This window comes from Melozone crissalis, unplaced genomic scaffold (genome assembly GCF_028551555.1).
Source record: "Melozone crissalis strain CALT ecotype California unplaced genomic scaffold, PUWL_Pcris_2 ptg000090l_1, whole genome shotgun sequence".
NCBI lineage: Eukaryota > Metazoa > Chordata > Aves > Passeriformes > Passerellidae > Melozone > Melozone crissalis.
This window is the reverse complement of record NW_026535867.1, coordinates 3596351-3736240: the sequence shown is the minus strand read 5'-3', so window position 1 is coordinate 3736240 and position 139890 is coordinate 3596351. Positions and strand designations below refer to the sequence as shown.

The 139890-nt window shown below is 44.1% G+C and overlaps 1 protein-coding gene across 1 annotated transcript; it reads left to right on the top strand.

The window, feature by feature from the left end:
* Positions 1-47194: 47194 nt before the first annotated feature.
* Positions 47195-138547, top strand: TSPAN7 (tetraspanin 7). Its single transcript, XM_054291306.1, has 8 exons — positions 47195-47335; positions 119904-120092; positions 122595-122669; positions 124148-124243; positions 126001-126156; positions 130457-130540; positions 136342-136414; positions 137409-138547. The coding sequence occupies exons 1-7, from the start codon at positions 47255-47257 to the stop codon at positions 136408-136410; spliced, it is 750 nt and encodes a 249-aa protein (XP_054147281.1). The 5' UTR covers positions 47195-47254; the 3' UTR covers positions 136411-136414; positions 137409-138547.
* The last annotated feature ends 1343 nt before the right edge of the window (positions 138548-139890 follow it).

Below are 139890 nucleotides of genomic sequence, written 5' to 3'. Positions count from 1 at the left end.
AGATGTACTAATAAATTAACTTTATAAAAATTATACAAATCCTGTATCACATGTGTGCAGAGCCATTTTTGTGCACCTGAAAGCTTTCATTAAAGAATTGCTTTTTTATCTTACCACTCTTAATGTTGTTTGGAAAGTTTTGTCTTTTGATTCCAGGCAGCAATACGACAGACATAAAATTAAATTGCTGATCTTGGGAAGTGTGTGTGGAGCAGCAGTGCTGCAGTTTGCCTTGGCTGTCTGCATTTCCTGGGCACCCTGGCTCCTGTTTCTGTTCTCCACCAACCTCCAAATCCCACTCCTGTGTGCCACCAAAAATACGGAGAACTTGTGAGCATTATCCTCCTCCATGACATCCCTGTGGGCTGGTGCAGGGGGATACTGCTGTGGAATTGGAATAGAGCTGTTTCTACGGAGCTGGATGCAGCAAAGAGACATAGCCAGAAGGAACTGGTTCATTCTGTGCCCATCTCTCCTAGACATTCATTCCCCAAACAGAATTTTGGCTAAAGAATAGAATATTCTATTTTTTTTTTCCTAAGCAAATTCAAGAGGCACCACATGATGAAACTCATGCAGCTTCTTTGCAGAAATTGCTGCATTTTGCCTTGTAGTGTAACACACCATACATTTCAGCTACTCCTTCTCAGTAGCAAACAAATTCATGACATTTGTAGTTTTTGTGATATCTGGGTATGTACATGTAGTATTTCAGGTAAAGCTTTGAGTTCACTATTAACAAACATCTTCTCTGTTGTTTCTAAATAGTTTCACTTTTTTTTTTCCACTGTAATACTGGGACAATGTCTGTGATATTTTAAAAAAATCTACAAATGGGTTTGCATTTTCTGACCAGCTGCAAAACATTATTCAGTTCCTTTCCAAACTGGAGTTCACTGCAGGGCCACACATCACTGAAATGAAAATAAAGATACTTTTTTCCTATCTATTTACAATTGATTTCTTGGTTTTGCAGGCATTTGTGTGTCTTGTTAAGATTAACATTTTCCTTTACAACATTGCAAGGGTTTCAATAATTCAATGAACATTTACACTTCAGCAGAGGTATAGCTGCATCAATGATGTAGGAATAGGGTATATACTAGAAAGAAATGTTTTACTTCCCAGTTCAGCATGTGGAGGAAAATGCATGGAATACAGTATATTTCTGTATATGGTTGCAGTAAGTCCTGTTTTTTGAATTAGGTTCCAGTTCAGCAAGATATGTAGAAATTGGATTGGTCCTCTTGGACCTGGTGAGCTGCTCATGTGCTCAAATTTGAAGATGTCCCCATTGACCTGATTTTAGTGCTGTCTGAGAGTAAGACAGCTCACTTTGCTGGTCCTTTCATAAAAGTCACATTAGTACCAGGTTTATGGTGTTGCTCAATGTACTCTCGGTGAAGTCACACACATTTATAACACCAAAGCTGCACAGTTAAATGTTTCAGGGTGAACAGTTTAATAATCCTGCTCCTCTTTTGATTCTCAGTGCTCTGATTAGAGCCAGCATGGATCTTGGTTACTGCTGACTCTTTTTGTACTCAGGAGCCTGAGCAGGATGCCAGGCAGCTGAATCCCCTTGACATTTTTATAACACATGCACAGAGCTGCTGGCATAGTGTGTGACTTAGAGGGTCCAGCATTTCCAGGAGGGTGATTTCACTTCATTCTATTCCTCTGTGAACACACAAGGATGACAGCCCCTGCTCTATCTTGCACAAACTGCTCACACCATGAGCTGTTCTGGTGCTTTATAGAAACACTGGGTGGACTTCACAGATCCTGAGCACTGGATTCCTCTGCGTGGAATCACTGAACCTCCTACACCCTGCTGCATGTGCAATACCCAGCCTGTGTGCTGGGAGCCAAAACCATCCCAGCAGGCAGATTCATGGAACATGTGTAGACTGTCTGCAGAGTGCTCACAGAGCAGATCTGACACTTCCTAGAGGCATTGGATTGGTACCAAATAGACTTTCTGCCCCACAGACCCTGAAATGTGCTGCCCTGAAGGGTTTCTGTTATGCCTGTAGGGACTTTCACTGCCTTGACATACAACAGAAAAGCACTGCAAGGATTAATCCACTTGGGCAGGTTTAAGCATCCTGGGATTGCTTAGTGGTAGCTGTGGTAGTGTGCAAGACAGCATTATGATGCCACCCAGACTCCTCATTAATTCATTACTTGAATTTACTAGTGATGACTGCAAATGTGGTGAATAAGGAAAACAGCAATAATGTAGGGAGATTTTCTACAGAGGAAAACAGTTTATCAGCACTCAAAGGGCTTAACCCAAATGCATAACAGGTAGCATAACTAATAGCTTACAGTGTTTTTCATTTTTCATTACATTTATTATGCTTTAATCAGTAGAAGTGCTGTTTTCATTGGTGAGTGTACTTGAAGGATAGGGTGTTGTTTTCTTTGTGTTTTTACAGAGATGCTCCTGCCTGGCTCCTGATAGCCTAGACCTTCCTTCCACAAAAGTCCTGCTCTTCTGTGTGACCCAGAGAGCAGCCCTGGGTCAGTTCAGGTCTATCAAGATTTACTTACATCTAACTCATTCAATAATGCCCTGGTCCAGTATCTCACCCCACACATCTGCATGGCTGTGCTCTGGTGACCCTGCACTGATGGGGGCAGCTGCCAGCCTAATCCATCCTCACAGAGGCACAAGGGATGGACTGACCCCCCCTGTCCTGTTCCTCTTCCCTGCAGGGCTGGCTGTGTGCTCCAGCTTGAGCAGGCACACCCAGACCTCACACACAGGCAGCACTGAGGCTGTGCTGTGTCCCGAGAGGGAATATTCATGCTAACTTTGGTGCTCAAAGTCCAGACGCAGATCCAAGGTTAGTACTGAATCTGGCTCTGATCCCAGCTGAGGCCATAGGGACCACAGGGGCCCAGAGGTACTTTGATGTCATTTTAGACAGCTGGGAGTCTTGGAGACATCTGCACAGATCCAGCAGATGGGACACAGGAGCAAGGGGGCACTGAGGGCAGAAACTGGTGGCCAGCAAGGACATCCTACAGCACCTCAGATGGCCCCAAATCCAGTGCTTTGGCAACCACTCCTCACTATATTCATGGCCTGTAGAGGATTGCTCCTATTCTATCCCTAGAAAGAAAAGTACAGGATTGCTTTTTAGCAGTTCCCAGACCCTGTACATTCTTGTTCTGCAGCACATTAACAGCAGTGGGGGAATTCTTTGATTATCTGTGTGTGATCTTCCAAAAGTGAGCTAACATTAACTAGAGATTTAGCAGGCAAAGAGGGGCAGAAATCTTCTTTATCTTTTTCTCAAGGAGGAAGAACAGCATTTTTTCCTGTGTACTACAAGGGAGAGAGCACAGTAACCACAGCAGGTAAGAGGCCTGCAGAAAGAATTTGCAAATGATTCCTGTAACTTAGGGGGGGACTGAATGGGGAGCCTGGACAACCAGGAGAGAACAAAGTAAAAATTTTCAAACATAATTAAATATTTTATTTGAGCCAGCTTACATCAGGAATAACACCATGTACAGCAGATTTACTCATTGTCTGGTAGCGGAAGCAGCCGCCTGTGAAAGCCTGAGCTGCTAAAAGGGAAATACAGGAATAACTAAATAGCAAGGAAGCACCAAGGCTTGGTTGCCTGAATCCTCTAGAACTCCTGAATTAATGTTTGCCTCTCATAAAACAGGGCTGTAAGTAATCCATAATTATCTTGCTCCATTTCAAATTTTGTGGAAGAAGGAACAAGAGCTGCACGAAGGTCTGAGCAGTGCACTGAACTGATTGTTCAGTCTGGGGAAAGATTTCATGGCTGAGCTGAGATATATTGAGCTTAGTTTTGTTTTCCAGGAATGTACAATACTGGTGGAAAGTCTGAAAAACAGATTTCACAAAAAGGGAAAGTTTCTTCTTTCTTCTGTGTCTCCCATTTCTCAGCTAATCACTTGGTTAACTGAGAAAATAAACGATGCTTTTTAAATTATTTTGCCATGGCTATTTAGTCAGCTGCCTTTCAAATGCAGAGCCCAGAATTTTTGGGTCTTGCCCAAGGTTATGTGTACAGAGACACTTCATAAGCCACAATCAACATTTAATTTAGCCCAGCATTTGTTCTCGTGACTAATGGGATACAGCTATTTGCAAGGTTATTTGATTCTTACACAATCTTGTTATCAGCTTTTTGAAGAAATCCCAAACCTTTGTGGCCTCTGTAAAGGCTGATGATCTTTTCCATGTGTATGTGTGTAGAGGATTTTTCTCTAGGGGCAGGAAATCTGAGGTGCCTCCATTCAGACAACAGATCCTTCACAACCACAGTCAAAGCATTGCCTGCCCTTGCCAAATCCCTTGGAAAGTTCCTTGTGGTCGGCATTATAGGCCAGAGGATTAATGAATGCTGTTGCTCTTTAATGGGCCTATTTTCAGGGGATTGGCACTCATGCAAAGTAGGCTCCAATACAAGCATAATATATCCAGAGAGGGACAGGCACCAAGATCCTCAATCTTTGCTGATCAAAGTTTACTTTGTCGAGCCAAAACTCAATTCCAACTGTAAGGAACAGCAATGATAGCTGGAGAAGTGTACTGAAGAGTTGGCAGGGCAAATGTGGGTCATGCGTAGCGATTTAAGTGCAAAATAATAGTAATTGAAGGGAGAAAGATAAACTACCCACACAAGTTATAGAATCATGGAGTCACAGAATGGTTTGGCTTGGAAAGGACCTTAAAGATCCTCTTGTTCCAACCATCCTGCCTCAGGCAGGGACACCTTCCACGTGGCCAGGCTGTTCAAGGCCTGATCCAACCTGGCCTTGAACTCTCCCAGGGATGGGGCACCCACAAGTTCCCTGCACAACTTTTTCCAGTGCCCCACCACCCCTGAAGTCGTGAGACATCACAACTCCATCTCACAGTCAGCAAGTTCAGTGCACCTCACTGACTTCTGTCTGTCCAGCAGCCTCACCTGGTATGCCCATCCACTATCTATCTGCAGAGGAGGTGAATGTTCTTTTGGACTCCTAGAGGAGGAGCACTCCATGGCTCCCTGGCTGCTCCGGGTGTGTGGGGTGGGAGTGTCCCAGCCCTGAGAGGTGGGAATCCCCCCATGCCCCAGGTTTGGCCCATGGGATCCACAGCCCCTCTGCAGCCCCAGTGCGGGACACCTGTTTCAGAAGGTAAAGATGAGACTCAGCACAGTAATGCCAACTCAGTGGTGTCAAAACACCTCTTCTGGGTGACACAAAGTAAATTCTGTCTGTGGCCCAAAATGGAGGCCAACTTTTCCGTCCTGTTCCCAATTCTGGGCCCAGGTGAACTTGGCCTTGGTGTTGCCGGGCCAAAGGTTTATGTTTGACAGACTGGCAGCCACTGCTGCTCAGATCTGTGCCGCACACAGCACTTGTGGCTGGCTGTTCCTGTTTGGGTAACAAAAAAGAAAGCCTTGAGCCCCTGAAATAAGAAACACTGTAGTGCACACACAGAAACCGTGCCCTGCTGAGTCCCAGAACAGGCAGCTGCACAGAACCCTTGGCTTAGGATAGAAATGAGGGTGTCAGAGTGCCCTCCTGCCATGTCCCTGCTGGCAGGGCAGCCTGCTGTGCTCTCTGGTGGTGTAAGGATGGGATCTGCACTTCTCCGGTTGCCCTGGAGGCTCTCTGCATGTCTGGGGTGTGCTCTCCCCAAGGATGAGAGACAATGGGGAAAACCCACAGCAGAGGCCTTGGGTTTTCTCAAGGCACTGTCCCACCCATGGGTGATCACATCCTGAGACCTCCTGCCCTGCTGGGCTGCCCCAGGAGCCCCTGCCCTGTGCCATGGGGCTGAGCCACCACCCCAGGGCAGCCTCAGCGGGGCGGGTTTGTCCCTGCCCTGCAAACCCCAAGAATGGAGCCCCACAGATGGGGCACTGCTCTTGTCCCGAGGCAGGCTGAAGTGTTTGTAATTGATATCACTTGGAATAGATCTGCTTGCTTTGGGAATTGACCTAATTGAAGAGAAATGTCTGTCAGCAGCACAGGATCCCTGCATGATTCACCAGCAGGGTTATGGGACCCACTGCACAGCTCAGATTCCTGACTTCAGTCCCAGAGCAGTTTTGGGAGATTCCTGAGGACAGGGTGCTGGAGGGGCAATGGCACAAGCATCTCTCCAGGGAATTTCCTTGTGGCAGAGCAGCCCTGGGGCTCCTCTGGAGCACTGCCAGTGTGACAGGACACAGCCACCTCTGAAGGGAGAGGCAGGGTGTCTAAAACACTTCAAACTCAGACTGACTTCAAACAATAAAATGTCTTTATCCCAATCCAACAATTACAGAACACACCTCATGTGGTGATCTATGCATATGCCTCATAGGCATATAATCCTATAATGGAGAGCTATTGATAATATGGTCTACAGAGAAAGAAGAGAGAGCTTTCAGATCCCCCTGTCTTAATCCTCTGTTCTGTGACACAGCTGGGTCTTTCTTAAGTCCATTTGTAACCCTGAATTTCCTGTGTTTTGTGTAATTTCAATGCCCCGTGTTTTTCTTTAAATTTCTCACACATTCTTGCAATGGGAGGAACTTTTAAAAGTGTAGCCAAATAATTTGATTTTGAGAAGCACTGTGGAGGAGATAGGGGAAGATGTATATAATTTGTCTCCTACCAGCTTTATGAATGTCTCTCTCTCAGGAAAGGTAACAATTCCATGCAGAAATAATTCCATTAGACATGAAATATCAGAGCTGTGAATCACTGGGCATTACAGAGCATCTTCCCAGCAGGAGACAATCTGAAAACTGCACCAGGGAGAGAAGTTTAATTCCTATTGTAACACTAGGGAGGACAGTGCAATCAAAAGCAGCTATAGGAAGTTGCAGTACAGCAGAACTATCTATTTTACTGGTTGTCTTCCTGGGAAAAGAAAACCAGGGGATTATAGTTATTCTCCCAGCAACACTGTTGATTTGCTCAGGGTAGTAACTAGAACTCACAAAACTGCAATTAAGAACTCAGGAAAGCATGTTAAATAAATTCCTCTGAAAGACTATTGTAGTGACTGTGCACAAATTGCTTCTAGGTGTCCATATAGCAGGAATAACTGGGTCTGCCAAGGAAAAGCTTTTCTGATGTTCTGGGAGGGCAGTGCATCCAGCCTGCATTAGAGGTTTCTAAAGGCAGGATGGATCCTGAATTGTGGGGGCAGTCAGTTATTGCCACTTGGAGGGGTTCAGCTCTGACTGTAGGAAAAAGGCACCAGTTCCTTGTTCCTGTCCCTGCAGCTCAACAGAACTCCACTATTGCACTATTGTGGATGGCTATGGGAGCATCCTTCCCACACAGGTGCCCTCTGGGATCATCATACTTAGGCAGGGCAGTTGTTTCACCTGTAATTTTTGGGCTTGCCCCATTCTGCCAAGGGACAAAGCTGTTTCCCAAGACTCACTGCTGATGCTCAGGGCCACAGTGCATTTTCCTACCCTTCCTCATTGCTGAGGTGGACAGCAAAAGAATCACAAACATGTTTATTCTGAGCACTGTATATTGCAAGTAACAATAATCAGGGTCCTGCTGACTTGCCAGGTTAATTTATAGACCTGGGACCTAACCTTTGGGAGAAATAAATTCACAGAAATTGCATGGACCTTAAGCACTCAGTAACTCTGACAGCAAGCTCATACTGCCTTCTCCAGATTACTGCTGCCTGTGAGAAACAGGTGTCAAAGGCTATTACACAAAAAAATAAAGGAGGTCCTTGTAGCTTGTTAGCTAGGCAGCTAAAAAGGTAATCTGCAGAGTATTTGCCTTACATGGCTTAAATGGATTAGCCTCTACATGCTGAATGTCTGGACTGTCTCCAAGAGAGGTAGCCAGTGCCTTTCCTTGCAGCAGTCCTCTTTTTCAACCAGTTATTGGAGAGCCATTTCTCACAGATTGCCTGGTTGGCTGATAGCAGGAGGAAGATGGAGAGCTTGCATTACAGGGGCTGCTTGCAGAAGCAAACACAGGACATGTTAAAGCAAATGCTTAAGCAGGAGGACACTCTTTGCAGCAAAACTTCTGCAAAAACTGGGGGCAGTTTTTTGCAGCTGCACTTGTGGCAGTATCAAAACACTTTCCCATGCCAGTTTTTCACAGTAGAGCTCAGGTTTTTTCAGGAAATTTTACTTGTCTTTGAGTTTTTTTCAGCAGGCTACTGAAGAGAATATGTGTCCTTTAACCCAGGTGTTTACCTGGTCAGAGGACAGAGACCCAAGTGCCTACCAGCTTTGGGCACCCTCCTATCCCAAACCTCTGAGTCCATGGGTGCCTGAAAACCTGGGCTCATGGTCTGGAGCCACCTCCAGTGTTTGCTACAGAGGTGCTTGGCAAGTGATTGTGCTGTAGCCAGGATCTTCATTCTGTTTTTCAGAGACTTTCAGCACAGTCAGAATGATCCAATTCATCTGCCCATTCCCTTCTGTCAGTCCTAGAACTCCCAATGCATCTCCCAGCTTACCAGGACCCAGGAATGTAAGACTGTGAGGAACAAAAGCCTGAAATGAGAAATTTTTTACAAAAAACCACCCCCAACTCCTAAATAATGAATGCAATGTGATGTTCCATTTATGTCATATATTGTCTGTAACCACAAAAATAAAAGTAAAGCAATCCTGCATTTGTCTGAGAGGAAAAATTCTGGAACAGGATGAGAGCTGCCAGAGATGTCTGGATCTGTAGAGAAATGCATGCACAGCAGAGGGGTAGATGTCCAGTGTGGCAGAAGACCTTGCTGAAATAATCTATGATGTATTTCCTGCCTCTGCCTTGAACTGTCAGGAGGCCTTCAATGTGTCCTTCATAATTTCCCATCCTTTTCCTTCTTAAACTTCAGTCTCTGCATCCCAATTGGCATTGTGATCTCATGTGAAATACAAGGGCAATACTCTTCTGGGCTCTGAATGCTGTTTTGCATTAAACTGGGTGCTGGCCATCAGCAAGTGAGATGAGCCACTCCAAACATTGATTTAAACATTCCTGTGCACTAATCCACACAAAGTCATCAGCAGAGTGATTTATCATGTGTGTGCATAAGTGCAGGGAAAAAAAAAAGACAGTCTTGAAAACTGTGCTGAAGTGATCTATGTCCTGGCTAGAAATGTGTTAAGTTGGTAAAGGCTGGGCAAAAATATATAGGAGCAAAAATATATAGGAGGGGGATGATTCACTGATTCTCACCTGCCTTCTACCAAATAAATCACAAAGGCTGGCTGTGCCTCCCTTGAGATTCTTTTTTTTCCTGCTCTTCCCCCAGCCACAATCAAAGGGGCTTTTCTTCCGCTTGACCCGACCTTTGGCAAACATTTCCCTTCCAATTAATATCTGCAATGTCCTTGTGGACTGCTGCTTCTGGAGACAGCAGGGAGGTGGATCTGAAGCCACTCACACAAGAGTCAGGGCAGAGAATAATTGCCTGAATTCATAAGGTTAATTCCAGTCTAGACGAAAGCAGAGAGAAGTTAACTAGAGGTCTTCTTTGGAGAACAATTTGTTTGTTTTTCTGGACGCTCTGCTCTCCCTGTGCTGGCTGCTATCTATACACTGTGATTATTTCTCTTATGGACTGCTGAGCAATTACAGTGTCTGATCACTGGGCTCACTGTCCTTGTGTCATTATCAGTTTTATAGCCCAGTGGGAGCCTCCCAGGAATGAGGCTTTGACTGGGGCTTGACCTGGCTCACTGGATGAAATGGAAAGACAGCAGGCTGGGCGTGGGTGTTTGGCAGTGGGGAAGTTGCTGCCTGGCTGAACCAAAGAGATTTTATTAAAAACATTCATCAAAATCTTGCTGCATGCAAATTTACAGGTAAAGCCTAGAATGACTTAATATACAGTCTCATTAAAAAGGACCAGGATAACTAGAAGAGGTAAAAGAAAAACATCAGATTAATGACTGCAGGAAATTTAAGGTTTGCACTGAACATTTTCTCACCCAGACCAAGTTCTCAGGATTTTGCAAATTCTTGCTATTGAAGGCAAATTACTGGCTAGAGACAGGCTATGTGATGTGCTGTGAAACAATTGGGTTTTCATGGTACAATTACCTGGGTTTCATGGCACTGCCACGTCAAGCCAGTGGTGTTAACACCAGTGTCACTGTCAGGATGGATGAAAGACATGAGGCAAGGTTGGTCAGTGAAAAGAGGTAAGATCCTTCAAGACAAAGTTTTTGCCACCCACCTGAAGTTCTCTCATGTGCTCTTGGGCCAGGGTAAGTGCAATGGGATGAACAGTGGTGCACTGCTTGTGCAGTTGTTGGTGTGTGGCACATACACTGTTGTTGATCCCTTCTTTCCCAGCTACTCCATATCTTTAGGTCATCAGCCTCCTTACTGGCTTTGGTGACATCAGTTTTATCCCCTTGCTGAGACCTTTTCTTTCTGTGGCTTTGGCAGTCTTGTGCCTCCTAAGACCTCTTCTTACTTCTCTGTTTATTCCCTTAATGCTTCTCATCAATGGCTTCCTCTGTTCTTCTCCTTGTTTCCTCTGAAAAGAGAACCTCACAGTACATTGCTCATCCTCTCTGCATTCCAGGCACATACTCTGATGAGCTTATAAGAGCCATTCATTAACATGGAAGTAATCTTTCTGGGCTAAAACATCAACATCCTTTGCATCTTCCTTCCCTTCCCTTTGTCGTCACCATTCTTCTTGACCCCAGAGGCCTCTCATTGACCATTCTCCCTGTCTTTCAGGTCCACTGTAAGATGAATTTCCACAGCCTGAGCTACTTGCTGTGCCCCACATGGTATTTGTAATAGTCCATTGTGAGGGGAATATATGAATCCTCCCACTCTTGGCTTTCCTAGTATGAAACCCATTAAATCTAATGCACGTGCATTGACAAAGCAATTTCCTTCCCTGCTCTATCCCTTTCTGCTTCTGTCTTCCTTATAAATACATCAAGCACAAACATTCTCTTTTCCCGTTCCAGACTTCTGTCCATTTATTTACTTTGATGCCCTCCCTGTTGCTTTCCATCCTCTGCAATGCCAGAAATCCCAGCCCCCTTTGCCTGGATATCCAGTTTCCCACTGAGTGCACACATGCTTTTCCTCCTCCTGGAAGGGGGGCCCTTCTCATACAGGTCTTTAAAATCTGCATTTTGCAGGCATTTTCATTGTGCTGCCCACACAGCAGTGCCAATTAAGCATGATGGCACAGGCACCAAGGAGATGAAAAGCCTGTTCTGTGTGGTGTTTTGCCCCCACATTGACATGTGTGTGGCTGAGCTATTCATAGGCATGACGTGATCTCTCTAAATGGGACCCGAGTATGTGAGGAGGAGGCAGTGTGAAAGGGGAGGGCTGGCCTGTGACTGGGGTTTTGATGCCAGCTCTGTCACTGCTTTGGCATGCTCTGACAAGTCACCTGCTCATGCCTCTGTTTCCCCACCTTTGAAACAAGGATAATTTTTCTTGCTCTGTTTTCCGAGCTTTGAGACCAAATGATAAAATATGCTCTGCAGTAACCATGCACTGTTGTTTTTCCTGTCCCATTCCTCCTCATTATGTGCCATTCCAACTGGTTTCATCTGTGGCTAAATTAGTCTGTGGGCATCTGAAGGAACCCTACATTTTTCATTCTTCACAGCATGATGGCAGAGGCGTTGCAGTGCTCTCTAACTTGCAGGTACTAATGCAGCACAAATAAAAATTACAATAAAAGCACCTCTCCTGGAGCTGTGGACAGTGCTACAAAAGGGAATGCTGAGTGTCTGCACTCAATAATGGGGGTCTGAAGTGACTTCTTGTGACATTTTATAGTTGGACATTGCCTGACAAAGATCCCATCTGGGATGTAAATTGCATGTGCTGCTGCCATATGCTTGGGGAAGCAGGATCTGTTCGTTCTGTTAGGGGAGAGGAGCCTGCTGAATTCAAACCAGAGTCAGGTACACATCATGTTCATCCCAGCTTGTGTTAGAGCTGTAGCAGCTTTTTATTATTTTTATTTGAGTGCTGCACAGAGCTCAGTTTGGTGAGGCTGAGCTTCTGTCACAGGGAATTTGTTGATTATTTGTGAAGGGATGTATCACATCCTGGTTGTAAACTGTATGTTCACTCCTAGGGGAAAAAAACCCCAAATGAGCTCCCCCATTTAAAAGGAAGCCAAATTCAGGCAAAAGCCTGACTCCATGAATTTCCTGACTTCATGAGTGTGCCAATCACTTAAATGAAGGCTGAATTTGGCCTGGGATGCACATTAGGACACTGGATTGCTATTGAAACACTAGTAAGTTTTTCTTCAATCTTTTCAAGATTCTTATATTCCAGTAAAGATAGATAGAATGGGTAAGGACTGTTGTCTGAATTTTCTCTACCCTCTACTTCTCTGTTCTGACACCTCATAATGTTTTAGGGTTTCTTATTTAAGACCTGTAACAGTTTTATGACTGTGCATGAATACAAGGAACTATAACTTGGAAGGCACAGAAACTGCCAGACTGAACTCCTCCATTAGATGCTGATCTTACCTCTCTCCTGCTGTAATTCTAAACACAAGGCAATTTTTGATTAAGGAATTATGTTCTGAAAGAAACAGCCCAATGATTGAGGCCCTTAACAGCATCTGTGATTTCCTAATAGCACATTTCCCACTTCCTTTTTTTTTTTTTCTTTAATTTGGCTCTGACATTCAAGAATCTTGAAGCAGCACAATGTGGCATTCACATTCTCTCCTTCGCCCAGGATTTTTCTCCTGGGAAGTTGAGAGGCCTCAGAGAAAAGGAAAACAATTCTTATCTCATTTGCTTCTCCTGTGTTGTGCTCCCATGTGGGATGTGTTTGGAGATTGTTTACCCACAGGTGATTGTTTCATTGGATTCTGGTGGGAGTTGTTCTGACTTTTTGGCCAATCAGGGCCAAGCTGTGTTAGGACTCTGGAAAGAGTCACGAGTTTTCATTATTATCTTTTTAACATTAAATAAGTATCCTTTCTGTATTCTTAATATAGTATAGTATTCTTCAATATAATATAGTATCATAAAGTAATAAATTAGCCTTCTAAGAACGTGGAGTCAGATTCATCATTCCTGCCTTTGTCAGGACATTTCCCAGCAAACGCAATAGCACAATCCTGAGAGGACATTTTCCCTTCTAAATAAAAAAAAAAACCAGGCTGTTAGATTTGGTTTTTTTACAAGATCACAAGAAAGGGCTTTGCTTCCAAAACACCAAAACACCTGTTGTACAGGTGTCACCTGAGGTTAGGGGGTTTTCAACCACTCAGCAGCTGGATCAAACAAGATGTTGCAGGGCAGGTGCTGCAGCTTCTCACCTAACTCCAGACCCTGCACTGCTGACAGCTGGGCATGGTAAGCCCTGTTGGCTCCCCGTGTAGTCTGGGGGTAGAAACAGGCATTTCTGAGAGCTGCTTTTGTCCTGGTGTGAGCATCCAAAGCAGCCCAAGAGGTAAATTTCTGAAGCCCAGCTACTGCTTTCTCCTGGCTGTAAATAGGGCATTTGTGACCGGCTCACATATGGACATCTCCAGTGAGAGAAATTCCTCTCACACTGTTTCAATTTGGTCTCCTGAAGTTAATGGCTGCTTTGAAAAGGTGTAAATTGCTTTCCTTGGGTCACAAAGTAAAGTCTGCACCACATCCCTCTGTGAGGCTTCAGGTGACTCATTCCTACACTGGTCACATCCCAGTCTCTGCCTCTCTCTGCCGTGTTCCTATCTCTTATTTTTTGATAATATGTCCAAATGAACTCTTTTCACTGTGAACGTTTGAAAGAGACACTCACTGTCTTTCATTTACATGCTGATAAAAGTCATAAGCCATGAAATAGCTTAGTCATATATCATCCATGTTCTCACCTTCCTGCAGGGATTCAAGTCTCCCAGGGAGAAATTTTAGGCAGTTGAGCCACTCCTAGGCAAGGGCAAAGCATCTCTCCTAATTTTTTAACCCAGGTATGGACTGCCAACAGACAGCATCACACTCACCAAACCATTTAAGAGAGAAAAAGGAAAAAGAAAGACAAGACTATGAAAAAAAATCCCCGGAAGAGAAAAAGAGGGGAAAAAAAGAGGGAAAAATAAAAGGAAAAAATGCCCCACCAACAGTAAATAAGAAAAGAAAAAGCAACTAAAATGAGTTAGAAAGAAGTTTTCCAGGGATGCTGCTGAATGAAGCCTTTGTGGCACTTGGATGCTGTGGTACAGAGCACAGAGCTCAGGTCATATCATGTGCTGCATCCCTTCAGTCCCATTTCTGTGCCATAATCTGGCCAGAACTAGGAGCAGTCAGAAACCAGAAATCCCACCCTCAGGAAAGCTGCAGGATTTCAAAATTTGGTTTCATTCTGAATCATAAATAAAAGTGACTTGCACTGATTTTATTTTTTTTTAATGGGGGCAAACATTCAAACATTGAAGTCAAATTGTTCCCTTAGGGCTCATTAAATTAGACTTGATTTTGCATTTATGTAAAATAACAGTGTAATATAAAAGCTGTAGCACAAAGGTAAGAACGGAATATTTCAACACATTTTGTAAATATTTTTAATGAAAGCCATATGTACCAGTAAAAAAAATCAGTTTTGTCAAACCAGCATTTCCCCCCTGAAGAAAAAGAATCCCTCTAATGTATCTCTGCCTTGTCTTTCCAGTGCATTCACCTATTGGTTAAAACTAAGTGTTAAACAATCAAAAATACGTATCTGTCATTCTCCTCTTTCAATTTCCTTTCTGGAAGGAAGAGGCTGTCCAGTGATTTATGGAGGCCTATGAACACCACTAGAATTTTCTTCTGATGGAGACCAGCCTGAAGATTTTTCATCTCTGTCTCATACCAGGATTTAGGCTTCAGAGGCAAAACCAGAAAGTTGGTGGCAGAGGAAGAAGGGAGGGACCATAAAACAGCTGTGCTGGAGGGCTGCAGATGAGTAAAGGTTGACTCCAGTATTTAAAACCAGGCCAAGATAAATGTCAGATATTTATAACATCATTGCTTGTCATCATTCTCTTATCAATATGTTGGGGGACATAGGGCCCAGGCATCCCTTGCATTCACACATGAGAGAAGCAGCACCACAGGCAGTAAGCAAGTGAAGTACCAGATCATTCAGGAATGTAAATATTTTTCTGTGCCTTTATGGGTCATTTACCTTCTCCTTGGTGGTCTCTTCAGGTCAGTATAGAAGAATAATGCACGTGACTGAGCATTTATGAAACTCCAATAACTTGCAGAAAATGAGGTTGTGCATTGTTTGATAATCCAGCAATTACTAAAGGTCCTGCTAGTTTCCTTTGGGAAGAAACAAAGATTTCAGGAGAGTCACTGCATGAACAAAGCATTCAAAATGCATTTATGAAGTGGATAATATTTTATAAGTAGTTCTGTAAAGATATCCCTGGGCAAGGAGATTCAAATCAAGACTTAAACTAGGGAACACCTCCTCTGATGAAAAAAATATGTTCCTGAGAACAGTTGGAGCCATTTGCTGAGATAAATCAGATGCTATGCTCCACTTTTATGGGTTGCTAAACCCCAGAAATATATGGTATGTCTAGGATCTGTTGGCTGCATTCTTGTGCTATGAACACAGATATTGTAGCCCACTAACAAAGAAAAATGATGGACCCAGCAGGCAACTGCAAATATCTTCTTTTCTCATTCTTACTGATTAGAGCTGAGATAAAACTGCTCTGGTGAAACCTCTGGAGATGTCTGATTTTATCCTATATTAGACATGAGCTGAAAGCAGCCTGGGTCTCCTATTGCCACTTTTACCTCTAGAAAGGGAAGTAAAGAAAATATCACAGACCTTTTTTTAAGGTAGAGCATTTTTAAGGCTCACTAGCTGTTACAAACACCTGGAAAGAATAATGGATTGTTAGGAATGCTGTCTCAAGAGACAGTCTTAGAGACCACTAAGTCCCTCATGTCTCCAGTACCTCCAAGTTTATGATAAACACACCTTCTATTTTGGACACTGTCAACTTATTAAAGGGAAACTAAATTACTTATATTAACAATGATCAATGGGTTGCAGAAGCAACAATAGAGAAAATATATAATGTTGGTTTTCTTCCCTCCTCCCCTCTCATGCAGGATGGGTTTTCTCCACAGAAGCATTTCTCACAAACAAATGCACCTGAAGACTGAGCCAAGCCAGGGAGCCATGGGGACACAACCTGAGTGCAGGTAGAAATGACCAAGCATGAGGATGATGTGAGCAAAAAAACCACAGGTATAAATTAATAAATACAGAAAGCAGATCTCAAAATACGTGTGAGGCATCACAAAAGGGCAACAACTACACAATAACAACAGTTTTTCTGCTTTGCAGCATCAGTTCAGGAGACAGAGAAAGGCCCACTTCCAAGCAACCCCAGAAAAGATGGGATGTGAATGATCTGTCCAGTTCACATCTTGTCCCATTTTCCTGAAGTTTGTGTTTGTGTTTCTTGGCTGAGGTGGCTGCAAAGGTAAGGGACAGATGCTGTACTCCAGACACTTAACTGGCTGCCAGAGAGATGCACATAGTTTTCTTTTGGAGATGTTGTGTTTTCTCCCTCTATTGTTCTGCTTAGTCTGTGATGCTATTTATGTTACAGTTGTTCTTCTGCTAATCAGCAAATGGCTTTGAAAACCTCCCAGTTGAATTATCAGCCAAAACTCAAAGTGATGCTTTTTTTGGCAGCTAAGAGAGACATCACAGCATTGCATCACACTGAAGTGTTTAACCTTTTATTCCCACTCTTTTTTTTCCCCTTCACTTTTCTTTGGCCTAGATAGAAAGCAATGGTAAATATGTTATTAGCATTTATAGGAAAATATTTCCATTGTGAAGTCTCCAGGACATATTCTATTCAATTTGTAATTTCACTTCTGAATTTTCAGACTTATTCTCTTTGCAATTCCTCTGACTCAGCTTCATAAGGAAGGGGATTTATCTGCATTTTTTTTCTAAAGCCATTTTAGCCAGTTGAGCTATACACATGTTTAAAAAGAAAGGTGTTTCTTCCTTCCCCTCTCATTCTGCTTCAGCACTGACACTGCTGTAGCCTTTTGCTGTGGAAATGTGCAGTTTCCTGGTGGGTGATGTAATGGAAGGTACCACAGGGAAGCTCCAACACACCTGCAGTGAGAAAATGCCTTCCTCCAGTTTTGTGCCAAATACAGAAACATCACATTTTTAACTAATAACATTTTGGGGTGTCTTAGGGGTGCTTTTAAAAGGCGTGTCAATTAAGTTAGACAAAAATCCTGCAGTTATAGAACTCTGTTTGGCAGCTTGTGTTGAAGTCATTAAGGTAATTAAAGATTTCAGAGAATATTCTAATGCTAATGGCATCATGTAGGGTAAGTGTGGACCTGCCTGCTCCTGTGCAGGCCAAGAGACAGGGTGGAATGCATACAACAAACAGCATAAAGATAAATTCACACCTCTCTGTTCATATAATTTCTTTCCTCCACCCACCTGACCCCACTTTAACAAGCCAGCAGAGATGTATCTTCTTCCACCCCTTTTTTCATCTTGCACATTGAGTTATGCTGATAGCTAAGAAAAGCATTTCTAAAGGTCAGAGAAGTGGTGGGTTTTTTCCACCTACTGGAGCAAGGAAACTTAAAAACCACTATAGTGATCAATACTAACAACAGCATAGAGTAATAGGAACAAAGTGCATGCTCCAAAGAAAGATCAGGGCAAGGGGTGTGCTTTGAAATGTGTATAAAGAGAAGAAAAAGAACATTTTGTTGTGGTCATTATAGAAAAGGTATTTTTTCAAAATCTCAGAAACCAGGGAAGGGAAGATCTCCACACTCTTCCCACAGTTCCTCCTTCTAGACTGGAAAGAAAGCAGCATTTGACACAGCTCTGAGGATGAGCTCTGTGCAGTTGTTCTCACATGGGTGACAACCACCACCAAAAAGCCTGCAGCAGATGGCAGGCACGTGGGTGGGGAGTGGATTGCAGAGTTTCCAGGAGTAACAAGGGAGAACATTGGCTATTAGAACCACAAATGTGCAGGGATGTGGCTTCTCTGGTGTTTACCCCCCTTTGCTGCACAGGCCTGTGAGACACAAACACTCTGGAGGGGTGTCAGCCTGTGGGAGGAGTGTGCTGGGACAACAATACCCTGAGATGATTAACAGCAGCATGGAGAGAGTTGCCATTTATATTTATTCTTCTCCTCTGTGTCATGAATCATCTGACACACCAGAAACTGGGAACAGATTGTGCAGAGTTTGAAGGGCTCATGCCAGGGTGCTGCTCAGGTGGCACAGGCCATGCTGGCCCTGTGGGGAGCCCTGCAGGCCTGCTCTCCTCTCTCTCCTCTTCTTTCCGAAAGAGGGACAGGGAAAGTGTGTCATTGCTCCTTCTCTGGACACCTCATGCAGGCTTCTGGAATGTGGAGACGGGGGCTGACAAATATCCAAGTTGTGATTCAGCCTCAGGAATGGAAGTGGGAAGAAGGCACGCACAGACACAGATCTAGGAGCTGGGAATACCCCTGGATCCCACAGAAGAGGCATGAATCTGAATCTGAATATAGCAGACAGATTGGTGAAACAGTAGTCCAGACAGTTTTTGAAAAGCCAGTGTTCTTCAGGAGCCTTTCCCCCAGTACCTTCATCAGAAACCTGCAGAACAGAGCAGTTGGGATGCTCTACAGAGCCTGCTGGGGAAAGATGCATTTGGGGCAAAAGAGTTGCCTGCAGCCAGTCCTGCAAAAGGGACATGGAATTACATTACTGTCTCCTCCTACATTCACATTGTTGAGATATCTTAGCATGAGCATAAAAACAGAGGCATCAGACAGAGAGCAGGAGTTGTAGCAGAGGTAATGATCTGGTGGAACAACTGGCCAGGAGATCAAGTTGAGAACTTAATTCCATTTTATCTCCTCTTTTTTCTGTCCTGGATGTCTAAAGTATCCCATATGGGGACAGCAGCCAGTGTCAGTGCCATTCTCTGTCACTGGAGCCAGCAGGAGGTACTCAAAGACCCAGAGAATGGGATGACAGCTTTGCATACAGCATCCAGTGCTGTTGCACACACCCATGCTCAGATATCCACCCCTGAAAATAACACTGAACATGGAGAAGAAGGTTAATCCGAGTATGTGCCAGCTCCCAGTGATATGAGGCTACTCAGGGCAGGATCTGCACTGCAAGGCCCTGGCTGTTCAGCACAGTGGGCTCAGGGTAGGCTACCCTTATCCTGGAGCCCAGAATCATGCTCTGGAACATGAAATATCCTTCTCTTTTAAACTTGCAGCACTTTTCTAGATGAACTCCCACTTAGTACTGCAAAGTCCTAACACCAGGAATTTGTCTGTTAACAAGTGTTGGAGAAAGGTTTCTCTGAGCCCCCACAGGCACATTGCTTCTGATGATGCCATTTCAGAAGATGCAGGGACATGTGCAATATGCAGAACTTTATTCCAGGAATGTCAACAGCATCAGGGCCAAGAGGTCTCTTGAAACCTCTTAGCAGAAAACAAAGGCAATCTCTCATTTCCTCTCAGTGCTCATACCTAGGTTATATAACATGTCCTGGTCACTATTATTTTTGTCTTCCCATCCTATCCCCATGGCAGATGGTTCACCTTGTGTTAATTTGATTCATAAGATTTCTGGGCTAGAGAATGTATCTCGCTGTGCCTGCAGTGTGTACATCTGGCATTTCCTGGCTTTCAAGTGCTTGACTATGCAGCCTAAGTAAATGCAATGTTTGTACAGAGGTATTTGTTAGACATTTGAATGGCTATATTTATATTAATAATGTATTGTTAGACATAGGAGGAAAGTAATTTGAAATGCAAAATGAAGAGAGAGGTGGATATGAAAAAATTATACTGCTGTAAAATGTGGAAAATTGCAATATATTCACAAGGTAACTGAATTAGGCTTTGCAGAATGGCTTCTGCATACACAACTTTTAATTTTCAAGTATGTGACTTTGCAACTTGGCATAATTTTTTTGCATGCTTCTGTTTTTAAATGCCATTCTCCATTTTTCCCGTGGTGTGGAAAATGATGAAGAACAAATGATATGTAACTGTAGCAACCTGCTGTCATTGTGAGAAGGACCTGAACTCCAGACACAGACACAGAGGATGGGACTTGCCTCCAGACCCAGACCCCAAAATTTGGGTGTTGCTGGAATATCTGTCTACATGTGAAACTCTTACCTGTCCTGCCACTGTAGTCATTGGGGTCTACAGAACTTCCCTAAAATGGGATGTCTGGTGAATTCACAGCTCTCCAGGTCCTACTAAATGGCTCTCCAGTGACAGTAACAGGAGCTGAGAGATTCACTCCACCTGCAGGTACCTGTGGTGAGGATAGGTGTGTTTGGGTGTCTGAAAGTGGAGATGAAGAGGAGCCTCTGAATCTGTTCCCTCATCAAGGACTTCTGCTGCTGTATTACACACTCTAGGGAACCCCATTCACCCTCCAGCCACCTCTCCAGAAGATTGAGGGTCTCCTGCTTTTCCTTCAGCCCCAGAGAGACCTGCAGGAGAGAAAAGGGTGTCTGAAATAGCACAAGGTGTCTTGGGACAGCAGAACTGAGTCCTGAGTGTCCCCTCCAGGCTGGGGAATGGACACACCCAGGGCTCCTTGGTCACCTTCTGGAGACAGGAGGGCAGGGTGGAGAGGGAGGAGCTGGAGGGAGGAGGGTGAATTCTGCTGTTCAACATGGTGCCCCAGAAAAGAAGGCATTCTGCTGCTGTGTACAGAGGCTGGTGCTGCATCCAATCACTCTCCCTGTTATGGAATGACAGGATTAGCTGTAGCAGCTGTTGTAGGGTGTGGTTGATTGGTGAGTTTAGGGGTTTCTTTTGTGTCTTTGGTGCTGGTTATGGTTTATTTAGGGGCAATGTTGGTGGTGTTTATTTATTTGGTGTTGTTGGCAGCGGATCCTTATCCTAAGCTTGGACTGACTGAGGGGTTGTTGGTTATATGTGATTGTACAGGGAGAGGGAAGGCCCTGGCCTCTCTTCTCATCACTGATTGCTTCAGCAGAGATTCTGAGGCCTCCCAAGAGGAGTAAATCAGTGGTTTTGCTACAGCCACAGCTTATCTTCAGAAAGCTGATGGCTGGCAAGAAAGCAAGTTTTTCCCAAAGATTAAAATGAAGGGTGATGTTTTGGGGACAATATACTTTTTACACAAAAATCTAACAAGAATTTCACTCTTTCAGCCAAAAGGCTTTGCTGCTGCTGAAAATCCAGCTCCCCTCACCCCATGGCAAAACACTGAATATACGAAAGTTACTGGTGAAACATCATGATGGGCTTTTGTAAGGGAAAGCATTAAGCAATGTAAAATGACAGCGCCCTTATCCACTCCTCCTGAATTAATCAGAAAGTGGTTTAAGCTTTTTAGAGAGGATAATGAGGAGAGAGTTGCTTATCACAGACACAATGCCATTTGCATGGGTGCCTGACAGGCAAATCATCTTGGAAGCGGTGAGTGCTGCTGTGCCAAGCCCCTGTGCTGGTTTGTGATGCTCCCCGAGCCTGGAATGCAAAATCAGCTGCTCTGATGGAAACCACAACTCTGTGAACTATTTCCAAAAGACACTAATGAGATTTTGCTTTGCCTTGCTTTTATCAGTACAAAATTGAAAGCCCAAAGAAGATAGAAGGCATGATTGCTGTCTTACAAAAATATAGCTACATCCACAGAAACCAGAAGTTTGGGTTTACCAAGAAATAAAAAATTGGTTAAAAATTATTTTAAATGGGGCATCACATGATTTGTTACAAGTCTGGCCCTGTCCTGAATTAGACTGTGCCAAGTTTGTCTATGGCCATCCCTTCTTAGTCATGCTCCAGGCATGTCTGCAGCACCCCAGGCTGTTGTTCTGTCACGTGTGATGAAGACCTGCTGCCACATTCCCAAAATGTGCTCAGCTGACAGGTGCTCACTTCCATGAGTGCTCACATCCAGGAACCCTTTCTGACACAGAGTCTTGCCTGTGTCCTGTTTGACTGCAGATGACAAGCTCACCTAGTTATGTTCAGCCTGCAGATGAGACTTCAGTGAGGTGTCACACCCTCCCTGTTAATGGCATCCTCAGCCACGAGTCACCCCAGCAGCTGAAAGCCTGGCTTGTTCTGAAAGGGGATTTTAGAACACAGGCTTTGCTTTCTCCCAGGGTGCTAGGACTTTATCCCAGCTTCCTGCAATCAGAGGTTTTGTGTTTCCCAGTGCTGCTTCCTAACTGCTGTGTTTAAGTGCTGCTAATGATAGCTTTGGGTACCCTTGTTGCTGGGCATTTGCAGCAGCAGCTGTGCAGGAGCTGGAGCAGGCTGGTGGCTCTGCCATGGCAGGGCCAGAGCAGCCAGAGTCACAGGGCTTGTCTTCCAAGCTTCCTCAGCATGCCAGCTGTGAATGGCTTCATTTCTCTTCATGTGCAGCCTCGGCATGCTCAGGGCTAGAAGGCAGTTCAGAGGTGTCAGGGAAGTGGGCTGGACAGTGGAATGAGCCATGAATCCATCTCTGTGTGATGCTGAGCTCAGCTGGGGCTGAGGCCAAACAGTGACTGAGTCCACTCAGGCACCAGTGTGAAGCTGAAGCAATAACCACTGCACATTTCTGCCTGTGTTACAAATAATTCATGTCTGACCCCTCAAAAAGTCTCTGGGAAAGTCCCTGCTGTTGTCTACTTTTCTACTTCTCAGCTGCCATATTTCAGACTTTGGAGCCATATTATAATGGACCAGCTTGTTATGCTGTCTATTAGCAAAAGGCCACTGTGACCTCTGCAGAAAAATATTGGAGTGCTATAAAAAATTCAATAAACTTAGCCATGAAATATGAATGGGTTAAAAATTCGCAGTTCTTTGTTTAAATATTTTGTTTTCAGCAGAGCCCAGAGCTGCCCATAGTGTGCTATTAAAATACAGTTAGGCAGAATATTATATACTGATGGAAAACCATAACAGCAATAGAAGAAGAGCTGTGGTATGGAACCAAATCAAACCATGTATTTTGTAACAGCTCAAATGCACCCTGACTCTAACTGATTACTACATTACTGCTGTAGTTGCTGCATGGACATGCTGGGAATATATAAAGAGTCACTCTCACTGTTACTCAAACCCTTTTCTCTGTGGAATGACAATTTCCCATTTTTCAATCTCCAGCACTCCTTCCTTTCTGTTCAGATGTGCTGAATTATTCAGACCCATTTAACTATTTGTCCTACTGCGGTGTGATTCATACCTCAAGACTCAACACAGTAACTGTCATACCAAGAAAAAAATACTCTGCCATCCAAGACATCCTCCTGTAAACTGGTCATCCCTTCATTTTCTAGTAGAAAACCCTCCTGCTTGGTTTTATCTTACCAGCAAGACAGAAGTTTTACTGTTTCATTTTTCTGTAGCTACTGGGTACAGTATACAGCTATTTTTGTCTCCTATTTTATTCTTATCTTTTCCATGAATTTCTCCTAACAAGCTTGGAGCCATACTGGCTGCCATCAGTTCTCCTTATTTTTGCCCCTATATAGTTGAAGGCTTTTCCTCTCCCCAGTGTTGCCATTCTCAGCCTGCTCAGAACCACCCCTCTAGTGGAGAGAAGAAAGCCCTTTCCAGGTATTTTGGCTTTTCTAGAATGAAAAATTTTGTCCAAATTTTATTTTTTTTTCCACAGGAAAAGTAACTGACTTTTGGCTCAGTGCATAAAGCAAGTCAAGAGCGGAGCAATGGTCATTTTTATGGGTCTGCCTCTCTGGCCTCTTCCTCAGGGACCAGGCCACAGGAACTGGTTGATGGCTCTGTGTTGCTCCCTAACTTTCTACATTTATATTTTCTTCCTACAGCTCCTCTGGAAAACATTCTGCCTGAGGCCATGGCTGTTTAGCATCCTGGATCGTGCCTCCCCTGGGGCAGGGGGATCTCAGGGGCACCAGCTGAGTTAGGAGAGAATCTGAGGAGCCTCCTGCTCCTCCCTGCACTCTGGTATAAACACACTGCCTCCTTCTCCTCAGACTCATTTGCAGCAGCTGTGCTATTTGTCTGGCAGAGAGAGGTCACTGAGCCTTTCAGATATTACCCAGTGCTCCCTGAATAGAGTTATTGGCAGTGCACAGATTGGAGAATTTGAGAAATTATGGGCATTTCTTGAGTTAGCCTCTGTAGACTCACCAAAACTGTCTGTAGAAGAGAAATACCCTGCAGAGAAATTTATAACAACCTTTTGCTGACTGAACATTGATCCTATCAGGTTTTAAAGACAAGCAGCTGAGCATGCAACTCTCATCCATTCCCCTAAATCCTCCCTATGACTTTTGGAGTATGAGGGGTTTTTTAAATTATTTTTACTAGCTACAAATATTAGGACCCTGTTGTCCCTGTCTGCTGGAGACATTGGGAATGAGATCCTTCTGAATTCTTCACAGATAAAATGCTGCTCTTCTCTAGACCATGGAAACAACCAGCACACATCAGGCAGAGGATGTATGAGAATGACAATGGGGAATACAGCAAATGCATGGGGAATACAGCAAATGCATGGGGAATACAGCAAATACAGGTCCCCACGATCCCTGCAGCACAGGCACTGCTTTTTCTCCATGGTCCTGAGGGAGCAGGACAAAACTGGGAGAAGTGCAGCTCTCTGCCTCTTTCCATAAGCGCACACACACAAAATCCATGTCATGGGCTGGTGAAGACAGACACAGACCAAGCAACATCCATTCAGTGCAACCCTGACTGACATATCTGACAATATACAAACCCTCTATTTGAGCCCTCCGCGTAGAGTTCAGCCAAATCCCCGACCATTTTCAGTCATAAATCATTAAAAAAAAACATAATTTGTTTTTCTTAGCTTGAAGAGAAATTAAGAAATTGTCTAGAGTTTAGAAGACAGGAATTAAATGACTTTTGAAGGTAAGGTTGGGATCAGGTTAATTTTAAGACTGTTTGCAATAGGCAGAACCTCCAGGAAGGTTTAATGTAGCAAAGTGGGAAAACCACAACATTCAGTGCAAAGAAAGGGAGGGAGGAGACAGGAAAAAAAGAAGGTGCAGTAGTGGGTGTAAAAGATGGTGCAAACATTTCTCTGTTTTCTAGGCATCCAGAAAGTCTCATATTTCTGTAACCTCCAGCTTTAAGTGATAGATACCTTTTGCCCTTAACACAGACTTTTGCAGACTGAAAGAAATAGATATGTTTCTATATAGACTAAGTGACAAGAGTTAAAAATAACCAATTGAGCCAAATAAATCTGAAATTCAATAATTAAATGACACTTAGTACTTGCACCATACATTATATTCAGAGCCTGAACAGTAATTAATAGCCATCACAACAGCTGAAAGACTGTATAAATATTATCCTTTGTTTATAAATTTGAGAAAAAGGGGGGGACAAGAAGTGAAATGCCCAAGGCTACTGAGGATTTATAGGAGAAGTAAGATGAGAAAGTGGCTATCTTTGAACATCATCTCCACTGGTGAGCAAAATGAGCTGTTCTTCACTCCATTGGAAGGTAAGCACAGACTACAACCAGTGGGAAATGGGGGAATATTCCACTGCTGCTGGCTGCTTTAAACAGCTGCAGGAATGATGGGCAATGACACAGTGGATTTTTTGCTCCCCAGTCCCAGGGTCAGGTAATAACATCCCCATGCATCACCCCTCTGCAAAGGAAGTATGGTTCAGTTACCAGCAACTCAGGGCAGAGCTGGAATCAATTAGCTCTACATGAAAAGATATTTTTTTAGAAAAAAAATTCATGTTAAACATTAATACTGGGAAATAAGTTAACTATTACACAAGAGCAGAACACAGTACAAAAGGACTTTATACACACAGGCAAGTTTGTGAACATAAAGCAAAATCCAGGTCCCCGTGAAGTCAGTAGGATCAAGATTTTATCTGCTTGGCTTTAACAAATTTAGTAATTTTTCCACAGATTCTTAGCCTGTAGAGGACATCATATGGTTCACCACTTTTGTTATTAAAGCACGGGGACAAGGAAAATGATGGAGGGTTTCCATTTCCTAGGACAGGTTAGTAATAATGCAATACTTCCATCACCCTGCAAGGAGGTGACATAAGTGCTTCCCTAGCCATCCCTGCTAAACCACATATTTCTCCTTCAGCAGTGCTCTCAGAACTGTTATGGCAGTATTTATACTCTGCCAGAATCACTTCTCTGTGAGTAAAAAGTGGTTATACAAGCAGAGAACCCAGCAGCTACGTGTAACTCTGTGCTCCTCTTCACATGCACTCCCAAAATTTTGTTTTCAAGGGCTGGCTATGGGGCATCTTCTGGCATGGGGCATTTCTGCCCCCACATGAACAGGCTGGTGGCCCCAGCCACCAAAGCAGAAGCTGTGCAGACAGAGCCTGGCCATAATTGGGTTTTCTAATTTTAAAGCCACGCTACATTACCACTGGTCAAATTCCTCAGGGCGCTGAAATCGATCTCTGCAGTAAAGCTGCACCCACGGATGCTGCCCATGTGATCCTGTTTAAATTGGAGCACCACAGAAAAGACAAACTATTGTGATCTCTTTTATTCTGCTCTCTACAGCAGATATTTTCCAGCCTGGTGGGTTGATAGAAGAGAAAAGCAGAATAATCCTTGACTGTCTTAACTGTGTCAGCAGAAGCCTCTGGTGCAGATCCAGCTACACCAGTGAGAGTTCGTGTTTTCTGGGATAGTTTGGCTTGCTCATAAAATACAGCTTTGCTTTCTTTAGGAGCACAAAGAGAAGAAATGGTGATACAGCTACACAACCAGTAACAAACTCTGTTGCTCAAATCACTGTACCTGCCCCACTGTGCAAGAAAAGCCCTTCCAGGGCCAGCACAGCTTCCGACTAGCACGCATCAGCTTTGAGAAACTTGAGCAACTGCTTTAATGGGTGACCAGGTCCAGCTGTCACTCATTCACAGTAAGGTTATTGCCCCCTTAGCAATGTGAGGTGAAGGAAATGTCACCTCTTCTTTGGTGGCTCCAAATTTTGATCCACAGCCTTAGCTGAAGGCTTTAGTGTGCAGGATTGGGAATGGGAGCGGATGTAGGTGGGTGCACATCTCCTTCTGCTAGCTCTTAAAGGGTTGTGACTTTGAACAGAGGGACAGAGCCCACAGCTGGAGGCAATAACATCTTAAACTGCTACAGCAAGGGTTACCATCTGACAAACCCCTTTGTAATGAAATTTGGTATGTTGACTTGAGAAACACAGATGTTAACATCATCTGCTAAAGCACAAAAAGATAGGGAGAATATGTGGTAAATTTCCTCTGTGAGCCAGCATTGCCCCAGGACTTCTGTGGCTGAAACCAGCACTCAACCCTGGTGCTTTCCCTTTTGTGCTTTCCCTTTTCAGTCAGTCTCTAGCAAGGGAGGGGTGATTTATTTTCAAGCTTTCCTGTGCTTGCTGTTAAGGAGATCTGCAGACCTGGGGATTTTCTGGTGCTCACCTGTGTGAGCAGGAACAGTACAACCCTGGGACCTGTTCTGATAGACACCTGAACAGGAAAAGAATGTCTCTGATTACCCTGACCAGTCTCTGGTTGGAAGGTGAGAGTGATGGAGCCAGAAGGGGCAAGAGCAACATTGCTCCAGTTAAGGGCAGTCAGTGCCTTGTCCCAAAACACCCTAAATCCTGCACTGTGACTACTTTTGCTGTTACTGACATATTGCAGGGAACAGAGCCTCCTGCTGCTTCCCAGATGAGACTCAGTCTCCCTCTTGCTAACTTTCCTGCTGAGCCCTGGGAGCTTTGGGAGCTAGACCCCTTTAAGGTTTTCAGAGATCCTCTGCCAACAGGAGGGACAGAGGATTCCTCTCGCTCCCTCCCTGGCTCGCCTCCATGCTGAGGTTGGCATGCTCTCATATCAGACAAATCCAGATCTTCTTGGGCTCAGGAAAGCACAGAGCCAAAGCTGTTTTCATTCAAGGCACATTTTCCACCCCCTAGTCTTACTATATGGTGAGATGGAAGATGAAGAAAAAGATGAGCTAATGCCACTGCCTTTTCTTCAAAAAGCTGCTGATCCTCCTCAGAAAAGCAGTACCTCTGGTGGAATGAGTCATCCAGCATTTCCTACTCATTTCTTAAATTTTCAATTGAGAGAAAGAGAGATGCTCAATCAAAGATGCTGAATTAATATCTAGAAGCTTCTAGGGATGCCTTCTGCCCTCTCTAAAAGGCAGAGAGAATTTTCTTTAGGAAAACTGGAATAAATGTTTCTATACCATGGGCTAGAGGCCCAAGAAGCAGGCTGGTGGTGACCTAAATTAGATCATAGAATATTCTGAGTGGGAAGAGACTCACAAGGATCATGAAAATCCAGCTCCTGGCCCCACACAGAACAGCTCCAATAATCCTACCATGTGCCTGACAGCGTTGTCCAAGCACTTCTTGAACTCTGTCAGGCTTGGAGCTTAGACCACTGCCCTGGGGGTCCTGTGCCAGTAACCAGCCATGCTCTGGGTGAAGAACCTGATATCTGAGTGCTGATATCTGGGTGCTTGTTCATACTTGGATGAAGAGCCCAATATCTGGGTGCTGGTTTATGCTTGGACAATGTCCTCTATGGAAGTCCCAGTGTAGGAGCCCATCTGTGGTGCTGCAGCCACTGACTGAGCCCAGCTCATGGGCCCAGCCCAGGGCAGACCCAACATCCTGCAGTAAGGGTGAGGAATTCTGGCTGCCAGAAGAGCACCCCTCCACCCCTCTGTTTCCAGGCCCTGCCTCTGCTACTCCTCCTCACAGGCTGATGTGAACAAAGCCCAAATGAGGTGGCATTTATCAGGCTGTTTGCTGCCTTCCCTGTGGCTATCCTGCCCCTTTTCTCCCTTCTCTCTTACCACTGTTTTCCTTCTTGCTCTTCCTCCCACTCAGCAAGCTGCTTGATTTCCAAGGATAGCTTTGCCCTGAAGGTCAGAGCTGCTGCCAGCAGCTGTTTTAGTTCTTATTAGTGTTTGAGGAGTTCCCTCCCTGCCTCCCAGGTCTGCCTCCATTCCCTGCAATGACATATTTATAAAATATCTGCACCTCCAGTCTGATGACACAAACTAGATTTCAAGGCTATTGAACTAACAGGGTATCTTAGCAACAAATATTTATTTTAATAACAGTATTCCCAGCCATGTTAAACAAGTACCTACTTCAATAGTCAGAACACCCTAGAACATTTTATTTTGTACCACAACCCACCTTCTGTTGGCTCATCTTTACTTTAAAGAGTTACTAAAGTCAATGCCATTGTCCCAGAGAGGTTGTTCTCAGTGACTTCCCAACATTCTGGAGCAATACCCAGAAGAAGCAGGTCACTGCACTCCTGCTAACCACCCACACAGATTTGATGTGGGGGCTTTCCTCTCACTATCTGCTGGAAATTTCTTCTTTTTGCTGGTGTTGATCTGCTCAGAGGAGTTGTTGAACTGATTCCTTGCATTATTTGTTTACTATATTGTCTTGGTTTGGAAGGACAGGAGTCTGCTAAGGAAGGCAGGAGCCTCCCCTGAAATGGAGAATGTAAACCCTCCCCACCCCTCCGAATTGCTGTAAATTTTAAATTAAGGGGCTCTCAGGCAAAAAATATGGGAGCAGGAAATAACAGTTCTTTAACAGGGAAGAAAATAAAAGGATAAAATGAACAATGCAGTACACTAGAACAACACTGACAGAGTCAGAACACAACCTGGCACCCTGTGGGGTGTTGGTGGCAGTCCCATTGGAAATGTGGCTGCAGTCCTCCTGGAGTGTCAGGGGTGGTTCTGCTGGAGCAAGGGGGATCTGTAGAGAAGGATGTATTCTTCCTCTGAAGATCCAGTGGAAGAGGCAGCTGCTGTTCCTCTTGTGGAGAAAGCCGTGCTGGTGTTTCAGAACCTCTGGATTATATCTGGGTAGGAATGCTTGGCTCCTCCCCCTGGGCTCACATCTCCCAGTGGGATGCTGTAGTTCTTATCAGCCATGCAGTGACATTCAATGGCTGTTATCAGCAGATGTCCCCTCTCCAGGGAGGTGTGATTGTGGTCACTCAAAGAGAGAGATAAAGCAAACTGCCCACTTGACAAAAGACAACTGCCATACAGATGGTAATTGAAAACATCTTGCCTTGCAATCTGGAACATGTCTATCTGAAGACTGCAATGCTCCAGCTGCTCCCCCAGCCAGGAACACCAGGCTGATCCCTGCTCTGGTCACAGTCAATCCTTGGCTCACATTCTCTCCTTGAAGCTGTCAGGAAGCAACAAGTGACATCCCAGCAAACTCCCCTGCTACTGCTCCTTCATGCTGCTCACCCAACTTGCCATGAGAGGCTTTCCCATTCATGTCCTCTGGCCCTTATTAGGATTCCAGGAAGGATTTTTCTTTAAAAGAAATTTCCAATTTCCTCTCGAAAATTAGCTGTAGTGGAAACATTCACATATCAGAAATAATGGCTAACATAACCACCTAGCTTTACTGTTTTATTGTCATTGTACATTTTGCAATTACCTTTTCCTCTCCCCTGCTAGCGAAGCCAAGAGACTGACTGTGACATCAAACCATAATTTGTATGGTCATCGTTATAAATTTATGAAAGCAAGTAATAGTTTGTCTTATGGAATAAAATAACACAGCATGAAATTAGAGTAGCTTATCTTCATATTCCTTGGACAGCACATTGTTGCTCCCTGATGGGTAGAAAGCTCTTTCTTTTGATAAACTCACTAGTATCTGCCTTTGTACTCTCCTAGTGAGATATTTTAGTGACAGAAACATCCAGAAACATTCTCTCAGCATTGCCCTATGGAGGATAAATCCAGCCCTTCTCGTCCCCAGCACTCACTGGGGTTCAGTTTTGTTTCAGGAAGGGAACAATGTGGTCATCAGAAAACACAGTGCACATTTACCTGGGACTGTTGAGCAATAATCTCTCCAGTTCTCTCTGTTTTCCATATTGCCTCCTGTTAATTTGTGTGTCAGCAGCAGGAATCAAGTGGCCTCTGAGCAGTTCCACTCCAGGGATTCAGCATGATCCAGCCTGGGCCAGTGGGCACTTTCCTGGCTCCTGGGGATGGTCCAGCATGGCCAGAGTGCCCTTGCTCAGCTCCTGGACACAGCTGCAGGTTCCTCACTGAATTGCTCTGCTTCCAGGTTGACTTTAGTCCATGTATTTTCTCTCTTCCACCTGCCACCCTCCTCCCCCAGTTACAAATGAATGTTTGTGTACAGCTCAAGGAGAAACACCTTTCACAGCTTCATAAAAATAAATGATGTCAGCCTGCCACTGAGTTAGTCAGAAGTTCTGCTGAGGACAAAAGCTGCTCTAAAGCTGCATCATGCAGGATTTGGCAGTCCCACCTGTGCTAGAGGGTGGACCTACTATCACACAAACTGTGTGCAAGGACAGGGGAAGTGGTAATCACACCTATCTCCCTGAAACAGCCACAGGGCTTCAAAAAAATGTTGTGGCAAGAATCACTGTTCACTCCTGGATAGCTGAGCACTTCTTGTGTTGAAAGAGAAATATTGCTCACCTCTCTCATTCTTGCCTGGTGAGGGTCAAAGCCCAGACCAAACAGGTGGTGTGACCTGTGTTGCTCCCCAGACAAGTGAAAGGAGTGTTTTGGGTTGGATGCCAGACACTTGAGGTCTTAAAACAACTCTTCTTCTGATTCTCTTAGCATAACTTCATTAGTGACAAGGGCTGAGAGTGAAAGTGACAACCACATCATTTGATTTGATTGCTTATTGTGTTAATTTGGTATGGAAGCACTTTGAAGCTATTAATCTATTGATTCATTTTTACTTGAGAACATAATTTGATTACTTCATTTTTTGCATTTCTATTAGCTTTGTAAATAAACCAAGTAGCATGCTTGCTTTCAATTTATGTTTGCTCTATTATTCAGGTTGATAAATAATATGAAAAAGGCCACTGAGCTGGTTAGGTTAGACCGTTCCAAAGACAAGCCTGCCTAACATGGCAAAGGCAAGTCTACCCATGTAGCTCTTCCACATTATCCATATACAACATTTACAGCTTTACCCTGTCCAGCAGCACTACCCACTCCCCTATTGATAAAGTACAGCTGGCTCCTCCAAATACATCACAGTTCTATTTTCTGATGTGTGAGCCACATTTTTTGCAGCTGCATTAACCAGCCTTTGCCAATGTCCCTCTAAGCCAGCACCAGCCCACAAACACACTCCAGTTTTTCTGGGAGGAGTTCTGCTCCCCATTCACCCACAGTGGCCGCTCATGGGTATGCACATACAGCCTCATAAATTAGGGCAACCCGAATTCATAAAAGCAGGCAAGCTGTTGGTGTTTTGGGCTGTTTTAAGCACTGCTGCTCAGCTGAAGCAGGAAAAATGGATGCAGGCTAGGCATTTAACTTGCTGCTCTCCAAACACAAAGCACTTTTCACCATTGCCAAGGTTTTCGCTTACAATCTCAGATTCAGAGGGAATCTGACACCTGTTGTAAGGAAACTTCTCTTAGGATAAATTTACTTTTTACAGGTCTCAAAAGAGGAGATGCCATGAAAGCTATGGTGTTGAGTGCTGCTTCATAAACTGGCCTAAATTTAGGTTTTGTTATTTACAGCTTGCATTTCAAAGCACTGGTTGGATTGTAGCTAGGAAATTGATGAGAGATCTGACCTTTAAAAATGTGTCTTTATCTAATGAAACATAGCCACCTATTCTTCCTCTCCCCCGTGAAGGCCAACCTTCACCCTCTGGGCTTTGCAGCACCATCACCCTCAGTGCGGCCTGGGAGAATGAAATAAACTTCCCTCTAGAGGCTGTCAGTGTTTCTTGGTCATGGACACTGGCAGTGAGTCATCAATCAGTTAAGTATGAAGATGGAAATTAGCTGGGAAAATGATGGAGAAAGATCCCCTCAAATATTTGTGCCTAAGCAGACAGAGATCCTGCTCAGCCAGGCTTAAATCCATTTGTGTTTAAGCAAACATTTGAGTGGGCAGTGTTTGTTCACAGGGAAATGGAGAGGGGCGGTTCATCAGTGCTTGCACATGCACAAATCCACAGTGCAGGAATTGGTACCAATGTGGTTTAACCCTCACTGTGTGGGCAGGGGGTGTTTGGGAGAGTGTGAGGAAGCACAGAGGGAACAAAGTAGGCAACACTCTCAGTCCAGATCCATGTGATGGATGCCTGGCAGTGGTGAGGAAGAGGAGGAATCCTTGAGAAGTGGTGAAGTCCTTGACCAGAATCAAGGTGCTTGAGGTCCTGAGCAGGAGCTGGGAGGGTGCAGCTGAGCAAAATTCTCCATGTGCACTGCCCCACTCCATCTTTGACCTTAAAGATCACTGAGATGGAGCTGCTTTGTTGGGAGAGGGAGGCATTGATAACTATTTAGTACATAGTTCAAAGCCTGACTCCTGTCTGGATGTAATGGACAGCTACCAGCCCTGCTGTCCAGAGATAAGTGTGGAAAGAGAGCTGGGTATCTTGGCAAGATTTCTGCTGGAGCTGAATTCAAACTGCAAAGTAATTCATCACTTGCAGCTCTTCAATCCTTATTACCCTCTTTGCTATCTTGAATCAAAATCCTCTGTCTTCTGGAGTTCAGTTCTTATTTTAACTGAGATATTTTTCCTGAAGAGCAACTCTCCAATTTAGGGGCAGGCAATAAATTAATAAAAAGATAGGCATAAATCATCACTTGTGACTTGGAATAGCTCTGCAAGTATTCAGGTCTATAAGGCTTAGCTAATGTTTCTAATGTAATATTCTGCCATGAGATTTAATTTGCCTCATACGAGTCATTTAGTAACCTAAGCATGGATGTAGAACTGACAAATATCTATTAAACCAGTATGTCCAGGTACAATAGGATGGATTTGTCCATCACTAGGTATTATGGCAACACTAAGCAGATGATTTTGGATAGATAGCCTCAGCTGTAAACTCTATTTAATTACAGGTTTGTTATTCCCTTATTGTTATCTGTCTTCTATTGAGCCAAGTGCATCAAGAGCTCTCTCACATGAGATTTCTGGGCATAAACAACTAATTTACATTAAGTGGTTTTCTTAGTCATCTGCCTGTTATGTTTCCATCTGGATACAATTCCACACCATGGATTTGGCCTTTTTCTGTGGATTGGAAGTGGCTTGTCGTCACTCTGGGAGCTCATGACTCAGGTCTAAGATACCACTGAGGTCACAAAAACCACAGAAGGTTACAGCAGCAATTAACACACCTCCAGTTATTTTAATTGAATTGTCTGTGACATTCCCAACACACTTCCATGTCCTGTTTGAACGTGCTAGAAATGATATTGCACTTTTCATAAGATAATGGCAATTAGCAGAACTGTGCTCGGTGGTTATTTTAGGCAGCATTGTCTCTGACGTGAGCCCTTAGTTTTCTTCTCTGCAGTTGTCATGGTGGACCTGAACATGATATTCTTCTTGGTCACAAGGTCCTTGACTATAAAAGTGGTTAAAACTGGCTTCAGTCCAAAGTGACTTATCATAAAAAAAGCTCTTCCAAGCAAAATCAGTGGGGAAGCACCTACTGGTTAAAGGGGAAAATGTAAACAGAATTGAAAGGCAGAAGCTAAGAGGGGAGGGTATTCAATCAAGACCTGACACTCTCTGTGCCTGATCTGTGCTTTCCTTCACCACCTTTCTCCAGACAGGAAAAGGTGATGCACTTCTTGCTGGACCTGCATGTTACCCAGGGAGATAAAATTCCTCAATAAAAAATGAAAAGCGAGGCTCTACGCTTTCAGAGCTCTGCCTCATTTTTTAAATTCAAACTCCTCACATCTTCAGGCAAAATAGCATGCAGCATTTAATCTACAGACTTCTTATTCCCATGTTTTGAATTAATATTAACCGTGAACAATTCTACTGGAAGAAAAGACTGAACAGCAGTGTTGCAGAATACACTCCTGGATGTGTACAGGTTTCTGAAGAGCCTATCAGCATTTCCTCTCCTTGTTTTATTGTGCCTAACAAGAGGAAACTCCCAAAAAATCAGATAAGCCTGGAACCATAGAGCCTTAAAATTCCCTTGTAATCTACCTTCCAGACTTAATTCCTCTCTTCCCTCTTTCTACTGCACTTTGGAATAAAACAGGGCTTTAATAAGTGTTGATTACAAAATGCCCTGATCCCATCCTGCTTACATTGCATGAATGGCCTATTGCTAGACTGTTCCCAACTTGACCCTCGTTCTGCATCCAAATTCAATGATACAGCCATTCATCAGCTTGATTTTGGCAGTGTTATACATGCCCTCTGAAACATTATTTTTGGCAGGCTCTCAAAGCACGAGTGACTTCCAGCATACAAATCTCATTTGCTGCATCATCTCCTTCGTGATCCTTGATCAGCAGGAGCTCAGCACCTCGGCTGACTAGCACAGAGCCAAAAATAGTGTCTTTGTCAGTGGAAGTCTGAATAACCGTGAATATGGAACCTCAGTGACAGCAGTTGGTGTGTGCATCTGTGCTGCTGGGTATGGGCTCTGGGACTGCTTTTCTTCACCTGTGTTTGTGTGAGCTGGTCAGCAGGAGGAAGGTGCCCTAAAAGCACTTGCATCTGGTCCCTAAATTTAGCAAATGTTGCAGTAAGTTGATTTGTCCCACTGAGAACTGTCTGGAGATGGTAACTACAAAGAGCAGGCCCCCAAATCAGGGCCTTTTTTTGTGGTTAGAAAAGCAGTAGTAATGACTGTGTGTAGTTTTTAAGCTTTGGAAAATTTTAAAAGCACTTCTGTTGTTTTTGATGGCCTGGAGTTCAACATCAGTTACCCCTGTGCTACCAATGGGGAAATGGCAGCACAGGACAAGCCTGGGGATCTCCCTGCCACTCAGGTTTTCTTCTTGGAGGACCAATTCTGAGGCTTTCTCTAAGATTGCTGGATCTCACCTCTTTAACTTCTCAAAGGCTCCAGCAGAAAGCACAAGGTGCCCTGGGATCCCTGTGTGCAGGGTGTGAGCGTCCCTGCACAGGGAAGGCACTGGGAAGTATTGGATTGCTGCAGTGCCTTACATAACCCAGCACTACCCACACCCCTGGAACTGCAGAAATGTTGGGCTCTGCTCAAGTCTACTCTGGCACAAGAGACACCCCTGCACCCCAAACACCCCGCTTCAGACACTCCTGCAGGGAAAAAGCTGGAGGAGCTGCCTGGACACTGGCAGTGTCCTTTACTCCCTCAGAGGGAAACCTCAGGACAAGAAGTGATTCAGCAGAAGGTGATGCAGTGCAGGAGTGATTTGCTTGGCAGAGACCCCACTGCAGGTCTGAAGCTGCTGCTCTACAGCACCTCTTCCACTGGAAATGAGTAAAACCAAAGCCTTTGCCTCTCACAGAAGGCAGACACTAAACCACCTTATGAAGCCACCTCAGGCGCTATCCCAACCTAGTAAGTAGGAGTCAGCCTCCCTGGCTGTAGTTTTGGAATAAAACAGGGCTTTAATAAGTGTTGATTACAAAATGCCCTGATCCCATAGACTGTTCCCAACCTGACCCTCGTTCTGCATCCCAATTCAATGATGCAGCCATTCAGCAGCTTGATTTTGGCAGTTACACATCCCCTCTGCCACCTCAGGTGCTATCCCCACCTAGCAAGCAGGAGTCAGCCTCCCACAGCTTTGTCCTTTCAGCCAGGCTGGCTAGAGTCCTTGTGCTCCTCAGAACTCTGAGAGCTGAGCCCAGCTGTCGCAGACATCTTTTATGGAAAATCCTTTCCTTAGGATTTTTCCTCCTGAGAAGCTGAGAGGCCTCAGGAGCAAAATGTAAACAATGATTATCTGCTGCTGTGGAATACAACAGGTGCATCTGTGATTGGCCCATGTTGGATGTTTCCAATTAATGGCCAATCACAGTCAGCTGGCTTGGACAGAGAGCTGAGCCACAAACCTTTGTTATCATTCTTTGCTATTCTATTCTTAGCTAGCCTTCTGATGAAATCCTTTCTTCTATTCTTTTAGTATAATGTAATATCATAAAATTTAATGTAATATCATAAAATATTAAATCAAGCCTTCTGAAACATGGAGTCAAATCCTTGTCTCTTTCCTCAGCCTGAGACCCCTGTGAACACTGTCACACCCAGCCCTTGCCAGAGCAGGTCTTTGTGCCCTTTTAATGACACAAAAACCAAGCACTCAGACTGCAAGTGTGATTCTTCACTGAGCTGTGCATATTTCATGCCAGTAAATAACTGCAGTAAAATCTATGCTCTAAGCCAGTAAAACCTATTTTGTGATGATGAGGGATCAGGCTCAGTAAAATGTATCCAGAAATTAAACAAGTAAAACAGAGCAAACAGCTCTGTCCTATCAAGGTAATTTATATCCTGTTAACCACAAGGAAAAAAAACAACCCAACGTGCTCAAGAGACATCTGGAAATGAAAATTAACTAAAACCAGACTGATGACATAAACGGGAGAGAAATACAGCCTCCAGATCCATGTAGCTGAGCCTGATGTATATCACAAACGAGATTGCTTGGGGTTTTTGTTTTTAAAAGAATACAACAAATCAGGGAGGAAGTTTTCCATTTAAAGCCATAACTTCTCAATTCAGACATTTGTGAGGGCATAAAAGACAGAAGCACAGAGGAAAAAAATCATCTGCTAAGAGTTCCACATGCATGTTAGTCCCAGAACTGATTGAATAACAATAACCCTTATTTGAGAATCATTTTAGTTGCCAAAATTCACAAATAATATAATTTACAATCTGGTGTATGACCACCTTCAGATTTAACTGAATTAAAAAAATACATATTAGCACGTACACACAAAAATTCTGAAAAAATAGTTTTAATTTTAATTTTAATTTAAGAAATGACCTTTGAGCAAGCACATGGTTTCCCTGTTGCAATATTGTCTTACACTAAGGGCATTTGCTCTCATTGTGAAAAAATCTCTGGGTTTGGTGCATTTCCTCTAAATGTGTGAGAAGGATGTACATGCCACATAGCTGAAAAAAATCTGGGCATGGTTTTCACCTCATCACTGACCTTGACTATTCTCTTCCACATCTAGCTCTGAAATCTTCTTCCAAACTGCAGTGGGATCTGCCATCTGTTTGATTCCCCTGCAGATCTGGGCAGAGCAGTTTTATGATCTGTTTCCATGTCTATAATAGAATTTTTATAAAGGTGGCAAATGCTACTACTTAAAACACTGAGGACATATTGGCTTATTTTTTATTTTCAGTATTGGAAAAAATATCATTATGGAGTTTTCATTTGCCCATATTACCCCCAAGACCCCACCAAAACAAACATTTGCTAAAATAATGGTAAGCTCAGCAAAGCAGGAAGGTTCAGGTTTTGAATTATATACCATTAGATCTTAAACAGTACTGCCTGCCAAATCCAGAGCCCTCATCATTTTCAAGCGCAAGTAATTTTCAAATTTTCAAATACCAGACTAGTCTTGCAATGCTGACATACTAAAATGATCTCCTGCTTTACTTAGAAGTTGACCCAATTTGACAGAAAAATCTTCAGGAGAAAGCAAATGTAGAACTTTTTATTTGATTTGATACTACTTTACTGACTACATTAAAGCTCTGAAGGTCAGTAATGTTATCCAGGCAGTAAATACCAAACCCTGCATCAAAACACATCCCAGAAAGGTGTTCCTGGCTCTTTTATTCCTGCATGAAAATGGGGAAGGCTTTCCTTATGGTACCCCTTCCCTGGTGAACCCACCCTGTGTCCTTATTGTCCTGCACAGAAATAACACAATGTCAGTGATTCATGAGGATCACAGAGGCCCTTGCTGGGCTTGTGAAGTCACCAGAACCCAGTAAAAGGCAGTTTGCAATCTAGTTTGGTGTGGAAACCCAGGGCACTGGGAGTATTTCTCTGTCTGCTCTGGGGTGCTCATGGGAACACTGACTTTGACTCTCATTCATGGAGAAAGTTTCCCAGACTTCAAGATAGACCAGAATCCACAAAAGTGTGAAATAGATGATAGAGAGTAGTGTAGGTGTATCACTTAGGTGGGAAATTTAGGTTTTGGGGTTTTTAGTATGTTGTGAATGGAAGCAAGATGCAGGGCACAGGGTGTTGTCCTGGGTTTCTTCTTCATGCTTTTTCCTTCTTCTTCATGGGTTTGGGTGGCGTTTTGTAATTGGGCAGAAAAGTCCCCATTGCAGCTCTTTGGGATCAGCTGTTGGGTTAAAAGGGAAATAATCCAGGTGTCAGTTCTTCATTGGATAATTTAGCTTTAAAAGACCTTGGAACAAGAGACTGTTGGCCATTTTTGTGGTGCTTTTCCAGCACACTGAGCCTGGTGTGGACAGCGCGCAAAACTCTAGATAAGATGACAATAAACAAGAACCTGAAGACCGAAAAAATCCAGTGTGTCTCTCTTTCCTGACACAAGACCACTCCAGGAGGGTCTCCCTGACAGGGGAGCCCCCTGGGAGGGCCCAGCCAGAGTCCCAGAAGTCGGGGAATTGGCAACAGGTACCCCACAGTTTGGGTTTGTGTGACTGGTGCAGCCCTCGTAGCTCCTTTACTTATGGACATCATGGAGCTGCCACATGAGAACCTCCCTGAGGGGGTCTGAGGGACAGAAGATCCTGTGCAGGTCTGCAGGCTGGCCTGGGCTTGGAGAGAACTGCAAAATGCAAGGTGGAAGGAACCCACTGAAATGGAAAAAGAGGAGAGTCAGAGAGACTTCATTTCCTAAAGCCTGTAGGTTCTCAGGCACCAAAGTGATGAGTAAGAGCCTTGCTGAGCTCTTATTCCCCACAGGGGACATTCTACAAAAGTGTCACTGGGACTGAGGGCAAGCTTTGTGTCCCTCATCCATGAGGCCAGCACGCCATGGGATGTTCTGGTACTGACCTGGGGTTCTTGGGGCAGAAGCTTCAGAGAGAGCTGGACGATGTAGGGGGTTCTTCAGAGATTGTTTCCATGGGGTGTGGTTGTGGTGAGATTTCTGCAGCCTCATTTTTATGTTTTCTCTTGCTGTATGAAATTGAGTATTGAATACAAGTGACATAATTAAAAATATTTCAAATGAGTCAATAAACTATTTATCTCAGTTCCTAATGCAGGTATATTTCTGGGGGGATGTCCAGAAAAAGAAGAATTTTTAACAAATACATACAATTTAGGACAAAAGTGGACACCCCAGATTTCAAAGGCAATAAATCAATAAAAATTTATCAGTCTCCACTACGCATCCTTAAAGAGGAAAGCCCTACTTGATTCCCTGTTAGTTAAAAAAAGAGGAGAGGAGAGGAGAGGAGAGGAGAGGAGAGGAGAGGAGAGGAGAGGAGAGGAGAGGAGAGGAGAGGAGAGGAGAGGAGAGGAGAGGAGAGGAGAGGAGAGGAGGTACCTCTGAGCTATCCAGCAGTGCCCATAAGGAGGATGGGGGCAGCATGAAGCAAGATGTCCTGGTGCTCTCCCTGTGCACCTCCCTTTGCCCTGGGCTCCTCCTTTCACTGCTACTGCTCCAGCACACGGTGCTTTGCTCCCCGTGCCAGGGAGGCTTTGTGAAGGAGCTGCTGCTCTGTTCCCAGTGCCAGGGACGCTTTGTGAACAAGCTGTGTGTGCTTCTTGAATTCCATGACCTGAGTCCATCTCGGGTGGGTGGCCAGCTGGAGCACAGGCATGGCTGCAATGTGGCTGCAGCGTTACCAGGAGAGTGCCCAGCCTAAAAGCTCCTCCAGGGAGAAGGGCAGCCCCTCCATCTCCACCAAGGCTTCTCACAGAGCTTTCCCAAAGCCTTGATTCAAGATGGGACACTGCACCCCTCACCTGAGCTGGCCCCAAGCCCAAGCAGCCCAGGGCCCAGGAGGATCAGGAGGGTGTGCTCAGGGTCAGACAGGCTGTGCTTGCCAGACTGGCACAAACTGAGACACAAATGTGTCTTAGAGGAGCAGAGCTCCTCACCCAAAGGCTCAGGGAATTGCTGGGTGGCTGTGGAGGAAAGGAGGCTGCTGAAGAGGGAGCTGACAGGGACAAGCAGTGGGTGTCTCTGAGAACATGTTGCTCCTCCAGAAGGAAGGGATGTGGGCACAAGGCAAGAAAATCCTGCACAAGGGAAGCAGAGCTGCTCTTGTCCACCTCCCAGCTCAGCCAAGAAACAAGTAGGATCTGAGTGAGCAGTTTTGCTCCATTCCCCAGCATCACAGGGAAGGAATCTGCTCCACAAAGAGCAGCTGAGCCTCTGAGCTGGAGCCAGAGCTTTTGTGTGCTCATGTAAGAGATACCTGACCTGTATGCTACATGCAACAGGCTGTCCCTGAAAAACAAGAACTTTGCTTACACTGGGCACAAGATGTGCTCCAAGTATCAGTCTTGTTTCTTTGGTTGTTTTAAGATTTGTTGTCCTACACTTTACCTGTAATGAATTGTTTTTAAAATATTATTTATTGATACAGCATAATTCTATTTACTAAAACATGCTACAATTTTGTTGTCATTTTTTTCTCTTTTCATCACTAGCAAATTGTTGTTAGATACATGGCAGCTTTAAAAATCAATCATCTCATTTTTTGAAGAGAAGAAGAAGAGCCGTTGTTTAGAGGAGGAGAAGGAAAATTAGACACCACACAGAGAGAAAACACATTGGATCAAAATTCATGCAGTGTTCCTCAAATTCCTTTCATTGTGTACATGATATGATTATGATATGTACACAATAATTATATACTAATTTTATGATTATATACTAATTTTATTATTATATACTAATTTTACCTTGAGCATGGCTATTTACTAAAGAGCTCTTGGTGTTCCCAGAGCCTCTGTGGTGCTTTCCACGTTGTCCCCTGGACTATCACACTCCACACCCTGATCTCCCTCAGCAGCACCCATGCTGCCCATGGTCCATCAGCTGTCTCACACCTGAGCCTTCCCCATCCCACTGCCCATAAGCTGAGGACATCCAGAATTCCCTTTCCAAACTTAGGTTATGGTTTCCTTCCCTCTGGAACTCGGCCTGAGATGCATACAAGGAAAAGCAAGCCTCAGGGGAAAATGAAGTTTTCCCAAACCTGTTTCCAAGCTGGAGTGGTCCCTGCTGAAAGGATGTGAACACTCTTATGGCTGACACAAAAAATCCAGAGTTTGCAGCTGGGGTGACAAGAGCAGGAGCACCCCAGACAAGAGGTCCATGTGCCACCTACCTGTGATTGCTGTCAGAGCCAAGGTCCAGGGCCTGGCAGGTCCTTGCAGATTTCAGGCTGACCAGAGCCTTACCCAGCCCAGAAAACACCACACAATATTCAGCCAGACATTCCCACGTCAGCCAGGAGCCTGTGTCTGTCCCACTGGGGGATTGCTGCAGACAGAAAAGCTGGGATTTGCTCTCCTGCCCTGTTTCTTGTGCAAACTCTCAGAGACCAGCCATGACAATGGGTAACTTCTGCCAGCGCTGGAGAAGAGGCCAAGCTCTGCCTGCTTTTGCTTCAGGGCAGACAAAAGAGAAATCTAGTGGAAACAAATCATGGCACAGTCAAGAAAGGAGAAGGAGGAAAATAAAAACAGTACTGAATGCTTTGGTGTTCTCAGTTTAACCCAGTGCAGCCCAACCACACTCCTTGACAGAAGCAAGTAACAGAAAACCATGAAAGAGGGGGACCTCATAGGTGTTTCTTGGCCCCTCACATTGATCCTTCCAGAAGAAGAAATTATCTAATTCCTCCCAAGATTATTGTAAATTACCTACTGATCTTAAGAAAATGTCTAGGTATTCTAGGGCTACACAAGAGAGAATCTGGTGTTGTTACTCATAACTACAAAGTAAAGAAAAAGCAGAGAAAATACAGTGTGACAAACCAATTTGAGTGACTTGGCAAATGTGCAGGGTTAATTGTCACTTTATTGCTAAAGATGAAGATAATAAAATTGCATGGCTCCATTCTTCTTGCTGTGTGTCAAAACTCCCATCATCTGGAGATGTAATAATGCTTCTCCTGAAATAACATAGACCTGCTCTTTGTGTGTTTATATGCCCTTTGTGTATTTTTCTGCTCTCTGACCTCTTATCTTTTCCAAGTCCACCACCCTCCCTCTGTAAATGCTGGTGATCTTAATTTATCCTGCTGTGGTAGTTATGCTTAGTCACAAATGTATTTCTGTTCCATTCCCTTCAAGAGGACATTTCACAAAGCTCTGGAGTAATCAGGAAAGTCATCACAGGCCATGAGAAATACCTGCTTACAAAACAGCTGTAAACTTCCCTTTTCAACCAAGGCATTTTCTGAGAAATATGAAGAGTTCTGAAAAGCTTATTGGTATCAAAGTTACTGATAAAACCAGATATTACATGTCTGCTCTGAAGGGAAATGGGATAAAGGACATCTCTTTTTGGCCTAACATTAGAGCATGAACTGAGCATCATTCATAAAGCATGAGGTGCTTCCTACAATGCATCCTAAAGATCTTTTCAAAAGGTTTAAGAAAGTTTCCTAGCATTACTATTTCCTCTGCAAACAGGTACTGCTGCCCATCGGGGTCAGCACCATGATCTCAATACTGCAGAGCCATCCCATGAGCCCTTTATGTTGAATCAGTGCTGAATATGAATTTCATCCTAACTCATACCTGTTGCCAAACTCTGAAGCTGTTGTCTGTGTGTGCTCCCTTATGCCTGTGCTGCAGGACACTGGGCCTTTCTTTCCAAGCTGTGGTAAATGGAAACATCTTGGTTGACTTTGACAACACTACATTCATCTCCTTACAGCCTCTTTACTGGCAAATCATTCTCTGGCACTGGTTTTGTAACCCCACATTTCTTTCTTGGAGACTTATAAAGCCTGAGGCATCTTTAGAAAACACACTTTGGGGGCTGGGCCTGGCAGCTTGGTCCCATTGATGCACCTGCCAAAAGCATGCAGCCACCAGCCATGTGACAAATGTGCCACCAGCCATGTGACGAACTGGCTGCTGTATGAGTGAGTGAGAGCTCTGCTTTTTTAGAGCTGAAGGATGCGTGATGCAGAGGTGGCAGTGGGACCTGTACAGAGTTGTCTGAACTGACCTGTGACCATGAGGACAGAAAAATTGTCAGACACTTGTTTTTCCTCCTGCTTCCTGCATTTTGCCACAAAGTTTGTGGTTACTCTGCAATGGAGCAATGCAGGCTCTGCCAGCTGAGGACAGCCTCTGGCAGGACATGGAGACAGGGGGAATGGGAAAAGGACAAAAAAGCCTCAAACCTCTGCTTTCCAGAGAGGATGAAGTGAGTGTGGATTATAAGCCTGAATGCCCAATAAATGACAGCAGAGGCTGCTGCCTTCTCATTCAACAGCACCACAGCAAATCTGTGAAAGGCCAGAATGGGCATGAAGAGAACAAAGCACCATATTTCTCACCTGCTGTAATTGCAGAAGGGTGTGAGACCTTTACATTTTTCCACCTATACTCCCAGAAAGTAATTTACCCATCAAATAGCCAAGATCAGCTCCAGGTAAGGATGGAAGTCCTCATTTTCAATTTCAATGCTCTGCCAAGGGATGAAGGAGCTCCTTCTAGACTGATGCTTTGAAACAGACTTATTAAGACAGGATATCCCCTGTGCATTACGAAGAAATACAAGCTTATAAATTGTAGAAGAAACCCCTACAAACTGCCAGTGTTTTAAAGAAATATTTTTCAAATGACACAGTTAGGCAAAAATGTCCTGTTTTGAATAACTACAAGAACGTTCTCTCTGTGGGGAGATGTGAAGAGCAATTATGTTCCCAACTCTGCAAACGTGGATTACAGAACTGAAAATGTATTTTGCTTTAGAAAGGCTTGCTTTGATTTTGTTCAAGTAATACTTGAGAATCTGCCCTCCCAAATCTGCAAAACTATGATAAAAATATTTTTAAAAGGTAGATGTGTTTCCAAGCCACACATAAAGGCTAGCAATTGTTCAGTAATTCCATTTAAGCCTAAAATGTTTGATGGCTCGGTGCTCTTGTCATATTTTAATGGTATTTGCTGTAATCAGACAGATTTTTGTTCAGCTCTGTTCAGACATTCTCATTTTTAATCCAAAATTTGCATCTACATCCAATAAAGTATATCCTCCTTGACTGCATGCCAAAAAGCAGCTCAGAGTTCCTCCAAAGACAGCCTGGTGAGAAGACTGTAGGCTCAGGTGGAGATATCATGGAGCCTCTGTTTCTCAGCCCTCAGGACATCATCCCCTCCAGGCCTGACATTTGTGAAGAAAGGAGCTGTATTTCCTGATGTGGACTTTTCTTCTTGCACCTCTGTTTTCTCTCTGGTTCCCTGGTGCAAAATCCTGTGAGCTTTAACAGCACTGTCAAGGGAGGCTTTGTAGGCACTCATTCAGTTTAGATCCCCAGCACATCCTTCTGAGAAGACTCTGGGGATGTATCCCAAATTAGGCACTATGGGACAGAGTGACCTAAAATCACATGCTGTTGGCAGAAAATGTGAGTCTTTGCCAGAGTCAGCATCTACCAAAGTACCCACTCTGACTGATATTATAGTTTGTTTCATGCTTTCTTAAAAACACCTGAAGGGGAGGGGAAGTATAACCATAGCTACTGAAATAAATGGCTGCTGTCCCCTGGGCTGTGACAGCAGCATTTATCTTTCTACAGCCCATGTGTGAGAGGAAGGAAGAGAATTCTCCAGCTTGGAGCTATTTTCTGTCAAAAATCTTAGTGTAATTTTTGTACAGTGAATATTTATAACTGTTGTTAGTGTCAATACAATTTTTTGCAGTTAGTGCACTTATTTACATTTTAATGGCCAAGCCAATAAAGATTTATGCACCTGTCATCTGAATTTTCCACAAAAGTGGTGATTGCTTAAAAAAAAACCCCATATCTCCTGCAGAATACTCCCTCTCCAAGCATCTTTTAGATGCCTCCATTGTTTTGGGAAACAGTAGGCTTACAGCTCTAAAAGTCATAAGTTAAACCCAGCAAAATCCTGCATCAGTCTTCATGGCAAAACTTCTGCATATTACAAAAGCACTCGCTCAGGAACCATTTTTTTCCTCACTCTGTTTTTCAAACACTGTCTCTTGAATGGCAAGGGCTGTTTCATCACTTTGATATGTCTCAGCTGCACAAACTACATTATTTTTGTAGCTTGAGGAGATTCGCTCTTTAGTGTTGACCTTGTTTTGATTTTAATGCAGTTAAAGGCATAATTCAGACCCCTGCTTTGTGCGCAGCCACACCACTCAGGAGGGACACACGGTGCTCCAGCATCCCCTCCCCTGCACATATAACCTCCCCCAAAAGGTGAGCTACAGAAAAAATCCCGAAGGCATCCCCTCTGTGCCTGCCCACGGTCCTGACACAGCAGCCAGGACATGTGTGCCCTCATTCTGGCCATGCTTCTGCTGGAGGCAGCCAGCCCACAAGCCTTTTTTATTCCCACACCATTGCTTTGCTGCCAGGGCTCTGCAGGATGAGCTCCTTTTCCATGCCCAGACTAGCTCGGTTATTTCCCTGCTGTCCATTCCCAGGGGTGGCTGTGTGACAAGAAGGAGGGGCAGGCTCCCTCGGGAGCTGTGTGCCCTCCCCGGGCTGTGCTGTCACTCAGCTCTGCTCCAGCTGAAACTGGGGGTCTCAAAGACATGGAAGTGTGAGGTTCCTGATCAGTTTAGCTGGGGTTCAATGTCCAGAGTAGTTTTAGCATAGAGTTCCCATTCGAGGCTGACATAAAGCCAAGGCCAGGGGCCAAGCTCTTGTAAGGCACCGTCCATAGGTCACAGCTCTTACAGCTCCACACAGTCACCTGCACAGAGCTGCAGAAGAGGCACGGCACAGCCGGAGAGCTGGAGGAGCCCCGGCCCTTCACATGGCTTCGGTGCAGAGCTCTTGCTCTTAGGTACAGCCTTGCTCTGTGACCAGAGCACCGCCAAACCGGCGCTACTTGCCCTTGCTGTGCTCTCCAGACCTCTGAAGCTTGCAGGAACACACATTCTAACCGTGACACTGAAGGATGTTTTCTCCCGTACGGCCAATTCCCTCTGCAGCTCCGAGCGTGCAGCGCCTCCATCCCCAAACCCCTGAGCAGCCCCAGCGACGCCTCCGAGCATCTTCCCGACAAAACGGGGCGGCCGGGGGGTGTCCTTCACCTCATCTTTCAAAACCTCAGCTCCCCCATCCCTGAGATAAATGTCACCCGGGCAGGCGGTGTCGGAGCCCGGCGCCCGGGCGGGGGTCCCCGGTTGGCAGCAGGAGGCGCGGTGAGCCCGGCCGCGGCAGCCGGGCGCTGAGCTCACCTCCCTCCGCCCTCCCCCTTCCCTCCCTCCTCCTCCGCCTCCTCCCGCGCCCAGCCTGCAGCCGGGATCTCAGTATTATGGCATCGAGGAGAATGGAGACCAAACCCGTGATAACGTGTCTGAAAACCCTCCTCATCATCTACTCCTTCGTGTTCTGGGTGAGTGCGGCTCGGCGCGGCGCGGGCACACGGGCACGGCAGGGCACGGCAGGGCACGGCCCGGCACCCCCGGCCCCACCTGCCCGGGGCTGGGGGCACCGGGGGCTCCGCAGGGCGGCTCGGCCGGGCTGGCACCGCCGGGCGAGCGGGGACGGGGCATGTCCGCCGGATACAGATCTGCATGCACACACACACACACACATATATATATATATATATATATATATGAGCTCACACATATATATACACACACATTTCCACGTATTAAAAATGATGGGGTTTGCCTCCTCTCGCGGCGAGCACATCCCCCCGAGCCCCCGCGGGGGAAAGTTACAGGGGTCTCCCTGAAAGCCTCCATAGCCTGCCCCTTCCCCGCCGCCCCCCTGGCCGGCCGGACCGTGTCCCCACTGCCGGACCATGTCCCCACCGCCAGCACCGTATCCCCACGCCAGGACCGGATCCCCACCTCCGGACCGTGTCCCCATTACCGGACCGTGTCCCCACTGCCAGGACCGTGTCCCCACTGCCAGGACCGTCCCTCCGCGGGCGATGCCGCCCGAGCCCCCCGGTACCTGCTGCCCGAGCCTCGGCCGCGGTACCCGCGTTTCGTAACCGGGCTCAGGCTCCCGCAAACCATTTTGCTGACCCAGATGCATTAATTGAGTTGCCGCGATTGCCTGACACGGCCCGGCCGTGTTTTTCAGGGGGCTGGAGGTTTTGGCAGCGCCCCGGCCTGTTAGTCAGCACATCCCCGGCAGTAGCCGCGCATCGCGGCGGCCATCGGCAGGTTAAAGAGCTTTTAATGGCACACGGTGACAGCACACGGTAATGGCCCCGCTGTGTGCAGTTAGGGACCTGCTCCGCACAGCATCGGCACAGCGCACTGAGGCGCGTTTGTCACTTCCCAGCCGGGGGAGCTGGTTGTGCTCTCTCGGTTTAGTAGCTCTGCACTGTGGAACACACTGGCTCAAATCTCCATCTTTCTGCTTAAAAAGGCATTCTAAACAAAGAATTGCTTATTCATGGCAATAACGTTTGACATCCTTACAGTGAACATAGGACTTCAGCTGTTTCAACTTTAACTTCTTAGGCTTTTTTTTTTTTAAGCATAACTAAAACACATTTTTGTTTATCCATACTTATGGCAGTACCTCGGTGTTATTGGCTCCCTTGTACCCCCACCCCCCGATATTTAACATATCCCCCCCCTTTTTAATTATCTTGGTGGCAGCAGAGGTGTCTGATGACTGAAATGGATAGGAAGCCAGAATTGTCTGTTGGTTTTTTTGTTGGCAAGTAGATTCTTCACATTATTCTCAAGGAGGTAGGTGGCTAAGTTTATATACTTACCACAGTTTCAAGATTCGTCCTTTCCAATCCTCAGTTCTCAGCAGATCTGCAAGAAACCCCTCTTCATTCTGTGATGAGTGAGCAACTGCAGGAACTCAGACAAATTCATGGCATCTTTTAAAATTGTCTTTTTTTTTTTTTTTTAAAGTGATCGCTGTATCTGCTGCAGCCCGAATAAACAGAGAGCTTAGATCAGCGTGCCCGTTGAGCTAGCACATTTCACCAACGCTAATCCCATTTAAAAAGAGAGAATTGTACCCTGAGCCAAGCAGCTGGCCGAGGGCATTTGTGCCGGAGGCTGTCAGGGTGCCAGGCCAGGTTGACAGCTGGGACCTCGTGGGGTAAATGACACAGCTGAGCTCGGGCTGGGCTCTGTCAGAACCCTGGAAATGGGCTCCAGCAACGCAGCTGTGCTGGTGGGATGCTCTGCTGTGGATTCTTTTCCTCTGAGCTGTGGGTCAGGCTCCTGTGTCGCCTGATCTTCTCCAAGGGCATGGCCCACTCTTCCAGTTACTTAACACTTGATGGCCACCAGAGTCTCTGTTTGTCCTCCTGCTTGAGCCTGGAGAAGGAGGAGGAAGTCAATGGTTGGGGACAGAATCCTGCAGCCATGATCGAAGGAGAATGGAGAATCATGCTTGCTGTTGCATCTGGTTTCCCAAGGCACCAGCCAAGGGACATAGGCAGGTGACAGTGGGAGAAGACAGCAAAGGATTTGATAAAGGTCCAGAGCATTTGACAGCAGATTCTAAGTCTTTATCAGTTCTCCTGTGCTAAAATCTAATTCATATTTTTGTCCTCTTTCTGGGCTCTGAATCCATTTAGAATAAATTGGAGCAGGATGCCATGAGGAAGCAAAAACATGGCATACTCTGGCTGTATGCTCATTTTGTTTTTTTCAGTCAAGCTTGAGAGCTGAGGGATGTATGGACTTCCCTCAACCTCCCCCTCCATTATTTTCTGGGGAGATTTTTGTGCTCTTAGACTCTGGAGCTCTGCTGGCTCCAGAGTCAGTGTAACTCAACTTGAGTCCTTGTGAATTCTCAGAGCTGAAAATATGGGAAGGATTCTATTGGAGGAACTATTTTAATTTTTTTTTTCTTGGACTGAGCTAAATACCAGAGGGAAACCATGCCAGGACCACAAATGGCTGGTTTGTAAATTTTTATTCTGACAGCTTTCCCACATTTTTTGGAGAGGTTGTAAGCTGATTTCTGAAGGAGAGAGTTCTGTGTTGCTTAGCTGCAGTTTGTATGGGTTTTTTTTTTTTCTAGCTGTGGGAATGGAGCTGTGATACAGCACAAGGCAGAAACTCGTCCTGTGGCAGGGTGGTGTGTGGTGGCAGCCCTTTGCCTGGTGGGTCAGGTGGTTACAGATCTGTGGGAGTGGGGAGAAGATGCTTCTTTGCCTCCAGTGAGCTGTTCTGAACCATGGTGAAGGACTCCTGTGTGCTTCACATTGTTTATAAAATAACAAAGTCTGTGTATGCAGCATGTTCCCCCAACAAGTGATTTTTTGTCAGGCTTAAGTATGAATTGCATTTGTATTTGTGGGACAGATGTGTATAGGTGAAGGCTTTTAGTATGAGCATTAAATGAGGCTGCACAGATTTCATGGGAGCTGTAGGACCATAGTGGGGAGACACAGTTCATTCAAATTTCATGCTGCGTAGCTTATTCCTTTCCAAATAGGTTTTGTTTAATGTAACTTGTTATTTTGCTAGCTTCTTCTCCTCCCCCTCACCATACTTCCCAACTTCTTTCTGTAAATGTATCAACATGGTAAAAAAAATCCATAAACAGAGATAACAAGCTTTTTATGTGCTCATATGTATTGTTATTCATAGAACACATTAAATGCCTAAGGTTACCGCTTTTGGTCCTTAAGGGATGTAGTAATAAAAATTCAACAGCCATTTTTTTCCTAATCAGAATTCTATACTGAATGCATCTGGTTTGGAACTAGCAGATTAAAAAAAAAGGTGATAAAAGCTCTGCTTGGCTGTTAGCTATTTTTATTTTTTCCTTTTGGGTATCATAAATTGCTTGTGTAGAAATCTGAGTTAGAGCCTGTCTTGTTTTTAAGAGAAAATGAATTTTGAATTAGAATTCTAAGTGAATTTTTTATAGGAGAGAGAAACCTTGAAGCACCCCTCAGTACACTGTATTTGTCTAGTACTCAAGTAACCTTTGGTCTTAAAACATGTGTATAATTAATATTTCACTGTAGCCTTCTAAATATATTTTGTTACCAAATTAACTGCCTGCCTCAGTGTGTTTTGGGAAGGAGCTTTAAGGGGGCATGCACTCATCCTGAAAGTTATATGGCTGAGGAAAATGGGTTTTGTCTTCCATGCAAAGCTTGTTGTTGCCCCAAGTAGGCACCATAGCAAAGTGATTATTTTCTGATCCCAGGCCCTGTGAGACACTTGGCACCAAATGAGTGCTTTGTGTGTGCTGTCCTGCTGGAATGGGGTTTTCTTGCTGTCAGTTAGTGTCATAAAAGCATGTAAATAGAGTTTCCATTTAGATAACGTTCCAAGGTGGGTCACTGATCTGAAGAGCACCTTCCAGAGTTTTTGGGGGCTACATTAGGTTCTTAGAGCTTGGCCTGTCTTTGGCTATGTGACAAAATCAGAACTAAGGTACCTGCTCATAGGTAGTGTTAGTTTGGTTTTCTGAGTTTTTATTGCCTTGAAAATAGACCTGTGCCTCCTGGTGTGACCCCTTGGAAGTTGGCAGGGGGCAGGAGAGAGGTGAGGCAGGTGGGTGTTGCTTGGCTGTGAGGCCACAGCAGGGCTGTGATTTTAAAAAAGGTGGAAATGGTGTGTTTTCATACGGTTCCTCTTCTTTTAGCCAGCTCCTCTGGGAATGTGGTATCACTGGTGTGGAGGTCAGGGGGTCTGGAGATGGCCCCATGAAGGGTCGTGGGCTCAGTGCCCCTCTGGCATGGAAGGTGTGGGAAGTCCTGGTGAGTGATTTAAAGCGCCTCCCCTGCATTTTCATCTTCTCAGAATTCCCCCAAAAGGGGCCACTTGTGGTGCTGGGAGTGGCTCTGCTGTTGGGACAGACACCTCCCACTGTGGCAGGAGGGTGCAGGGGGCATTTCCCTGCCATTCCAGGGCTCACAGAGCCGTTTTCCAGGAAATGGCTGAGACAAAGAGAGAGTGTGGCAGCCTGCTTGGGAACACAGATTTATGGCTCAACTCCTGATCCATCCTCAAATGCCGCCATCTGAGCTCTGCATTACAATGTGGGATTAAATTTGTGTGTCCCTTTGAGTTACTAGTGGCATTACTCATCTCCCCTATATGTGTCCAGCTGCATTGCTGAAATAACTGGTTTTCTCTGCAAATCTTCTTTCCAGTGTTTCTGCATTGGTTCCTGCATGTTTCTGGTCTTTTTAATACCTCTTACCATGCCTGTATTTCTTTTCTTTTAATTGTTCTAAAATATATGTTAGCAGATGGTTTTAGAGGAAATATTTTGGGAAATTTTTAGCTTTCCCATGTGGCTTAGATTGCTCAATCTCTTGGTGGTTCCATTTGACTGCAAAGTCAACATTGCTATACTTTTAGAAAGAAGTGTTATTACTCAGATGTAGTTACCTGAAATCCCAAAAAACCCAAGCTCTCAAAAATGCCCAGTATCCCCCCATCATGACAGATCTGAAGTGCTCCATTGTTCAGCACAAACCTCATGCAGTTGCCTCCTTAAGTCAGTTGTTCCCTGTTCTGTTCTCATAATGATATACATGAAAGATTAAAGATAATGGTGTTTTCCAGTAAGCATAGCCCAAGGTGAATGCTGTTGGCTAAGTAAATAACTGGGATTTTAAAAACAACAACAAAAAAGGCTAGATGGTGTTTGAAACCATAACTCCAGTCAGCTTTGTGAATTCCTTCTTGGGACGTGTACACACCTTGGCTTAGTTTAGTGGGGGTTTGATTGGGATTTTTCACGTTCTGAAAATTGTGTGGTTTTCGTACAAATTGGCATTTTGCACCTCATTTAATGGAATAATTGACTTTGCTGTTGGCTAAATCCTTCTTCTTTCCTGTTTGTGGAGCTGTGCTTGCATCTCAGCAAGTGCCACCCCTTGACCTTGGAGTTTGCGTCAGAGCAGTTCTGTGGTTTGAGGATGGTGACATTTTCACACAAATGGGTCAGTTTGGACTGGTGAAGGGGGATAGCGGGGGACTTGGAAGATGTTTCAGTTCTGTTTGGGAAGGCACAGGATGCCTTCATAACCCAGCAGTGGCAGGAGCCCTTTTTATCCACAAGGAAGGGCAGGAGGCTGTGGGGGAGTGCCACTGTGTGTGTAGTAAACATTTGGCTGTTTGGTGTTCCCTCCTGCTCTGAGCAACCTGTTGTGTGCTAAACAGGGTAAATATAAATTCTAGGGAAAGGTGCTGGGGAGGCCTTGTTAGCACTTTTCCATGAAAACAGCAGTAGAGTCCTTGGATGCTGCTTCATTCCAGCCTTGCTTGTCAAGGAAACGGAGGCAATTATCGTAGGTAAACCAAGGGAATTTAAAATGGATCCAATAATCTGATTTTATCTCTGATTCTGTGACTATTTATCAATTCCCTGTGCTGTCAGGGAGGGAAATTAGGTTACCTGGTACTGTTAGTTGTCTCCATCTCTGGATTTTTATCATCATTTCTTCTGTTGTTGCAACTGTCCTACAAATTTACGTGCCAGTGAGTTAATAGATGAGTATCTAGAAAGGCTCTTTGTGCATGTGAGCTTGCAGAAGCATCTCCTTCAATATTTCACATGCTGTTTAAACCCAGTGATGCTTGTTAGAGAGATGCTGGCTTTGCTGTAGTGCTGAGTCCCTTCTGCAGCCACCAAATTTGCACTTTCAGCCCGGCTGATCTCAGTGCCTTGCAAACCTCAGGACTGAATCTTTAAAATAAAATGCAGGACTCAGAAGTGACTGTGGGGAGCAGATGACAGACATTGTACAGCTTTTTTTATTTGCATGATGTTTCTTCTTTAGGCTCATTTCTATTAATTAGCATTTAACCATCTCTCAGAGATGAGAGATGGGCAGAGCAGGCTTCTTTCCATCTTAGCTCTCCTCATGGCGGTGGGCAGATGGTTGAAATGTTCTGTCTCTATCACAGTTCTGGGTTAGCAGAGGGAAGCATTTGAATTTCCCTTGCACTAAAGGGACTCTGAAGCATGGCACACTTGTGTTTTACTGGATTATCGTTACTTCATAGCTGAGCTGGTTCTTTGAGCTCTGGGAGGAGGACACAGGACTTTTAGGAGCTACTGTAATGAAAGAGTGGAAGTTAATGTTGTTAATATTAATTTTGCTGTAATTTCCATGTAGTGTTTTGCAAGATGTTTTCCAGATGTGCTTTTTTCATCTCTGTGTTTCTGGGGACAATACTAAAACCTTTACAAGAAGCAAGCAGCCTCCCTTCCCTCTCTGTTTCTTGCTTTTCCCATCTTCCTGAATTGCTGTGCTGAGTTCAGATGGTGGCTGGCCACTGTGTGATGCTGGCAGTGACCCTCTCCCAAAAGCCAGGCAGGATTCACCACATTCACCAACAGCCTGGGCTGAGGAGAAGGTTGAAATTTTGCCATCACTTATTATTGGGAGCTATTTGCTGAGAGCTTTGGGGAAAGGTTGGGTTTGATTTGAGCTGAATGTGGATTTGGATGGCTCAAACTGAAATTTTTTTTTTTTTTTTGTTTTGTTATTATAGTCAAAAAGGGTCTTTTTAAAGAGTTTAATTGGGGTGAATAGTGATGTGATGGACTTAATCTGCAGAAGCCTCTGGATCTTGGGAGCAGAGCTCAGGAAAAGGCTGGCATGCTTGTAAGGTTCTGCAGAGAAGTCAGAGAGGAGAAAAGAGAGTGAAATCCTGTAAATATCATAGGAAGAGGAGCACTTACATTTCCCTTTAAACTGGGAAGAGAAGGAAGCCCCTGCTGTCTGACCCACATAACCACTCAGTGCCTTAATGCCTCTGAGCAGAAATGATCAGCTCAGACCTGCTGCTGCCACAGGATTGGAGCTTCCAGGGAAGCTGACAAGTTCCTCAGGCTCTTATTCCTGACTGGATTATGGGCACTGCTTCAGAGAATGCACAAACAGGAGCAGCAAATTGCACTGAGTGCCACCAGCAAAGCTCATCTGCAACTCAACCTGCAGCTGAGGATTCTGCTAGGCCATGCTGATTTAGTCATTTGATAAGTTTTAAAAACATTTATCATTTGGATGGAGTTTCTCATGGGTTGGCCTCCATCTGGAAGCAACTTTGAAGTGTTTGGAGAATTCCTTTTAGCAGTTTTTGGCAAAAGGATATGAGAAATTGCTCATTTTTGTATGTTTCTGAAAGTAAATGGGAGCTATATCAAAACCTGACATTTTTGATGGAGGTAGTCTTCTCAATGATATAAACTTAGTGATTTGGGAAAGCCTAAAAAAAAAATAATTTTTCAAATAAACGAGAATTTCCTGAATATGCCAGGTAGCACTGAAATTCTTTTTTACTTTTTGTGTCTGGACTTGAAACTGAGGCCAGTTTGTGGCATCACAGGTTGTGTCATGGCATGTGTGGCATCAGTCCAGCTGGGCAGCACCAAGGCTGCAAAGTTGTGTCTGGGGCTTGGAGCCCAGCCACAGGTGAAAGTCTGTGGCAGAGGTGGGGACCTGGGGTCCACAGGCTCCTGTAGCCTGCAGGGATTTACACCTGGATGTCCACCTGGACTGGGATTTTTGTCCATGCTCGAAGACAATACAAAGGTGCATGGCAGTGTGCAGCTTGCTTGGACTGTCGAGATACTCTGCTGTGACCTCAACCAAAGAAAAGGTGGAGGACATTGTAAACAGATTATGGAAACACATCCAAGTCATTCCAAAAGCTATTTGAGATGGAGGATTGCTGCAGATTTCCTGACATGGAGAACCCATGATTTTTGTTGTCTTCCCTAATAGCCTCCTGCCCAAAGCATTTTTATTACAACTTAGTGGCCTCCCCTGCATTAAAAGAGAGTCAATACACAGAAATGTGTCACACAAGTTGTGCCTTTCATTCTTGGGAGAATAGGTTAAGATAGAAGAGGAGGTACTTTCCAGGTATGCATTAACAGAACAGATAGAAACTCAATCCTCCTGTTTCACTTCAATAGTACTTAACATCTAACTGGCTCTAATTGGGCTTGGAATGGGAAGATAATTAAGTGCATGTCTGTCTTCCTTTGAAAACAAAGAAAGGAAACATATACAGATAGGTTACCCTCAGTACCTTGATGGCTGCATCTTATGGCTGGGTTCATTTTCACTGGTGCAGCTGCCCTGTGCTGGGTGTAGCATTTATTGCTCTGTGGTGTGCACTGATTGCAGACAGAGTATGATTCAATTTACCTACAAAATAATGTCTTAGAGGAAATCAGCAGCTGTTATCATTGCATGTTTTTGAGATTTTTTTTTGTAATTTCCTCTGTTTTCAAGTCAGTGATGCTATGCCAGAGCTCCTTTCTTTGTTTAGCTGAATCTTTGAGTCAGTTAAAGCTGATCCAGTGTGCAGTTGCTTGTAAATGTTGAGGTCAGCTTGCGTGTCACCTGGAACTGAGTTCCTCCTTCCAGTATACTTCAGGAAAACTGCTGAGTTAAATTGTGTGGGTTCAAATAATCTAGAGGCTTGAATTGATCTCTTGTCCCTGAATAACCTATAGGCCATCTGTGCATCACCTTCAGGGTTTGGTTTTTTTTCTGTGCAAGTGTGATCTAAAACCTCCCGAAGAAAGAACCAGGATCTCAAGATGTTGGAGAGCTGACTTTCAGGAATGTTTCCCTGTTATTTCCTGGAACATACAAAACAACCTTGGGGTATATTCCTTGCTTCCTGTTCTCACAAAACAGGAGCTGATGCAAAGGGATTGAATCAGGATTTTCCAACAGAAGTCACACCATTTAAAAATAAAAAAATGTAGTTCACAGAGATGACCTTACAGGTTTATTTCTGTGATGGCAGGTAGGGCTGGGGACACATAAGAGCCTTTCTAGGAGGCAGTGTGACCTTGCTGCAGGTACTGAATATGTGCAGGATGTCTGTGCAGCTTTCAGAGCATTTGTGCAAAGCTCTCACTGGCAGGATGGGGCAACTGCTGGTTTTGCCCATGGTCTTGAAGATAAATAGTTCCATATGAAAAAAACACTCCTTTTTAAACCTTTTTTTATTGGTCTCCAACTTTATAGTGATGCTTTCACTGAGCATCCTCCCAACATGGAAAGGGCAGCTCAGTGCCCTCTGTGCCTGCTCAGCCTGCCTCTCTACTCACCAGTGAAGCTACAAACTGCAGGAGATGTGCTGGACCAGCCAGTGTGGTCATAAACAGTATTTCGTCCAACACTTGTGTAATTTTCAACAGAAACCAGCAACAAAAATAAAACCTCCCACTCCCAGGACTTTTGTGTTTTGTAAGCAGCAGCTAGTTGCTTTGTGACAAGATGGTTGTGCTCAAAATAGGTATGTCTGTGGTAGGGAGAATTTTCAGCTCATGGAATTATCACAATGATTTGGAAAAGTTGCCTGAGTTTCTGTGAGCTGGCATGATATGCATGTAATACTCTTTAACACAAAACAAACTTGGTCCCTGTTGTACAGAAACCTGAGCATGCTGCACCATAGCTATTTTTTAACAGAAGTATCAGATTTAACATGTTCCCTTCCCTCCTGCTCACTGACCTCAGATTGTTGGGGGACCAGACAGGATTAATTCCTGTGCCATGAAGAATATCCAGTATTAAAGCAAGGAGCCTGGTTGTTTCCTAGAGCAATGCAATCCCCAAATGATAAAGAATATAACTGAACCAGAACCACTTAGTTGATTTCTACCCTTAATTTCACCTAATTTCCAGTGTCATAACAGGCGTTAGACCAAAATTAATTCCTATTTTTTTCCAGCACTATTGAATATGAAAAATATTTAAGATTGAAGACCTCTAAATCTGAAGGATATAGAGAAGAATTTCATGCTAAGTCTTAGCTCTTAGGCAATCAGTCAAGTTATTAATGATATAAGAATAAGAGCCACCTCATCAGTGAGGAGCAGACAATTACCCAGTTTTTCTTCTAGTACCATTAACCAGCTCATCAGTTGTTAACCAAGCCCAAGTCTGTGTGGCACTAAAATTTCCCCTTTGGAAACATATTTGCTCTACATCATATGTTAGTGCAATACTGGTAAGGAAAAGAATATGGAATAAAAATACATTTCAGGAAGAATTACATCAGCTCTGGTTGATGGGCACATGTGGGTGTACTCAGCTTGGTCCCTATGAAGGGTGTAAAATGTCTTATAACATCATCTTGCTCTGCTTAAATTCAGGGGAAAACAAACATGACCAGACTGTCTCATGCAGCCAGGCAATGGTTTTTGAAACTCACCTTGTGCTTAATATTCATGTTCAGTGAAACAGGCAGTTACTCTGGCTTGAGTTCCTCAGAATTCCCACAGACATGTGGTTGGGAGGGTTTATCATTCATTTGTGTGCTGGATATCTCAACAGGATAAACTTTCTTCCCTTTCCTCTGTCAAGTTAAATTCTGCCTCTGGTTATCTTGCTTTGGTTATTCTGTGATTTTGCAGCACAGCATCATTTTAGAAGAAGATATGTGATACTCTGGTGTGGTGGTCTCACTGAATGTAGATGGACTCTAAAAGAGATAAAATTGTGTTTAAAATTTCACAGTTTCTATGAAAACAAAGCCTAAACTAAAAGAATACAAGAGCAAAAGACTTATCTCTGTGTTGATAAGATGAAGTAGTGTGTGACCACTTGAATCAGCTGGTGGATGAATAAATGCTGAGTATTGTGGCTGGCATCAGAGGTCATGGCAAAGTGCATGGTATTTGGATTAAATTCAGAAAAAAATGGACCCTGGCTGCACCCTGTATGTTAAGATGGAATTTTTTACAACATTTTATATATTTTTTTACAACATTGTTATATTTTCTCTATTCTTAAGAAGCATTGTGTAATTACTTAGAGCAACACTAAACCTTTGGATTTATTTACCAGTGGTAATACTTAAAAGATAGTAGTTGGCATTTCCATTTGGTAAGACAGAGCCACTGCTGCAAGTCTAGGATGTGGCACAGCTGCGAGTTAGTTAAGTCCCTAACTGTAATAATTATTATGTTGTAGCATTCACTTAGACATCTTACTTCATTTGCAAGAGTAGAAAGCTGAAATAATAATTAGGGTTACCTGATGTTGCTTCTAGAGTATGGGAATGCTTCTCGAGAAGTTTAATGAATTCTGCTTGTGAAGACAGATTATGATGGAGCAGCTGGCTGTATCTCAGCTATGAAATTCATACACCCTGATGCTTCTTTATTCTGAAGCTGCATAGACAATGCTCTGAAAAAACCTTTCAGGCTGCCCAGCATCTTGGGAGAGGGAGTTGCATGAAAGCAACCCCAAGGTGAATGGGCTTCCACACCTGGGAATTATCCATGCAACTTTCCTGACTTCACAGGAAAACCCTTTTGTGGGAGAAAAAAATATTCCTGTCATGCAGGGCATAGGGGGGAATAGTTTATCTTCAGGGAAAGAGCTGCATATTTCTGTAGATGGATATTCACCTTTATTTTGGGAGATCACTCGACTGGGGCACAAGCATGTTGACATTGCTCCCCATGGAGAGGAGACTTGGTGTACCTGCTCAAGAATGTCCTCCTCCTCTTTGTGCTGAGTGCCAGGGATCTGTTATCTCCATGGAGTGTTCCAGGGGTGGCAGGCAGGATCAGGTTTAAGTGGTGACCTCCAGAACAGGGTGGTTTGTTTGCTTTACCCTGCTGTGGACACGAAGACACAGAGGAAGATTTTGCTAATGTAGAGTTCTGGTTTAATACCAGTATGCAGAATTTTGTCATTTGTGGACTCTGCCAGGTCTTGTGAGTGGGATTGTCAAGTGCTTCTAGGAGCTGGACTGACTTATTGGCTCAAGAGGGGTTTCTCTCTAGTTTACTCATGCAAATTTTATTTGGATATTATGACCACTGCACAGAGTTTTTAGCAGTTTTGTTTGATAAATTGTAATCAGGCAGCTAAAAAGAGCACTCTCTGTGGGGATGCAGCTCTCAGGACTCTGCTTTAGCTCAAGGAGAGAGCCTGGCACCTACAGGGGCAGAGGCTGTGCTGGGAAGGACAGTGGGGGGCTTGCCAAGCTGTCAGTTAAGGCTAGAACATGTTCTAAGGAAAAGGGTATCAGGTAACTTACTGCTTTGAGGAAACTTTTAATTTGGGGATTTCTTCAAGCAGAAGGGAGTTTGTTCATGCTGAGAGCCTATTCTGTACCTTGTGCTTTCTCCCACTTCCCAGTGAGACCTTTCTGGAAGAAATTGAATGCTGGTTGCTCTTGGTTTTGTGTCAGAGTTAAATTAAGGCTTTTCACTAGCCTGGATTAAGGTGTATTTTGGTGTTTGGTGGGTGTAGGCGGTGACAGCTCATGGAAGGACGTGATCATTCATCCTAGCAGGCATCTTCCATCTGAGTGGGTGAATGACAGTCTGGTTTTCTTCTGATGGCCCTGCGCAGCTCTATCTGAAATCCCTTGCAATGCCCAGCTGGTCAGGCTGGGAGCAGAGCAGAATGCCTTAAAGCAGTCACTGTTTTGTTCTTACCCTCTCCCATGGCTTGGTGAACAAGAGGGCAAAGGGCTCAGCAGGGACTCAGCAGAAGGTAATTAATTTCTCTGGCATTCCTGGACCATGCTGCTTTCAGGCAGAGAGAATTTTCAGGTTAGCCACAGCATGATTTCTGTTTCCCACTTCTCCTTCCCCCTGAGTGGGTATCATGTAGGGACAGAGATTGCTCTGTGGCTTAGCTCATGCTTTTGTTTTCTGTTATCACCTTATGTGGTGCAGTTTAAATTACACTTTTCAAATGGTAAATTGCTCGGGAAAGACTTCTTAATGCCATTTCTGCTGGCAGTTTATTTCATACTTTTCATGCAAGTTGTACCAATCAGTGTCTGGTGAGGCTGCCTGCTAAGCAGGAACAGATGGCCCATGCTAGTGAGGACAGGAAGGATCACAGGGGTAGGAGCCAGTGTTATCTACATATGTGGTTTGGATTGCATCATGAATGCTTCCCAGGAGGAAGCACAGCTGGCACTGGAATTGCAGAGATCTGATTTTTGGTATTCTCTATTTGAAGTCTTGGCATATGTGAAAATCAAGTTCATGTTGGGCTAGATCAATAATATTGAAATTCTTCTTGGATAAAATTACTTTGCTTGCTAGTTTTCTTGGGTTTTTTTTTTTCTTTTTGCTTATCCTGTAATCAAATGCACTATGTGATAGAAAATACACAGAAGAGAGCAGCCAGGTCCATGATGTAATCTTGCTTCCATGTGTGCTCTACCACAGGATGGCCTGAAAATGGAGTAAGCAATGCAAAACTGCAGGAAGAAAGCCAGAATTAATCATAGGTGGTTTGACCACTATTTCCCCCTCTAGCTTGCTCTGGCACTAAAATACTTGAGTGCCATGCGAGGCAGAGGGCCAAAGAGGAGAGGGGGATGTGTCAGAAGGTGGCTGCCTTGCAGAGCTCATGTTCTGGGCAAGTTTCCTTTTCTTCTTAATGCTGGGCTGGCAGCACCCCCTGTGCTTCGACCTGGTTTTCATCTGTAGCAGTGGGCACATCTCCAAGGGGGCAGGGAAAAAGCATGAATGAAAAAAGCTGTGATCTTAAACACAGTCTTTGGAGGCCAAAATCTTGATTCTGCCAAGGCTTAGCCACAGCCACCTTTGCTTTGTGTGCTGTATTATATTGGATGTTTGTCCAGGTGCCAGCAGGAAAAGGCTGAGAGATCCCAGACCTGGCCACGTGATTGAGATTTGGCACATCAGGCCTTTCAGAGGGCTCTTGGAGTATATATTGGTAACTGTCTTCTCTTCACACTAAGACACAACATGAATAAAAATGCGAGAAACTTCTTACTGAAAAATTCACTATCAGAAAATCATAGGAAATTCATCACTTTGTGGTTTTTTGGGGATTTTTTTTGGGGGGGGGATTGGTGGTTTTGTGTAGTTTTTTGTTGTTGGTGGTTGGTTGGTTTTTTGGTTTTGTTGTTGTTTTGGGGGTTTTTTGTGTGTTTTTGGGTTTTTTTGGTTTTTTGGGGGGTTTTAATTGAATTTTTTTATTATTTTGTTGTTGTTGTTGCTGTCCTATAACCTTTCAGTTTAGAAGATAACATTTCATTTGGTTCTGACATTTAAGTCCTTTCCCTTCCCCTGCATGGACAGAGGCTGAGCAGTCCTTGCTTTGTGTAAGGCAACAAGAGCTTGTGTCAGTCCTGGGATGGTGCAATCACAGAACCACAGAATAGTTTGGGTTGGAAGGAACATGAACGATCCTCTGCTTCCAACTCCCTGCCAAGGACAGGGATGCCACCTGCCACACCAGGCTGCTCAAACCTCCACCCAGCCTGGCCTTGAACTGCCAGGACTGGGGCAGCCACATTCTCTGGGCAAATTCTTCCAGTGCCTCACCACCCTCTGATTTCTATTCTCAGCAGCAGAATAATAACCTGTGGTAGATAAAACACATTACAGCTGCCCAGAGAATGATGTGGAAGATAACCTAAGGCAGTCCTGTCAGGATATGCCCTTATCCTTGGGCAGCTGAGCAAGGGGAAGACCCTTCTTGTCAGCCTGGCCTGGAAGGATTTGTCTCACAACTTGCCTTATGAATTCTGCACTTTCCTAGTGCTACATCATTGTATTGACTGTAGTTCCTGTTGCCTTGATGTGTGTCTTTGAGCATAAGCAGAAAATGCTGGCAATGTGTCAGGAAAAAATCCATGAGGAATGCCTCTAAAACACCCTAGGAGGGAAGAGGAAACCAAGTAGGGTGGTGACAATTCCTCCTCTCCCCTGCCCATGTACACAAACCTGCTTGGGTTTAGGGTAAGGTCAGATTCTGCATTCACTTAAAAGCTTTTTCACCAACAACTTTGTTTGTGGAGACAGGACTAGAAACACATGACTGGTCACTGAAGGGAAGGAAAGGGAAGTTTATCCCCACTTTCTCCAGGAGACATGGAATATATGGCTGTGTAGAATGGTCAAATGCATTTACCCTTGATGGAGGTGGATCTGGGCATTCCCTGTTCTCCTGTTCCCTGTTAGCTCTGGGGTGGAGTCCCATGGCATTCCTGCTGGAGAACAGCAAAGGAGGGAGCACCTGCTTTTGGATACAAGCTGCTGAAGGGATCAAAGTATTTAATGATAACTCTCCCTTGCACTTCCCTCCCTTAAGCTCTGCTCTTGAGAAATAGCTCATTAATTTGTTAGTGGCTTGATGAGAAAGGAGGGGGTGGAAAGCCACTAACAAATGGCTTTGGTCCAGGTCAGGTCTCTCTGTAGCAGGAGGAACCTGCTCTTTCCCCCATTGTTCCAGTGGGGAGATGAGGAGCTGGATGGTGAGGAATTCCTTCCCATTATTCCACAGACTGGTTTGGCTGCAGCTCATACACAGGCTGCTATTTATAACATTTCTTCTTGATGGACATGACAAGTTACCAAAGAAATGATGTAAGGGCTGTAGGACTTACACATATTCCAAACTGCCACATCCCTCCCAAAAGTTCATACCAGAGTTTAACTGTGGAACCTTCCTCTCCTTTTCAAAGATCTGTGTGTATATCACAAGTAACAGGCAAAAAGGTCTTTATTATAATACTTTGACCTGATAAATCAGTCTTGCAGACAGATAGAAATTGGCAGGTTCCTTTTGGATGGGTTTGGCAGGCACTGCTGGAGGAAAAGGCAGTTCATCACCTCCTCAGGAAGGAGAATATCCTTGTCATAACAGCATCCATTGCTGGCCTTGTCTCTGACTCACTGAACCATCAGTTTTTTACCTGACTTTGAAACTGGCAAGAAAACCACAGGAGGACTGTAAAATGGAAGTGTTTGTACTTGGTTCCTGTTGTAGGAATATGTGTATTTTCACATTACATATTTCAAATTGGTCAGAGGAGGTGAGGAGGCCTGTAGAGACAGGAGATTTTATTATGCTTTTTGTTACATCAAACAATATGTGAGAGATGATTCATACGGAAAAGTTGAAAGAATTAAGGTAACTTAATCTGGTTATGTAGGTATTTGAACAAAGAAAAACTCTAGCATTGTTTGTTTTGAAACTCTCTTTCTGAAGGGACATAGTTGCTCACAAATATCCCGCTACTGAAGTTTTAGATGCCTTTGCTCCTGACACAGCTGCCAGTGTTCCTACAGCACACCTGGGTTGCACTTTTGAGGCTCCCAGCTTTAGGAGTAGAAGACAAATGGTGAACAAATGATTAAACGGTATTTTGTATATACCTGACCTAAATACTAACATCAGGAATAATGTTGAACATCCTGGATGTAATCCCAAAGTTCAGAGCTCACTCTTTCTGATGCTTCCAGCAGAAGCAGTTATTCCATTTTCAATATTTCTCTCTGGATAACCAGCAGGTTCCCTCTGATTTTATGACCTGCTCCACAGGGAATGCCTCATCCTAAACACCATGAGATCTTGCACTTCCCCTTTTCCTTTTATTTAAAAAACTGATGAAATCATCTCTCTCTCTTTTTGTTATTCCCTCCCTCCTCCCCCGAGTTTAAAGGTTTACCTTATGTTTTTGGGTTGGTTCAGAAAAATTTGCCTCCCCCTTTGAGGTCTCCCTCTATCTGAAACTCTTCCCCGCTTGTCAGAAATCCAGATGCTGGGACTTTGAGGCTGTGGTACAGTCTGGGGATCCAAGCCCTCACTTGCAGGCTGTTTTCCCTGTGCTTTTGTCCTTGTTCAGCGTTTTGGGAGGGATCTGCCCCTTGGGAACTGCTAAAACAAGAGAGGGGGCAGCTGCACTGCAGTGGCAGGGGATCCAGCTGCAGGGCATGCAGGGTTTACATCAGTGCTGAGTAGCACAACCACACTAAATCCATCCTGTGCCAGCTATATCTGTGGTTTTAATGCCCTCCCAATGAGGCTGCAGTTATTTACTGTGAGTGCTCAGTGTGGCAGACTGCCCTGCCCTCATCATCACCTGTGCCCTGAGCAGCCTTGCACACCCTCCTGCTGTGCCCTTCTGCTGCTTTTTTTCCTACATTCAGCAGTGAGCAGGGGAAAAAAGAAGAAAAAAAAAGCTGCATTGCATTTTAAAAAAGGAAGGGAAGGAGTGAAGAGAGGTGAAAAAATAGAAAATAAAAGTGTGCAGAAGCACACACTTTTAAAAAGAAAATAAAAGGGAGGTGCAGAAGCCTACACCTTGGTGCACTGTGTGCTGGCACAGGGGGAATGACATAAGCTGAGGTACCAGCACACCCAGAGATGTCAGCAGTGCAAACTGGGCTGCACCCCTGACATCCCTGTGCATGCTGGTGCTTCACCCCTCGTGTCCTTCACAACTCACCCCCCTGGACAGCACAGTCCCTGTGCAGAGCTGAGCTCTCATGCGCTGTGGGGTTATTGGCAGCAGCACCCAGGTATCCCCAGGGATGCTGCTGTGGGCAGGCTGCCTGTGGTGTGGCTCACACTGTGCTTAGGTGGTGTCCAAGTGCCTCCCCCTGTGCCCAGGCAAGGCAAAGCTCATTTTGAAAACAAGTCGAGCCCAGAGCTGCCTCCTGTGCTCCTGTGTTGTCCTCTGGCAGCAGGCAGTGAATGCTGCTGGCCTCAGGGTGCCTGGTGGGGCAGCACCCCTTGCTCACCCCCAGGGCAAGGCTACATCAGGGATCCCTGCCCTAATGCCATTGTCAGAGTTTCTCTAAGGCCATAATAGCATGGAATGCCTTTGGGGTAGGAATTCCTCCTGTCTTTCCTTTGGGCTTTTCTTCCTTCACCTGCCAGGAGTGAGGTGGGTGCTGGTGCTGGTGGCTGCCTGTTTGTAGCTGTGTGAAATGTGGTTTTGCAAGGATGCCAAAGAAGAAAGGGTGGGCTAACAGAAAGAGAGAAGGGGGATGTATGGAAAAAGAAAACAGAAGTTAATAGAGAAGAGCAAAGGAAAACAGGTAATTGAGGCAATCAACCAATCAATTGTTGGCCAGTACAATAAGTCAGTGGCCAGGCAGAATAAATCAGGAAGGTGAAAGAGGAGATAAGGCTGGCAGGGCATTCTGTTTCATGGCCCTGTTCATTGCTTTCTGGGACATTTCACTTCTGTATCACTGGGTTTGGTGCTTCACTGTGGGGCCTGTTTGTGCCCCTCTCTGCTCCCTGTGCCTCAGGGTGAGGAGCTGCTGCCCCACTGACCCCGCTCTTTGGTGGGGGGAGCAAAGGGAAATGGTGTGGGAGCAGGAGAGTTTGGGAGATCTGTGCATCTCAGAGGTTGTGTTGGGATAGAAGAATTCTGGGAAATGGGTGGGGGAGGACATCCCTGTGCTTCTTTTCAACTTGCCATTGTGGCATAAAACCCCTTTATCTGCAGGTTAGTCTGTGCAGCAGAACCAGAGGGGCTGGTGGAAGGGGAGGCAGGGTGGCACTGACAGCAGGGAGGGAAATTTCCAGTTGTGTGAGTGCAGAACTCCCTCATTAGTCCCTTTCCCAAACAGCTTTGTCATGTTGTCCCTCTTGGTGGCATCACAATTCACAGAACTTTCACCAACAAATCAACGGTGCCAATGGCATGGGCCATGAAAATTGCCACTACAAGGACACCTGTGCCTTGAATCCAGCCCCACACCTTTGGAAATGCCTGTGAGACTGTATTTCAAAGCTTTTTGTGCAGGAAAAAGGAGTGCATATCAAGGGTACTTAGGAAACATCTCTGGCTGGAAGAACTTGCATCACCTTCTGGGGGACTTGTCACAAAGCCAGCTACAGCAGCATCTTTGTCATCAGTCAGGCTGGTGTTAATGAGTGTGGGCTCTGAACCCCCCAACGAGCCAAGCCCTTCACTGGCTGCACCCCATGTGTCTGTTCCATGTGCTGGAGGTGTTTGTGCAGTGGCACTGGGCCTTCAGTGCAGTCCTAAAGCCAAGGGGTTCCACATGCCTAGTCAGCTGTGCAGGACTGCAAGCTTCCAGGGTCTTACTTTCCATTCCTATCAAAATTCCATTTTCTCCCACTTCCTTTTCTTCTACTGAATGAAAAAGCCAGTATCACTAATGATCCTATTTTTAAATGTAAGTTTCAGAAATTCATGAGCTGCCTGGCTGGGACAGAGCATCTCTTTTGTTTACAAGCGCAAATCATTAGATCTTTGCCAGACCATGCGTGTTGTGGAGTACCTTAAAGAGACTTTTCTTGTGACATTAGGGAACAGAATATGTTGAGATACCCAACAATAGTGAAGTTGAGCTTATGGTGGGCAAGTCTGTTCTGAGAAAAGAGGAGAGCTTCAGAGCATTTGTACTAATGAACTTTCTTTGTGCTCTGCTTGTTTATCTGCTTTGTTCTCCTAAACGATGGTGCATTTCTGGATAATTTCCTCTGCTGGTGAGCTACCCCCATCAAGTTGAAAGTTGTCTATTTTTAAAATGCCAGCTGCCTCTCGGATAAAAAAGCCAGTGCTGATGTACCCTTGCTTGCAATGCATTATTCAAAGTCCTTTTTAGACTCTCTCAAATAAAGAGCTTCATTAATATTTCAGCGGTTGCTGTGATTCTCTCCAAGGGGGCTCCATTCCTTTTTCTCACTTGACACCCCTGTATTTCTCTGTGCAGTGAAGATGATTGGATTTCCAGTTACCTTTGGTAGAGTGAACTCATCGTTTTCTGCAGGAAGTGGATCTTAAAAGAAAATCTGACCTTGAGATTGGTGCTAAGCAGATACCTGGCACACCCAGGATCCCATCACAGCCCTGAGCAATGGGAGAGGTTTGGGAGTGGAGGGGCTGTTTTGTGCACCAAACACCAACTGGTGTGCACCATCATTCTGATCATTCCAGCTGGCTTTGCTAGCTGAGATGGGAGGTAGGGAGGGGGATTGGAAAGGGAGAATCACAACAGGTTGGATTTCTAGACATGAAGATTTGCTTAATGAGGTTTTCTTGTGTAAATATTAACTGCATTTGCAGTGATTTCAAAACCACACTAAGGGTTATTTTTTTCTTTTCTTGCTGTTAGGTACAGAACTTGTGATAAATCTGGGGTTTTGAGAAAGAACAGAGTGATTTCCACACTTGAGATACTGGTGGAAAATCAGTAGCAGGCAGGTCTGGAAAAAGTGGGTTTAGCTCTAAAGAAAGGATGAGACAGAAAGTACCAACCATTCTGAACTCACTGCAATATGAGCAGTTTTCCTAATTTATAGGGTTCTTACTTCTTTCCTTGTGATGCCACAAATAAAGATTCCTTTGGCTTGATTGTGCATGACAGGTTTTGGTGCTGGGAGATGGAGATCAAGTGATACAGAGCTGCATAGTGATTTTAAGAGGGAGTTTCTCAATACATCAAGCAATTAAGTGTCTGAAGGGAAGACAAGCATTCAAAGCTGCTGCTCAGCCATGAAACAAGAGCAGGGGAGAGAGAATGGTTGCTGAAAATCATTGCTGCATCCCCTGAGTGCACGAGAGCTGCAGGCTGGGGTCTCCCCTGCAGGTGGAGGAAAGGATGATGAAGAGGTAGAGCTAAGTAGGGTGGGGATCATCAGAGAAACAAAACAACCACAAGCATGGAGGGGTTTCACACTGTGGATACCTGGACACTGTGTTGGCTGCCCACAGCATGCCTGGTTTGCATGTCAGGCAGCTCTTGCACTGTCAGGCCTCTTGTCAGGACACTGTGCAAGGGGAATCCTGTGGCTTTGCTTGCACAATACTAAAAATGCTGTGAGCTGCAGTTGCTGAGCATCCAGAAACTTAAATTCTGCTTTGCTGTTGAAGAAAATGACTATGACCAGGCTGGTTAAGAATAGCTTGATGTTTCTGCCCTGAGTCAGCTGTAAAGTGATATTCTGGACAAGAAATAAGTTTTCAGTTTGCAGGGGTTTTGTGTTTGGGGTTTTTTCTGTGAGTGCTGCTGTGCTTCAAAATATGGTCTGTGTTTAGCTACCTTATTCAGTATGAAATTAAATTTCCTTTAGTTTCATGAGGTGAATGTTAGTATCTAAAAGCTGCGATTCTGCTTTCCCAAAATGTGCAGAGGGGCTGCTTGTTCCTTTAGCACCCAAATAACAGCTGCTGTTCCCAGAAAAAAAAGATTGCCCCTGCCCCAGACACACTTCACTGGAATCATTCATTACTTTTCTGGTGTAATTTCTTTAAGATTTTTAAAAGGATCTTGGCTCACAGGCTGTTCAGAAGGTACAGGAGAGCCCATTGCAGGGTGTTGGGGGGATGGAGGGGATGCCAAAGCAACACTGGAATATTTTGACTAAAATAATGTGTCTTGCTGGGAAAGGGCTGAGGATGGGGGGTGTTGGCAGCAATTTGCCATTGGTGTGTGGTTCATGGTTTCTTTCCCATCTTTGCTTTTACATCTGAAATGACTTAAAATTGCAACAGATAATTCTGAGCAGAATTATCCAGATCTGGGCAGCACAAAGACACAAAGACTACCTCCTTGTTCTTGTGCCCATTAGTCCAATGGGAGTGAGGAGTGAAACCCTTTGCCAGGCTTTGCAAATGTACCTCTGTGCCTATTTATTTTGTGTTGTACCTATTTACTTTCCATGGGTGTCTTCTGCTTATGCCGGGACAGCTCTCTGCCATGGATAGGGCTGGTGGGGTCTGCCCTGGCAGCAGCTCCGGGGCCAGGCGGGGTTTGTGTCCTGTCCCTGTGTCCTGTATCCCTGTGTGCCGTGTCCCGTGTCCTGTGTGCCATGTGTGCTGTGTCCCTATGTGCTGTGTCCCGTGTCCCTGTGTCCCTGTGTCCCTGTGTGCTCTGTCCCTGCATCCCATGTCCCTGTGTCCTGTGTCTCCTGTGCCGTATCCCTGTGTACCGTGTCCCATGTGCTGTGTCCCACGTGCCCTGTCCCTGTGTGATGTATCCCTGTGTGCCATGTCCCATGTGCTGTGTCCTTGTGTGTGTGTTGTATCCCTTTGTGCCGTGTCCCTGTGTGCCATATCCCTGTGGGCTGTATCCCTTTGTGCCGTGTCCCTGTGTCCCATGTCCCATGTGCCGTATCCCTGTGTGCCGTGTCCCTGTGTGCCGTGTCCCTGTGTCCTGTGTCCCATGTGCCATGTCCTGTGTGCCATGTCCTTGTATCCTGGTTCATGGCAAATTTTGGAGAGACCCCTCCAAAGGGGCTCCTATAGGAAAACAGATTCAATCGGCCCCTCCCCCCAACCGGTGTAGGAGAAACTATCTCCTTGGAGAAAAGTGGAAAAAACCTGTTTATTAAACAATAAAACCTAAACAGTATTGAACAATAAAACCCCCTTTGTGCTCCAAAAGAGATGACAAACTCAGAAAGTCCCTCCCCGGGTTGCAGCTGAGCTCACTCAGTCTCTGATCAGTCCCTCAGTGCTGCAATGTCGCAGGCCAGGCCTGGCCCGGTGGGCCTCAGGTGGAGCTGCCAGTGCTCCCCTGGGTGTTCAGGCCAGAGCAGGTTAAACAGGGAAAAAGCTCCCACAGTCCAGGGAACTTCTTTGCCTCAGCTAGCTAAACTAACTAAAAACAAAGGAGAGCTCTGTCCCACTGTCTGTCCATCGGCAGACAACACAGTCCAGGAGCAGGAATGTGGAGGGGTGAGTGCAGTGTCTGAAAACAAACTGCTGCTTCTCCTCTCCCCCTTCACTCTCTGGAACAAGTCTGAAAGGTGCAAAACTTATTATTCAGCATAAACAGAACGAGGCAATTGGGGATAAAAGCATCATATAGTCAGCCTAGGACACCCTGTCACCGTGCCTGCAGCGGATCATCCTGTCATGCGCTCTGGGGCTGACCTTAATCCTCCTAATACGGGATCGCCCTCCCCGAGAGGGACAATAACAACCCCGGTGTCCCCACTGGTGGTAACACCGTAAGAGAGGGACAGTAACAACCCCAGAGGGACAACAACAACCCCGGTGTCCCTGCTGGTGGTAACGCCATAAGAGAGGGACAGTAAACAGCCCCGGTGTCCCTCCAGGTGGTAACGCGGTAAGAGGGGGACAATAACAACCCCGATGTCCCTGCCGGTGGTAACGTGGTAAGAAAAGGGCAATAAACAACCCCAGAGGGACAATAAACAACTCCGGTGTCCCCGCCAGTGGTTATTCCGTAGGCAAGCCCGCAGCTCCAGGGAGGAAGCGTTTGCAGGGCACCGAGATGTGGAGGATGGAAAGAGTGCCCTGGGGAAAGCCAGGAGAGATGGGATTGCTTCCTCTGTTCCCTGTTGCTGTGTTGTAATATGGCAGTGCTTAACATGAGCAAAAAAGATGCTTTAAGCAATAATAAACAATATCATATTCTATTAAACTATAAAACTACTAAATATTATACTAAAACTATATTCTACTAAAACCATAAAACTCATGGTAGCTAATAAACAACATGGTTGCAGAGGTTTCTTTTTGGTTGGACCGAGAGGGAGGATTGTGGGAATCCTTAAAATCAGAGGGTTTTGGGAAAGCTGCAAAAGGCAGGCCTCAGAGACAGCAAACTGTGACTAGAGCTAAGCAGTAGCCATAAGATTTGTCAACAGAAAAGTTATAAAAGAAGTAGAAAGTGAGGACAAATAGAATGATAGTCTGTGTATTAACACTTAGAGTAACTCCCTAAGCTAAAGAAAAATATACCTAGCAAGATATTATGAAGTTCTAAGCTTAATAAGAGAGCTCTGTGCATTGTATCTTAAGGCTTACAAGCAGGTATTGTATTCAAAATAAGCAAACATTGTTTTAACCAAAGGTACATGTGCTTCTGTGTGGTTGGATAGAGCTACTGTCAATATGCTTTTACTTTGTGTCATTAGTCAAAAGACTTTTAAAGTAAGTTGTAACGTTAAGCTCTTTGTCTGCTGCCAGGGTTGTAAGCTGCTGGCATCTTCGCATTGTCATAACCATGTAACGAGACTGATGCTGGAAAATAAAACAGCTCAAGGCACGTTCCACAGCAGTCCCGTCCTGTTTTTGATTTGTTCATGGACCCCCAGCCAGCACTACCCACTGTGTGTCCATCAGGGCTTCTGGAATTAGCACTGCCTGCTGGGAAGTTCCTCCTTCTAAAGTTGCTTCTCCTGGCCAAGACACCTTTTCCCCATTCCAACAGGGCTCCCCAAGGTACCTGGACTGGCTGTTCTTTGCTCTTTCAAATCTCTGCTTCTTGTTCCCTGTCCCAGGAAGGAGGGAAAGCATCCCTTTCTTTTGTATCCTGGCCCTGCTACTGCTGCCTTTCCTTCAGCAAACTGTTAATTACAATTAAATGCCTGTTACAGTCCCTGTGTAAGTAATAGGTGACTTGCTTCTGCAAGGGCTGCAGAAGGGTCCCAGCCCAGGGGACCTGCCTGAATGGTGTCTGGAGCTGATGCTCCCATCTGGTTGTTAAACATTGACACTCATTATTTAACCCAAATGGTGGCTGCTGGAGAAATTTGGGCTGTTGTGTTTGAGGATTGGCTGATGTGAGAGCAGATGCTCAAAGAGAAAAATGGGCGCTTGGGCCTGCCTGACCTTGCAGATGGCTTATCTTGGGAGACAGGAGCCAAATCTCTTGCAAAAGCCCTTTACATTTGCTAATGGTAAATCTTTTTTCCAGTGTGGGAAGCAAGGGCCGTGTGCAGGAGTGGGGAAACAACAGTGACCAAAAAGGAGAACAGGAATTCAAATTGCCTGGGCAGATTTTTAATCCAGTATCTTAGGGGATCGGTTAGCACATAAAAATGCTTTTTTGTAGCTTCAGTCACTTTTAGTTGTGTGTTTTCTGGAAATGTGCTACAACCATCAGTATCAGCTCTGGTTAACTCCACACACCACCCAAATTCAAAAGGTTGAAATTTTCATAAAGGGACAAAGGTTTTAAGACTCGTATGGTGACATGCATGGTTCTATCTTTTTCCTGTCCATATTCCTCTCCTTCTTCCAAGTCAGTTCAGAAAAAGGTCTCCAGGAATTATTTTGCTGAGTCCCCCTCCCAACAGGAAGAAGACTTTCTGCAAGCCTCCTGACTCCTATTTGCTCAGAGAGAGAGCAGGGGATTTAGTCAGAAAAGCTGGTGTGGTTGGAGGGCAGCCAAGCAAACAGACACTCACACAATCAGTGCTGCTTATAGAGTGAGACTCTGCTAGAAGTGACTCAGAGGAATTGGCTAATACGTCCTGCAGCTACAAAGAAGTGCTCAGAGCAGAATGTTGTTGTCAGCAGAACGTCTGGTGGTGCAGTAGGTAAACTTGTTTTTAATGGAAACTGGGAAGTAAGGCTTGGAAAAATGTCAGGGGCAGCCTTTTAGGTAGAAATTGAATGCTGTATTCTTGGATGTTTGCAGAACTGTAATGATTATTTAAGAGAGTAGAAAGTTAATTTGTTAATTAAATGTTCTGTCATCTTGCTCCTCAGTGCCAGCTTCTCTGAGTCACCACTTATCAGTCCAGCTTTCCTTCCTACAAGTGTCACAAGCTTCAATTTTTACCACAGCTTGATCTGCATGTACTGAAAACTGCACCCTGCTCATTTAAACCTGTGCAAATATAAATGTTGCCTGTAGTGTACCCAGTGTGGTTAAAATTACCTCTTTTGTGGGAGACATGTCAAAATTGGCTTGGATTTTCTTCTGGGAACAGCTGCTGGTGGCGCTGCAGAAACACTGTTGGGCTGTACCAATGGACAAGCAGAAAAAGGAGAGTGTTGGCAGGGTTTGGTGGCTCTTTGGGAGCACCAGAGACCCCAACTGCTGTGTGAAGCAGAGAAATGGCACATCACAAGTGCCTGTGGTGCAGTGTCTCCATTTCCTTCTGGTTTTTGCATCCTTGCCCTGGAGTTGGGGGTTTTGCCAGGCAGTCCCACACAGCTGCAGCCTCTTCACAGCCAAGTTTTCAGTGGAGATCCCAGCAGGGAAAGCTTATGTGAAGCTCAAAAATGTAACTCAGAGCAACGAGAAAATCCATGGAGCATCTGTCATGCGGCCTCTTGCCTGGACAAATGTCTGGTTTTAAATCTCTTTGGGAGGATGTCTGTTTGGAGCTGAGCTCTCCCAGCTCTGGGGTGCTTTGGGGAGGGATCTCTGGCTCAAAGTTGCTCCTTGCTGGTGCAGCAGACCAGAAAGGAGGCTTTTTGCTCCTGAAACTGCACAAGCCAAGAGGATTTTGGAGAAGGATGCTGAGCAGAGCTTCCCCTTCCACTGGCCCGTGGGAGCTGGGCACCTCACTGCCCTCCAAAATGCCATCACCACTGCCAGAATGCTCCTGGCCTCTTGCAAAAGCAAAATCCTCCTTGTTTGCCTCTCTGGCATTAGGGGAGGTGCTGGTTAATGCTGATTTACAGGCCCTGCAAGAGCAGCAGCAAAAGAGGGCACATCATTTTGCCGTGTTTGTGCATAGCTACCTCAGTCAAAGGCTCACAGGCTGAAAGTTTCTTCCTGACAAGAAAGTGAATCTCCTGTCCTGCAGGCTTTTCAGTAATGCCTCCAAGGGCACATTTCACTGGGACAAAATGGCTCTTTGTGATAAGTACAGTGACAGTGCTATTACCACACAGTAAATTAGGTCTTGGGTCTGAAATGAAGCTATTTGGAGTTTTAACATTATTAATAGACAGATTCAAAGGCTCTTCCCCTCTTTTCTTTTTCTGCTATTTTCCTCCCTACTTTCCCATCTTTGCTTTTACATCTGAAATTATTTAAAATTGCACAGATGGACCTTCTGGGCAGAATTATCCAGATCTGGGCAGCACAAAGAATACCTCCTTGTTCTTGTGCCCATTAGTCTAACGGGAGTGAGGAGTGAAACTCTTTGCCAGGCTTTGCAAATGCACCTCTGTACCTATTTATTTTGTGTCCTGTGGAGTCCTTGCCTTCCATGGGTGTCTTCTGCTGATGCAGGGACAGCTCTGGGCCACCTGAGGCCTTGTGTGTTCACACCTGGACTGGGGAAGCCACTCTGCCTTGCAAACCAAGTGTGCAGCAAAGACCTCCTGAAGGAGCTGTGTTGCAGTTTCTTCTCTGCCCACGATGCCCAGAGTGAGCCAGCTGGGATGCTGTGCAGGGGGAGGCTGATTTCTGTGGATGAATCATAGGTTTTATGGTCATTTCTTTGCTCCCATCCTTCTCTGGAAGTGTGATTACTGCTGATTCCCAGTGTGCCCGGGCCATTCTCTAGAGCTTTATTGCCCTCAGTTTATGGAAATGCTTGCTGAAATATGGATCTTGATGAGATTTGCTTAAGTACTAGTACCCAAAGCACTAAAATATTAAATTATTCTTAAAATAATGTTTGAATCATTTAAATAAGAGCAGAAAATAACTTCTCCAGAAGACCTATAGGTTAAACAGGTGAGAAATCCAATAGTACAGCTAAGGAAATGGAAAAAATTAGTTGTTCTGGTTTTCCTTCTTTTGTAAGAAATTGCTTCCTTTTGCAAAAGATGAATTGTTTGCTAGCAATTCCTGGTGACCTGGAGAGCCTTAGACAGTGACTGTGGGACTGCTGATGTCTCTGTGTTTTGCTGGTTTTCAGGAGAGCCCCTGAATGCATCAGTGATTGTCTCAAGGTATTGAGTTCCCCTGTGGAGAGGACACAGCAGTGCCCCTGCATGGGCTCTTGCCCCCAGCATTCAGTGTTTTTTGGAAAATGTGGCTCCTTGGTTGGGGTGAGAGGAGGACTGGCTGCCTTAGGAAGCTGCACAAATGTCTGGCTGGAAAGTCCAATTTACTGTCAGTGCATTTCTCTGCAAAACCATCGTCCCTGGCACGATTTGTCCTTAAATGACTAGTGCCATTAACTTTAATGGCTTGCATAATCAAGCTCTCACATTATCCTACCCCACACTGTATTTTAGTTTGCTTCTTATCCTCATGCAAGCCTGTGAAGAGTGGTGTGTGCTGGATGACACAGATACAAGTGCACAGGCTCCACTTCTCTTGGCCATTTGGACACCTAAGAATCAAGGATGGCAAGATTGTTAATGTACCCTAGACAACCTCTGGAAGTGTGTTTGACACTAGAAGTAATGTCAGGCTTCATAATGACGTTATGATGCTTGTATCCCCATTCATGTGTTCTGTTTATGCTGGATATTATGTTCTGTGCCTTCAAGACTGGCTCTGAAGAGTGAAAGTTTTGTTTGGGTTTTCTTATCAGCCTGGTGGAACACAGAGACGGGGCAGTACATGGTGCTGCTTTTGCTTTTTTGCTTTTGCTTTTTGCTTTGTTCTCTTGCTCTTGCTTCTGCTTTGCTTCTGCTTGCTCTTGCTTCTGCTCATTAGCTAGTTTAGCTAAACAGTCCAAATTTCTTCCTGGTATGTTTCTTCTTTCCTTTCTGGAACCAGCTTGAACCTGCTCCAGACTGGGCCCTGGGAACACCGAGGGTTTGCACCCTGTGGCCTAGCGGGGCCTACTCTGGGCAGCAGCTGCCCCAGCGCCAGAGGGAGTGAGAACAGAGCGACCACCCCCAGAGAGACTTCTGAATTTGTCATCTTTGTCAGAGTGGTGAAAGAGTGGTGTCATCCTGTACTATTCATTTTGTGTGCTGGGGGTGCTGTGCCTGTTAAATAAACAGGTTCTTTCCACTTCTCTCCGAGAATTCCTTCCCAAACTGGTTGGGGGGAGGAGCCCTGTGGGTTTGCTTTCTGGAGGGGCTCCCTTTGGAGATTCTGTCCCAAATTTGCCCTAAACCAGGACAATATTTCTGTTCTCCGGCACTGTCAGCATCAGTAAGAAACAAGGGTTGAGACCAGTAGAGGATTTGTGCAAAGTGCACCCAGCACTGGGGAATAATGGGAGCACTGGCCTTGGTCCAGGAGAAATGTGACCCAGTAAACTCCTTAAAAGACAGTTCAATCACCCTCTTTATTATGCTGGAGCATACAGGCTGTGCACAGGATGAATGGCATTTTCATAACTGCTGCCAAAGGAAACATTTTCTGTGCTGTGTAAAGTGATTTTCTCTACTTTGGAGTCTGGGCTGGCAGCAGAAGAGTGCTGCTCCTCACCTCCTCACAGGGGTGGGTGGTAATGGTGCACCTTGAAGTGGACCCTTCACCAGTGATTTAATTCCATCAAGCCCAAGCACAGCTTCATTGCTCTGTACCTTTGCAGAGGAATCCACTCTCTTTCTGTAGTCATAGAGATCAGGAGCAAAATAATAGAGGGAAAAAAGAAGTTCTGTTTGAGGAAAAACAGCACAGCCCATGGATATCTGGATGGGAACAGCAGTGTGGTTGCTTGGCTGGAGGTGCAGTGAGATGCCCAGGCACCTGAGAGCTGTGGGCTGCTCTTGTAGGAGGGCTGGAGCATAGAGCTCCTGCAGGCTCCTTCCCAAAAAAATCCTCAATAACATCAGAAATAGCACAGTGTCTCCAGGTGGGTTTTTTTAATGCCTCTAGCCTTTGCCCTTCCCTGTGGTTTATTGCTTTCCCAAAATAGGTTTCCTGGGAAAAAAATTTTCCACTAGATTCACTCTGAAGTCAGAGTGACAAGCTGTTTATTTATTTAATTGGTTTTAATGTTCCAACCAATAAATTATTCTTCTCTGTGTTTGATTTTTGAGCAAGCAAAGCTAAAAGAAGGGGCAGTGCATACCAGAGATGTAGGGTTCTCTTTTTCATGTTTTATCAGCTCCTTTCTTTAAATAAAAACCTTAATTAAACCTGTGTTTCTCATTACAGTCTGTGTAAATGTAGCACCTACAGAACGTGATCAGCTTGAGAACAGTTTGCTGTTCCTGTGCAGGTCATAATTTTCTTTATAAGAGCAACTCCTGCCTATAATAATTTTGTTACTCCAGTGCATTTACCTTTTGCATCTTCATTCATGGCTCTTGGAGGTTTTTCTTGTGTTCTGACAGCCTGAGCTTCCCCAGCACTCAGACTGTTTATTTCTCACAAGCTTCTAAAACTGCATTAGATTTTTTTTCTTACTTTTCAAATCTACATTTGTTTTTTATGCATCATAAGCCGCAGTGCTCACAGTTGTGTGTACAACCCATCTGCACACAGAACAAGAATGAAATATGCAGGGTTCATTAGTCAGATGTGGTGAATGGCTTGAAATGTTTAATTAAAGAAAAAACACAAAAGGCCCAGTGAATCAGATGCTCATGGAGTAATAGAGGTGGGGGAAAAAACTTTGTGAATTATCTGTTATTTAAATGTAGGCTCCCTCATTGGCCCACAGTTAATTCCCACCCATGGTTTTTTGCAAGGATGATCAGTCAGTAAAATATATGACATCCTCAACTTTTTATTTATTATGGAAATTCTGCTATGCTAATTATTTTGCTTTGGTGTTAGGTCTTTTGTCCTAAATCTATTTTAAAGCTCAGCATTCCTGGATTCTACAATGTACCTTTGTTTAAGAATGTAATGCCCATATATTTCCTAGCAATGCCATGGTCATTTTGTCTTAGAACTGAAGCTTTGGAAAAATCTCTTCCCACTTAGGATGAGTCTATTCTCACTTAATTCTTATGAACTAGCTTGCAAAACCAAACTGGTGACATCCTTGCTAATCAGCCCTTGAAGATAAAAAAAAAAAAAAAAAACATAAAACCAAACAAAAACGAACAAAACAAACAAACAAAAAGAAAACAAACAAAAAAGACACAAAGGAAAAGCAAGTTCTTTATGTCTCTTGTCATTGCTGTTAAATTTGCTTGTATTTTTAAACCTTTCCTGACGATTCATGCTTCTTGTGAGCCTCTCATCAGTGCAAAGCTGAGCAGAATAGAGGTTGTTTCAGCTAATTACAGGGTGACGTTAGTGCTTGAAATGGAGGACGAGGGATGAACAAGCACTTTGAGTGCTCTGCCCCTATTCTGTTCTGTGCAGGCATGTTAATAGCTGGATCTGTTAGTATATTTTTAAGGCTGTGTTCAGTCTCAATAGGGTGATGTTTGTCTGTGGGCCTGGCTCTCAGTCTGTTTGTGCCCAGTGTGTTTGGGACAATGCCTGCACTGTGTCTGTGCCCTGAGCTGCTGAAGGGGGCTGAGATGTTAGACTGGGCTGTCAGAGATGCTCTTCATTTGTATTCTGCTCAGGGGACCCAGCCACCAAGGAGGAGACGTGCCAGAGTGCGTTCCTTACAGAGTCCCTGCCTTCTTTCATTTGCCTTTGAATTTCTTTACCCCAGTGAGCCTTTCTCTTTTGAGGTGTTCCTGCAGCACAGAGCTTGGCTCTAGATGATGAAACAGATAGGATGTGCAGCACCTACAAACCAGTGAGTTGTTTGGGGCTGGTTTATTTTTGGCTGTGAAATGTTGAGTTAGGAAACAGAGAGCTGCATTGAGAGCATCTGGTGCCTGCCCTCTTCCAGGCTGAGAGGGGGGCTTGGTGTGGGCAGAGAAATGTGAAGTACATTGTGGGAGTATGGCCTGTGCAGAGCTGCCTCTGCAGCAATAGCCAGCTCAGCTTTTTAGGGAATGGCACATGCTCTTGGAACCCCATGAATGGGAAGCTCCCAAAGTGGAGTTGTTTTAAACCAAAAATGCTGGCTTTGCCCTAAATCTAAAAGGCTGCTCGTTTGAGACCTGACATGCTAATGCAGTGTGTTTCTCCTAAAATGGTGCAGTGATGCATCCTCAGTGCTGAGGGGATGTGCAGACGAGTGCAGTGTCCTCACCTGCTCTGCTGGCGAGACATTGGCAGCCTTTGGGGACAAGGAAGCATGTTTCAACAATATGAAGTAATTTTGTTACTGAATTCATGAGTACCTTCCTGTTCAAGATCTTCTGAGTTTGCTCTGTGGTTTTCTGGGAAGAGGAGAGTGCTGGTTTTACATCCTGTCATTTTGCATCCTTCCTTGCTTTAACTGCAGCCGTTTCCAAGTCTGTTGTGCTGGGTCCTGTTTTTGGGACTGCTGATGCAGCACATCCCCATGGCAGGAGAAACCAGCACCCCTGAGTGATTCCATGCACTCCACACTGACAGAGCCAGGCTGCTACAGCTCTTCTCCTGCAGACAGTGATTAATGTAAAGTTCAACAGCACCAACTTTCATCTTCTGCCACGTGAGTTGTCCCCAGGAGCGAGAGAAAGCTCTGACTGTTCTGCTGTGGGCTGCAGTCTGTGCTGCTGTCCACATGCTGGTGTGACTTTTCTCTCCTCCATCCTTCCTGCAGTTCCCTTTTGCCCGTTGCCCTTGGAGACTTCTGTGCAAAGGTGAGATCAAACAGTCAGCCTGAAAGGAAAACACAGAACAGAGAAAAGGCAGTTTTGGTGGGGATTGCAGGTCATGTGTCAGGTCGAATCAGTCCCTGATGGAGACAGCAAAGAAAATGTAACATTGCAAGAGCAAACGTGGTTTTGCTGAGGAAAGGTTCCTGGCTGGTTTTCATTGCTTCAGGGTCATCTGCATGGCTGCCTAGAAACCCTCTCTGCACTTAAACTCATGTGGTGCCAAGCTCTTTCAAGTGAGGAAAATGAAGATCAGGAGGAGGTTGCTGGAGCGTGGCCAGGGTGAGTGCCTGACCATTTGTGTGAGCCAAGTCAGGAACAGGACAAAGCAGTTCCTACCTTGGTGTCCCAGGGAGCCCCATGACAGGAATGAAGATGCCCATCCCTTGTGCTGTACTGTTATTGTCCTCTGAGCCTCCCATTGTCTGCCCACTTGTCCTGGAAGACAAAGATCTAATTCTCGATTTAGACAGTCCCAGGTAGAATCACAGTCAGTTGCAAACCAGGGATATATTCCTAAAGAAAACTGTTTTCTCCATCCTACTTCCTTCGGGCTTTTTTGTGTGTGCTGGAAGCAAAATCTTGCTTTCTTCTAGAGTTTCACCAGTTTTTGGTTAGGTGGGCACTGCAGGAGACTGGCTATGATGCTGCCAGTATTAGGAAAAGAGGAAATTCTTCTATTTGAAGAACATTTTGGATGAAGGCCAGGTAACCAAAAGAAAGTTCAAACAAACTCAGCAAGCACTGTATCCTGAAGCCATGCTAAACCAACACATGTGATGGCAGAGCAAGCCCTTATCTTCCTGGCCTATGAATGAATAAAAGTGACTCCTAATTTCAAATCAAAGAGATAAGTAACAGAAAACCAATTATTTATTGTATTTTAGTGGGAATGTGGATCCTTTACACAGAGCTAGAACAAGCATGAAGTAAATCCTGTTACCTCTTTTCCTTCATCATGGATGGATGCAGGGAAGCAAACTGAAAGGAAACCTCATCACAGCAAGTGAAGCAAGGCAGAAATAGCAGCTGGGCCTGTTTGGTGCCTGATGTGTTTGGAACTGAGCATCAGAAAGAGAGGTCCCAGCATCCTCTGAACAGAGTGGGGTGATCTGCTGAGGTCCCAAAGCCCTGTTGTTCCCATGCATTACACATTTGTTCCTGTCACAAAGATCACCATGACAGTGGAATTTTCTTACGTAATTAGAAGGAATGCAATCACCTTCAACCCTGGGAGCAAAATGAGCTTCTGCAGCAGCAGCTCCCATTCATGTGTGCACTGCATACCAAGGGGCAGAGGAACACAATGGATTTTATGTGTCTAAACAGAACACAGTCTGCAACTGGAAATGCCACTTCTTGAGAAGCAATTTTATGCGCTGGTGACTGGACATTCTTCATTTGAAATTAAATTCCTCTTAGCCCTGCTGCATATTGGGGTTTAGATTGATGAGTAATTTCTCACAAATCTGTGCATCATCTCTGCTTTGCATCTTCCCTTTCTGCTGCTCCCAACACTAAAAATTGATGGCAAGAGAGCATGACTCAAATTGTTACTTGTTAAGCCTTCTGGTTTTATCTCATATAGGAATTTTTCTATTTGAAAGTAAATCTTTCAACCATAACTAGACCTGTTAAAAATTAATAAACAGGTGAAGGAATCACCCTGTCCCAGCAACAGGCCAACAAATATAGTCTGTGGTACAGCCTGAGGAAAGCCTGTGAATTAACTACATTTTAATCAAGTGAAGTGGGTAGCTTGGGTTTGCTGAGACAAATGTTTGAGTTAAAGGATCAGCTTTCTGTTTTCCAGTATTTTCAACAAGCCTGGGAAGACATTCTGGAGTTAGACAGGCAGCCTTCTCCAAAATGCTGTCCTGACTGCAAGCTTTCCAGCGTGATGTCACTGCCTCTTTCTCATACTTCAGCTTCTGACTAGACTGAGCCTCAGATGCAGATGTCAGCATGTTCCCAATTATTATGGCAATGTCCTTGAGTGGAGCCATTTCCAGTCAGAAAAATCTGTAGAGTTGAAAATAGCAAAGTGCTATTTCAACTCAAGTTTGGCTTTCTTCCAGCTGACATAGCATTTGTTCCCAAAGTCAATTCCAGGACAATTTTTTTTTTCAGTTCTCTCTTTTTTCTCCTTTCTCTGTTCCTTCCCCCCAAAGCCATTTCAGGGAAGAGAAGTCACACAAGTTGTATTGGCATCTGAAAGATGCAGCTGAATACGAATTCATGGTTATTTTTCAGCTGATGTTCTGTGCCATTTTTATCAGAAATCTTTTTCACAGGCTCATCTATGAGAGGAGGGGGGATATCTGAATGCAATTCATTTGGAATTTTCATATTTAGAAGTTTGCCCTTCTTCCCCCTTAGAGATAGCTGAGTTGTCTGACTGGCTGTAATGTATCTTTTGGCATTACTGCACTGAAAAACAGAAAAATGTCTTTGTTCTTGCCTGATAATGCTCTTTTGCTGTGAAGAATTTTTGCCAGAATCAATCCATCTTTTATTGCCGTGTGAAGTTTCCAGAATAATAACGGATGCTGGCTTCCAAATATTTAGAGTTCTCTAATTAGAAGAAATTATCTCTGTGCTCCACAGTAGGGGAATTGTGTATTCCTTCCATGCCCTCCCAGCCCCACGGGGGCTGGAATGAATGCTGGGGTGTAAAAAAGCAACTCCTGCACCCTGCAAAGGGCCCATGAGCTGTGGGACAGCACTGCCCTGGCTTTGTAATGTTTTCCAGAGAGGCCATGCCCCACCAGGAGAGAGCCCGGTGCAAATGGGCAGATCCCAGACCTGAAATGTAATCTGAAGGGTTCTGCTTTTCTTACTTGCAAGAAGCTAAGCCTGATGTTCCAGTGAGGATATTACATGAGCTGTTCCTGTCTGGAAGTTTCTCAAGTTGTGTCTTGAAAAAAAATAAAAAAGGCTCTGGATCCAGAGCTAATGGTACATCTTTCAAAGAAGTGTTTCTCTAAAAATATACTGACATCCCATATGAAATAACATCAATGAGAACCCTGAAGAATGCTCTGCTCCTTTGTGTAGTAAAGGTTACAGCCAAAATCTTTTTAGAAGAGAAATGTAAAATCTGTCTGAGACCTGCCAGTACTGTGCAGCATCTTCTCTGGCTGCACTGATGAGGAAGTTTCTGGAAGTGTCAGTGTGGGTTTCTGGCTGAGGGGCTGAGTGTCACAGACACATTTTATGAAAAATCTTTTCCTTAGGATTTTTTCTCCTGAGAAGCTGAGAGGCCTCAGGAACAGAATGTAAACAATGATTATCTGCTGCTGTGGAATGCAACAGGTGCATCTGTCATTGGTCTCATGTTGGATGTTTCTAATTAATGGCCAATCACAGTCCAGCTGTCTGGACTGTCCCAGTCAGTCACAAGCCTTTGTTATTCATTCCTCTTCTATTCTTAGCTAGCCTTCTGATGAAATTCTTTCTTCTATTCTTTTAGTATAGTTTTAATATAATATATATATAATAAAATAATAAATCAAGCCTTCTGAAACAGAGTCAGATCCTCGTCTCTTCCCTCATCCAAGAACCCCCGTGAACACCGTCACATCTGGGTGCACAGGTGAGTGTTTCAGTGCACACATACAAATCATCCTGTATTGATTACCTGTACAAGAAATCTCACTGTTCCAGGCAAGCCCTGAGCCAGCCTGAGGGTGCCTGCCCAGCCAGAACAGAGCACAGCCTTTATCCCAAAACAGGTGTTGACCATGGGCAGTTGTCTCTGTTGGCTCTGCTGAGGGCTGAGAGTGATATGTGGCTGGAATTTCTCTTCTTCTGCTAATCCTATGTCAGCTGAATCATGCCCTTAGTAAAAGGCACTTCCCTGCCATCACACCGACCAGACGGCACAAACCATTTGTGATTTAATGGTTGGTATTAACGAGGTACTCAATGCATGCAAACTTCACTGAGGTTTGTAGTAGCTCTTATGGTTGTAGTATTGTTGTAGCTTTTAGTGCTTACAGCTGTATGGCTTGAGATGTATGGAAAAGTGGGAAAAAATGGGATGGGGGGAGAATGCCACAAGATTGCCAAGGTCCTCTTCCTGCTCCTGGATATGATCAGCAGTGCTTCAGGGACACACCACTGCTGTTAATTTACCCTGTGTTTGGAGAGCTCTGAGCAAAATCTATTCCTGTGCTTTGTTATCATTATATGTAGTTTTTATAATGTTTGATCTGAGTCATTCTTGCTCCAATTTCAGCCCATTACTCCTTATCTGCTGTGGTTATGGAGAACAGATCATTCTATTGACTTTTGCAGCACGTTTCTATGTACACAGCAGTCCATTATCACCCTGCTCATAGCATTCTCCTCACTAGATAAAAACAATGCCATTTGCTGCACTGCCTCCTGACAAGTCCTATTTTCTAGATGTTTTTCCTGGTTTTTGTTCTCTCTTCCTTTGGTGCCCTTTTATTTACTTTAAGTACTCAGTGTGGGAGATAATTCTTCATCCAAGGGCTCAGAAAGCTGAGCAGAGCTGAAGAATGACTTATACTGTAGGTGATGTGGGCTCCTGTATTTAGTAATCCCATCTTGTTCAGCTTTCATAACAGTATGACTTCACCCAGGCATGTTCCCCTTATAGCCTGCTACACTCCAGATCTCCCTCTGAAGAGCTGTTGTCTGAACACTCAGAACAGTTTTCCCCAACCTCTCTTTGTTGGTTGCTCCTGAGTGCCTGTAGTAACTGTACTTCTGGCCGTGTTGAATTTCAAAGCATGTCTTCAGATGATAAAATAATCTCATTTAATCTTGTCCTCTGGTGTAACTGCATTCCCTCCAGACTTTTGTGCTGCAAATTTTAATAAGCATGTCCTCTACTTCCTCCTCTCCTTCAGAGGGAATCGAACCAAGAGCAAGAAACAAAAAGAAGGAACCTACTTGACATCTCTTTTTGCTTTTACAGTGTCCCATTAATGACACCCATGTGGGTCCTCCATTTGTGGCTGGTTTCACCAAGACTGTGCTTCCTTGGTTGCTTATTGGAACATCTGTGAATGCAGCATCCAAGGAAGTGTGGCTATACATGATGTTAAAAACTATAAAAATGTTTTTGTACAGAGGTATCTGGAGCCTTCCTGCAGAAGTGAAAACTCATGGACCATTAATATACTCTCTTCCTCTTCAGTTTGGTTGTAGTCAAGTTGGAACAGCGAGTGATTGTCCAAAACAGTGGGGGTGTAACTGCAGGTTTCCATATGAAAATCTTCATATGAGACAAAAATCATGCAGAGAGGTGTAAATCAGTCATAAAAATAAGGATTTTGGAGTCTGGGAAGCAGCAGACATTAAAATGGCCATACTCCTGTATGGCTTTATGTTCTAAATGTTCAAAAGCAGGTAACTAGGTACTGGCATTCAGGAAGATTGGCACTGAAAGCTCCCATGTTAAAAGGCCTCATAGACTTGAAAGCTAAGTTATTTCACAGACTGAAGGCAAATGTAGGTTCGAGTGCTATGTAGGTCCCCAAATCCCTTGCCAGTGTGTGGGTTTTGCAGTAGGCTCTTTTCATAGTGCTTTTGCACTTCTCCGTGTGTGACAGCTGGGGAGATTGGAGATGGGGTGTGTGGCACAGGCAAGTGCTCAAACTGAAATAATCCTGAGAAGAGTCTTGGTGCCACTTTCTCTTTGGGTTTCTGATGAGCACAGCAGATGTCTGCAGGGATGGGAGATGCAGGCTCCTGCTGTGAAAGACTGTAATAATGAGAAGCATTTGAAGAGCTGACTGTGTTTCATTCCTACTGATGAGTTGATACTTTAAGTATACAAATTATTACAGCAACTTTGATCAGATTTAGTTTAGGTGCAACTAGAATTGATTCCAAGAGAGGCAGCTTGCGTGGATAGAAAAGTAACTAAGATGTGCTATCTTGCAGGCTTTATTTTTCATTCCTTTCTCATCCCTGTTTCCCCATCTACTTAGCACTGATTTTATGTTAAGTATCTCTTTAGAATTGCCTTGTTCTGCTGTCTTTAATGTTTAAGATTGTGTGGCATCATTTTGGTTGCCTGCTTATCAGGAGTATAGGAAAAACAGTCTTCTTGTTAAATATGAGTCTTACAGAGATACTCTGGCAGAGTCAAATTGCAAATCCATGTGTGCCTTGTTGCCTGGAAAGGCTCTGGCTCTGGCTGTGGAAAGGAACCTGGGAGACCTGTACAGGGTGAGAAATGCAGAGGCTGGGACTAATGCTGCCCTTCAGAGCAGTCACTGGGGCTGAGGGACTGGAACATTTCCAGGAAAAGAGTACTGATACCAAAGTATCTTCACACATCGCTGCTAATACTGGGTAGGAAAGTGCCTGAGGGAAGGACAAACCTCTGTAAACAACTCTGAGATGGAAATACGTGCAGCAGCCCTTTGGGTTGCTTTGATCAAGGGCAGGCCAGCAGGAAGTCTGTAGCAAGCTGTTGCTTTCTCCAGGTCAAGGAAAACATTTGAGGAATAACCTCCCTGTTTTATTTTGCTTCTCATTCTTGGGAAACAGTGGGGGTTGGAGAATAAATGTGCAGCAGTTATTATTTCATGGCCATGCCCCAGGGCAGGGGGTGCAGCCTGGTAGCTGTGCTGCTCTCTGGTCACCTTCTTGCCTGTGGAAACTGCTGCAGGCAGCAGGTGCCCTGCCAGCTCCAACAGCTCCAGCTGCTCTTCCTCCAGAAGATTCCCCAGATCTGGAGTGGCTTGGAATGCCTATCCCTTTCTCCATGCCATACCTTGGCCTGAGCTTTCTTACATCAAGGTGCTCCCTGTCACGACGTGGGGCTGGAGGAGCTGCCATGGGCCACTGTTGTGTTCACATGCCCTCTGAACAAAGAGAAACTATGAGAGAAGCAGAGAAAAAAATTATCAAAACAATTCTTATCTCATTTGTTATCCTAGTGTTTGCACATATGTTAAAAAAGTTGTTTACCTGAAAGAATTTAGTAATTAGATTCTAGTAGAAATTGTTTATGTTAATTAGCCTGTCGGGTCCAAGCTGTGTGGACTGTCGGTCTGGAGACAGCCACAAGTTAGTTAGTTAGTGATAGATCTTGTTAGTGTAATATTTGTTGCAGTGTGATTTCATGGTTTACCCCAGAACCCTGGGTTTCTCCCCTGAAGATTCCCTCCCAGGTGTGTCAATCACACCTCCTTTACCCCCCCCACCCCGACCTCTGCCAGGCACTGTCTGTCAATCCTGGCATTCCAGAAGGGCATCTGAGTGATTGGCAGATTCAAAAGATGCTCTCTACCCCCTGGGGGCATTGGGCCATCCAGGTGTCCTCTGTCCCTTGAGACCTCCCCTCCTATACCTGGTTGGTGGCTTCCTACCCCTTCCCTCCTCCCCTCCCCCGGGTAAAAGGGTGAGCAAACCACGTGGTCCAGGAGTTCTGTTGGAGCTGGTGCTGGATTCAGAGGCCTGTGGGCCAGGAATAAAGCTCTGGATTGAAACTCTCCATCAGAACCAACTCCTTTCTTTCACCATCGCCTTAAAGCTTCTCCAGCAGAAGTAAACCTGAGGAGTGGACCCTCAGTGAGAGGAAGCTCCATCCCACCACCACCAGAGCTCCTGCCTGCCTGGACTTGTCCCCAAGTGCCCAGCTGCAGCATCCAGGCAGCCAAAAGTGTCTCTGGGGTGAAACACCAAAATTGCCACTATTTGGTTCAGCCACAGGGGCCAAACAAGCCAAGGCACATCCCGCCCACAATATTGGTAATACAAATAATATTCTCTAATACAGTTATAGTATAATATATTATAATAAAGAAAATTAATTAGCCTTCTGATATAATGAAGTTCTGCACATCATTCTTCCCACCTGTTGGGCATCCAAGCACTGACAGGCACCACTCCAGGGCTCCTGCGCCGCTCCCAGCGTGGTCGGTCAGCAGTGGGGCTGTGAGGTGGAGGGGCAGGGCCAGGTCATTTTTGGAAAGCTGCTGGTGAATGTGTCAGGGAGGTGCTGCCTTCACACGGCCCCAGCAGGCTGCTCTGCCCTGAGCCCAGCTCTATAATTAGCTGGTGGCAATCAGCGCCTCTCGCTGCTGTCACAGGGGCTCAGGCTGGCTGGAGCAGTGAATGCACAGAGCTCCTGCTGTAATGGCTGTGCTTGCCCGGTGCCAAAGCCAGCTGACTTTTCAGCCTGGATTTCAGACTGATTTGAGGCTTTATTTTTGTAATTCAGGGTAGATCGGTCTTTGCTTTCCCCAAGTAAATTCTAGGAGATGTGCTGGAGCATTAATAGGCCTGACAGATATTTCTGTGCAGCCCCTTGAATTTACAGGAAGCTTTCATCAATTAAAAGACCTCACTGATTGAAATATGTGCAGATCCATTTGTGGAAACAGCCTCAGTACATTCCTTTAACCATGTCCTTACCATGTTAGCTCACTCTGCTTAAACCACTTGGAACCCTTATGAGGTTTGAAGTTCTGTTTTCTGAAGGCATTTCCTTATGTTGGAAGTTCCTGGGTCTTTTTTAGCTAAGACTGCTCTCTGCACTGATCAACTGGCAAAATTCTGTATCCCCCTGACCTTCTGACTTGCATAATCTACCTGAGAAGGAGGATGGAGAAGAAATTGTGACGGTGCACACCACCAAATGTTTCTGTGGGAGCCAAAGCTAGGAAAGGAGGATACCACATTCTGCTCACTCTATTTTTATTTACAACATGATAAGCCAGGACATCAAGATTTGTACTGGCTTTTAATAGATTTTGGGAGTGCAGTTAACTTCAGTTGTTCTCAGTTAAGGTACCTGCCTGCTCTGGCACATTATCCATTTCCATTATTTTGTTCTGTGGTGGTAGGAAATGTGCTTCCCTCCTCTGAAAATGATCTCTGTACCAAAAGTTTTGGTGATATGTCAACATATAGCGTAAGCACTTCTCTGGCAGTTTTTAGAGTTTGACCGTGGGATGGGAGAATGAGGTCTCACATCCTGGTGAGTGGGGTAGGATCCAGAAATCTGCATTACATCAGACTGAGCAAGACTGATTTTGACCTGATTCTATCAAACTCAAATGCTGGCAGTAGGAGCTGGAAACATGAACTCCTTTTGGTGCCTGCACTTGCAGGATATGATCAGCCTGAGAGCTGAACTAATGGTGTTTGGAAGTAAACTGGGCACTAAAAATCTTGGGGGCTTTTTTTTTGTTGAGGGTGGTTTTTTTCTGCAATCTATCAAATAAGTTCAAGTTTGCTTATTGAAGAATTTGGGGTGTGCACTGCCAACCTTTCTTTGCAGCTGTGATCAGCCCTTGGAGCACAGCTCTCCAGGCTTTGCCTTTAATTCAAATTAGTGGTTTGCATGGAGTCTCCTCTAATGCCTCCATGCAGCCTCCTGCTCTCCAAGGCAAGGATAAAGCCATTTCTGTGAAAAACCCACAGCAAACTCAGCAGGTCTGTGCCTGGATCTCTGTGGTGAGGCTCTGAACCACTAATCTCTCCTGTGGTTGCTGATGTCCATTTGGAAGAGTGAAATGACATCATAAGGCTTTCAGACGACTGTGCAGTCTGATCTTTCAAAGTCAAAAGTTTTTTCTTCAAATCCATACCTATGTTAGAATTCTGGGCACCTTGTTTGTACCCATCTCTTCCCCTTTGTCTGCCCCCTTTCATGAGTTACTCACTGATGTATAAATAAGTAAGGGTGCAAGTACATTTTGGGAGATTTTTCATGTGTTGTTTATAGAATAAATTTGTTTGGTAAAAAAGATAGCTCTGAAAAGCTTTTGGCATCAGATAACAAGACTGCAACCCTGAGGACCTGCTTCACACCCAAGCTTTCATAAGCTAAAGGAATTTTTAGGAGGCAGTACTGCCTGCAGCGTGTGATACTAGAAGTGCCTGCTCCTGATGTACTGTGGAATTCATACACAGCCTCAGTGGCTGCATTTACAGCATGCAACAGCCAGAGCCACCACAGCAAACAGAACTGCTCTTCAGTGTCATGGGATTTCCTCAGTGTTCTGGCTGAACAGAAGGATGGGGACATCTCCTCACTGAGGCATTTGGAACTGGAGCCCTCTGAAGCAGTTTTCATGTGTCATGGGCTGTGTGTACAGAGTGTTTTATGCTGAGGTTGGCACAAACCAATTTGTTGCTCTGTTTACCTTGTACTCCACACTGCTCTGTGCTCCAGAGAGGAAGGGAAAGCATTGGGTCAGCTGCTCTCATCACCTGGGAGAGGAATTATGAGAGGAAGCAGAGCATCCAGAGGAGCTGGAGCTGCTGCCCATATATCTGCTGCTCACATAAGCGATAATCTCCTGCCTTCAGCAGGAGCATCCGGAACAAAGCGCTGCCCACGCCGCTCCCCTGCTGACATCCATCCTTCCACTTCCCATCTGCTCCCAGCTTTCCAGGGCATCAGCTGCCTCCCCAGCTGCTGGTCCTCTTCACAGACCACCCAGCTCCTGGGACAAGCTTCCTGAGGAGCTGCCCACTAATCCAAGCCGTAAGGGGTGGCGGATTTCCCTTTCAAAACACAGCTCCTTAGATTTTTTTGTACTTGGATGTTGATCTGTATGTAGAATCATTGAATGCAATGTATAAAATCATACATGCAGAGCTCCTACATAAAAGAATTAATTTGCCTTATGCTGTTGGCCACTTCACCAGGCTTCCTTCTCTTCACCTGATTGTTTTCAGCCAGTTTCAGCCTTGAATGTCTTTAAGCCTTAGAGGTGTTTTTCAGTCACTCAGTCTGCCATAGAAACGTTTTTTTCCTCTGGACCTCCAAGTTTCTGTGCCTGAAGGGAGTCAAATATGTAATTTAAACATCCATAGCTTTGAGCATGTTCTTGACCTGCTCCTCAACAAGATGTGCTCTGCAAGAGAAGTGGGAATTTTCCCCTTCCCCTGGGACTTGTAGCACTTCCATCTTACTCTGGAGAGGACCCAAGATACCCATTTTTAAAATTCTTACTCTCATTACAGGGAAGTGTAAGTGTTCTACATCATGTAACAGACTTCAGCATGCTCCAAGCCTTGTATCCATCATACTGAAGGGATACAGAAAACTAGCTGTGGTAGGATTTGAAAAGCATTTCTGAAAGGTGACATATGGATGGTACAGGGTAGCTCTTTTTTAACATTTCCATCTCGCCATCCAAGCCCAATTGTGGCTTCGCCACCTGTGAGCAATCCACAGTTTCAATCTCCTGCTGCAGTCACCTTGTATGCCCTTCCTCCCCATCACATATTCCAATTCCTGCTCTCAGACTCTGCTACAGAGTGACTTGAAAGGACTCTTCAATTTTGGCAGGAACAGTGTGGCTGCTACAGAGCCTCTAATGCATCCTTCTGCATTTTATTCATCACTGAAACAGGATTTAGAGAGGGTGGGGATTCTGAATAAAATGTGTAAAATTTTGCTGCCAACAGCATGATAATTAAACGGAGAAGGTAGCAGTACATGTAAAAATATTGTTACATGTGCACAAAGCAGGGCTGATCTTACTGTTGGAAGCTGGGTATTTCTGGGCCCTGTGCCTTTAAGACCTACATAATGCCGTTACATTACCTTAGGGTTTTTCTTTTGAATTTCCAGCTTCAGAAAACCAAGCTTGATTTTCCTTTTTTTCCTTCCATCCCCTGACGATGCTCTCGAAACCTCGGGCTGTTTATTTGAAAGAAGATTCCCTGCCTGTAAGATATCACAGTGTGATAAGAGGCGTTGCAGTAAATAGGGGTAGAATCATGTGGACATCCTTGTCAGAGCTGCCATGGCCGGGTGACTGTCACCTCCCCTTCTCAACGCCAGCTCCGTGATTTAGGGCAGCAACACTAATTTTTCTCTATTGCTCCCTGACATCTCGTGGCAGCACCAGGTAATGCAGTTAATTGCTTAAAATTTTTCCAAGAGAGTAGCTCTGACGTGAGATTTTGAATCTTCAGTAGCTTTGCTGGAAAAGAAACTAATTTAGCTATTGCTATTTTGTTTTGGAATGATTTTTCCCCCATGGGGAAGAATATGTATATGTATATGTGTGTGTGTATATATATATATATATATATATATATATATACACATATACATATATAGATATATATATAATTTTATGCATTAAATTAAAAGCTTGCACTAACATGGTGCATTCTCTTTTAAAATGTTTCCAGTGAAATTTCACTAAGAACTTCTTTGATGCTCGGAGAGGAAGAGGTTGATGACAGCAAATGCTGCAGAAAAGCTGAATGCCTTTGGCCGGCTCTTTGATATTTTCTTGCTCTAGCACTTAATTCCCCAAAAGAGTTAGAGTTTTGCTGCTTAGCTTTGAGAAAATGGCCAAGTCTTGGAACAAAATTATGCTGCATTCTGAACAAGAAAGAAATATAATTTTGCTAGGAACAACTGAGTATTTTCCATATCTTTTTTTTCCTCCCTTTCTTGAGTGCTAAGTGAGGACAAAAATGAGGATAAAACAAGCAGAATGGGCAGTAAATGCACATGTTTGTGTGGCAGGTGCAGCAAAACTTAAGACTTGATGATCCTTCTGGGTCCCTTCCAAGTCAGACTATTCTGTGATTTCTGTGATTTCAATTCATGAGCTCACTGCAATTCCAGCTCAGGGGCTTGGGGTTTGTGTGTGGCTGCCAAGAAGGTGTGAGTGAACCTCCCCCTGGTGCTCAAGTTCTGTGTCACTTAGAAATAACAAGGTTTGTCTGTGAACACCAGGAATGGATGGAAAGAACATTGCTAATAGGAAGGGTGGCTTGCTCTGTAATGGTTTGTTTTGTGTTCACAAGTTCCCCTTGTAATACCTGTTACTGCCTGCTCTCTGGGTAGGAGCAGTGAGACCTTGGTGGGAATGTGAGCTGATAGTGATTAATTTTGTGTGGCACACTGCAGATTGGACTCTTGTTCCAGTTTTAGGTAGAGTGCCTGAAAATTCATCTTTCTTTTCCTCTCCAATCCCCAGTCCCAAGGTAAGAAACTAGCCACATCTTGTGGTGTAGACATAGATATATCTCCATATATATTTATATATATATATAGATAGATAGATATATACTCACCTGTGCAGTGAGTAGTGCTCTATTCCAGAATGGGCTTTTCCACCACCTCTCCTGGTTTTGCCCTCAGTGCAGTCTTGGCTGTTCTTTTATATGGATGGAATTATCAGCACCTTGTCCCATCTTTCTCTGTCAGTTTAATGAGGTAACAGCTACAAATGTCTTCTTTTTATTCTCTTTCTTGTTTTTTGGGGTTTATTCTTTGCTTTGTTCCAAAGCTCCTCCATCTTGGATTTTGCCTGAGAGGTTTCCCACCTTTACCACTCAGGCAGAGTTGTAATTTGTTTATCTCCATGACTCCAGGAGTAGATGGCCACACATCCCAGCTCTCAGTGCTTGAAGGGAGGGCAGAGCAGGAGCAGCAGCTGCTGGCTGCCCCCAAAGAAAACCTGAGGGAAATGCCAAGGTTTGTGTCCATTGGCGCTGCAGGGCTGAATTCTGCACAGAAGAGACTTCAGAAAACACTGGCTTTGTTCAGCATGTGGGACAGTGCTGTGGGAGCCTGAATTTCACCAGAGACCCAGTGTGTGTCCATGTCCCACTGAAATACCTGTGAAGTCCCAGCCTTCCAATGTCACAGAGGATGTTTTGGAGAGAGCAGAAGTGCTCCAGCAGGAGATATGATGCCCCTTATGCCCCTTATATATGATGAACCAAGCATCTTATCTTGAAGGGCAGCGCTGGGAGGGCTCTGGCTGATGAAGCCAGGCTGTGACCAGGAGGAGTGAGAGCTCCAGAGAAAGGTGTCAGGGCAAAAAATGAGAGCAACATGAGGATGCCTTGAGCTTATTATCCCCATCCTTTGCTTTGTAAAGTTTTAACAGAAATCATTCCATAGGAAGGTGCCCAAATTAGTGTTTCCTTCCCCCTTTGTCCTGTCATTGGTCAGACCATGAGTTTAATCCATTATTTTGGAATTATTTTTCCACAGAGACTTTGGTGATAATACCAGAACATTGTTCTAGCTGGACTGTTAGAGTCATTTCATCCTTGTTCATGGTGTCAGTGTGCCATCCCATGCAGAAAACAAAACTCCTAAAAATTAAAACCTGCACTTTACAGGGATGTTCATAGCCTGGATTATACCCAAATCCATTATAGGTTATCAGGTAAAATATTTACTATATTTTCCCCTGGGAATGACAGCTGGACTTGACTGGATGTTTAAATGCTCAGATGTTTTGAATGAGGAATCCAGGGGAGGCTCTTGTTGGGTGGCAGAGGCAGCATTAAGGGACAATATCAGCCTGGAACTGCCACAGCATCACCCAAGCCATAAAACTGCACTCTGCAATCTTTGGTGTGGAAGATGACTGGATCTTAACCTACACAGCAATAGTTACCTGCTCACCAGAGAATGAGGGATCACATGAAAGTCTGCTCAATCATTTGTGGGGAAGGAGAGAGTGCAAAGATCTTAGGTTTGCAGTGAACCCAGGGGACTCTGCCTCCTGCCTTGGAGAATGGTGTCTCTTATCAACTGAGGCAAAGAGTAGTTTGTCCTCTCCTCCCTGACAGCTGGCTTTTGTGTGAAAGTGAAATAAACTCCCTGTGCTGAAGGTTTCATGCAGTGCAGTGGCTCCAAATCCTGCAGTGCAGCCCATGCCTCAGTAGAGGGGTTGTTTCATGGCACTTCAGTATTGTGTGGCACCCCTGGGGTGGTTACACCAGGCACTTCTGCACAAAAGTACCAATTTTGTGTGTTTTAGCTGCATTTGCTGCAATTTAGCAATTGGTTCTAAACAGCAGCAGGACAGCTCTGTGCTTGCTGTCACACAGGAGGCATGGCTTGAGAGCCAGGAGCTCTGGTTGTTTGTGAAAACATCCCAGCACTGCCTTTCAGCTTCACTCTGGTAAAGCAGCTCAGGACCTCGCCACCATGGAGCCAGGAGGGGTCTGCTGCTCCTTCTGTACAGAAAATGCATTGGAATAGATGATTTTGATTTAAAACCTTCAATTAGCATTTGAGAGAGAGATTTTTTTTCCTTGTCTGGTTATAATTGTTAAAGTAGGTCAAGGTTGAGATCCAGATCACTGTAAATCACTTCCCTTTAAAGGCAAATGTTTTGCTTTGTGGCCCAAGGGACTGAAATCAAGTCTGACAAGGTGCACAGGCCTGCATTTTATTCCTGGCTTTTCTGTGCTGCCTCTGTCATTTTTTTCTCCATCTGGAGAGCAGTGCTTACCTTGCTCTGCTGTGCTGGGGATTAATTAATCCCTCTATTTGCACAGAGCTGTGAACATGCCCAAATGCAACGCTGTTATTTTAATTGCCTGGTGGCTCTGTGCAGCCTCCTGTGACAGCAGAGGCTGGGGAGGAATGGAGGGGCACAGAGAGCCCCACGTGCTGATTTCTGGGCTCTGCCTGGCTCTCCCAGCCAGCCCTGATGGAGGGGACACCAGGTGTGACACACCTCTAGGCTGAGCAGAGGTTTGTGCTGATTCCTGTTTTCTGTGCCCTGTGGCTGGACCAGCTGGTGAGGAGACTTCAGCAGAACTGGCTTGCAGATTACTGTACACTGTCTGCTAAAGATCTGGACATAAATTTAAGAGCCAAGTGGCTGTTTTAAGTTATCTGTTGGTGTTTGGAATCCATGAGGGGACTTGACCTCTGCTTAGGGGATGTCAAACCACCACAGGATGACAGTGCAAGCATCATGTGCAAGTGTCTAAGGATGAAATGGTCACTCAGCCATCCCAAATGTACATTATCAATTCTATTTGTAATCTACCTGGCATTTAAGGCCGTAAACCAGATTGCTGTTTTTAGAGGGCCACAGGCTTTGTGTGTTTTTTTGGCAGAGGGCTCTATGATACACTTCTGATCTCATCTCCTAGAATTTTCTTTGTTTTACTGGTTCACAGTAAAACAGGGGCAGGTTAAAGGTGTAACAAGGATTTTTATTATCCAGTTGTAGTTACAGCAGCAAGCATTTGCATACCAGAGATTGATTTTTTCCTACCATGTCCTCCTACAAAAGAGATGCACTAACAAAGCATGTAGGGCTTCACAGATGGGCTGTAAAAGAACAATAGGAACATTGTAGCTGTGTCTGCTGTGTCATTTCCTTCCATCTTTTCATTTGCTGTCTTTCTCCATCACTCTTCCTTTTTTTTTTTTTCCCTCTGCCTTGTCATTCCCTATTTGCTTTGCTCCTTGCTGGCAGAGTTATTTGGAGTGGAAGGGGATGGTTCACATCACATGGTGATGCTCATGCAGTGGTGCCCTCACCAGCCCAGCCAGTCTGGCTGCTTGAGAGCTGCAGAAAATGCAGTCCACAACAAGGAAGGGGAGCCCAGAATTTACTTTGCTGTCATCATGGCAGTGGATCCTTTTCCAGTGATGGATTCAGGACACTTGGGAGGAAACAGAGAATAACAGAAAACACAGAGGGAAAGAAAATTCCAGAAAAATATTTGAGTTACTAATTATGTGCTTGGAAACAAATTTGGGATGACAATGCTGGAGGGGCAGGGTTGTCTCTTGTCAGCCCATGGTGACCTGCTGGAGCAGTGGTGGGGGTTTTTCCTTCCAAGGAGGAGGAGTATGGAAAGGACACTTTTCTTAGGGATGCTTTTCTTAAGTTTCCTAAGCAGAAGAGATGCTGCATAGGTGTAGCTTTCAGAAAATTCAGTTCAGGCATGAAAGAGGAACTTGTGCAGGAAACTTGAATTAATCCACTCCACTGAAGAAGAAAAAAACCCCTTGATCATAGCTACAAAAATCCATACAGGAAAACCACATTGTGCCACCATGTTTCTGTGACAAAATGCAAATCCCATTCTGGCCATGCACATGCTCACTGCATTGTCTGGAAAGATGCATTTTGATCCAGTAATGACTGGATTTCACCCACCCTTCTTTTGTCAAGTAATGCTGCATTACTCATTCCTGCTAATTGGAAGTTTTGGTGGCCATGGGAGCTGTGGTGTGAGACCTGGAGGCTTGCTGGGAAATCAGAGCTTGGAGCTGACAGACTCAGCCCATGCCCCCCTTTGGAGTGATGCCAGTGTGTTGTGAGATATGGATTGCTGTTGTTTCCATCTTTCTTCACATGCTTTGCCACAATTTAAAGAACCTAATGATGGTATTTGATATAAAGCAGCACTTGTAAGAGGGGTAATTTATTCTTAGCACAAATGATTGTCCATGTATCTGTCACTGCAACATGTTCTGACCTGCTCTCTTCATTTAAAGCCCTCTAAAGTTCCCTCTGCTTTCTTTCTGCCATGGACTGCATTCCACAGAATAACCCAAAGCCATCTTGAGGGGACTCTCTTAGTCATCAGTTTCCTGTTGGCCATCCCTGGAGCTGCTTTATGCCTTCTTGCCAGTATCCCTCATGCTAGCTGCTGTGATGTGAGCTCCTCCCACCCAAAAAAAAAAAAAAAAAACCAAAAAAAAACCACAAAAAAACCCCAACTAACCCAGTTGCCTTGGGTGATGTTCATTCTACTAATGCACATTGCTGTGATAAGAGGAAGGACTGTCACTTGAGATAGCTGGGAAAGGCAATGAGGAATTTATTCAGCAGAGTGCAAATTGTATTACTTTCTCTTGCAGGGAGCCAGCAGGTACCAGTGGTTGGTGTGAGGTGGAGAATTGCTTGGTGTTGGATCTGTGACTGTGATCTTCACCATGCACATGCTGTGCCTTCCTCATTCATTGCTTGCTTCTATCTCCTTCTTTTCCCCAAACATGGAAGGATAGAGGCTGTTGTCTTTTATTCCCTGGCTGATGGAAGAGCAGCCTTTACACTTCTCTTCCTATGGATTGTGTCCTTGCTGTTAAAACCTCATGTGAGGGCCCTTCTGCTGCCTTCCTGCTCAGCCAGCAGGGTTCCAGGGCTCCTTTCCATGATCCCTGCCTGGGCTGGCAATCATGTCCTCACACACCAGACCTTGTGCTCTGGGTGGTGGGAAGCTGAGCCTGCATTTGGGTTCTGCCACCTCCATCTGGGGGAAAACCAATATTTCTGTGCAGCTGGGGGCCCCTGGGGTGGGGAGGCAAGGTTCACACCTTGGCTTTCAGCAGAAATGCTCAGGCACTCCCATGTCACAGACATCTTTTATGAAAAATCATTTCTTTAGGATTTTTCTTCTTGAGAAGCTGAGAGGCCTCAGGAACAAAATGTAAACAATGATTATCTGCTGCTGTGGAATGCAACAAGTAGATCTGTGATCGGTCTCATGTGGTTGTTTCTAATTAATGGCCAATCACAGTCAGCTAGCTTGGACAAGGAGTCTGAGCCACAAGCCTTTGTTATCATTTTTTCTTTTTCTATTCTTAGCTAGCCTTCTGATGAAATCCTTTCTTCTATTCTTTTAGTATAGTTTTAATGTAGTATATATCATAAAATAATAAATCAAGCCTTCTGAAACATGGAGTCAGATTCTCATCTCTTCCCTCATCCTCAGACCCCTATGAACATGGCCACACTCCCACACAGCTTTGGCTGCTGGCTCAGTTCTCAGTGCCCTGGTTTTGGTTTGGTTTGGTTTGGTTTGTTTCTGTTTGGATGGGAGGGAGGAGGTTTGATGGAGTGATCCCTGTGGCCCCTTCCTTTGGCTTTACTCTTCCACAGGATGCTTTTCCTTGCTTTTCTGAGCCCCCCCTGCCCGTGCAGCTGGTGGTGTGGGAGCTGTGGGCAGTGCTTGGCTGAGTGGAGGTGTCACTGAAGCCTTGCCACGTTCTCAGTTCCAACTGGGACTCAAGCAAGGCTGCACCATCACTTTCTTACCTTCAGTCACCTCGTGCAGCTCTACACCTGCTGCGTCTGTCATGGGCTCACTCAACCTACCAAAGTCTGGTTTTTGTCTCCACTTTCCAGGATGAGAGCCCTTGGTCAGATGGGTTTGGACCAGGGACCATAAAGGAGTCAATTCCTTCCAGCAGGGTCTGGCCTGGTGTCCCTGGTTGTTCTGGCCCTCACCTGTGTCTCATCTCTCTGCTGCCCTGGGCAGCTCTGGGCTGTGAAATGGGAAACACCCCCTTGATTTTCAGACTGAGATCCACAACCAAGGCAGGACCTAAAGCCTTGAATAGACTGAAGTGGGGTTTTGTAGGAGAAAGCCATTTGTGCAAAGCACACCAGGTTTATTTGTGAGTTTGTATGGGGTGAAGGGAGTGGCTTGGTGTTTAGTTTTGATCAAAATATTTTTAGAAGTAGGTCAATTACACACAGCATTCCTCAGCTTTCATTTCCCTGTCAGTCATTAGAAATGTTGCATTTTTGTTGTCTTTCACCTCTAAATTGAAATAAAGGAAATAAATTTTATTAGAGTATCTCTATCTCTACCTCTTAAATGCTTAAAGTTGGTTCAGAACTGAGTATCAATAATTGCATTGTATTCATTTATTTTTAACTTGACTCTAAGCCTGAAAACAACCAAGCAGAAAAAGTATTTAATAACCAGCAAACTTAGAGGAGCAGAACACATAGCCCAGTGCTGTTAACATCCTTCAGCAAAAAAGATTAAGTACTGCTGTCATCATTTAAGCTTTGGGGGGTGGGAGAAGGGAGAGAGGAGATGTCTGATCCACTTAATGCAAAGTATAAATTGATGTCATTTTAATTTTCTTCTTATAAGATTTACCACTTTACATGTAAATACCAGGCAACACTGTGGCTATGCTGGATTTCTGATTCATATGGAGAATGTGTTCATCTGCTGGAACTTAACTGATCACTCTGAGTTAAGGGGAGGATAATAAAAAGCTATGGAGTGAATAATGGAAGGATTTAAAAATGAGGCATGGGGGGCAGAAGATAGGATACAGAGTAATTTTGGAGGTAAAACTACAGTTGAGATTAACAATATATTTCTGGACATCTGGCTGATCTAAAGTCTGTCTGGTGATTGTCTTGTAATTGTTAAACCTGCTGCCTTTATGTGTGGGATTAGGCCTTTTTAAATATGCATGCAAAAGGCAGAGTGGTTATTGATTCTGTGCAGCATAATTTGTGTGGATCTTAGTTTGGAGTCAAATGGAGTTTATTTCTACTTTAGTTCACACACACTCAGATCTTGTTTAGCATTTTTCTCAAATGCAATGTCAAAACGAGCATCTGGGAGAAGCTTAGTGATAGGGAATGAGTTTAAAATAAAAGTTACCATTTTTAGAGGGATTGATTTATAAAGGAAAAATTAGCATCTTTTTAGTTACTAAAACTGTATCTTCTGAACAATTGTATTAAATTTAGCATCTAAGGATCCTGCATCTGTATTTAATCCCTTTCACTGCCACAGATCTTTAATTAAAGACTCTTCTATCTTTATGCCAATTAATTTGAGATCCTAACCTTTGTGCTGAACAGAAATGGTTGCAGGAGCTCTGCTGACATCCTCAGTGCTGTTTGTAAAGAAAGAAAACTCCAGGAAAAGCCATCAATATCAGCCCCCATGGAAACACCCGAGCATTTCATTAGCGGCTGTAAGCTGCAGTGACAATGAGCTGGAGGGAAGGCTTTATTAGGCCAGAGGTGGTAAATGGAAAATTGGCAGCAGAAAATCAAAGTTTGATCATGAACAGCCCCTCACAACTGCAAACAGCATCTTATTGTCCGTGGGTTTGCATTTCCACCATGCCCTGATCACAACTGTGCCAGGCCACATAATAAATAAATAACCCAACCTTCACGAGCAGGAAAAAACAGAATGATGGCTCAGAGCCAGCCAAAGCTGCTCTGCAGCCATCTGCTCAGCATCAGCCCAGCACCAGCCTGCATGCTGAGAGCAGGGAGTACAGATCATTCCCCAAGGCCTGATGGTCAAAATGTCACTGATTTTATGTTCTTTGCAGAGGATATTTGATGAGATATTAAATTCCTTACAGCAACCATCTCCACTGGTGTTTTAGCTACATGTGTATATTAGAAATTCACTGTAAAAATGTTGTGTCTATATTAACAGGCTGAGGGTAGGGAGAATACTTTGATTTGCTGTTCTAAGATGGTTTAAATGGAAAAAATGAACACAATTCAAGGGATGTAAGAGAAGGGACAGATTAATGCTGGCACAAGAGCAGTCAGAAAAGGATATTCATGTAGAGTCACATTTCCATTTAGGTACCTAAAAGTGCTGATAGGTCCTGCAGTTTTCAGATGGTCAGGCTGCTGGACCTCTGTGCAGTGAAAGACAGCCTGTGGAAATTAGGTGTCTGTTTTCTACTGCATTGTCTCTTCTGAGTATCTTGGTGCTTTTGAAATGTCCTTATTTACATGTTAGGCTTTTTACATCTCTGCAATCTGGTTTAAGTGGGTATGGAAGCTGCAGCCTCTGTTTTTTATCCTCTGCCCTGTGATGCCCATTCTTGGGCTCAATCTTCATGCTTTAGTAGTGTTGACAACTAAAATCAACGCTGGGTTTTTGGACAAGAGATGGAAGAAAGAAATAGAGGACATGGCAGCTCACAACTCTGGTTTAGGGTTTAGATACCTAAAATCTGTTAAAATAAGTGACCTATATAGACTAATAAGTAGTCTACAAAGTGTTTTCATGGATGGAGAATTCTAAGCCTTTATTTCAGTGTTTCTGCTGTCAGTTCAGGCAATATTTTGTGGGTGTGGGTGTTCTTTGTCCTTGGGGGAGTGAAACACTTTTAGGTGATAAGAAAGTAAAAGTGACACCTGAGAACTCTGTTCAAGTAATGCTGGGTGGATTTAGAGATTTAGAGGAATGGGGATTGAAAGTGTAGCAAAAATTGTCAGGTGTAGCAGGAATTGTCAAGTTGGAACATAAAAGCTGTAAATGAGATCTACCTTTATTCTTTTTTTTCCCAGCCAGCTTTAATTTAAACTGGCTGTGTAACCAGTTTTATGTGTGATCCACAGAGTCACGCAGGCCATGTGTGCTTGCAGAAAGAAAAGAGTTAAGAGCATGACTGAAAACTGCCAATAAAGCTGCCCTTAGACCTTGCACTGTTGTGAGCATCACTGGTGCAGCTGCTGCTGAAGGAATCACCTGAGCAGCCCAGAAACTCTGATTTCTGCAGCAGTCATGGTGCCTTCCACACTCATGCTGTAATAATCTGAATTTGGACAAATCATACTCTGCTCCAGAGGAGATTTCATCAGGGCTCTGCTCTGTAATACCCTTATTTCCACGTGCTGGAAGTACACAGTTTGCACAAGCATTTTCCATGCCTGCTTTGCCCTGGTAGCTAATGCTCACCTTTTGAGCAGCTTTCAGGTGCAGGCCTTTCATCTGGAATTCCTGAGTTCTGAGACCAGGCTATGCCAGAGGTCTGTATACACCTGCTCAGGACATTACACAGTTATTCAAGTTCCTTCTGTTTTGGTGTGGAATGCTTCCATTTCCTCCAGTGTCCTTTTTGTGCCAATGCTTGTCAGAACTCAGTGCATCCCTCACCATCCTGCTGAGGATCCCACTGTGGGGCTCGGAGACCCTGGCATGCAGCCCAGAACACCTGGGGATTTGATTATGACCCCTGGAGCAAGTTACCAGCTTTGTATGAGGACCTGAAAGTCACAGAGGTTTGAATAATATAACTAATTAAATTAATTAAATAAAATTATCACAGGGCGCAAATGTAGATTTTAGGATTTTTGGTATGGGGGTTATGGGGACAAGATGGAGGAACTTGGGTGTGCCTAGCCTTACTACTACTACTACTACTTCTTCTTCTTCTTCTTCTTCTTCTTCTTCTTCTCCTTCTCCTTCTTCTTCTCCTTCTCCTTCTCCTTCTCCTTCTTCCTCTTCTTCTTCTTCTTCTTCTTCTTCTCCTCCTTCTCCTTCTCCTTCTCCTTCTCCTTCTCCTTCTCCTTCTCCTTCTCCTTCTCCTTCTTCTCCATTTTCTGCAGTGATGTTGGCACTTTGGGATTGGTTTAGAGTAGAAGTGCACTGTCTAACGTAGGTGATAGGTATTGGGAATTAAGTGTAAATATGTTATACGCAGTTTGTAGTATAAAAGGACAACAGCACCTCAGGGGCAGTCAGAGTACCTGTGGCTGCCCTGCTGAGCAGACCTCATCTGGGCAGGAGGAAAATTTTATAGATAAGAATTAATAAACAACCTCAAGACTGAAAACTGAAGAGCTCAGACTCTTTCTTCAGCCACGTGGGATGAAACAGAGACATCCTGCACATCTCAGGGCAGCAGTTATCAACAGCTACCCAAGAAGTGCTGGCCATTTTCATCCTCAATAAACTTTCCTTAGGATGTCCCTCATTTTTTGTAACACTCATAAAAGCAAGGCAGCTCCAATGCAGGCAGAATTTCTCTAATAACCTCTGCTGGCACAGGTGATTGCAGCTCCCCCTGTGCTGGCAGCTCCTTTGTCATCAGGCTGTTTCAGTACAGCTTTTTTGTGTTTTCCTCGTGGTGCTCTGTCAGCAGGTTTCCTGCAGGGAGCTCAGATGATTCCTGTGGTATTTCTGTTGTATAAAAAGTGAGTCAGCTTTTCAGAAAGGGTTATTTGGGTTAATTTGCAATAACCAAGCTTCAGTGAGCCTTGCTTTCTGCATGGTTTTATCCCACTTCCTACTTTCCTCTGTGCATTCACTTAACAAAGCAAGTGAGACAAACTAGAAAAAATATTTTTCTGGTAATTTTTTTTTTTTTTTTTGGTCAAAGTAGAACATCTGTTTAAACTAATAAAACCTTGGGGTTTTCCTTCATTTAGCTGCAGTAATGCAGGCAATGCTGCTAAAGATGTACACTGATCATCTGGATATGAAAGTTAATGCTGGTTTTAAGTTTTGAAAGAAATATTTTCATAATATTGTTGCATTTTGATGGGGCATTGAAAATTTAAGAAATAAAAGTGAAGGTAATACCTTGCTGATGGCTTGCTTCCAGATGCCACTCATTCCAAGAAGTGGAGGCAATGGCTCATACCCAGTGGTATGACCATGCAAGAATATTATTTTATTTTCAATAGGTGGGCCCTAGTTTCCCATTTATACTGACACTTTATGAGCTTGTACAATGAAAACTATATCTACATTTACTTAACTTTTTTTCTAATATTTCTAATATTTTTTTTTACTTTTTTCTTGTACTTTTCTTTTACTTTTTTGTACTTTTTTCACTTAAACAGTGCAGTTGCTGTAATGATGCATCAGGGGTGTATTTACTTGTGCTGACATTAAAATATCCATTTGAATGAGAAAATATTTTCCTCAACAGAAGTGTAAATGTGTTTTAGAAGCCCTCACCGTTCTGTATTGATCAGCAAATTTGACTAAAGTAAGTTCAGCTTACTTTGTCATGTTGGCATAAAGCATTTGCCTCTGTTTGAGCAATTCCACTGGGGAAGAGGGCAAAGTACACAGAAAGAACATTTTTTCATTATAGTTGAAGCATTGCTTTGCTTTGAGGCATCTCCAGGGGTGCACTTACCTAAGCTTTGTTTTGTAAGGCAGTTTGATCTCACAGAGGCATCATTTATCCCATGTGGAGCATTCCTGGGATGTGTTCTCCTCTGCACACTCATTTATGCATTTGTGCTTTGCATCCAGCCATGGCTCTTTGCCTCTGTGAATGACATCCATCTAAACCTTTAAGTGCAGGTTGCTCTGCTGACCAAAGTGTTCAGCCCCACTCCCTGAGCCAGAGGGACCATCCAGAGCCCCCAAAAATCCCTCTCCTATATCTGGCAACCCCACACTGCTCTTGGAAGGGATGCACCAAGTCCCTTTTCTGTGTCTAGGACATGGATGTGGTTGGTTGGATGTTTCTCCTATAATTTCTTTAGAAAGATACAAAGTGGGAACCTGGAAGATGGAAGGTAAGAACTTGGTGGCCTGACAGACAAAGGTTTTTGCCTGATCTCTTGAAATGGTGTAATGGTAGAAGGGGTTAGTTCTAAGCCATTTGCATTTTGCACAGAACATTTTAAGTCAGATTGTTTGTCTTTCTTGCTGTGTTACAGAGTGGTACTTTTTCTTTAATTGACAAGGCATTCCTCTAGTGTTATATTCATAGTGTTTGGGTGACTTAAAGGTCAGTGAGCTGCAGTGTGCTTAATTCACAGTGTATCTGGAGTATCTTTTGAAAATATGCCCCTATTGGCACAAAAAGAACAAGATTAATTTTTGTTAATTTTAAATATTCACATTTCTTGATGTGGCATGTTTTGGGATGCTTTCTACTGATCTTGATTCTGAGTTTCTGAAGCTTCAGTGCAGCAAAATGCACTGCAAAATGCATCAAGACTTTGCAGTGTAGAAATTTGAAACTAAAGCACCAAGTTGAGTGTAAGTGAAGTGGGATTGGAAATGTCCATGTGGGAAAGTGCCATAAGAAACAGAATAAAGGAACAGCATCTTTTGCTATAGAGGATCCTTTGTGTGAAGTTCAACCAAGGAACCAAGCAGCAAGAAAATAGAGAATGATATTAGACTCTCTCAGAGAAGTTCCTGTCACTTGTTGGGTTGTGTCTTCTCCAGATGTTGATTTTGGAGCATTCCCTGTCAGTAACACTTAGATGGGAATAGCATATTTTGGTTTTGGAGAGGCAGAACTTGCTGGGACTGTTTGGCAGGGCTGTCACAGCTGGAAGCAGCCTTTGTTTTCTCCCTGTAAATCCTTAGAAAGTGCACAATTCCCAAGCTTTCACCTCCACAACGTTCAGGCAGGAGAGCTCCCCAACAGCCAGCCATGCTTGGAAACCATAGGGTCCCCTTTTAATATAATCCATATCAAAATGCAGGTCCTTATAATTCTGTATGTTAATTAAGTAGGTGGATGTGGTCCTTTTGCATGTGCCTGGAGTTTGGAAGAGAGCTCTGCTGTGTGTTAACACGGTGCTTGGCAGCATGAGGTGGAAAAGGTGTGTCTGGTCTTTTCCCATACTGTTTGGTGCCAAGGTTTTTAATTTTTTCTTTAATTACTGTTGTTATATATGGATGAGTGGAGCAGTTTGATTTTTGTTTCCTTCCTTGCTGGTACTGCTGCTCTGTCATTGCTCCCAGGCTCTGATATCCTGAGCTGAGGGAAGCTTAGGATGCAGGAATGTCTCTGAGAGAGTCTAATATCATTCTTTATTTTCTTGCTGCTTGGTTCCTTGATTTGGTAAACCACCATGGTGCTGGTGTGCCATCCTGGATGAACAGTGTGCATCAGCTACAGCCAGCTAGGATGGAAAATTTGGGAGCCTCATCCCTGCCTGGACTCACAGAACACTCCTGGTGACAGCTGCTGGCAGGGAGTAGTAAGAGCTGGTGAAGTAAAAGAGGAAAGCTTGGTAGAGTAATCAACTACGAATTTTTATGGCTCATGCTCAGCCTTTTAAAGTTTTCTATTTTCTGTTGTTAGTAGGTGGTTCCCCAAATTGGAACCTATAAAGAGCAGAGATGAGGCTTGAATAAGATCAACTGGCAACAGGGCAAACATGAATTTTACAACAACCAGTCAAATGAAATAAAACAGAATGATGTGTATAATGATGGTAACATTAGCTTGCCTTGCTGCTCATATGAATGCTGGTAAGATAAATATTGAATATCTGTAAATAAACTAGCATTATACCAGCATGAAATCCCCCTCCAAACTGTAATTCTTCTTGAGAAAGATGCAGTGGTTTTCTTTAATCTTTTCAACAGAGGCTCTGCAGTGAATCATTCCCTTTAATTGCTGTTCTGAAACACATAACAGGTTTTTTAATGCCTACTTTTTATATTTGTCTTTTTTCTTTCCGTTAATTGCAGTACTTCCATTCAAGCTTGAAAATGAAATTGCTTCCTCAACGTATTTCTCCTCTGCTTTATGTAAACATAGGGGGGTTTATTAGCCCAATTTCCAGGGAAGATGGAAGTGCACTAACACCGAGCACACAGAGAGATTTTAGTCAGCTGTTGTAGTCACAGGCACTTTAAAGGAAACTCAGAAGAGTTGGCAGGCAGAGCAAACCTCATCTCCTCTCACTCTGTGGAATTTATCTTGTGCCTGGGGGACTGAAGAGCAGCACCAAAACCCAGTGGGATGGCTGCTCCAAGAGGCTCAGAAAGGCTTTGCCAAGTTGCACTCTGGAACTGTGTGCAGCACAGCCAAAATCAGATAAAGTCCTTCCCTTCCTTTCCTTTAAACAACCCACTTGCTTAATTTATTTCCATTGATTGCAGATTTGGTTAGCAAGTATGTTAACTGAATATCAAAACCTGATTACAGCTGATGAGATGAACAGGAATAAAAAAGCCTGGAAGTATTTAAAAATTAATCATCTTTCATAGCAATAAGATATGCAAAATCCCATACAGTTTGGTCCATCTGTCATTTAGGACATCATTGCAGCTCTTCCAGGAAAAGAAAACTTGAAGGATTAAGCAGCAAGTGAGCCCCAAGTACTAGATGTAGAAATTTACGAGTTTTATTTAAAACCCATGAGTAATCCATCCCTTCTGCAAATCTCATACTCCATCTCAAATAGCAGCAGCATTCCTGCTCAGATTTGGGGTGTTTTGGTGGTTTTGCCAAAGGACATTCCATAGGCCAGGTGGAGGCTCAAGGCAGGGATGAAGATGGAAGCAGCAGCCTTTGCCTCCCAGGGCTCTTCCAAAGGGGACTGGCAGCAGCTCAGCCACAAATGGCTCAGACATTTCAGACATTTCAGACATTTGTCCCTGTGCTCCCACAGGAGCTGTGGCAAAGCTTCAGGATGGGGTGAGGGAATCCTGCATGATGCCATCTCACAGCTGCTGGACCCATGCCAAAGAATGAGTTTCAATTGGTGGCAGACCTGTGGTTAAAAGGCTTTCCTGGAGGCATCACCGTGCTGGTGGGGAATAGGGTTGCAGGTCACTTTTGTCTTTGGTATTGTAATTATCTGGTATTTTTTACTGGTTTTGCTGTTGTGGAGTGGTGGCTTTTGGGGTTTTGTTGTCCTTTCTGTTGCTGAGGTTCTTTTGTGTTCCTTTGGTTTGATTCAATTTTTTGGCTTAGTTTGCTTTTGCTTGGGTTTTTTTGTTCTTTTGTTTTGTTTTGTTTTAGTGCTGTTTTGCTTTTCTTACTAATCAAACATCTGGGTTGAAATTTTAAAGTTTTGTTTCTGCTCTGGCTGACATTTTTTGGTGTTGCTTCAGCTGGAATTTGAGTGCAGGCTACATAAAAAATTTCTTTTCCCATGCAAGCACATATAGTCATACACACTCAAAAGTGTCAGTATTTGAATTAGGCAGCTCTGACATGTAGCAAAACCCATAATATATGAGGAATATGCCTTTATTTTCAGGCACATTCTCAAGTGAATCCCCACAAACAGGATTCCAGTGTCTCAACCATTTAAGCACCAGTATATGTGTGTGTATAGGAATATAAAACACAATTCAGTTGTTTCTTTTAATTTCATCCAGAGAGTTTTGGTAAATGGTTACAGGTATTTTGAAATCATATTTATAAGCCATGGTGTGAAATTTTGATTCTGCAATCCTGTTGAGATTTGGGGCAGATATTTCCTTCCTCTCTCTAAAAAAGCATTAAAGTATTAAAAGCAGCTTCTGGCTTTGGCTCCTGTAGCAGGAGCAGCACATGGAAAGCAGAGCTGTGCACAAATGAACAACAGAGCAGTGTGAAAACTGTCATGTAGATGCAGAACCAGAGTGCTGGACCTTGGCTGGGCAAAACTGGGCTGTTTTAGAGTAGAACAAACCTTACTTTTGCCATCCTTAGCCTTGTTTAGTTACCTTTTTCATTTCCTTGACTGTGTTGCTGTTTGCATTTGGGAGGACAGGCATAACTGAGGTATGGGTGAGAGCAAATGCAGATGGTTTTGGAGAACATGGTTGGTTTTGAAGGACTGACCTGGGTATGATAAACTAAGAACATTTTATTTCTCATGTGAGCTGTACAATAGCACAGTGGGGAGCCATCCTGTGTGCATTGCCTCCAAAAGCAGAGCTCCAGAAAACACTGGAGCATGGTGAAGAACACAAAAGGAGAACATGGCTCATGTGACAGGAGAAAGGGAAACAACCAGAAGTCTTAATGATGGAACAAATGTGTTCTTTCTGGGAAAAAAAATAAACCAGCTCCTCAGTAGGAATGGCAGTCCTCAGCTCATTCTGAGTATGATGAGGATGTAAATAACCAGTGATTTTCCATAAAATGGGATCAGGACACGAGGGGCTTGGTTGCAATAATAAAATCCTTTTTCAACTTTAAACAAAACCTTATCATTACATGTGCCCTCGAGCTGATTTTTGGATGGACTGAACTGAAATTAATGCTGCAGCTGACAACCTTCTTGCCAGAGGCTCTGACAACCTCCATCCAGCCTGGCTCTGCAGGGATGGAGGCTGAGACCCTGCTTTCCCCCTTCCTCTTCCTAGCTCCAGCCTTTCAGGCATTCAGTGGGACCCCCAGCTCTCCACTGGTGCAGCCCCCATCCCCTGTGAAGGGATGAAAGCTGACACCCTTGCAGGCCCTGTTGTGTTGCTGTTTTCCCCTCCCTCCCTCTCCCAGAGGAGGAGGCTGCTCCCACCCTCACCACCCTGATTTGCACCCTCCATGAGTTCATGGCCAGCATGGGCTCCGTGTTCCCAGCTGGGCTGTCCTGGGGCACAAATGGAAGAAGATTAATTTTTGTTAATTTTAGATATTCACATTTCTTGATGTGGCATGTTTTGGGATGCTTTCTACTGATCTTGATTCTGGGTTTCTACAGCTGCAGTGCAGCAAAATGCACTGCAAAAAATGCATCACGACTTTGCAGGGTAGAAACTTGAAACTGAAGTACCAAGTTGAGTGTAAGTGAAGTGGGATTGGAAATGCCCATGTGGGAAAGTGCCATAAGAACAGCAGGATAAGGGTTAAAGGAACAGCATCTTTTGCTCTAGAGGATCCTTTGTGTGAGGTTCAACTAAGGAACCAAACAGCAAAAAAATAAAGAATGATACTAGACTTTCTCAGAGAAGTTCCTTAACCAGCTGCCTCTTGTCCTTGGAGTGTAATCCCCCCACTGCAGGTTTATATCCCCTCACCCCTCCTCATCCCCACATGTCTCAGCTCCTGCTCAAGGGACCCTCACTCCTCCTCATCCCTCACTCCTGCCATGGATCTGCTGCAGCATCACCTCAGCTTCCTGAAACAGCCTCCCCTGGGAACTCCTCCCCTTTGGAAATACTCCTCTGGGAATTCCTCCCCTTTGGAAATGCACCCCTGCCTTGGGTGTGCTGTATGTGTGTGCCATGAGTGGTTCCTTGTGGTGTTTGTGAGGTCCCCAGGACAATGTGAGAAATGAGAACTTGACTCCATGTTCTCAGAAAGCTGATATATTTTATATATTATATTATGTTATATTATATTATATTATATTATATTATATTATATTATATATGTCATGTCATAATAATATTAATTATGAATGCTATACTAAAGAAAGAGAAAGGATACATCAGGCTTCACAAGAATGATAATGAAAGCTGAGTCTGACACAGCTGGCTGTGATTGGCCATTAAGTTAAAACAATTCACATGGAACCAATCAAACATGCACCTGTTGGTGAACAATGTCCAAGCCACATTCCAAAGCAGCAAACACAGGAGCAGCAATCCAATAATTATTGTTTCCATTGCTCTCTGAGGCTTCTCAGCTTCCCAGGAGAAAATCCTGGGCAAAGAAGATCAGAATATCACGGTGACAGTTCCTCATCAACACCGTGGTCAGCTGGCATTCAGAAATCCTTTTCCTCCATTATTATTTGCAAATTCAGGAGCTTGAAACTGCTGAAATTGGTCCCAGCACCATGACCTTGCATTTGTTACTAATGAATTTATCATCTCACACCTCAATTCCATATTCTGCTTTTTCTGAAGGTTATTAGGACTGTAGTGCCTTGAATAAAAAATTATTCTGAAGGAGTTTCACACCACTGCTGTTGTGTGCAGTGACTAATGAGCTTGTACATCTCTTTTTAATTCTTTTCAAGTTTTCTTACTGCTAAATCCAATCTTGGTAAGGCTGTTACATGTGCAGGGAGGAATTTATGTGCTGATTGATCCACTGAAATTACCAAAACTCCTTGACTGGGGTCTCTCTCAAAGTCTTCTCTGCCCTGGTCAGTCCTGAGGAACAACAGAGCCTTTCCCCTGAAGCCTGACTCAGCCTGGGCTTTGGACACAGTGTGAGTCTCATGGGCATTTTTCAGAGTGTTTCAGAGACTATTTTTTCAGAATGTTTCTTTTTATTCCTTTGCTTTGTCCACAGAGGCATTATATAAGTTAAGATTTTGCCTTCATTTATTTATCAGGAGGCAAGGAAACAAGAGCATTTACGAAACAAAGTATTTAATTAGGGGTAGTCTTGTTTCAAAACATTTTATTGTCTTGCATTTTTCATCATTTCAAGTGTTATATCTCAGTAAAATAGGTGAACTGTTTTAAAATTTGAGGCCAAGCCATGTCATGCTGAGTAAACAACATTTCTGTCACCTCTGTGAAGGGATTTTAAAGTGAGAGTATGAGGGACAGCTGCTGCATTTAAGCTTCGAAAAACTTTCAGGTACCACAGGTTAATATTCTCTGGCTGTATCACTCTGCTGATGATCAGTTAGTTCCTTCTGTTCTGTGCACTGCCAGACCTCCAAAACATCGCCAGTTCCTCTGGCTAGGAGTGTGCCTGAGCCTTGCAGAGTGGGATGCTGCTTTTGAAGTCTCCACTCTCTAAGTTCTTTTCCCTGAGATGTTCACTCATGCATATTTAAAGCTACATTTCAAGAAATTAGGTCTGAAAATTCCCAGCAGAAATGTATTTTTGGGTTTTATTTTTATCCAGAGATGACCACATTTTTGTCTGCAAGCTGGCTTAAAAGATACATCAATTAATAGAGCCACTGGTGATTAAACTGCAAAGCTGAATATCTTCTCTCATTTAATGAAGTGCCTTACATAAAAATAAGTATTATTCTCATGATAAAGAACTTCATTTTACTGAGATTTCCAACTTCTTTCCTGAAAGTGCAAGGTGTAATAATCTTCAGCATGAGAATATGACTGTTTATTATAATTATTCATCACAGGCATGATATTAGTACAGAGATCAGGTTCCAAATGTCCTTATTCTTCCTGAATCTTCCTACAAGTGGCATGTAATCAATTGTTTCCTTAGAGAAAAATTCTCTAAAAATAGGTATTTGCAGTGTATTAGCAAGAAATCCTTAGTTTTGAGCAATGCTGCAAGGTTGTTTTCAAGTTTTGCCTCCCCACTGCAGTCCTTGTTAGTGCTCTTAGGACTTCCTGGGCCATGTCCAATTTTTTATCCTGCAGCAAATAAAATTACTGTGATGTTTTCTTCCCTGCTGCTCATTAAATGATCATTGACCTCTTCTGGTTGCAAGGAGAAGGTTGCACTCACCTCTATGTGATTTTTAATCTCTTTTCCATACAGAGTAAGTGATTCAGCCCTGGTTGTCATTTCTGCCCCAGCCTGCAAGGAAAGCACCATCAGACCTTGGGGTGTGGTTGGTGTATGGATGGGTGAGGGTGCTGGGAAACACCTGGGTTGTTTATAAAATATCCACTTCCTTTCAGAGGTCATTTAAATCTGTAGTTGATAGAGGCACTATTAAAGTTGAGATTAGTACACACTCTGCTGTCTGCAGAGTTGGTGGTGAGAAGCCAGATCAGCTCCATGATAATTTGGTATTCACTTTGTCATCTGTCTGACAGCCAGTATTTCAATTTCTTTTCATTTTTTTTTACCAGCACTACAGTTTGACCTCTGAGGACCTTAATCTGATGTGAACTCACCTGGGACAACTATTCATGTTCTTGTAATAGTGTCCCAGCTAGGACAAACACTGAAAATTAAAAATATTATTGAAAAGGAAATAGGATAGTAGTCAGCTCACAGAAAGGAGCTGTGCCAGAACAGGGTGTTAAGCTTGATATCAGTGTGTCTAATCAAAATCTCCTCCACTGTGTTTCAGGGCAGATTCAGTATTTGTCCCCTGATTTGAGGGTGGTGGATACTCAGCTCTGACCCAGTGGTGACATGAGAGCAGAGGCAGCATCCCCTTTGGTGTGGCTGGCCTGTGCTGGTATCCCTGGGGATGCTTTCCACATGTAGATTTAATGCACAGGAATCTCAGATTTGCACAGAAACAGCAAGGGCTGTGGTGGATAATCAGTGTTGGGACAGCAGCTAGCTCTGGATGGATGTTGAGCAGCAGGGATCACAACTCAAACAGATTCCTGAGGTGAAGGGATGGAGCAAGATTCCTTGTGGTGGACCTTCCACACATGTAACAGGGAGAGAAAAACCTGAGCCCAAAGCGTGGCAGCCTGCCCAGGTGAGACAGGCAAGGCCTCTCAGAGAGGAATGTGGATTAATCTTAGGGCATTTTTCCTGTAAATCCTTTTGGCTGTGTCTTTCTTGGAAGGGATTATTTACATGGAAAACTGTAAGGAACAAAGAAGAAGAAGAGGGACAGGTCTGAGTTACAAGAGCAGAGTGACAAAGTAATTATGTTTGGCACTGGGGAAATGTGTTAAGAAATGGTGAAGTCAGGAGTAGAAGACACTGAACACTTACATACAAGAATGGCCACTGCAGGTGTTTTTTCCTAACACAGTGACCTTCACAGGCTGTCTCTCAGTTTGCAGAGGGGCCAGGAATGATGATTTATGGGCTTGCAACTTGTTGCCTTCTTCCAAAGGTGCAGCTGGTGGCATCTTCATTTCCTGTTCACTCCAGCAGAGACCAGCCCTGTGCCAAGGTGCCCCAAGCTGGGTTTGCAGGTGTAGCCAAGATCAGCACATGTGAGGACAGAGAATTCAGGTGTGTTGCTGGCTGACAGGCATTCCCATGTTCTGCTGTATCTTGGCCTAATGCTTTGCCCCTGCCTGTGAAAAGCTAAAATTGAGGCTCAAAGGAAGATTTATATCACTTTTAGTCACCTGCCTGCCTGAAGAGGGCCCAGGGGCTGAGGAAGGAGAAGACTCAAAGCCAGCCACTCCCAGGGCTTGACAAGCTGTAAAGCAAGAACATTTTGAATGTGATCTATTGCCTATTTTGGGAAAGTTATAAAATTTTCAGAGGTAGGCCAGTTATTTTTAAGTCTCTCTGGACATACTTTTAACGCAGGATTTGTTCTGGATGCTGTCAAGGTCGGACGTTTTCTTCATGAAAAAGTTTCCCTCCTTTGGGGAAATGTCTGGAAGAGCTAATTAGCTGTGTGCCTTGGTCCTCTCTCATTTCCTCACAGCCTGCTAAACCTTATTGCTAGACCTTTCAGCTTCAGCCAAGATGGATTGAGATAGTTCTTGTCTGCCTTCCCCTGGCTTCATCCTTTTTGTGCACATTACCTATTTTCTCTAGCCTGTTTGAGGAGAAGGTTGCAGGACAGCTGTGAACAGACAGCATGGCTCCACCAAAATGCAGGGAGGCTGGGGTTTGGAAAAGGAAGTTTTTGGAACTGAGAAACTGAAAATGCCAACAACAGGGTTATTTTCCTTATATCTGATTCTTTGCCATTGCTTTGGATTTCTTTTTAAGTGGCCCACATTTTTCATTCATTTAGCAAGGTGAAAATATGAAATGAAATAGAAGAATTTTACCTACAGGGAGATAGATCCTCATTAACGAAGTTGCCCTCCTACATCTCAGTTCTGTAGATAAAGAGCTGGTCCAGAGAAATGCTGAGCTCTTCCTGCTGCTTTTGGGAGTAGAAGGGATTGCTGAGTGCTCTGCAGCAATCAGCATTGGCTTCCAAGTTTTATTTTGACAGACCTTAGGAATCAAAATTTATCACATCAGTAATGAACAGGAGGACGTGAAATATGTGGACCAATAAATCTGCAATTCCTGTTGCACATTCATCTTCACCTCTGTAATTGACAAACTTTAAATATTTCATATGGCAGTTTGAATTAGGGTGTTGTATTGTATTTGCAGGGGATGCCCTGACAAAGGCAGGAATGATGAATCTGACTCCACATTCTCAGAAGGCTAATTTATTACTTTATAATACTTTATTATATTAAAGAATACTATACTATACTAAAGAATACAGACAGTATACTTACTTAATGTTAAAAAGATAATAATGAAAACTCGTGACTCTTTGCAGAATCTCGACACAGCTTGGCCCTGATTGGCCAGAGAGTCAAAACAACTCACACCAGAATCCAATGAAACAATCTCCAAACACATTCCACATGAGCAAAACAGAGGAGAAGCAAATGAGATAAGAATTGTTTTCCTTTTTCTCTGAGGCCTCTAAGCTTCCCAGGAGAAAAGTCCTGGGCAAAGGGATTTTTTCTGAGAATGTGAATGCCACAGTCTTGAATCTTTGGGGATGTGAGGTGTAGAACCTTTCATGCCTCCTGTATCAGCAGCAGCGACCTTCAGATCATGCCACCAGTGCTCTGTGGTTTTTGGGGTGTGGAGACAACAGACTCTTTTAGGAATGGTGTTCATCCAATTGAAATGAGTGCATAGTGTTTTCCTGCCTAATTCTGACAGAACTAAGGACAGTGCACTTTCAGAAGTTATTTTCTGAATACTCCACTCTGCAGATTTTGCTGCTGTTACCTAGAAGAAGGGGATTGATAGTTTAATCTTTGTTTTGGCACTGTTAAAAGAAGGAATTCTCAGACATTTTTCCATTGTCTTTTATTGAGAAACTGCATGTATTTAGTATTAGTTCTCATTTTAGGAATGCCCAGCCTTACCAGGGCATGACTCTCCCTGTGTCCTGTAAAGCTGTGACACACACCCTTGTGTCAGTGCTGTTGGCCACATCTTTGTCTGTGTGTCTCTAAAAAGCAAATGGTTCACTGGACAAGTGGAGTTAGAGCTGACAGTCAGTTCTGCTGTATTTCTGCCTGCCTGTGGCATGGTAGCTTTACCACCACATCCAGACCTGGGAGCAGTACTGTAGGCAACACTGGAAACATCTGTATTGATGCTGAAGAAAGGTAAAAGGACTAGAGAGCCTGTCTGACTGAAATCAGTGACTGGTAGGATGTGCCTGTGGTACCATGCTTGAGGAGAGGCAAGAGGCAGAGTTTGGGGGGGAAGGTTTGTTCACAGATTTTTGATTTTATTTTTTTTTTAAGCCAGAAGAATCCAATTCATCTAGATTAAAACATTCTGTGGGAAAATCATGATTTCAGTGGTGTTTTTGTTAGAAAATGTCCAGGTGGCCCACCTGCTTCATTTCCTGCCATCTCATCAGTCAAGGGCTTCTGGGGTGTGTTTGCTGAGCCTGGGCTCAGAGGCACTGAAATGTGAGACCTGCCAGGGCTAAACAATGTGATTTCTACTTGTGTGCAGCCTTTACAATCCTTGCCCTACTTGGATATCTCCTGTGTTTTGAGGTTTTTTTCCTTTTAACCTTTAAAATTCTGACCTAAATGAAGGTCAGGACTAATAATGTTTTATGGAATGCTGCATCTCTGGTTTCCTGGCTGAGGAAACACGAGTGCAAGGGGCTTCCACTGCAGTGAACTTTGTAAGGAAGATATCATCTAATTTTGATGAAATCCAGGATGAAATAGCTTTCTAATAATGTTTCAAACTAGAGAAAGAACACAGAAAAGAAACAGGAGGTGCAGGGGAAATCCATTAAAACAGTGTGGGAGGCAGGACAGGGTGCAAGCACGAAAAAGAGACTACCAAAACCAGCACAAACCACTTGCAAGCCCATTTGTGGACACAAAACTTTCTGAGTTTCTGGGGTTTGTTGTGATCATGGGAACTGGTCCCAAGCATGGATAAATCAGGCCAGCCCTGGTTGCTGGCAGGAATCTCTCTAGTGATGTTCTCTGCTTGGGTGTGGATATGGGCTTTGCCTGTGTTGTCCGGGGTGGGCTATTTCTGCTTAAACCAAGGCTTGCATAAAGTCCAAGGAAAACTCTGGAGTTTTTTCCTGAATCAAAAGCATTTGGTAAGTTTGTGACAGGCCTTGAAACTTGGGATTTTGGGTCGCTGTTCTCTTTTGCTTTCCCTTAAAAACACCAAAAGACAGGATCCCACGTGTCTTTATATTTAGATATAAATATAAAGAGGAGTGGTGGCAGTTGCTTTTTAGAAGGAAACTTCTTCCTTTTTGGTTTTTTTGGGAGCTTTTTTCCTTTGCAAATGCTTGTTTTTCTGTACCACTCCAGATGTCTCATTTGGGACATGGTGGGCTGTGCAGCTGCCAGGTAATTTCTTCTGTGGCTGCTGAGGATCTGGAATGGGGTTATGACACTTCCCTCACAAGCTGTAGCTGTCATAGCATCTCCAGGACAAATCTTAAAATCCTTGCTGGGCCGTATGAAGACCAGGTTTTCCTGTAGGAATTCACTGGTGGAATTTTACTGATGCTCTCATGCTCCATGTGTGCTGGCTCTTCCAGGTGTTTGTAAATAAACAAAGGTGTTTGGTTTAGGTGTTTGGATGCTCAGAGGGTCTGTAAAAGTCAAAGGACTGGTAATCACTCTCCTCTGACTGCCAGGATATCCAAAATACTTTCTACATCTCCTGTATGATCATTGTCTGAATTGAAACTTTCCTGGAAAGGGAGTAGGGAAGACTGGGGGTGGAATTGTGCATTGGAGAAGGTGCTCTGAGTTTCCTTTTAGAAATTTCAGGTGTAAAGGGACACACAGCACACTGCTTTTGCAACAATTCTGTCACAGGTCACAGAATTAGGCTGTAGGAGAGATTTTGGGTCAAAGGAAGGAGATAAAGGGAAGATGTGTGTACTGATGGTGAGTGTCTGGAGCAGTGTCTATTCCTGCTGCCTTGTTCTCAGGCCAGCATTGTTCTGGCCCATGTCTCTCCTGCTTTCAAAGAAAAATCTAAAACCCAAACCAGAAACCAGTACATTGATTGTTCCCTAACTGTGTGATGGCCCAGAGAGATAGTGATAAAAAGTGTCTTGGAAAGAAGGAAATGAGGCTTGCCTTGGGGTGGAGGTAGGCATTAGTCACACCGCTGCTTGTGCTCTGCTGAATAAAGGTCATGGAAAGGTTTGTAGGGAAGTCTTATGATTTTTTTGTCTTCATGAGCAAAATTCCAGCCAGCAGTGCTGCAGCCTGAGGTGCATCTTCAGCATCTTTGTGGAAACATCTCATCCCCTCTGCACCGTGCCAAGCTTCCCAGGGGCTTAGACCTCCCAAAAAACTCGGGGATTTCCTTAAATCCCTGTAAATCAGAGCTCTATTAGGAAGCAGAAGGGGAGTAAACCACCAAGAGGCTTTCCTCCTTTTTTCCAAAGTCTTTGTGTGCCATAAATTGAATAGGCTCCCCCTGAGACCTGGGGAAACCAAACTCTTAAAATGCATAGTAAAGGGTTAGTAATTGTTTCAAACAGCCAAATAAAAATGCTTTTTATTAGGAGGCTTGAGCTCTCTTTCATATGTGAAGCTGCCTGTTCATTTTGGCAGTGAAGGCTGCTTTTATGCCTCCCTGGGGATGGTGGTAAAACTTTCAGCAGCTTAGGCACAGAAACCAGCCCTTTGTGGAACTGGAGGCGAGAAACCAGAAGTTGTTCTGCAGATTTCCCAGTCCCCTGCAGCTTGCTTTCAGATTTTGCTGATTAATCCACTTTTGTTCAGGACAAGGAGAGGTGAAGTGCAGGGATGGGACAGGCTTGGCAAGGGCATTGCTGTCTGTGGGTTGGTGGGCTCCTCCATGGTTTTTTCTGATATTCAGCTGTTGGGTGCCATAGCAAGAATTCAGCACTTTTCACACAGATGCACTGAAAGATGGACAAGAGCTGGATTCATTCTTATTGCCACTGTGAGCATGAGAGCAGAAGTGTCTGCTAATCCTGTCCCAAGGTGGCAGCAGAAATGCCAGCTCCTGCTGAGGCTGATCAAGGGGAGCAGGGGACAGACAGGGGGACACGAGGAGCTGACTGTGTCTCCCTGGGGCTGCAGGAGCAGATAGCTGTTCTGCAGCTATTCTGCAGGTGCACACTGCATCCTCCCCTGGCAGTGATCACCCCTACATGTTTGTCCTTCAGTGCCAGCCTCAGTGCAACGATGCTGGAGTTTAATTCATCTGTCTGTCCCTCTGGAGTCCTTGAGGCTCCCTCCTGCCAGCAGCACGGCACCAGCACATCCCTGCAGGATCACTGAGTGCTTTGGATGCCCTCCCCAGTGGCTCCTGGTTGGAACCCTGCTGGCTGGGAATTTTAGGCTTTCTGTGCTGACAAACACTGACCCCCAAGAGAACACTGCATTTGACCTGAGTTTGTGGAGAAGGCTTCCAAAATTGGATGGTAAAACAGATCGTAAATGTGTAGTTTAAATGGAAGTGTATAATATCACATGGTAGAAAACTTAAAATTTTAAGTTTTAGAATATATAAACAATACTTAAAATAAAAACATAAAACATACATAAAACCAAATAAAAATTTTAAAACAAAAGCTAGTCCTTCTTTTTCACCTTCTTCTTCATAAGTTTAAGTAGCATTGTATAATTAAATTAAAAAATCCACATTAGGAACCAAAAAGTAGTTAGTGACTAAGTTAAAAATAAAAATAACTTAAACATAATTTCTTAATTAGAAAATTTATCCTTAAAAAGACCTTATAAAGAAATACAACTCTATTTTTAGTATATTAAAGTGTATAAAACTCACAATAAGACTATAATATAAATTAAAAGTAATAAACATCTAAATCCAAACACAAAATACCATCTCACACATTTAACCGCAACCTTAACAAAGAAAAGGAAAAGAAAAAAACAACAAAAAAAAAATCCACAGCTCCTGACAGTTTTGTCCCCTTCTTCCACCGGGCAGCACTGACAGAACCAGAGGACACAGTCTCAAGCTACATCAGGGAAGGTATAGGTTGGATATTAGGAAAAACATTTTTCACCGAAAGAATAATAAAGTACTGGAATGCTCTTCCCAGGGAGGTGGTAGAATCACCATCTCTGTGTGTGCTTAAATAAATACTGGCCCTGGCACTTGGTGCTATGCTCTAGTTGAGGTGTTGGGGCATGGGTTGGACTCGATGATCTCAGAGGTCTCTTCCCAGCTCATTACTCTGTGATTCTTTGCAGATCACCGGCGTTATCCTGCTGGCAGTGGGAGTCTGGGGCAAGCTGACCCTTGGCACCTACATCTCCCTGATTGCTGAGAACTCCACCAATGCCCCCTACGTGCTCATCGGGACGGGCACCACCATCATCGTCTTCGGCCTCTTCGGCTGCTTCGCCACCTGCCGGGGCAGCCCATGGATGCTGAAGCTGGTGAGCAAACCCCAGGGCCTGAGCAGGGTTTGGGATCAGCTGGGACTCCCCCACTGTCACTGCCATGGTGATAATTAGCACTGGCTCCATGATTCACCAAAGCCTGATCAATCTCTTTACTATTATTATCATTATTAAAAAACCCATTGCTTTTATAGACAGTTACGATACAGCTGCACCTAACTGGTGCTTTAATTAAAACACCATCACCATTGGCTAATTAAGAACCCACCCTTTGGTAAAAAAATCTCCATAACCACACTCCACATGTTCACAACAACAGGTGCAGCAGGTTAAGAATTGTTTATCACTTTTTCCTCAGATCTCACAGCCTTTCCCAGGATGATGCCTGGGGAAGTTGTACCTGTCACTCTCTGTGACCAGAGAGTCCTGCCACACCCCCACCCCCTGACAGATCTTTCTAGGCACATAAGCTAGAATTTATTAACCATTATTTTCAACATTTGTGTCTTTTGGACAAAGGGGGAAAAAAACCTTCACCAAAACCAGTTTTTGATTGACTGTGACTGAATTTTGCTGCGCATGGCTCATAGGCCCAAATGTTTGGAGCAGGGTGGTGCTGCTGAATTGCTCTGTGAGTTGTTCTACAATCATTCTGGTTTTCTGTGAGCCACACAGATAAATATATTTACAATCTGAAAGATGCCCAAAGCATCATGAATGTGAAATTCTTGCGATTTGTATTTTAAGGGGTCAGTTTAATACCCTGATGTGAAATTATGGAAAGAATAGTTAGTACATCATGAAAGCACAGTAGCCCTTCTTTTTCTCCTAACATTCACTAGGATAGAACAATCCAACCCAAAAAGCAGAGCATTTATGATATATTTGGCCTCACCTCAAAAGCAGCAGGGGCTTGAGGTGCACTGAGCAGAGGGGAAGTTGTCCCTCAGTCCACTTTAACCTCTCTCTATATCAGTTTCTCTATTATGAGTTTTCCAGCCTACCTTAAAATTCAAAATAACTACAGGTTAAACAAACTTCCATGATAAACTGTGTTTCTAGGCATGTTTAGGAGCAAAATGCTGCATGAGGAATGATTTGAAGGCTGGAAATAGCATTTGTGAAGCACTGAATTAGTGAGAAAGGGCTTGACAGTGCTATGCATCTCCTGCTACAGTATTTTGGGAGTGGTTTTCTAAGGAGCTGGGATGATTTTTTCCAGTTTTAACTGCATTTTGAAAACGAAAGGACATGTTAAAGGGAGTTCATTTCCTGAAATGACGGCAGGGAGGGGAAGGGGAGAGGCAGCAGCTGCAATTCCATCAGCTGGCAAGAACCTCTCTGCTGTCTCTTGCTGGTGATGGGCTCTCAGGGCATGTGCAGAGGCTTGCTCGAGTCACTGCAGCCCAGATGAGAAAGGGATAAAGGTGAATGATGATATAAATCCATAGGAAAAATCAGGCTACGCTAGCTGCTCCATAACTTTCTTAAAGCCACTAACACTAGTATGTGCTGTTCCAAGCATGTGGGTTTATTTTCATTGTACATATAAGAAATATTTCTAAACTTCTTTTCTCTCCTGAACAGACAGTGTTTTGACAGCTGCATTAATTGGACACATTTTTTTTGCTAGTTCTGCTTTCACTGTTCTGCTCCTTTCCCCAGTAACCTTTCATGAAAGCTATATTTCCCTTTCTCCACTAAATCCTGCTAGGACTGAATTTAAAATATTTCCTTTCTTAATTAATTGTTACTTAACAGGTGGAGGAAAAAGGTAATTTTTCCTCCAGAAGATTGAGCCCCAACTTCAAATTTTACTATCCCACTTTACAATTTTTCTTTACCTTCTTTATTTCTGCTTAAATATATTTTTAGTACTTGATGAGTGCCTACACTGAAAGCACTGTTTTCAAGGTTTATTTAGCTCCTGATCCAAATGCTGCACCTAAAGCCAAATATGGACCTTGGCTCAGCAAAATATTTGGAGCATATGTCTGGTGTTACTGTGAGAATATTTCCAGTGAAGGCAATGTTTCAGTTCATTCATTGGAGAAACTTCAGGAACCAGGCAGCAAATCCCAGTCTGGCAGTGAGATAGATAAACACAAACCAAAACACCTGGGCAAGCCTGTTGAGCTTAGCAGAGCACCATGCAAACAGGAAAGGTGTGTTTGTATTCCTTATTGCAAGATCAAAACCTGAGAGACTTGGATTCACCTCTGGCACGTGAGTGTGTTTTAATTTATATAAGAATGCTGAGAAATGTGGGAACAGAAATGTCAGAAAAGGCAGTAATTAAGCAATATACATCAGTTATGAGTTGTATAAACACGTGTTACATTCAGGTCATAACCTGTGTATCTCCTCCAAAAGACCTTTGGTTTCTTAACACCTTTGAAGGGTGCCTAGAGGGGAAGGTTACATTTCATGTGATAATATCCATGCTGAGACAAAATTATATCACATTTCATGTGATAACATGTGTGCTGAGACAAAAGCCTGTCGTGCTCTGACTTCTCTTGCCTCCTGCCTTTCCAGTATGCCATGTTCTTGTCCCTGGTGTTCCTGGCTGAGCTGGTGGCTGGCATTTCAGGGTTTGTCTTTCGCCACGAGGTAGGTGGGAATGTGCTGAGCTGGAAGGTGGGAGGTGGAATGTTTGCAGCTGGCAGGGCAGGAGGTCCCTGGAGCATGGAGAACGTGCAGGGCACTGAGCTTGGCTCCAGCACATCTCCAGGCATGGGGCTGCTGTGACACAATAACCTGTGCAGCTCCTAAAAACCAGTGCCGTTCCAAATGAGGGGATTTAGCCAAAGCTCTTGCCCTCAGCTGCCTGCTGATTTACTCTGCAGCTATCAGGTTTTGTGAGTCCACCATGGAAGATCTTCTTTACTCTTTTGCATATGCTGAGGGCTGCAAAATAGATTAAATGCTTTTCTTGAACACAGCTTTTTCAGGCAAATGCTGGTTTATGTAAGGCAGAGACAACTTCTGCATCACACCAGACTTGCTGTTTTGTAAATCTTTTTTTTCTTGGGGGAGGGAGGGGGTGGGGAGGGAGTGGGATGGGATTTCATTTCTATCTTGAGAATAAGGAGAGATTAGAAGTAGAGTGAGGGAGGAAACTGGGACAGGAAGAAGCTTTAAAAAGTGTGATGGTCTAGATTTGTAGTAACACTCCTGCTTTATCCACTGTAATCAGGTCTATCTCTGGCTGTGAGTCCATGGACCTACATGCCACTGGTGCTGAACCAGAGCAGCCCCAGAGACCCTCCTTGTCTCTTCTCTTTGAATGAGCTGGTTTTCCAGCTTTTTTGACATGACATTTCCATTGCTATAGAGTTTTCTGCTGCTCACCCTTGCAAGCAGTGGATTGTTTTTAATGAGGTCCTGAGCCTCATTAGGACAGCCTCAGCCTGTCTACCTGCTGAGGATTCCCATTTCATCCCACCTAACCTGCCACAGCCCCAGTGTCAGGCTGCTCCCTTTTGGGAGAGGCAGACTCCTGTGAAGGCCACAGCCATGTGGGTTGCTCACATCATCTGGTTCCCAGCCCCTTTCCCACCCAGACTGCCATTCCTGATGACATTTTCCACCTGAGGGACCTCTTGTTCCTTACCCAAATCCCTTTGGTGCTGGGGATGCCTGGTCAGGAGATTTATGTCTTACTTTGATGCCGCTGGCTTGTGTCCCAGGGTGTTTGCACAAACTTTGGCTCCCACCTTGCATCCATGAGCAGGGAGAAACATGCAGTCTCCTTCAGAATTAGTGCTGGAACAAAGTGTTTGGGTGGAAAAAGCATAAAATTATACCTTTTTGATAGATTAAGTCATTTTACAGTACTTTTTCATACAAAAACATATCAGTTTGCTGGAGTAGTCTTGTTTCTGTGTCTGATATCCCACTGGAAAAATGGCATAAATTATTCCTGACATTTAAGAAGGAGCTCTGCCAGCTCTAAAAACACCCTTCAAAACAACTGGGAAGGGCTAGTTTAGGTGTCTTGTTAGGAAATTTGCTTCCTGCAAAAACTGCTTCAGATGTTGTCCTTCTTGTTGCTCATGTGGGCTGTTTTTTATTCCTCACCCTCACAGATCAAGGATACTTTCCTTAGGACATACACTGAGGCAATCCAGAATTACAACAAGAATGATGAGCGGAGCCATGCAGTGGATAACGTACAGGAAAGTGTAAGTCTCAAGCTGGGTACCAAAATTAGACAATAGAGAAAGCACGGATTTAATCCCAGAATGTGAAGTTTTGATGGCTCAATCTCCAAGCTGTAATTTGCAAGCAAAGTTAGAGGCTGGCAAAACTGACCTAAAAGAAATGCTTGTTCAGGATTCATAAATTTTAGTGAAAAAGCTGCCTGATAAAGGCAAGGCCTGTCCCACTGGCTTGTTGTTGGTCTCAGATCTTGAATTAGGTTTATGGCACAGGTCTATTCCGAAAGAACACCCCTTGTTCCTCAGGGAATTTGCCAGTAAGATCATAAAATGTTTTCAATTTGAGCTGGTTGAGACAGGGTTTTCTAATCTTGTGTCCTGCATCACTGATTAACTGCAGCAGCTCTCTTCACAAGTACAGTGAGAGGCTGGCAAAGGAGACCTGGTGAGTTAAGGAGAAAAACTGGGTATCTTTTCCCCAGAGGAAAATGGAGGGGAAACTGCTGAGGTTGGCAGTGAAAGCTGTGCTGGAGGGATGGAGCAGGAGCCTCTCTGCCCCTCAGGGTGGCAGCAGGGCAGTGGGAATTGCCTTGCCTTCCTGCAGGGCACAGGGCAGGAGCAAATGACACAGCACAGCCAAACCAGCTGGGGATGCCACCCACAAGAGACCAAATACACCAACTACAACACAGAGTGATAAAATTCACATTTAAATTCCCACTGGAAGCTCTGCCCTAGCAAGAAGCTGTTTCTTCAGTTTGCAATACATTCCATGAGCTAATTTCCTTTCCATATGACTGTGGCTCTGTGAATGGCTGAAATGTCAGTGTAATTGTATTGATGGCTTCCAGACCTTTAGAAATTACAGCTCTTTTGTTGGACCCTTCAGCATGGTTGAAACTGTACTCTAACCTGGTTTCTCCTAGTTAGCAGATAACTGCAGTGCTCCAAACTGAGTATATTCCGCTGTCAAATTGTCTGTTTGCATAATGTTAACCTGTATTTTAAATTTCTGATTCCTTGGAGTTGACCAAATGAAATAGTTCTGAGTAGTTTTTCAGTGTTTCTATTGTAGCAGAATGTTAATTTCATTCATAATTTACTCTTTACAGGAACTGCATTTATAAGCCCTTTCCAAGCAGAAAATTCAGCACATACTCCATACTTTTGAGTCTCTGACTTCTAGCTTAGGATCTAAATCAGAACATTCTTCCCAATTTAGGGTTTTCTAGCTGACTTCCTAGATACACCCTGTGAACATATGGTCTCTTTCTATTCACAGCTCAGTGAATTGTCCTAGAAATTATTTTGGTGAGTTAGAGAGGCTTCACCTTATGGATTTATACTAGTTTGAAACTGTATGTGTTACATGCAATTCTGTGTAATGCTTTGAGGTCTTGAATTTGCAGGGTCGTCTTTAATCAAATAAAGACGTGAAGAAAACAAACAAACAGCAACAACAACAACAACAAAAAACCCTAACAGATTGTCAACTAAAAAAAAGATGGTTTTATGGCTGGGCCTTTATGAAATGTTACAAATAATAGTTCTGCTCATAAAATACCTTTTTTTAGTAGGTCATCTGCTCCCATGTTCTGTAAGTTACATTCCTGGTACTTTTGTAATTAATGGGGCAGGGGTGTTATCTGCTTTTCAAAACTTGAGGTGCCCTGTCATTATTTTGATTATGAGCTTATACAGTGGGCCGAGATGATTCTGATCTAGTTTTAATTCTGGTTTGTTTGTTTGTGTGTTTTAAACCTGCCTCTTACCCCTCCCAGCTGAGCTGCTGTGGCATTCAGAGCTACACCAACTGGAGCACCAGCCCTTACTTCTTCAAGCACGGCATCCCTACGAGCTGTTGCATGAACTCCAGTGACTGCAACACTCAGGACCTGCGCAACATGACCGTGGCTGCCACTAAAGTAAACCAGAAGGTACCAGTAACCCTGTGCCAGAGGCACTTGTGACACCACCCAGCACCCCAGGGCACTGTGTGCCTGCTTGCACTTGCATTTCATTTCAAATGGTTGGCTGATAACGTGCAAGTCAGGCTGGAGTGATGGTAAGGATGGGCTTGGTCCTGCACTTGCTTTGAGCTGGCCTTTCTCAAATCCAACCCCAGATGCGGCAGTTCTGAGGAAATACAGGTGTGGGGTATTTTTGGGGTCCCCCATGGCAGGAAGGAAATGATGGATCTGACTCCATGTTCTTAGAAGGCTAATTTATTATTCTATTCTATTCTATTCTATTCTATTCTATTCTCCTAAAACTATACTATACTAAAACTATACTATACTATACTAAAACTATACTATACTTAAACTATACTGAAACTATACTAAAGTATAGAGAAAGGATACTTACAGAAGGCTAAAAGATAATAATAGTAAACTTGTGACTCTCTCCTCAGAGTCTGACGCAGCCTGACCATGATTGGTCATTAAGTCAAAACAATTCACATGAAACTAATCAAACAACCACCTGTTGGATAAACAATCTCCAAAACGATGAAACCAAATCTCCAATGAAACCAATCTCCAAAACAATGAAGCCAATCAAACTGTTAGATAAACAATCTCCAAACCACATTCCAAAGCAGCAAAACACAGGAGAAGCAAATGAGATAATATTGGTTTCCTTTTTCTCTGAGGCTTCTCGGCTTCCCAGGAGGGAAATCCTGGGCAAAGAGGGTTTTTCAGAAAATATGATGGTGATACAGGTGATTGACAGTAAATGCCATGGTTTGTGGGTATATTTATTGTGAGTTAAAATTTTTGAATATGTAGGGCTGCAAGCACAGCCCAGCCAAAGTGATCCTTTCCTTGGGGTCACCTGGAAGAGAGGGTTGGGAAGACAGAAATAGGATTGGGAAGGCAAGTAGGGAGAACAGGAAGAAAATTCATAATTAGAGAATAAAAATACAGAAAATGCTAAGAAAGGGAAGAATAAAGAGAAAATAATGCAGCCTCTATGCATTAGACATTGTGCTGAAGAAGTGCTACTCAAGTTACTGCTTCAAGTGCTAGTGTTTCATCAATTTTTTCTCACTTGAGATTTGCAAGAGAGGGAATAGCTGGTAAGAGGAATGATATTGTGGCTAAGTAGCAGCACAGCTTAGTCAGACTTGAGGATTATTTTCTTTTCTGTTTTTATTTGCAGAGATCTATTAAAAAATAAATAGAAGTCCTAAGAACAGGGGAAATATGGAAATGCTTCTGTCTCTTCTGTTTCTGTCTTTTTCACCTCAGTCACCTGTGACTCAGGAGGTTGGACTGGTGGCTGAGCACAGCCTGAAACATCTTTGAAAACCAGTCAAGTAGACAACATTTTCTGGCATCTATTGTAAAAGGGATGCTGGAGGATTATTTTCCACTAAGCCCTTCTTTTTTTTTGCAATGGCTTAATGAGAGCCACTTGTTGCAGATGTGTGGAATGTTGGTGGTGTCCATTGGTTGAGTAACTCACAGTCACCACCAGCAGAGTGACCTTGCATGGGCATGGAGGGTGAGCCATGACTGAGGGATCAGTGAGTGCTTGGCCAGGGCTGTAACACATTTCCAGCCATCCTTGCTCTCCTGTCAAATGCACAAGTCACCTCACAGAAAAGCACTGCTGATTCTTCAGGAAATAGCTGAAGTAATCACTTGATTTAATTACCTAGAGGAGATCTGGATGTTTGGAAGTTCATGTGGTTTTGTCTCATTTTCTGGCATAGCCATTGAAAATCAAAAGTTGCAGATTTCTGTTCATCAGTTGTGAGACCTTGGAGTTGTCCCAGACATGAGAGCAAAGTGGGATGCTTCTGAAAGCTGCATAGGAATAAAAAGCAAGAAGAAAATGTTGTTTGGCCCTATCCTTTCACTTCGGATAGTACCAAACACCATTGCCCCTGACCCAAGCTCCTTGCCCATCTTGGAAACAGGCTCTTTGCTCTCTGAGTGTTGGAGAAAAAGGAAAATATTTATTCCCTGTATTGTTGAAGACCCATCTCACCATGATTGTGGGCAAGTATATTTGGATTACATCTTTTGGTGGATTCTTGCAAAACTATCAGAAAAACGAGTTCTCTATGAGCTAATCAAATTACTAGCAGTTTCTGAGGACTAAGAATGAATTAACCAAAGAGGATTAAACTAATAATATAATTACAGGACTAAAAGACAGCATTCCTGGATTTTCTTTGCCAGTTCTGACCCTAACTTGCTTAGTGACCTTGGGTTAATTATTTAGGCTCTCTGTTTCTTCGTCTCAGACAGCAGTAATACCTAACTTTAAGGGCTGTCATTAGGATTAGCTAATTAATGTTCATCTAGTGCTTTTAATCACAGTTCTTTACCGAGAAACCTCAAGAACCATTTCTCTCTAAAATCTTAAGAAAGGAACAGATGCATGGAGTCAAGAAAGATCAGATCCTTTGTAAACTGTCCCCTCTGTGCTCTGGATCTCTGCTCAGCACCCGGAGGTGCTCACACACCTCTGTCCTGTCCTGCACCTGTGGGTGCTGCCCATGCACAGTAAGGACTGAGCAACTGAGCCATAGGCAAGCAATGTTCTTCAGAAAACAGATTATTGTGGCTCGGGAAAACAGATCCTTCAAGTGAGGAGGGTGATCACAACTCTGCCATTGCATGTTTTGTTGGCAAGATCTTCTGTCTCCCTCAAATTACCACTGTGCTTCAGTGTTGCATCTCTTGAAGGCTCTTCAACAGAACTGGTTTCAGGAGAGCTGGGAGAGCATTAAGCCATGTCAGACAGAATGAAAATGCTGCTTGAGAAATCTAATCTCATTGCATAACATGTAAGACACACAAACTATGGGTTAAATAAGCAAGCTTGAATCAGACTTACTGTACACTGTGGTAAAACATAGTTGATATGTACACATAAACATTTCAGAAATTAATCAGGACCAGCTGTGCTGGTCCTCAGCTACTATTAGGTTCAGCACATCATTGCTCTCAGGATTAAATATCTTGAGATGTTGTAAAAGAAGTTAAAGAAATGGTACAATTTATTTAATGAATGGCCTGTCTGAAATAAAGAACATTGTTTGTCCTTCTCGCTGTTATTTTTTACAAGCACCTGATGCTCTGAGGCCATCAGGAGTTCCTACAGTGCTTGCAGAATGAGGGGGGTGTGCATGTGGGTGAAATGTGGAGACACTTCTCTCTTATGGGATAGAAGTCCAAGGGAAAGGCAACTCACTGTTATTTCTGAGTTTTCCAATTTCTGATCAAGTGGATAAAGCTATAATGTAAAAAACTCCTCAGGACTGGCCTTCAGCCAGGGTGTTGGTCATTTGAGGAAGGTGGCAGAAGGGGCTGAGCAGTGACTTTGTATTGTGGGGACAGATAATGGGGGTTAATAATGAAAGAAAAAAGAGATGTGCAGTGGTTTTGGTGCCATCTTTCTTTTTTTCTTCATGTATCAAGTCGCATTAATCCCGTATCAAGTTTAGATTAAATTAGGTACCACAAAGTAGGAAATAATTGCAAATGGTTTTTGAGGGGTTAAATAGGTTAGGGCAGAAACTTGGTAAGCATTATTCTACTGAGGGGGAGCATCTCAAAGAAGTCTATCCAAGAGAAGGGCAGATATTGTACATGAATCCTCTGGCCGCAGTCTGAGCTATGAATTGAGGCCTGAGAAAGAAAATCAGCAGACAGAAAATTCAGTTTGGGGAGTAGGACAGGGAATTTTATGTCCAAGGGCAAATGAACCAAGAAAATTCATACAAAACCCTTGATAACTTTGTTACATGGTTTAAAGTTACATGCTGTTCAGTGCCTTGCCTGGTGTCCTTTGATGGGTAAAGGCAAGCAGAATGCCTCAAGGGACACTTTATTAAATATCTAGAGTATTGGGAAATCAGCATAATTTATTCATTTTTGACATCTGTATTGTATTATAACATTGGTGTATTGTTACTGGTTTGGTTTCAGGTCAAAGCTATATTGTTTTTTAACTGACTTTCTTTAAAAAGACCCATAAAAATGAGTGCAATATCACATTTAGATTTTAAAAGTATTGAAATGCATTCGTTTCTAAAAGTAATTGGTTTTGCCACAACTCCACATCATTCACTCAGAATTGCTGTTTTAGAAAAAAAGTGACACTGCTGGAAATTACAGCAGAAATATTGTCTAGGCAGAGTTCATTCTAAATGAGAAATTTATATGTATGCATTCATGGCAGGGAAGGTCAGTACAATGAATGATGGTGTTTGTTTTCCAGGGCTGTTATGACTTGGTGACCAGTTTTATGGAGACAAATATGGGAATCATAGCTGGAGTGGCTTTTGGGATTGCATTCTCACAGGTATGTGCATAAACATTCCCCTTCCCCCCTTTCATTTTCCCCTCTTTTTCTTTACCTGGACTTCAAGGAAGGAAGGATTATGGAAAGGGACTGAACTCAGCATGCTCATTAGTCCTGAGGTCATCTGTTCATTGATTTTCTTTTTTTCAACTTAAATGAAGTATCTCCTTGGGAATATCAGTTACGGTTGAGCTAATGACTAGCTCAAGGAAAACAACTTGTCCCTGCACTGGGTCAAATAGAGGTTAACCCAATAAAACATTGGCTTAAATGGAGCATAAACGCTAAGAAGACAAATGGCTTATCCATTGTTTGGGTAGGCTTCTATCTTCTAAGTACTCTTATTTGTTCTTAAAGGACTCAAGAATTCAAAGGAGCGCACCCTTAGGCCTCCCCATCCTGGACCTGGGGCTGGAGAGGACACTATGTGACCAATTTGATTTATTTTCCCTGTAACACTGAACAGTGAGAAATGTTAAGTCTACCAAAATCAGATTGTTAAACCAACTCCTTGTCTGCACCAAAGGAGTGTGGCACGAGAGCACCAGGAGGAGAGCGAAGCAGGGTTTTCTGCTCCATGATATCCAAACTGCATTTATGCAGACAGGAACTGGGGAAAGTATAGCTCTGGTCAGATTGTTCTGATCAAGAAGGGGCAGGAAAACACCTGCATCATTCCACAAGATGTCCTTTATACCACTCACTTCATGTGTCACAGCAAGGACCCTACTGGAAACATGCAAAAATGAGAGAGAGGGAAATATGCACAATCAAAACTGTCCCCAAGCCATGTAGAAAATGGCCCCCACATCCTCTCGATCAGCATGCACACAGCCTGAGGGAGCCCTAAAATTGTCTGGGCTCAGACTGGCTGCGTGCCCTGCCTTGGGCATGTCTGGGAGCCTGATGCCCTGTGGCCAAGGTGTTGGATGTGAGCAGGCCCTGGTTTGGTGTGGGTGGAAATGTTGGTTCATCACAGCAGCAGCTGCCCAGAGCATGTCAGGGATCCAGAAAAGGTTTACAATCTGGAGCTGTTTGTGCATGGACAAAGGGAGGTCAGGGTTTTTTTAAATAGGCTATTCTAATTCTTGTTGAATGGTGACAACATTGATATTCTTCTCCAGCCTTGATTATGGTTTGATTGCTGCTACAGGACTCCAGGCTCGGGTTTCAGTTTGGGCTCTAGATAGCCAGAATGCTGTAAAGCATCTTTTTAAATGCCTCCTGTAAAGCTATCCAAAAGAAAAATGAGACTAGTGGAATTGTAAAATATGCTGCTAGGGGGAAAAAGTCAGGACCAATACTGCCTGAAAGCATTTACTGGGTGTTTCATGGCAGGCTGCAGGCAGCAAGGGCTGCAAGGCATTTTGTCCCTGTGACTGAGGGGAAAATGAGGTGTGTTTTGGTGTGGTGTTGGCATCTCACACTGCTGCCAGGTGGGGATGTCACTGCCCAGAGCAGGCCCTGGGCTCTGGCACTGCGAGGACATGCCCAGCTGCTTGGGGTGTTAGCAGACTTCTAAAAAAGAGAAGAGAGAGGCTACAGAGGGGAAACCACAGCTCTCCCAGGCTCTGAAGAATAGGAGGTGGCCAGTTTTAATTTACTGAGTAATCTGTTTTGCTGGGCCCAATTAGGAACAGTGTTTACAAATTGATTTCAGGTTAAGGTGGCTGGCAGAAATGCCAGGCAGGGCTGCAGCTGCAGGCGAGGTTTTGCTGTTCCTATTGAGAATAGGTTTAATCTAAATAAAAGACAAATTAAATCATGTCGCTCCTCTACAGCAAAGCATGCTCAAGGGCCTTTCCTTCATGTGATTTGTTTGGTGTTGACTAGCATGGGGAATGTGCTGATGCCCAGAAATAGGGAAAGTTGGTGTAATGGCATTGCAAATCTTACAGGCCTGGCACAGACTTCCCCATCTATAAAAACCACTGTGTTGCTGACCTTGTCTGATCTGCTCCTCAGGTTTGAAATAATAACAAGAAAATAAAATTTGATGGGTTTTGGACCTGGATGCCAATGTTCACTTCCAGCTGGAATAATTTCCATTTAGCAGGTGCTCTTCAGAGCAGAAAAATTATTGCTGTGTTGTGCCCAACAGAGAATAAAATTATGCAAACTGCATAGATGATGGAGAGCTGTGCCTAGATAAAAGTAGAGTGCAGGCATTGTCTGAAGGAATGCAAGAGACACTGTCTGGAGGGGTTTAGAGTTGGTCAGTAGGGGAGGCTCAGTGCAATGTTCACATTATTCCCTTTGTGCTGAAATCAGGTGCTCTCCATGTGCTCCAAACCAGTTGTTGGGCATGTACAGGTCCCATTATTCTTAGATAAATTCCCATGCAGCCATGGACCCTCTTTACTGTCAGCATCAGTGTGGGCAGCTCTGCCTGAGGGTGGATTTGGTTCTGGTGCAGAAATCATCCACCCTGTCTGCTCCAGCTCCTCCCTGAGCACAGCGGGGCTGGGAATGGCTCAGGGCTGAGGAATGGGATCCACATCAGCATCCAAGATGTGACTTGAAATCTGGTCTAAAACTGGGCTGTTTCTCAAGGCTAGTCACAGTGGATTCAGTGGAGGCAGGGCCTGTGACAGAGGCACACCACAGCTCAGGAGGCTGACTCAGATAAGGGATGTGTGACACAGACAATTCTCTTTTAAAACACAGCCAGAGAACTTGCACGTTTGGAGATTTGCATTTTGAGAATATGACAAGGTATTGAGCTAAAAAATTATTCCTGTATTCCTGATGGATTAAATTCCCCCTCCCCCAGTTTTGGCTTACCTGGTGTGCTGATGAATTCCAAGTTAGTTCAACACATTTCTATTTATAGAAATTCTCCCAAAGAATGAAAAAATGGTGACGATACCAAGACCCAAAATAAAATGGAAATTCAAATTGCAATTCAGTTTCTTTCTCTTCAGTATAATAAGGTGTAATAAATATGTCATGCAGAACAGCTTCCAGTCAGTGGTAACTCCTACAGAATAAGTGTATTAAAAAGCCAGTTATTATGTGTGCAGGGGGGGGGTAAGACTGCTACATATATGCTGTGGATGGTTTTCAATGGCCAGAACTAAGATGTGCCTGTGATTGCTCCTAGAAACCATGAGAAATTCACTGTATTCTGCTTGCTGGAGTGGCCTGTGGCCAGCAGGATGGTAGGACAGGAGACACACTTGAGGGGTGTGGGTTTCCCACTTGTCTAAACCAAAGAATTTGTCAGCATTTTCAAGTTTGACAAGACCACAGTATGGAAAAATCTCTGCTTTCTATATAATAGCTCAGAAGACCAAGATAATCTTAGGGGGGAAAAAGGGAAGAAAAGAAAAAAGTAAGAGAGAAGACAAATGCAGAACCAAGTCTGACAGCTTAGCACTCAAAAATCAAGAGAGTAAAATCAAATAAATGAATACGGGGATAAAAGTTGAGATGGGGCATTTGAGAGGCAATGGGAGTGCAGGGAAATGAATGCAGCTCCCAGCAGCAGTTTCTTTGTGGGAATCCTTTACCACCAATTCTGGTTTTTCAAAGGAGCTGCAGGAACCTGGAGCACAATGGGATAAGGAGCTTCCTCCTGCCTCAAGAGCAGAGGAGGCAAGTGCTGGAACAAATGCAGAGAGCAAGGCAGGGTGCAGAGTGCTGGTTTGTGCTGCAGCCTGGGAGCCTCTAGCCTGACTGAAAAGCAGAGGACTCCAGTTCTGCCTGTAATGAAAGAGCAGAAAATTCAGCAGCTCAGTACAATATTGCCTCTTTTGGGCTGCAGGAGGAGCAGTGCTCTCATGGTTAAATGTGGAAGTCAACACATCAAAAAGCACATGTTTTTATATGCATTCAAAGCATTTCCAGACTATTTATTATAGCTCTGTTATGTTCTGGTAATACTTAGAAATGCTGAATAAAATGTGTGTGCAATGGCTTGACACGCATGCCATTATTTTTGAAATACAGAGTTAAACATTATGTCATTATAACCCTTTAAATGCCTAAACCAGCCTAAGGTCAGAGCCAAGAATCAATAAATGGGCCAAAGATCATGGAGATAGATTCATGAGTAACCTGCCACTTGTCTTAGCAGTGAGCTGAGTAAAACAAAACACCATTAAATGCCCGAAGATGCTACAAAGTTTAGACACACTGATTATTAGAGTTACAGCCCTCACAGAACAGGAGAATCCCTAATAAGAGGTGTCTGGGGAAGTCTGCTCCAGTGGAAGGGGGAAAGAAAAGCCTGTGGTTTCCTATTTGTAGAGGCTACAGCATCTTTCCCCTTGTAAACCTGATACAAGCACAGATTGTGGTTGAGAAGAAAGTGGCTGTGACCTGAGTGCTTGTGGTGGGGAAAAATAAACAACTGCAATGTACATTCTTGGCCACTGTAGGGAGGAATTTATTTGGATCTGGGCTGGAATTTGCTCAGGGAAAATAATTTGGATGAAATACACTGCAAAGTTCATCTTACTTAAAAATGCAGTAAGGCAGAGAGGGAACTTCTGAGTCCAGCCAAGAAAGGTGAAGAAAGACTGGAACTCACCACAAACACAGAAAAATGACAATGAAGGAGGTGGGACAGAGCCACCCAGAGACACTCACTCTGTTCAGCTTGTCAGAGCATGGAGAAATACATAGCACTATCCAAAACAGAAATCTCATCCTCCAAAATTCATCTGAGCTAAAGAAACCGTGCATGAGCCAGCTGCAGGAGTGCTGTAAGAATTCCCATTAGTGCAATACAACAGAGTGTCAGGTAACCAGTAGAATGTGGTTGGTTTTCAGCAACACCTTCAGGAATTGATTAAATCATCCTCCCAGTGATGAGTAGAATAGGCAACAAAATGGATAAAATCTCTTCTTGTTATCAGCTGAGGTTTTTCAGAGCTGAGGAAGATTTCCACCTGTGGCAAGGCCACGGTATGGAAATCTCTCTGCTTTCTATATAATAGTTCAGAAGACCAAGATAATCTTAGGAAAAAAAGGGAAGAAAAGAAAAAAGAGATAAGACAAAAACATATCATTTTGTCAACCAAAAACACAGCCTCTGGACCCTGGTAGCTTTGGTTAGGGTTAGCCAGTCTGGATGAGCAGCCAGCCAGTCATAGCTAGGCATGCTCTGGATATGCTCAGGAGTTAATGAATTGACCAACCCCAATGAGAAAAGCGAGGCTGAATTATTTACAGCATATTAACTCTGTTGGCACATGAAGGAAGCACTAAGAAACTGCAGTAGACAAAACATTGAAAAGACTGAGTGCTTATTGATGAGTGGAAGCCTGGGATCTGTTTTCAATAATCTGAGTGACAGCCAAGGGAATAGACTTTTAAAAAAGTTATTTACAGAGCTCATTTCTACAGTGCTGCATCACTTGTAAAGGAAGCATAACCAGTGTGGGACATCAGGAAGTTTTCCCTGGCACAGTGATAAAGAAGTTAAAGCCACCAGCTCCCATGGCTGAGGGGTGGTGGTGAGGGATCCACATGAAGCAAGTGAAACACAGCCTGTAATAAGCTGATACCCCCAGCAGTTTATTCATCCACATCTGGCTTGGCCAGACATTGACAACGGGATTAAAAAATACCAAAAAGTCATGCTGTCTGTCAAATAAATGTCAAAAATCAACAGGAAGATCTGACAAAGACAGACAACAGAGTTAAATGCTATTTTTCTAATTAGAGCAGTCCTTAAAATAGGGCATAAATACGTTGTGCATAGTAACTCCAGTACATGAGCTACATGCTTACCAATGCTCTGCACTGATGTATTTCACTGAAATTCTGTTCTGTCTCTGTCCTGTGTGGAACAGTTGATCGGGATGCTGCTGGCATGCTGTCTGTCCCGGTTTATTACTGCTAACCAGTACGAGATGGTGTAACAAGGTGAGCTTTTCCCATTTTCCAGGTGGTAAAACTATAAATCCTTGCTGTGTTGTTGTGGCTGTGCTGCTTCTGCTGAAGACAGTGAGCAAGTTTTACATTCTGAGTTCTCATTCATTCATTCTGAGCGTATTCATTGAGAACTAAGCCTTCCCATGGGCTTCTTTGCTTTGGGATTTTCATCCCAATTTTGTGGGGGGGGGGGGGGGGGAGTGGAAAGAAGGGGTGGTGGGAATGCAGTGTTGAATTTTGTCATTTCAGTTTTCTTGGGAAGAGATATCAGAATCCAGGAAATTCCTCTGGCTGCCCTGGAGGACTCAAGCCTCTGCCCAGAGGGCTCAGAGACCTTGGCACAGAGCCCAAGACCCCTGTGCCTTTGATTTGGCCCTTGGAAAAAATAGCTATCACCTATATTAGACAGTGAGCTTCTGCTCTAAACCAATCTAAAAGCACCCAGAAGATGGAGGTTAGAAATAAGAAGAAGGAGAAAGGCTGGACATGCCCAGATTCCCCCATCTTGCCCCCTGAACCCCTATTCTAAAAATCAAAAAAAATCTATTTTTCACCCCGTGATAAATTCACTATCGTTCTGCTTAAACTGTCGTGGCTTGTAATTCTTCATATAAGGTTGGTAATTGTTTTTTCCAAGGGCTAAATCAAAGGCACAGAGGTCTTGGGCTCTGTGCTAAGGTCTCTGAGCCCCCTGGGCAGGGGCTGGAGCCCTCCAGGGCAGCCAGAGGAATTTCTTGGGTTCCAACAAAGAAATTGTTGGAATTTCTTGGGTTCCAACAAGGAAATTGTTGGAATTTCTTGGGTTCCAGCAAAGAAATTGTCAGAATTTCTTGGGTTCCAACAAGGAAATTGTTGGAATTTCTTGGGTTCCAACAAAGAAATTGCGCAAAACACCTGCTGCGAACACTGATATCAACCAAAGCGACCCACTTGTTGGTTTGCTGTTTTGTTTTTTGGGTTTTTCTCCATCCTCCCTGCTCTCCAGTCTTTCGAGAGGTGTGGAGTCCAGAGCCTGTGTGAAGACCAGGAGCTGCAGAGCTGGAGAAAGACTGCCATGAATGTTATAGCACACACTGTCTCTCGCACGCACGCACACACACCCCACGAGCAAGCCCGTGCGCGCGCACACCCGCACCCACCCCACTCCCCCAGTGTCCCACGCCTAGTGTCCCATCCTGTGAAGTTCCACGGTGCCACCCGGGCTGTGGCCGGGTCCCCTCGGCCCCCAGAACCAGCGCCACCCCCGGGGCACGGCACCGTCTCTATGTTCTTGGTCACTCAGTAGTTGCATCGTAAGTTAACAAAGGTAACTCATTAACAGCATTGATCGGGCTGTGCATGTAGTGACTGGAGGGCATAATTAGCCTTTCACCATGGTTAATAAGTGTTGCACACATCCATATAAACCGGTATATGAAATATATATTCTTTTTTGGTTTTTATCTTAATTTCTTGGTTTGTTTATTGCTTTACTAAGGTTTCCATCCTTTCCCCACTTCCCCTGCGCCTGTCCCCCCTTCTCCCCAAAAAACAAAGGAATCAGTAACATAACATAAAGATACTTGAAAATGATGTTAAAATGTTGTGCTTGAAGGGAACTGTTATTCCTGATGTTCTTCTACATCTTTGATTCTTACTCAGTGTTGTATGCCTAGTGCGTATCCCGGTAGGCTTTGTCTAGTGCATTTTGCCTCGGAACCTGATCCTGTGTAATACTGTTATTAAGCTGTGTTGTTGCTTACTGTGAAGGCAGAAATTTTTGCTCCCTTTATTTTTATGATGTAGCTATGAACTAATTGAACTGTGCTGTACTGCGGCCTTCATACTTTTTTCCTGTTTTTCTTTTGTTTTTTTCTCGTTCTTTTTTTTGCATTGAGGTTGCAGCCACCAAGTACATTGTTGAATCAAATCGAAATAAAAACACACACACACAGAGACACAAAAAAAAAATCTCAAAAAAAAATAACAGGCATATGAAATATTTTTGGGGGAAAGCAAAAGTTTAAAACCTTTTTAAAAAAAATAGGACTTTTTTAATAATGCCTCTGTCTAGCATGCAAATGAGAATGCATTGATATTGTGAGTATTTGTGATATACGTATTAATAAATGGAACCATTACAGATTTCTAGCTGCTTCTGTCTCATTCTTTAGTTATAAGAAAACTCTTTTTTGGGGAGGGGGGGGAAGTGAACATGAAACACCTGGGCACAGATTGGCTTGACATGTCTTTATGTGTTTTTTAACAACTAATTTGCTTGTAAAAGAGAAGCATTACTACCCTGGGAAAAGAAAAAACAAAAAGTGAAAGAGCTGGAATTGTTTCAAAACTCCTTCTACAGCTGGTTTCACCACGTGACAAATACCCTCTGCTTTGCAAGTTTTCTTCTTTTAATAGCTAAAAATCCGCATTGTTTAATTATCCCATCCTTAGTGCTGTGACTGATTTTGGCATTAAGCAGTTCTCAATTTTGGTGAGCAAGGAGAGAAGAGAGCTCTGGGGTTGAGGGGTAGGCTCGTGGAAAGGCAGGCAGTTATCACTTGAATGAGTGCAATGTCACAGATGTGACAGAAAACCCATGGAAGTTTAAACCTGGGAATTCTGGGCCAAGCCCTTAGCTTGGCAGCGTGGACGGAGAGGGAGAGTTGAGAACTCCTGGAGCCTTCTGGTTGTGGGAGCTGTGCAGCTGCTGGAGTGCCAGTCCTTCCTCTGTCTGTCTGTCTGTCTGTCCATCCATCAGTGCCAGTGTCCATGGGGCTGCCCTGCCTGGTGCCTCCAGCACCAGATCCTGGTGAACCTTTGGGTGGTGCTGGCGGGGGCAGTGCACTCCCACCCACAGCTCTGGAAGGTTCACAGCCACAGAAACCTGCCAGCATGTCTCAAAAACCCCAGCAGCATCTTTAGCTTTATTCAGAGAGCCCTTCCAGAGCTGGAAAAAGAGCTTTACAAATAGAGGAGGAAACTGGTCCCCAAATGTTGATCTGCCCTCAATAAAACATCTGCCATGAAGAAGTGAGACGTCTTTAGAGTGGAGATGCCAATGCAGGTCCTGCATCTGTGCTGGGCAGTCAAGCAGGACGGTGCTGGGGACAAAGCCACCGGCAGGTCACAGCACTCCCATTTGCAGTCTCTTCTGAGGCTTCAGAGCAGCCGCAGCCCCTCGCTGGTTGCTGGGGCTACGCCGTGCTGGAGCGATGCCCTTCTCCTGCAGGCACAGGATGTTCACAGGGAGAGGCTTTTCCATGCCAGAAAGAACTGGCCCACCAGCTGCCCCAGTTTCCCTCCTCTATTCACTGCTGGGCAGGTCTCCCCTTGCCCCTCGGAGGGGAGGGAGGTGGGTGAGGCTGCCCTGCCTCCTTCAGGAGTCACCAGTGACCTTCCGGAGCACAAAAGCACCAGCCTCTCCTTGGTTTTCCTTCCTTTTCTTTTTTTTTTTTTTTTCCTTTTCATTTTCCTGAAAGAAAGAG

What these genes read in the sequence shown, in the direction of transcription:
- TSPAN7 (XM_054291306.1), top strand. Translation starts at nt 47,255, where the DNA reads ATGGCATCGAGGAGAATGGAGACCAAACCCGTGATAACGTGTCTGAAA. An exon ending in TGGATAACGTACAGGAAAGT is followed by an intron (nt 124,244 to 126,000) that starts GTAAGTCTCAAG and finishes TACCCCTCCCAG; the next exon opens with CTGAGCTGCTGTGGCATTCA. An exon ending in CCACTAAAGTAAACCAGAAG is followed by an intron (nt 126,157 to 130,456) that starts GTACCAGTAACC and finishes TTTGTTTTCCAG; the next exon opens with GGCTGTTATGACTTGGTGAC.